Source organism: Cyprinodon tularosa, unplaced genomic scaffold, assembly GCF_016077235.1.
Source record: "Cyprinodon tularosa strain WSP-4 unplaced genomic scaffold, ASM1607723v1 ctg110, whole genome shotgun sequence".
Lineage (NCBI taxonomy): Eukaryota > Metazoa > Chordata > Actinopteri > Cyprinodontiformes > Cyprinodontidae > Cyprinodon > Cyprinodon tularosa.
The window spans coordinates 615,212-758,743 of NW_024037894.1; the positions used below are offsets into that span (position 1 = coordinate 615,212).

A 143,532-nucleotide genomic window follows, 5' to 3' on the forward strand; every position below is an offset into this window, starting at 1 on the left:
AGAGGATTAGTCTTATTAAAGGCTGTATCAGTGCAATTCAATACAGTTTATTGCTGTAACAGCAGTTCACAACACACGTCATCACAAGGCACTTTTCGACAATTCAACCAGTGGCGTAGGGCTTAGTCAATGTGTTGCCATAGCAATGACAGCTTTCCTTTTCAAGTGAATGGAAGAGGACAACCCACTCCCCCCACCCCCCTTCAAATAAGGCGCCATCCTCAGCTGCTTGTCTAACTTCACCAGGAGTGACACTCAATAGTGAAGGGACAGTTTGGGATTGGGACAACCACAGGGCAAAATAGAGGCACCAATCTACCCAACCCCTTGATGCCCGTTCTAGCAAATATGCATCAAATCGGTTGTATTACATAAGTAGGCAAGATAGCTTTTGAATTCCCCAAATGTCTTTTAAAACAAAAAAATGTAAAGTCGTAGGGAAACAACTGGTCCAACCATTGCATTTCTGAATTTTCCCGAGTGGTGCACGATTTTTCATGAGTGAATAAAGTGAATTGGATCGGTTCATTATCAAAAGGGCGGGATTGTTGTGACGAAAGGTTCGCAAGCCAGTTTGGTTGTGGTCGGTGTCTCGGAAGCATCTTGCAAACCAGTTAACAACTTAGTGCTAGTAGGTTCCCAATGGGAAATTACATTGGGACCAAGTAGCACTTAGCAACGACACTGTCAAGGAACGCTATGGACAGCAGAAACATGCAAAAGGAGAGTTTTGTGTGGGAGGTCCTGGATGAGTCTCCTTCATACATTTTTTTATTTAGAGGAAAGCTGGGACAAACTTGTTGTGGAAGAGGACACCAGAAGCTTGGTTTGGTGTAGAAGGCTTACAGCCGTACATGTTTGAGCCCTCGCCTTGTGATGCTGCCAGTTCTGTTAGCTCTACGCCTGCCAAAGGCACAGACGTCTATCCCTGTAAACACTGGGACGGAACTCAATGGGACAGTAAATTCTTATTTCAACCGTTGCGTATATTAGCTGCGACATATGAATCAAGATGCTATGACCAAAAAATATGATGGACAGATGACGTTGATATACAATTGGCCGAATTTAGGTGTACAAGCTGATGTATAACTAACTGGCCTGCATAAGATAAAAAAAAAAACATTTTAAGATAGCATTTTAAAAATAGAAACTTTGGGACAATACATTTATATAATATTTATATAATATTTAAGCAAGAATGATTTGACATTTAAATATGATTTCCCTACAACTTTAAAAAGCTCCCTCAGCAAGGACTCAGGAACCTTTGGCAAACCCTTGTTTCTAGTAGACCTAGTCCCTGATGGACATTTCTTATACTCTTGAAGGAGTTAAAACCGGCACTGCAAAAGATGAAGCCAGTCAGGGAAAAAAAGAGCTCGACCATGAGAGATTTTTACAAATCTGTACCATCAGTTTGGTTTAAAAAATTTTTTTTCTTTTTATTGTTACAATGTAAAAGATGTCCTGTTATTCGTTTTCTGATAAAATCTGTTTTCTACAGTTTTATTACTTTTGATTTTAACTTTTAACTGCTGCAAATTCATTAAAGCCTTATTTCTCTTGTGCAGTTGTCAAGTCAGCAATGAGCTAAAAAAAATTATGTATTTGAGATTTCTTTAAGAGGAAGACAACGAAACCCCCGTATAAACAGGGAGAATGTGAAGAAAGACCCGTAACCTGAGATGGAGCCCAGGATCTTTCTGCTGCACAGAAACTATTCAACGAAACAGATTAGTTTTTAAAAATTTGGATTTTCTTAAGAGCACATCCTGGTGTTTGAATTGGTCAAAACAGATCTGTTAGATCTGTTAAGAAAACTAATCTTGAATCCATTTCCCAGCAGTTGGGAGGGATGTTAAAACCTTAGGGTGGTGCCCAGACCCCCCAGAAGCGCTCCTGGCTAAATTATGCTCACTTTGCTCTTCCATGCTGAGTAATGGATATGCTGACCTTCAGTTTCGTCTGGAAGTTCTCTCACAGCTCTTCTAGATCATGCTGTAAAGGTCAGAATGACAGGAAGAAAAAAAAAAAAAAAAAGGAAACGATAATCCTGCTGGAAAGACAACACTAGCAGCTGGAAATATGCAAACAGAGACGTGGAATTTGATAAATAACTCAAACTGTGGTTTAAATTGTTACAAACTTATCACTCAGACATCGGCGTGTCCTTGAATGCACCACCCGGTGAAGTTTTATTTCAGTAATAGTTACAATAATGACATTTAAAGAGGACAAATCAGTTCATGTTCAAACATACATTTTTTTCTGTGCAGAGGTTATGAGCAGTCAATATCTGACCTGCAGGAGGTATTTTTCTTTTATTATCCCTAGTGAACCAAAATGCAGGCCATTTTCAATCATCTCCAGGCTCAACAGTCTATGCAGAAACCATTCAATAAACCTTTATGCTGCCTTCATGTTTGAGTTGGACCTTTTTTTTTTTTTTTTTTTTTTTTAAACAGAAGCCTTTGTGTCTTTACTCTAAAAAACATGTTCCTTTTTGCAGCCTCACTTTTAGAAATTACAGCAGAGTGGGTCAAGTTTTGAATGGAAAATGGTTTTACATTGTTTGCGGTTTCTTTAATGGCAGGAGGGTTCTGTGATGGACAGTGGTTTGTTAATTATTGACTGTTTTCAGATGGACCAAGTGATCTTTTAATTTACAGGGAAATCTATTCAGCTTATCAAATTGAAGACTTAAGAATAGTCATTAAGAGGTGAGATGGCATCTGCTCATAATCTCTGTACAGAAACCCAACAATGCTTTTAAAAATCGTCGTTCACAGGATGCAGCTTTAAATCAACAATGTACCAGGCTTTAGGAATCATCAGGTCTCTATGTGATACGCGTTTCAAATGAGAAGGCATTCTTTGGTCCCTAATCTGGTCCAGTTTCGTCTTAAGCTCACTTTTCTCGTCATGGCCAAAGTCAGAGTCCCAGCTTCTGCGTTCCTGCTGATGGGATGTTTCCTTCCCTCTTCAGGGGTTGTTAATGATCTGCCTTGGCCGGCCGTAACCCGTCATACCGGCTTGAGAAGCTCCACGATTCGTGCCCATCTGCAGGCCGATGACGTTCCTGCCTTCATTCAGCTGATCCTCTGAAAAATCTCTCCTGTTCTCCTGTGATTTCCTGCAGTTGTATAAAAACACCTGTCAGCTTCTGCTGCCTCAGAAATGTATTATCTTTAGGATTTGGTCACAAAGAAAGAGACTAAAGAAGTGTTACACACTTGGGGAACCAGTTGGGATCTCCTTTGTAGTTCCCATCATTCTTTGTGACAGCCAAACTACCCAGAGCCAGCAGGGTCCTCTGGACAGCAGCCAGGTCCTTGCCTGCAAACATGAGACAGCCTTACTTGAACAAACAGCCTAAGACGAGGAAGAACATCAAGTTCCTCATTTATTCTGGAATATTTCCCACAGAACGTATAAAGCTGGAGGTTTCCTTACTTTCATAAAGGTCTACAGTCTGGAACATGTCAGTTTTGGTGACTCCGTAGCTTTCTGCAGCTTTGAGGAACATGGAGATTTGCTCCATCTGTTTGAAAGCCATGGTGGAGGTTTTTATGTTCTTGATTGGCTTGTTGGCTCCATGCAGGCTGTTGATGAGCTCACACAGCACCTGAACACAGAGGGAAGCAAATCTTTCATTTATTTGCGGAGTCCTGTTTACATAACCAATACGTCTGCAGACCAAACACTCACACATCCATCCTTGAGCCACTGTTGGAAGCCGGTCTTGTCTGGCTCAGGCTGCCCCACTTCAGGGCCACACTGAGCGACGATCCACTTCACCAGCCTCTCCTCCAGTTCCGGGTCGTACTTCTTATCAATCTTACTCTGAACCTCGCGGCTCAGGCCGTAAGCTGGACCCCTGTTCGCCATGTTGTTCCTATTGAGGGATGATAAATGTTAGCGGTAACTAAGCTGGTTGTTTGCCCAAGCCTCCCATCCTGCCTGCGCAGGGTTTCCACACTGCAGCTGCACTTATAGCCACATTCTTGCCCAGCACACATTTTTAGATGAATACATTGTTTTGGAAAGATCACATGATTTTTTTACTGCACAAAAGCATTTAGTCATGTTTTCCACAATTTGGTGTGTTTGAACATTAGATCCCAGTTATCGAATAAATTCTTCTGCAGTTTATTGATCAAACTATAGACTAAGAGGAGGGTTTTGTTTTTTTAAGTTTCCAGTTTATAAGGTGTAAAATAGTAATATGTATCCCCATGGGTCAAAAACAATGCAAATAAAAGAGAGATCCAAGTTTAGCTAGCCTAGTGGATTCTGTTTTTATAAGTTTCCCTTTTTCAGAGATTCTGAGTTTAAGCCCCACTCCCACAGACTGCAACTCTGGGTCCCTGAGGAATGACCCTTAACCCCACACTGCTCCCTGGATGCCGCACAATGGCAGCCCATAACTACTAAGGGGATGGGTTTAGCCTACCACCATCAGTATGTGCGTGAACAGTGGGGGATGAAGCATCATGTGAGAAAATGTTGGGGAGATTATCCAGCAGAAAGGAAATCCTGACTGAAGAATGACTTTGTTCTTCTGGGTCTACTACGTCTCAGTGGTATAAATTACAGTAAGGACTGAGCTGCAATGATTAATTCACAACTTTCTAGTTCTATACCTCACTGCTTTCTTTGTGGTTTTGCTGATATTTAGCATTTATATACATGCCCTCCCCCTCTAGTTTTAGATATAAATTGGCACTGCAGACAGGTTTAGCAAAGCACAAATCTGGATCAGCTAAGAAAGAGTGGCAATAAGAAAACCTGTTACAGGCTTTCCACGAGGCATGTTGTTTACAAAGCAAACATGCAGACAATGGGAACCAAAACCATCTCGGCTGAGGAAGATTAACGATTCTTTCAGGGTGGAAAAATCATCTCTATGATAAGACACTCCATCCAATTGGACAGTGAGCTTTTTAGAATCATGTGCAAAGTAGTGGTGATTTCTCTTTGAACAATAGGGAGGCTAAACCTCTACTGTAAATTTTGTTAGATTATCTGTAAAATATGCATTCTTAAACTTAATAACTGTAGTCACTATACTGCACTAAAATGCATCTAATTTCATGTGGAGCATTAATCAGCTGCAGAATGCTCCATGTCAGCCTCTATGAGAAATCCCTGCTGAGCTGTGAGCCTCAGTCTGCTGAGGTGAGCAGAGAGAGTAGAGCCCTGATTGGATGAAAACCCCAAAATACGTCACTTCTAGAGAAGCTAAACATCTTAGGGGGGTCTGTGGAGCAGAGCGGGTCTCTAAGCTGACTTCTGGATGCTGATTGGCCAACAGACTGAAGGATTACTGACAGCAGCCAGACAGCGAGGAGGATTTTCACATTTCTCCAGAGGAAAAGTGATCAGTCAGAACGGTCATCTTGTGCTGAACTGTTGCCATGGTTTCTGGAGTTTATTTCAGAGCAGCTTCACAGCTGCCATTTTCACTGGCTGTACTGATGCGTTTTATGATTTTCAATATTTCTTAATGCAATATGTGACATTTGGATTTAATTAGCACCATTGAGCCTCGCCTGTTTTAGAGAGCAGCAGCGGCCACCGGTGCAAAGCTAGTACAAACAGTGATTCAAAGCTGACTTATGGAGTTAATTTGTTCCCTTAGCAAATAAAGGTTAGAAACTTAGCTCTTCTCTTAGGCTTTACTTTTCATAATTACTTTTATTTTTTCCTCCAAATATTCAAATTTTCTTAACAGATTTTGTATTTTTATTTTTTAAGTTTCCCTTTTCAGATTGAGTTTTTCAAATTAAATTATTTTCAGATTACACTATTGATCACACTCTGACAAAAAAAAAAAATATTACATAAAATACTGTTGCTAACGTCCAGCTGACCAATAGAAATGAGTCTCAAGAGGAAAGCCCCGCCCCCAGAAGTGAGACGCATTTGATCAAAGTTTTGTGATAAAATAGTTGCAGGTAATTGATTAGTGGAAAGAAAATACAGTTGGAAGGGTTGAACGTGTAAATACTAATGAAAAGCCACTTTAACTGTTTTATTGCTCTTTATTGAAATAATTATTTTTTCCTGTGTGCATAAACTATAAAAGGTAAAACCAGTTGCTGCTCTGAGAGAGAAAACTCCACAGCCTTTGTCCCTTTCCTAGTGTCTCATTTAACTTTGGGCTGTAAATAATCATGTGTACAACAATGAGTGGTGGCTTTTCCATTTTCTAGGCCATGGTAGTAATTATCCAAAAAAGACATGAAAATTAAAGTGATGGATGTCTCGGGGAATTACACCCCCACCCGCTCTCTGTAAGTAATTGTGGTCGGCCTATCCGAGTTATTAATGCTGTATGCACTTCCTGTAGAACCACCCAGCTCCCTGCATCCTGTTTGCTCACTCTACTCACACTTCCTCTCCCCCTCTTCCTGACAAAGGTAGCTATGAGCACAGAAATCTAAACAAAACAACAACATTTGTCACCATGGGAACAAGCTTTAAAATGACAAACACTGCAGTCAGAAGCTAAATTCTAACAATAATCGGCCCGTCTGCTCAGAGATGCAAAGCCCTGCAGTTTCTGGATTCCCAGAGTTCCAGATAACAAATGTATGGAGGTCTAACTAAACTCCCTCCAGACTTCATGCAGTCCAGAATGAATGCACAGAAGCGCTGTTTTCTTTAATTACCAGCGTAAAAGGAGAATTTAATTTGATCCATGAAGCATTAGCTCCTCCCGGGAAGAGACACACCTATTTGGTCCATTGCAGCACAGAATTACACAATAAGCGATGATAACATGACGAAGGATCTCTTGGATATTGTCGCTCTTAAGATTCTGCTTTCAGTGGTTACAGATGGGGGGGTGGTGGATGCTGGGGTTCCTCTTTCTGTCCTGTAAATCATCTTGTTGCCACAGTCTTGAAAACAAACATCTACAGTGATGTTTCTCAATCTGAGGAGTTTCATCAGCGGTGTCCTGGCTTGCTCGGGTTAACAGCTTGCAGCTGCAAACATCAGGACGTCTCAGTCTGAAACCAGGCATGACGAAGTCAAACTCGCTGCGATAACCACACAATTTTAGAGCAGTAGATCTCCTGTGCGGTTCTCTGCAGCCACATATTGCTTATCCTCTGACCTGAAACATAATGGTCTGCTATCTGAGTGTTTCAGAGGCGTTTGTATTCAGGTGATGGACTGGGGCTTCAGAAAGGGTGTCTGGAGCATCCAAGCATTTCGCACCATCAAGTCCCCTCTACTACTGGGGACACAGTGTGTTTAGAGGTTTCTTGTCTGAGCTCAATATGGTTTCGCTTTCAGTCAGGGGTCAAACCGGGTGTGCTGCGCTGTGAGATCCTCAGAAGATTGTGACAAGGTTTCATGCCTTTAACCAAGAGGTTAAAGAAAAGTCCCCAGAAAGATTTACCTTTTTAACAACAAGCAATCGTGTCAATTTTGCCAAGACAACATTTATACCTGTAATGGTTTTCTGATTTAATAATTAGATGCAAGAGGAAATATAGATTATAAACCCCGGAATTTCTGTTTAACTTATTCTACTTTTATTGTGAGTAAACATTCCAACAAGTTGAGAGAAAGCTGGTTAGTCAGGCTATCTCTCCATGTAGCCATCCTGCTAACAGGCAATGCTTCATGTTAAAACCTGCCAGAAAATCCAGTGTGAAAGTGCTTTGTTTTCTTTTGTCCTCCATTTCGTTTTAACAACATTCCTGCTAATGCTATATCCACATGAATGAGTGTACAGCGGGATAAAAAAAAGTTTTTTAAACATGTTTGAAGTTTATAGGAAAATTATAAAACTAAAACATTTTTTCTTAATAGGAATGATGCAATAAAAATAGCTGTGACATTTCTTGCTCTTCACACCTTTCTATTGATAGTGATTCTTCAGTTAGGCTATGATTTACCAACTGTAGAACTTGCAGAGTTTTTAGTTTTACTCTGTGTGTGCTGGTTTACTAGGGAGAGAAATGTGTTCCAGTATTATGAAAAACTAAAAAACGTGCTTAAAAAAAAGAAAAGGAAATCTTGAAGAAAATGCAACAAAAAAAGCAACTTTGAAAAAGTTTTAGAGTAAGTAAATATATATTTTTTTTAGATTATATTTTACAACTTTATTTGGGAGACCAAGTTTCCCAAATTGTATTCTTTTCAAATCCGTGTACAGATTTGACCTTCGACACTTCTGGGTGACCTTTGCACGGACCAATAGAAATTAGGCTGCTCTGTTTGGACATTATTATTAGCATTTCTATTGGTCCACAGACAGAAGTGTAAATGGGAAATTTGTAACAAGCGATAAAAAAAAAATTTATGATTATAATCCTTATAATTCAGTATTGCAAGCAACTTAAAAAGAAAATCTTAAAAAAAAAGAAAGATTGTCTGGAATTTGTGGTACATAAATCAAAAGGTTTGAAAAAAAAATCTGAGAAGAATAGTTGAAAATCTAAAGTCTAAAATATTTGTATCACATTTGTTAAAGATTTGACATAATTCAATCTGAAAAAAAAAAAAAAAGAGTAAAAATATTGGTGGCACTTTGCATACACCGCAAACAATTACTTAAAACCTTTTTTGAAGTTTTTCTAAGTGTTATTTCTTAAACACATTTAATGCAAAATTTCCTGCTTTTTTATTATGGGCCCTTTGCTTTTAATAATATTGGAACAAGTTTCTCTCCATAGCCTACTCCCACCACCCTTTTAAACATTCATCAAATTCTTTCTTATTAAGGAATGAACTCAGTCTTCTTGATCTTTCTAATATTTCCATCTTCTACATTAAACCCCCGCCTTGCTACGCCTTTCTACCTGAAACCCAGAGAATTCACTTGTCGACTCTGCAGCACCATCTGTGCTCCTCATAGTCGTGTCATTTCCCCACCAGCACTCCTACACCTTCACATCATTATGACTTGCAGTAATCCGTTAGCAGGCTTTCACAACTTACTTGCTGTTGCACCACAGTTTGAGAAAATCTACTGATTTGATATCAGCTTTCATGTTTGTTTTGCACCACGCTCAACTGGTCTCACTTTCAAAACTCTTCACCCATGAAGAAATTCACCTCATGCCTGACATGAGCCATGTGTGGACAGATAATGTTCTGAATTCACTTCCTGAATCTGTTTGCAGAGCAAATTAACTATGGGCGAGTTCATGCTGGTTTGTGGAGAGGCAGAACACAGGAAAGTCTAAATCTAGAGAATCAACTAAATATTAACTCCAAACCTGTGTATGATTTAACAGAAAGGAAGGAATGAGAACAAGAGAGAGAGAGAGGAAGAGGGTGCGGCGCTTGAATTATTGAACTCTTTCATTCTTCCTGCATGGAATATTCCACAGCTTCAATAAAAAAGGAAGAAATCTCTACAACCAGAAATTATTCAGAAACTGACAAAGCCCGTGAGAGTTTTTACTCACCTTGCAGCTGCTTTCAGGTGAGTAGAAGTGAGCTTGGCCTTGAGTTGCTCTTCCTGTTCCCTCGGTGGCTCAGTGCAGAGTGTGTAACCAGCACTAATACAGCAAACACCTTCTGGCTAAACTCAGACTACAGAGAGAGAGACAGAGAGAGCAGTTACGCCTTCAGACCCTCTTATTTCACTGTATGACCCGCCCCTACAGCTCCAGCTTTGTTTCCTCACTAAAATTGAAATTCCTTATTTAGGAAGAGGAAAGAAGGGGGAAAAAATACAGAACATGTGACCTAGAGTGGCGTGGTTGCTGAAATGAATTCTCCAAATTTCCCACTCAACCACAGGAGGACTAGATGGGATAAAGTGTGTGTGTGTGTGGGGGGGGGGGTTACATCCTCCAGAAGCTTCAGGATCATATAATGTTACTGTGATTAAAAAGAAGGAGCACATGTAGGAGATTATGTTGCTTTAATTGAAGCTGGTGGTGTTTGTGGTTCATCTGAAACTACGGCAGCGAGCAGGAACAGAAAGAACAGGAAGACATGAAACATCTGATTCTGACAGCTGGAACCAGACTGTTAGGTTTAGAAGCAATAGTTTGAGGAAACGTGCTCGAAGACGAGCAGAGGCGATCCCCTCCGAGGCATTCCAGCAGGAGCAGGCCTGGACCCGCCAGGAGTTTAACATGAAGATAAGGGATTGTTTCTGACATTACTAAATTCTTAGAAAAACACTCAGGAATTCAGACCCCTGTGATCATTTTGGGCTCCAGCCGATGTCAGGGCTGTTTTAGGAGAACATGGGAAAACTTTGCAGCCTGCCTTGACTTTAGGCTTGCTGTTTAAATAATGCAGAGCCTTGCAGAAATTAATATTAGGTAAGATTGTCTAAAAATGTATGCAAAGAAGTCTGAATTTGTACATACATTTCTTTAATGTCAATAAATTTAAGATCAATTGTTCATTTTGGTCAACTCAAAGATGTAATATCAGATCATCCGTGAAAAGTCCAGTTAAGAAACTATGAATACCAGTTACACAACTTTTATTTATACGCAACCTCGTGAAAATTCAAGTACAAATTTACCAGTCCTGATGAAACCTTTACACTCCTTACCAGTTGGGGGCAGTAATGCACCAGAAGTTGTCCACCTACAGTACCATTAACAGAAATGTTATACTGTGCATGTGTGGGGTGTGTTCAGTCCAGTAGGTTGGACTGGGTCCTTCGAAGGTCGTGAAAATAAGGAGGCCGGAAGAGTTCGACTATAGATTCAAACCACTGAGCTCTATTTATCAAAATAGAGATCAGTTATTCAAACAGTTCCAGCCTTCTCCAGATCCGCAATTCCAGCCGTATTAAACAGGAAAAGAACATTGAGAAGATCCGTTTTGTCAAATTATAATAGGATAACCACAAATCAGTAACTATTAATTGGAGCATACATTTTATACTGTCTCAAAAAAGAAGGCAGTTTGCAAACTATTGGTACTTCAACATACCAGGAAGCAGATTTCTCATCTTGATTGTAATATTTATTTTATGCTGTAAGGCTTAAAAGTTTAATCAAATCCAGTCACAACAACTTCCAAGAGCGCATTTTACAACTTCAAAAGCAACTTCTTATGGCAGGCATGGATGAAGAGATGCTGAGTTTGGAAGTGGAGAACGGATTTTGTATGATCCACATTGATCATAGGCGTTTTGATGGCGTTTTAGCGAAAGGATTCTTATCCAAAACATAATTAATGTGCACAAATAAGGAATAGTTGTATAAAACATACATGTAAACAGAGTTTTATGGGGCCCACAGGAACTTGGGGCCCAAGGCAACTGCCTAGTATTGCCTAATGGTAAATTGTGAGGTAAATTGACCTGTGATGACATGATGTGAATTGGAGCTCGAATCAGATAGAAAAAACTTCACATCCACTTGCCTAAACTGAACCTTTCAAGATCGATCAAGGTTTAGAGCAATTATTCCAATTTAAAGAAGCAAACGGGCTCAGAAGGCACACAGAGGTTGCCGCTTTACTTAAACTAGTAGGTTAAATGTTTGGTTAGCATTAGCAGACCTGGAAACAGGCTGGCAAACTGTTCGGAATGAGAACGAGCAAACGCAGATGCACCACTTATTGGCTGGGAGGAGTAAAGAGATTTTGGTTATACCACCATCCTTCAACATTTGACTACTTTTTACCTCTGCCAGTAAATGTGAGGTTGCTGTCTGTTTATAATGACACAAATATGAGCTAAGAGGCAGATGTTTCTCTGTAGGAGCTGCAGATATTCACAGCACACATCCTATGAGAATCTGACACAATTTTCATTTTGAGATACAAAGATACCTTCACAGTATATTTGATAAGTTTCTGTGAACTCAAGGGAGACTAGTACAAAAGAAAAAAAAAAATGCAAATAAAAAATGTTGTGCAAAGAATAAAAGCAACCATACCAGAAAATAAACAGCAACATAGAAACATGCTAAACACAGACAGAGGAAAACTGATGCTAGTAGCAAAAACTGCATGTTAAGAAACGCTGCAAACTAGCACTGCATAAGTTCTCCAGACCACTAGGGGGAGACAATGTCTTCTGTTTGGCATCCCGTTTTTTTTTTGCTAAAGGTCTTTTTATTAGCAATGTTTACGTGCTAGTCCTATATGAGTCAACTACCGTCTCCCTCTGGTGGTCTGGAGCTCTTCCATTGTGTTGTGTTAGTATGCACCCTTAACCTGCAATTATTTTTGCTAATTGCAACATTTTTCCTTTGCATGCATTCTATTTTTGTCTCATTATGTTTGCAGGACCTTTTCAGTTAACTGAAATCATGCATCTACATGGAGTCTACACGACCGCTGTAAACAAATTCTGAAAATCCTGCAGGATTTTCCGTTGTGGGCCGACGTTGATAAAACACATTTAGGTCAGTTGCTGTAACCTGAAATAATGTGCAAAACCTCAATGGATAAACACTTCAGCCAAGGCCTGTCCCCCGTTTGAATTATTCTGAAATTTATGGCAAACATCTGACAGTAAATCTTGGCTAACAAACATCCAGCGATGCACAAACATTGAGTCAGACATGAGAAATTCCACATAGAGGTGAAGCAAAAGCCTGCTGGGCTACATCATCTTCTCTCCCATAGACACAGTTATTCAGCCAAGGAGCATCCAACAAACCTTTTGTGTGGATCTACCCTTTGATTTTCGTTTTTCCTTCTAATAATATAAATGGCTTTAATGATAAATGTTCGTTTGGTTTTAGAGACCCTTTTCCAAAATGCCTCAAAGTGATGAGCTCCAGGTTGTCTTTGCAGTTTTCATCATTAGAGATTGTTCCTGCTCTTTGGCGACATCTGGTGGATGAAGGGGATAGATAGCAGCCCTGATCTGTATTTACCTCCCTGTTGCTGCTGGGGTCAGAGCAGCTTGCCTCCTCTTCCTCCTCCTGCAGGTCACTGCTGCTGCACGTAAAAGCAGACAGTCGGGTTTAAGAGGCTTCAGAAAGTCAAACCAAAGAAAAGGACAGTAGCTCAACATGAACAGACAGGAAATGAGACAAATGGCTGGGGAAAAAAATCAGAAAGTATAAATAGAGGGTTAATGAGGACAGGTGTGCTGATTACACATTGGAAACGGCTGTGAGGAGCCAAAAACCTGGTTCTGGATTTTAAAGAAAAAAACTAAAGCAAATGAGATAAATAAGAAACAAAATAAAACACAGCAACCTCATTATGAGAGCTCACATGGAGAGTTTGAGATGTTTTAGATGTATGCTGTAACTTTGTCTCTTTGAAGTTAAAATAAGTTTATTTATGTAAATAAATAAAATAAAGAAATAAATTCATCCTTCAGAAAAAAAAAGGTGGCGTCATTGTCTGGTGTCATTTTCTATGGAGTGAATTTCTTTTCAGTTTAAGATTTACAAATTGGATTCTGTTCAAATTTTTTCCAGATCAAATTCTCTTCAATTCTATGGATTGGCTTTTCCTCTGGAGTGAGATGAAGATTAATAATCTATTGGTCTAAATGTGTGTTATAACAAATTTTGTTTTGTATACACTGTTTATACAAAATGACAATAAAAGTTGTCTAAGTCTAAGAAGTGCACCATTACAGAAGTACAGAAGCTAAGTTTGAATAAAGCAGGGTTGCTCAGTGGTGCAGTGGGTAGCACTGTTACGGGTTCAATCCTGGACTGGGGTCTTTCTGCATGGAGTGTGCATGTTCTCCCAGAGCAGATGTGGGTTCTCTCCGGGTACTCTGGCTTCTTCCCACAGTCCAAACACATGGCAGTTAGTTTAATTGGCTTCTCTAAATTCTCCTTAGTTGTGTGAATGGTTGTTTGTCTTGTTTGTCTCTGTTGCCCTGTGATAGACTGGCAACCTGTCTAGGTTGCACACACAAAATGAATCAATGGATGGCTGCTCAGTGCTCAGAGGAAAAAGGAAATGGCGCTGAACAGTGGTGAATATTGGAAGTGCAGTTTAATATAATCCAAGTCTGTGAATAGATCCTTCTGAAATGAAGGAAAATAGTTGTTATAATGGTGAGACTCAGATAAGTGGGGGGTAATTTTTGGTTACGAAAATGTTTTATCTGGTCTGTGTGAATGGGTTTGGCTGACATTTAAGCTCAGATTCTAATATCTCTGCAGTGTGGAGATTATAAATCTGATATCTGTGACAACGGTACTGCTGCTGAAGATTCTCGAAAATGTTATTAGCACCCAGAACAGTAGTGAGAAGTTCAGTATTCATTCTTTGTCTGCTTTGTAAATCAGCTATCACAGTTGCTAAGCAACTAGGCAACTAGCTTACGGGTGAGGGGCTGTAACAGCCAGGGAAGGCTGGACCTGTTGGATTCTATAGCCAAAACTCTTTCGGCCTCCTTATTTTCACGGCGTTTGAAGAAGCCAGTCCAGGAAGACCGGGTCGGTCCTTAGAGAATGCATCTTATGAAATCGAACACAGCAACGAATATTACCATCGACAAGACAGAAAAATATTTAAAACTTTATAAATATTTTTCAAACTCAAAATTATCTCAGTAAATTATTCAAAGTATTCAATAATATTTTACCTGAAACAAAACTACATAAATAAATCAAGTTATGTTAGTTATTTAAACCTAAAGACAAAGTCACACAGCAGGGCTTGGTATGCGTTAAATGGGGAGGGTCTCTTTTGGGGCGACACTTTCACCTTTAGCCTTACCATTGACCAAAAATTAGAGGGTTTCTGACATTGTTTTCCAATCTGTGAACCCATGGGCCCCCATTAGTGTGGATTTTTTTTATTATATATCAATTAGATCATCACTTAAACGTATAGAGGACAATCATTTATTTCGGATGGATTCTGGTGATATGTTTACGTATCATTTTCTGCTCAGGTACACTTTGAGGCGTATATCTGTACTGAGCTACGGTTTCAGACAGTCACTCACTTTTCTCACTGTGCTTATTTGAAATGGCTGAGGGTCATAAGAGAAAAAGTGTCTACGAAGTGTATGAGAAGAAGAGAGGCCAGACCAGAGTCATTTTGGGCGATTCTTTCACCCTGAAAGCACAGGTCGGGCTTCCCACTGATGTCTAAGTTGGAAAGTTTCTACTCGACAGGTAAAGTTAGGCTATTTGGAGAAATCCATCTCACATCACTGCTAGTAAGAGTTATCTACCTCTATATTGTAACTTTCCAGGTAAGATACTTTTTAAAAAATTTTTATTTGCATTGTTAGTAGTTATACTATGACGACAGATCCTTATTTACGCTGCAAACATATCCAAATTTCCACTACAGCACAAACACACAAAACATTTTTAATGTACCAGTGGTCTTATTTGAGGGGAAACTTTTTAATATATAAATATGGGAGATGAGATGAGATCAATCCGAGCGACTGTCTTATCATTGCGTCCCTGCATTACGTTCCCCTCCTCGAGGGGAAATTGGCCCATGCATGGCAATCTTCTCGGGAGCAGGTACCAGGTTGTGCATGTGCATTTTTGGATTTGAGAGTGCGGGTCTTTATACTTTTTTTCCTGCATTACTTTTATTTTTATACTTTATGTAGTTTTAATACTTTCTATACTTTTACCTGAGTAAACATTTTAAGTAGATCCTCTAACTTCTACAAAAGTGTTTTTAAACAGTAGAATTTATTATTTCACTTGAGTTCTTTTACTTGCTGACTTACTGGTTGTCAAGTCCCTGTCACACCTTGACGATTTAGACCAGCATATGCCTGACGTATGAAAAATCTGGCAGAAACACTGCCATACGTTGGATAAGTCATGGATCAGTTTTGTATGTAAGTTATGATCACGCTGAAATATGCTAAAACACCCTGGCACACGTCGACATAAGGCAAGTACTTTAAGATGTATGCCAGCCTATGCTCATACGTTACATGCCAGCATATGCTTATATGGGCATAAGTTACAATTAAGATATCTGATCGTTGACATAATTTAAGTGTAAGCTTATCCAAAACCTATGAGTACCTTGTGCATAACTTATGCGTAACTTATCAAGAACTTATCTCCAACGCATATCAGCATATTTGACATGTTTCAGATGACTGCTGAATCTGTTCTTAACTTACAGCTACAGCAGCTAGGTTAATACCGCGATCAAAGAAATCTTTTTGTGATGACCGTGCGCATTGCTGCTCCCCCTGCCAGAGTTACTGTATGCATACTCTGCAATGCGTTATGCATAAGCTAAGCTGTCGTTGAACAGAAGTTCTGGACTTATTATGAATACGCTATGTATACCCCCAAAATAAAAAAGAATACATATAAAGTTGAGCGTATGCCAGCAATTTAGAAGATTCTGGGACGTCGGGTATACAATGTCTATATCGTCAAGTGGAGGAATGGGTTCACAGAAGCACTCAATGCTTGTTAAAGACAGTTAACTTTGTTATGAGTGTTTTTACTAAAGTCTTTAAAGTCGTTTGATTTGTCACTAGGAGCTTATTTGAAAAGAGTCACTAGATGCTCTGAAAAGTCGCTAAGTATAGCGAAAACGTCTGCAACAGTGCAGTTACTAAAATCGTTCAGTAAAGCTTGGTTGAAAGAAACAAAAATGAGCCTAGCAGTGGATGGTGGTGTCTCCGTTTTATTAAACTCTTTGTTGATGGCAGCCGACAGCACTACAACCACATGGTCAAAATAGAAGGAAGGTAAAAACAAAAGCTCAACTATTAACAACAGGCGCTAGGAAAGAAATCAGTTCCGCTTCTGCTCTCTGTGGATGAGAGCGGAGAGAGTTCTGATGATGACGCAAAAGTCAGATAAAATTACAGAATGAAAGTTCAGACATTTGCCTGCGGTATGAACAAAGCTGCAGTACATTTTTGCCTTAGGCCTGCTCTGATGCTGAGCAACCACATAGGTTTCCATGATGTTTTTCAGAGCATATGTATATATGTGGGGTTTTTTGTTAACACACTAAATGCAGTGAAAGGTTCTGAAATGAACGGTTACAGAATGGTGATCATGCTTCAGAGGTGTAAGCGAGGGAGCTGTGGTGGGCTTTGAAGATGTCAGAGTGATGGATCCTCTAAATCTCCCTAGAACATAAATAGGAGCTAACACACATATTTTATCAAACTAAACTTAGAAGGACGCCCCACTGGGTGATAATGATCAAGCTGAAAGCTGCTAATTGAAAAAGAGCTGCAGCACTGTGTGGTCACGAGGCTGTAAAATCCGAGCCTGCTGGACACAAAGGAACCTCACAGGTTGAGATGATGGATCGCAGCTCAGGGGACGGTCAGAGAAAAGCAGTTAAGTGTTTTGTTGCTTTCAGCCTTGGAGGTGAGTGATTGAAGTGTGATCCTATTTTTGGCTCGCCTCCAGAAAAACTTTGCCTGAACCCTGCAGGAGCCGCCTTACTGATTTCTAAGTCTTAGAGGGCTAAAGACACTAAGGACAAAGTGTGGTTTAGTTCCTTTGGTGAGAAACAACTGGAATCATCCATTATAAATGAGAACCTGCATGGCTCTGTGACACAGTGTGGTGCTGCAATGCTGATGCTCTCTCCTGCAGGCCTATTGATCCCCAGCACCAAATGCACAAAGTTTTACTGTTTTCTATTAGCAGATAATCAGGTGCTTGTTATAATTTCCATTCCGAAGAATTCTAGTAAAACTAATAAAGGTCTGGCTTTTCAAAATCATACTTCCCTATGAACGTTTTAAGTTTTGGGACAATAAAGAATGTTCCTGCTTTTTTTTAAACTACAAACTACACTGGATTTTTCATAGGATATGTTTGTTATGGACAAACACAAAGTATAAGGAAATAAATAAATATATGTATATATATATATATATATATATATATATATATATATATATATATATATATATATATATATATATATATATATATATATATATATATATATATATATATATATATATATATATATATATATATATATATATATAACACTCTTCCTCATCCACCGTGGGTGGTCTCCCCCTTTTTTTACTCAAAGCTCGGGTCCTCTGGGAGCTTGAGGGTTCTGCCCAGTACCTTTGCTGTCCCTAGAACTGCACTTTTCTGCACTGAGATGTCTGATGTGTTTCCAGGGATCTAGTGTAATGACTCCTCCGGTTTGGGGATCACCGCCCCGAGTGCCCCAATGACCATGGGCACCACTGATGCCTTGACCTTCCAGGTTTTCTCCATCTCTTTTCTGAGCCCCTGGTATTTCTCTAGTTTCTCATGTTCCGTTTTTCCTGATATTGCGGTTACTTGATATTGCTATGTTAAGCACAATGGCTTTCCTATGCTTTTTGTCTATCACCACAATGTCCAGTTGGTTTTCCATTGCCATTTGGTCCGTCTGTATCTTGAAGTCCCACAGGATCTTGGCTTGGTCATTCTCTACCATCTTTGTGGCATCAGCCATCTTCTATGGAGCTGTCTGTTGAGCAGTGGCTTATCTGTAGCAGAGGAAAAGCGGCTGGATAAGCTGATCAGGAAGACCAGCGCTGTGATTGGATGCCCTCTGAACTCCGTGCAGGAGGTGCAAAACAAAAGGATCGTAACTAAATTAACATCCCTGTTGAATAACGTCTCCCCCCGCGTGCATGATGCTGTTTCAGAACTGGAGAGCTCCTTCATTAACAGACTGCTGCACCCTAAATGCACCAGGGTGTGTAATCACAGATCCTTCCTCCCCGCAGCTATAAGACTCTATAGCCATCAATGTTCCCAACAACCTCAATAAGTTGTTACATTCATGCTTATTTTGCATAGTTTCTACCTTAGTCAGTTAAATAACATGCTGCTATAATTTTGCACATCTCTGATGTTGCTGCTATTTTCAAATATCCATTACTGTAAAAATGTCCAGCTGTATATTGGTTATTTATTCTTCAGGTGTCCAGTTTTATGTTTTTTAAAACAGTTTATAGTACAGTACTTCATTGTTTATTTTTTAACTCACTTCACTATTATGCTATTCTTTTACACCTTTGTAAGGTCCACTTTTGTGTGAACATTCTTTATATAATCTTTTATCTGCTGTACACATCAGGGAATTCTATTAATTATTTTCTATTATATATATATATATATATATATATATATATATATATATATATATATGACGTCATACACACTCCGCTTTGTTTTAAAAAAAATATAAATATAAAAAATATAACTGCGGATGTTTGGGAGACATTGATTCGCCTACATGTTGTAGATGCTGGCGTACCATCCAACCATCTATCCATGCATTATCTGACACGCTTGTCCTAATTGGTTTCGCGATGGGTGCTGGCGCCTATATACAGCTGTCAATGGGCGAGAGGTGTACCATAAAGAATAAATTATGAACAGTTTAGTTTGTGCCTTCAACTCGTTGCCCATAGGAAGACGTTACTTAGATATAACAGAACCAAATATCTTCATAACAGCTCCAAATGACACAAAATTAATATGGGTGAGTAGAACATGTTGTAATAACGTAAAATCAAGGGCCCAATGTATAAAAAAAAAAAAAAAAAAAAAAAAACGTGTTCCGCTTTAATATTTAATCAGTCTAAATCTTTGTTAACTGGTTCCTTTACTTCCTTCACCGTTTAATTCTCTCTTTATTTTTATACCGATGACCTCTCTTTTCCCCAAGTGTTCAACATCCAATGCTTTGTTGTTTTGCACATCATTTTTTCTAATCATCCGAAAGTTTCCATCTCTCAATTCCTTTACCAATTCAACTTCCCCAATTTTCATAATTATTTCTCTGGAAACGAAAACAAGGCTCAAAATACCTTTTTTCATCAGTGGGTCAAAATGTTGTTTTTATTTCTTCTCTTCCTTAACACAACTCTTTCTTCATCTGAAATGTTTTCTTCTAATACCCGTTTATTTCCTTGATTCTCAAACCACCTTTCTCCCCTTTTTACTTCCTCTATATCTCTCTTTCCCGTTTGAAACCGTTGTACAGCCTTCCTCATCCTCATTTACCTGACCTGCCATTTTGTTCCATCCACAACCCGTAAGCCAAAAAACGTTTTTTTTTGCAAACGAATGCAAGTCCATATGCCTCTCTCCTACTGTAGGATCTCCCTTTAGAAATATTCAGTTTCAATTCAGTTTATTTATATAGCACCAATTCACAACACATGTCATCTCAAGGCACTTTACAGTTCAACCAGATCATAGTGTCAAATTGATTCAAAGTTTTCTAGCTAAGGAAAACCAGTTGATTGCATCGACTCATTGATTCAAATGCAATCCCTCACACTAAGCATGCTTGTAGTGACAGTGGAGAGGAAAAACTCCCTTTTAACAGGAAGAAACCTCCAGCCGAACCAGGCTCGGTGTGAGCGGCCATCTGCTGAGGCCGACTGGGGTTCAGGGAGACAGAAGCAGAGATACAAAAAGCAACTGTAAAAGGCAGCCCCATCCAGGAAACGCACAGCCAGGCAGACGAGCTCCAGGCCACCTCCCATGTCAGAGGATGAAGAAAGCACATCCAGCCAGTCATAGTCAGAGAAACAGGACTACACTGGAAAAACAGGCACATCTTGAACATCTATAACAAATGATGGCAGCAGCACAGCTGATATTTCTCTCCAGGATGGGGTTACAGCCAAAAGGGAACAGCTGAGACGAAGCCACTATGAGAAAAAACAGAGAGAGAGCATAACGTTGGAGATTGAACTACATAGAAATACATAGGATATATAATCTTTCTATTATTTCTTACAGATGAAATATCTGATGTCACTTGTTTGTATGAACTGATATCAGGAAGAAACATGAATCTTAGATTTACTTAGATTTACACATTTAGACTCCTATGCAGTATTTTTTACTGACAGTTATCACACTGCATGCTGATACAGCAACAAACGAAGTTAAAAATGTAGGAGTGTCCTTTACTAATCATTTTGAGCACTAGACTAACCACCAGAACACCAAAGGGAACCGATTAACTGTAACCTGAAATGAGGTGAGGTTCATCGGTTTTAGGAGCAGTCGTCACTGCAGGTATGAGGGATATTTGCATTATGTGATCAACCAAATAAACCTGCTTTTTTTGGAGTATTTCAGACTGATTTTTAGATTGTTGGAGCTGCAGTGTGCAGTAATCACAACCTCTGGTAATTATTCTCCCCAATGCTCTCAGCTGACTTCTGAACATCCATATAAATCTCCTCCTCTCCACCTCCTCACTGTAACCATTGCTCCAAAGCAAGAGCCAGTTGAGCAGAAAATACCCATTTGCCCTGCGGTAAGTGTTTGGTCAGGTTCCAAATGAGGTGATCCTACCCGTCCTTCTTTGTTATAAGCCAAGCGGTGGCCGCAGTGACGACACATGTATCCTAACCTGCTGATTTGATTGCACACAGCTGATGGATGGCAGCTACACCCTGTTTATTGGAGCTGTAAAAGAAGAGCAGACGTAATTTATGTCCTCTCTGCGTATTGATCTGATATAGGTGCATAGATGGGGGATGGGTGTTGAGAGAGGACCTGAGAGCTTATGCAGAAGTGGAAGGAACAATAAAGTTTGTTCTAGATATCACTCAGTTAAACGAGCTAAATGAGAAATCATCTTTCTTTAATAGTGTCCGTAGAGCTGTCAGTATTTTGGACACATTTTGAGTTCGTTTTTTTCTGTAGAGCTAGAGGCTAAAAACAGTCAAAAAAAGAGCTTTATTCGCAAACATTTTTTTTAAATTAACCCCCAAAATGCCATGCCTCCAGATGCTATTAATATAAGATTATGTAGCTAATTTACACTAAAAACCTAGTTTTTCACTACATAAACTGATCCACAAAGAAGTTAACATGTCCTAATATAAGTTTATTTGTCCTTGATTTGAACATGTAAATAAGATGATCTGCCAATAGATGAGTAGCTGTCCCACAAAATAAGATAATTCTATTTTATTTATGGAAATACGATAAAGGAGATGTTTTTTATTTTATTTTTATTTTAAATGTAAATCATCTTGTTCCATTCACAAATTATCTTATCTATAATCTGTCAGGTTGAGTTGAGGTCTGAAGGACCCAAATGCAGAGATGAAGACGGAGGCAGTTACTTGCAAGTTTAATATCCAAAAACAGGGTAATAGAAGCAAAAATTCACAGAATCCAAACGACTGAAATCCAGAAAACACAAATGAAGGGTAGAAAAATGATGACCAAGAGGAACCAGCAAACAGTCACTTAACAGGAGGTATGTATATGGGAGACAGAAACAAAGACCAGGCTAATTAGCAGATTGAGAGCAGGTGTGGACAGAGAAATCTAGTAGGGAGCTAGGGGAAAGGAGACTGACACAAGAGGGCAAATAGGAGATGCATACAGTAAGAACTCAAATAGCATAAAAAATAGCAAAACTATAAAAGGGAAACTAAACCAATGAAAACTCAGAGAAAACTTAAAAAATAGAACCAAAACCATGACATTCATCTATCAAAGTGTCCTTTCTGGATTGCCTTTTTTTTATTATTATTATTGTTATATTAATTTTACTGAACCAGTAATTTTAAATTTGCGCCATACTGAGATGGACTCAGGGCAAAAAATCTGTCATGTTTTTAAGAGATCTGACCCACATGCAGAGAACCACTTAAGAGAACCAGGGGAAAAGTTTTAACAGGTTTATTGATAAGGAACACAGGAGTTGAATCTGGATCTCAGAGCACAGGTGAACCGGAGCTAGAAGGTCTGGGCAGGAGATCACTGTGATTAGTTCAGGGTCCGCAGGAAATCTGATTGAGATCTTGAAAGCTGTCAAAACAGGACTCACGTTGGAGGGGGTTTCTTGCTTGTCCCCGAATCCAGTTGGTGTGGGTTTATCCAGAGAGGAGGGAAGTCGTTGGAGGGACTGCCACTTAGATTTCCGTGGGATCTTGAACGGGACGTGTGGAGGTTTTTCCCATGCTCGGTGTGAACACAAACAGTCCTTCCAGGGGGAGAAGGCCAAACATCCAGTATGCAGGAAGGCTACCTGCCAAAAGGCAAAGACAAAAAACGTTGGTCTCAGAGAAACAAAAACTCAGATAAGACTGAGCTAATCTCAGCTTGGCTAGAGTACCCAAAACTGGCAAACAGTCTGGCGTCTAGGTAGTGACAGTCCACTGCTCAAATACTCCTCAGTAATGAATCAACAAGCCGCAGGTGTGCAGGAGGACCAACAAGGACAGGGCACTACGTGGTGGTGGAGGGAGAGAAAAACACAAAAACAACCCACACAAACTGGATTCCTAACAACATGTTAATAAAACCTAAATGACAACAAAATAAACCAGACTTGGCCTACTAAGCCTGACTTACAAACTAAACCTGTTTTATGAAACAGTTTGAATGTGGTAGCTGAACCACTAATAAGTTATGCTCTGATAACCTGAGAATATCTTCAATAACAGAGAGATGAGGGATATGTGAAAGTAGCAACTGTACAGTCAAACAAAAGCAGCGCCGATTCGACAGAAACCAGAAGCTTGAAGTGTTTTCCTTCAGCAAATCGAGTTGAGCTTCAGCAGCTTTGACATGTATAAACAAGAGGGAAGAAAAACAGATAACGGATTAATGTCGACCTGAACGGAAATCCAGGTGGACTAGCCAGAGCGGGCCTGGATGAGTAAGGACAGAGAAGGTCAGAGGACGGCAGGAGGGCGGGATAAAAAAACGAAAAGGTGGAGGAAGCAGTGGAAAGGAAGTGGAGCAGGACCAGATGGAGATAGAGGGAGAACGTGCCAGAGACAGAGTCACTCACAGTCACAGAGAGCAAAATAGAAACTGACATGAAGCGATGGTCAGAGCCATTAGGAGAGTGGAAGTGGAGCGGGCTCTGGAGAGGAATAAGCCAAGTCCAATTTCATCTTTATGAGAGAGGGAAGTGGCATAGAGGGAAATATTGAAGGAACACAGGAGAGGAATAATGAAATGATTCCCCTCTGTGTGCTGTGTTATTGTTGGCATATTAATAAATCAGCATAAAGGAGAAGGACGCTGAACAGAGAGACGTTTAATGAGGAGACTGGGGCAAGTTGCTTTGACAAGCTATCCAGGCTCTCTACTTCATGCACATGGAATCTGATTTTAATCTTTCTGGTGAGTCTTAACTCTTCCAGAGCATAAATGGATGTTAATATCACACAAAATGAAATGCTTTTAAATGATGATTTCATTAGTAGATAAAAAAAAAAATATCTATCCAAACTAACAGGGGGCCCAGTTCTCCCATCATTTTAGGTCAATATTAAAGTCAGGATTAATCAAACTTATTCCCTGGGTTTGCTTAAACAATGCTTTTATTACAGATGGAGAACAAATTATTTCATATTAACCTGGAATAAAATTAAAAACCTAAAATCTGCAGGCTTGTGTCCTTTGAACAAATCTGGTGTAAAAGAAAAGAACATTTCTGAGAATTCCACAACATTTTTAACTGAATTTTATTTATGACAAAAAAAAAAACTAGAAAAAGTCGTAATGCTTTTTTCTGCTGAATGAAAAACGAAAAATTAGCTAAAGAAACTGAATAATGGGAAAAAAAGGCAGAAATTAGCTGAAGAACCTATGAAAATGTGATAGGAGGTAATCAGAAACTTCAAACTGTAGAAAACAATTGAATTATCTGAAGAGGTTGTAGGGTAGAATATTTGACAGAACAATGGCAGAAAAAGACTCATCTTAAAAGCTGCACAGCCAAAAAATACATTATATAAAAAAAATTCCTTCAACGTTAGCACTAGGAGGGTCTGATGCTAATATCTCACAAGTTTCTAGAAAATGTCAAAGAAATTTTGAAGGGGGGCCACCTATTGCCCACTTGGGGAACCTGGCCATTAGGGCCCATACAAGTTATATTGTGGCTCACCAGATTGATTGCTTAAGCCTTTGAGGGATCCTGAAGGACAGAAAAAGTTTGAAAAAAAAGGGTGAAAAGCCCCCTGGAGTCAATTTTTTTTTTTAAAGTGGTTGAGTTTGGGTCATAATGTTGAGCCATATGCTGCAAAAATATATGAGTATAATGTAAAGGCTTTTATTTTGTAGAGTCCCTGGAGTCTTATTTTGAAAGTCTATCAGGGTTGCGTGTCAAGGGAAGGGTCATGTCCAGCAGTGATATAGAATCCATTTCTTAATGTGAAATCACTGGTTTTCCATTTTATTGGGTGAATAGATGCTGTGTTAGACCGTAAATGAGAGACTTTTATTGCGAAAGATGCTCTGGGGTGTGATTTGAAAAGGTCACTAGAGTCTAAGGCTACATTCACACTGCAGCCTGAAGTGACCCAAATCCGATTTTTTCGCTCACATGCGACCTTGATCTGATCTTTTCATGGCTGTCTGAACAACACAAATCCAATTTTTTCCAATCCGACCCAGGCTGCTTGGCTATGTGGTCCTAGTACAAATCTGATCTTTTCAAATGCGACCTGTGTCTGAACAGCCAGGTCGCATTCATCCAACCTGAACGCCATTAGTAACCGACATAGGTCACTATTTTGAGTCTTGCTATACAGAAGTGGCAACAAACGCCATGGCCGACGATGATGCGGAAAGTGGTATTATTTTTTACCATCTTGAAAAGATTGTGTTTAAAAGCTTGATAAAGATCGCTAGATTCGCTCCAGCGCTACCATCCATGTTTACTTATGTAAACATAGAGCACACTCACTTGTGACATCATTGCGTCCAAAACTGCGCATGCGGGTGACTTAAGCTGAAGGAATGCAGTTCACACAGGAGATCACACACAAGTCGCATATATTTGGAAATGTGAACGCAACGGAAAAAAGTTGGATTTCACAAAAAAATCGGAATTGAGCATCTAGGCCTACAGTGTGAACATAGCCTAATAGAAACAAGCTGGTGGAGTTTGGATTATAATGTTGAGCCATTCGCATCAATTTATACATGAGTATAATCTAGAGGCTTTTATTTTTTACTACAAGCCACACTGCTATAGCGCCGTCACCATCTACGTAGCTGGGACACGCATATAAGGACCAAAGAGGAGCGTAGTATTGTCCAATATATGATCTAAACTAGTAAAAAGCAGCCTTTTCACAGCGACACGTTACTAATGCTGTCTTCATGTGGTATGGTAAAGATGATCCTTTCCACTTGTTAGGTAGAGATTACCTCATGTTCAAATGCTTTTGTTTTGGTATAGTAGAAAAACATGGTGGATCCACATATTATCCTGACCTGCCATTTGGGCAAGATAGTTGATGGGTATGTTAAATTTCAGAGGCTGCATCCTCCAAGCCCCATCTACTTGGACTGGATCCTTCGAGGTCTGTGAAAATAAGGAGGCCGGAAGAGTTTTGGCTATTGATTCAAACAAGTCCAGCCTTCTCCGGCTTTCACCAGCCATATGCCTGTCGCCTAGCAACCATGACAGGTGACACACAAACAGATTTACACAGGGACAGATAAACACTTTCAATAAACCAAACATTAGCCACCACAGATCTGACTCAATAACCATTTAAAACAACTATTTTCATTTACTTCAGACGGAGCTATTCACATACTTGTATTATATTAAACTACACTTCTAATATTCACCATTGCTTGGTGCCATTTCTCTTTTACCTCTGAGCATGGAGCTGCCGGCTTGCTTGCACTTGCAATGAATCATGGGATACCCAAGGCTACTGAGGATACACCGGACCCATCCTTCAAAATGGGGGGAAAGAAGGATGCATTTGTCGGCTGCATTACGAGGACTCTTCCAATCCGAACAAATCTCAATGCTGCATTATGATGTAATCGGCCGATGAATCTGGCCTTCGGAAGACGCAGCTGCTGGATTTGAACTCAGTAATAGAGTCATCTCCTGATTCCAGTAAATCATGAGCTCACTGGCGTACATTACAGATAAATAATAAAATACACGATTAGATAATTAAATTGCTTATCAAATAATAGAACACACATTTTAAACAACTACATAAATACAAAAATCTAATTTAAGAAAATATACAGTATTTATACTTTATAGCTGTAAATTTATATAAAATAACTGTATTTTTAGGGGGCCTCCAATCTCCAACTCCATTATCTTATTTTTGTTCACTCTTCAAGTGCATAATATCTAACTGTCTTAAATAGCCTGTCCTTAAAGGAATAGTACACCCAAAACATGATTAGCCTTCATTTTCTACTCACCCCCATGCTGAACAACACTCTGTGCGCGCTTTCAGGAAATCCTATACACTACTGTTTATGCTCTAAAAACATTCTAAATGACTTCGTTTCGAGTAAATTATGGACGCTACCCACTCAGGACACTTGGAATACATTGGACGAGCAGTATGGAGGAATATTGACACGTTTTTTGTGGACTTTTATGGACCTTTCTGCCTCGGGCACCATAGACCTCCATTATTTGAATGTCAGCAGACAGCAAGAAGCCTCCCAGATCTCCAGATGCATTTGAGATATCAAAAAAGTACTCCAGAGTGTTCTTCAGCATGGGGGTGAGTAGAAAATGAAGGCTAATCATGTTTTGGGTGTAGTATTCCTTTAAGGACAAAAAATACTTTTTTTTTTTGGCAGATTAACCTCTCAAATTAAGGGCAATTACGCTTGTACTTTTTCTGAACTGACTTAAATTACTGTCCCTGTAAACAATACTTAGCATATCTGAATTTTACAATTGAATATGGTTATCAGCCCAAACGAAGGACACTGGATTTAAGATATCTTTTGTAGAACTACACTTGTGCTTTAATTGCAGTCCTGCAGCAACGAGCTGCCCTCCTAGTATTTCATCACAAATGAATCTGCACTTCAGTGTTCTCTGCAGGCTGCTGTGGCACCAGGGAGCAACAGGAGATATAGTGCAGTGCTGCTCCTGCTCTTGACTGCTGTAGTCTCTTGGCTGCTTAACATCATTACTGCCCTCCTGTCACCACAGCAACCAGCCTGGTCACATCCTCCATGATGCTTTGGAGTTGCACACAGTGTGAACGAGGCTCAACATGCTCTATATCATGTCAGATAAAGAGAGAAACATGGCTTTCTGTGTGTCAGAGGAAAATGTGGCCTTTAGAGGGTAGATAAATTACACTTTTATTACTTTACAAATTTGACAATGCATTTTATTAGCACTCCTCCACATCACCTTTGTTCCTCTACTCTGGTCCCGTGCCACTCTCGGTGGGTCCCCAGGATGCAGCCACGTGCTGATTGAAGATTTAATAACGCTAAAAGGTTCACCACCCCCGCACCTCTTTCTTCTTTCCCTCAGTAACCTCGCTCATTACTGGAATGATCAGTTCCCATCTAATAACTCACCTGCCTGGTGAATGAGTCACCATGAGCCAGAGAAACAGGGGTGGGCGTCAGACGCATCTCACTGTGAAACAGATATTTATACTGCTCAAAAGCACCACAGTTCAGACTGGCAAAAACCACAAAGCAAAAACTCACTTTACTTCAGATTTTCAAATCATGAAAAGAACAGATTAGATCTCAATAATTCATCTGAGAGTGTGTGTTCTTGTTTCTCTAAGAGATGTATCATTTCGCTGAGCTAAATAAAACATAGCAAAGCAGGGCTCTGTGCCTCTGAAAGAAAATACACTTACAGAGCTCTAAAAAGTAATTCATACTGTGGTGGAAAGGGCGCAACAAACATTGGAGTTAAAAAACATAAAAACACATGCAAAACAAAAGTGCTGCAAAAGAGGATAGAGAGAGCAGCGAAGTGCAAAAACAATGCAATTACATTAATGATGTTACCACACAAAACACTTGCATAAGAAAAGTGCAGCCACTAGCAACAAATACTCTAGGTTAGTGGTACCCAAACCATTCCTGTTAGGCCCCCCTTTGGTTTATAAAAACCATCTGACCTTTTTTTTAAGGGTCACTGTAGAAAACTTTCTATCTAAGGAAAACCAGCTGATTTTATCAACTCATTGACTCTTCAGCAATCCCTCTCACCAAGCATGAATGTAGCGACAGTGGAGAGGAAAACTCTCTTTGAACAGAAAAAAACCTCTAGCAGAACCAGTATCAGTGTGAGCGGCCATCTGTTGAGGCCGACTGGGGTTCAAGGAGACAGAAGCAGACATAGAAAAAGAAGCAGAGATACAAAAGGCAACTGTCAACCAGCTCCACAGGCGGCCCCGTCCAGGAAACACGCAGCCAGGCAGACAACCTCTGAGCCAGCTCCCATGTCAGATGATGAAAGAGAGGACATCCAGTTAGTCACAGTAATATTGAAATCTAAAATACAATGGTGGCATGAAAGATATGCCAAGTTATTAACGATTGTTAGACATTAGAGTCATTTAACACTGTCATGCATCCCAATAACTGCACTGCTTCAGGATGTGACATAGCCCCACCCTGTATTGCTCCTATAAGTGATTATCATCATGATCTTCTCATAATTTCAACTGATTTTTATTTTATTCTATTTCTGTTTAACTTCATATAACAATGATACAAGAAACAATCGAATGCAAGGAGTGCATATGTACTTATCTTGGAGCTGATGACTTGCTTAATTATTCATTGCATTCACCCGTCCAACTCTGCCTGGTTTCTAATCACTGCTCATCTGATCCACCTGCTCCTGCCTCTATTTAAGCTGCTTGCATGAAGTCATCAGGGCCAAATTATTCTTGTTCTCTCTAGCCGGTGGTGGGAGTATTCTTAGCATACCTTAGTCTTTCTGATCTTGACCTGTTCTGCCTTTCAACCACTGAGCCTGCCTGTTCCGGGCTGAACGGTTTGCCTGAACTGTCTTCGGACTCCTGGACCTCCAAGCCTTCCTGTTCTGATCTGTTTGCCTGACAATCTTCGGACTCCTGGACCTCCAAGCCTTCCTGTTCTGATCTATTTGCCTGACCTGGCTTCGGACTCCTGCTTGTTTTCCGTTCTCGGGGGCTGCAGTTTCTGGGACACTATGGGTGACAACCTTGTTTGCAGCCTACCGGCAAGATATTGCCTCGTTCTCAGGACAGGCTGAACTGTTAAACCGGGTTAGTGACTCGGGCGTTGAAAGCATCCTCCGTTAGATTATTATGGTCACAGTTTCCTGTGATAGACGCCCTAGCTGCTGTTACTCCGATCATCCGAATTTTAGTAAATGCTTTTGAATTATCCCACTGTCTGTTTTGGCTCAAATACTGGCTCCTCTGTTCTGAGTCATGACAGCATAGGGACATTATACAAGAGAAAACAAATACAGAACAGTAAAATGTTGGTAGAATATGTCAAAAAGGAAGAACAATAAAAATAAATGAATAAATTTAATTATTCAATTTGTAAATAAAAACATATGTTTTAACAGTTTTTGGTTTTTAAGTTCTTTTATTGTGATGTTGAATTATTTAAGTTATATTTGCTCTGAATAAAAACGAGCCTTCAATTAAAGGACACATCATTGTTTCCTTACATCTGATTGGCTGCCTGGTAGAGTGTTTTCTAAGATTCAGATCAATCCTGAAAGCTAGCCTGGAGCAGGTTAGCTGTTCAGAGTACTTTACCATAATGACTAGCCTTGCAAAAAAAGAATCCGGCTTGGTGGCACCGGATAGTCAGGGTTAAACCTGAAGTTATCTCGCTAAACCCAGTTTTCTGCCTTTGTGGTACCTGCCTCATTATAATCAAGGATGATTTTGAGACATTTAAAGAAGGATTAAGGAATAAAATAACATCCTAGGCTCTACACATATTATTAAAACGCTGTAAAATCTATCATAAAAATGGATCCTTCAAATACATAAAGGTAGTTCAACTTGTTGGTTGGTATTGACACAAATGATCGTAATGATTCATCACTCTAGTATAATCATTGATTTAACCAACTTGCTTTTTCTGATCCTAACAAATAGTAACATTTTGAAGTGGCCAGAGTTTAAAGGTTATATATATATATCCTGCTTTTTTTTTATGTCATTTTACCTCAACTTGAGGCACCTATACAATGAAATATTGCCTTTCACACAACAGAACAGCCTGACTTTCAAAGTTGTTTGCATCAAACTCATACTTCATTGTGAGCACTAAACAAGGATCTATGAGCAGCATAAAATTCATATGCACAAAAAAAAAACAAGATGATAGAGTATTGTTATTCTACACGTATTCAACCAACACAATATCACACGCTGGAACAGCATAGAACAGAGGTCTTCAACAGGGGGTCCACAAGCCCTATGAGGTCGGTTGAGGTACTGCATGGGGGCTGCGAAAGTTTTGGTTGATTAATTAATTTATTTTTTTATATTACCTCTTGCAATTTTTTCCACTAATTGAAATGTCTCTAAATACACATTAACATAAATTCAACAGACTGTAGTAAACAGATAAATGGAGGTAGAAGATGTCTTACAGTCATCAATGCAGATCTGTGTTTCTGAGTAAAAATAAGTCAAATATCTGACAAAAGAGTGGAAATGATATAAAAAAAATGTCATTGTTGTTCCAATAAGTTAAATAGTAAGAACAGAAAAATAGACTCTAGATGTTTTAGTTCTTTAAAAAGTCAAATAAATAATATCAAGATTTGATGCATAAAATATCTAATCTTAAAAAGTTTTTCTCTCTTTTTGGAAAAATGAATTAACACTACAGGTGCTGGTCATAAAATTAGAATATCATGAAAAAGTAGATTGATTTCAGTAATTCCATTTAAAAAGTGAAACTTGTATATTATATTCATACATTACATACAAACTTATATATTTCAGATGTTTATTTTGTTTAATTTTGATGATTACAAATGACAACAAATGAAAATCTCAAATTCATCATATCAGAAAATTAGAATATTGTGAAAAGGTTCAAAATTGATGGCCCCTGGTACCACACTCTAATCAGCTAATTAACTCAAACCACCTGCAAAAGCCTTTAAATGGTCTTTCAGTCTAGTTCTATAGGCTACACAATCATGGGGAAGACTGCTGACTTGACAGTTGTCCAAAAGACGACCATCGACACCTTGCACAAGGAGGGCAAGACACAAAAGGTCATCGCTAAAGAGGCTGGCTGTTCACAGAGCTCAGTGTCCAAGCACATTAATAGAGAGGCGAAGGGAAGGAAAAGATGTGGTCGAAAAAAGTGTACAAGCAAGAGAGATAACCGCACCCTGGAGAGGATTGTGAAACAAAACCCCTTCAAAAATGTGGGGGAGATTCACAAAGAGTGGACTGCAGCTGGAGTGAGTGCTTCAAGAACCACCACACACAGACGTATGAAAGACATGGGTTTCTGCTGTCGCATTCCTTGTGTCAAGCCACTCTTGAACCACAGACAGCGTCAGAAGCGTCTAAAGAGAAACAGGACTGGACTGCTGGTGAGTGGTCCAAAGTCATGTTCTCTGATGAAAGTAAATTTTGCATTTCCTTTGGAAATCAAGGTCCCAGAGTCTGGAGGAAAAGAAGAGAGGCACTTCATCCAAGTTGCTTGAAGTCCAGTGTAAAGTTTCCACAGTCAGTGATGGTTTGGGGTGCCATGTCATCTGCTGGTGTTGGTCCATTGTGTTTTCTGAGGTCCAGGGTCAACGCAGCCACATACCAGGAAGTTTTAGAGCACTTCATGCTTCCTGCAGCTGACCAACTTTTTGGAGATGCAGATTTCATTTTCCAACAGGACTTGGCACCTGCACACAGTGCCAAAGCTACCAGTACCTGGTTGAAGGACCATGGTATCCCTGTTCTTAATTGGCCAGCAAACTCTCCTGACCTTAACCCCATAGAAAATCTATGGGGTATTGTGAAGAAGAAGATGCAATACACCAGACCCAACAATTCAGAAGAGCTAAAAGCCACTATTAGAGCAACCTGGGCTATCATAACACCTGAGCAGTGCCACAGACTGATCGACTCCATGCCACGCCGCATTGCTGCAGTAATACAGGCCAAAGGAGGCCCAACTAAATACTGAGTGCTGTACATGCTCATACTTTTCATGTTCATACTTTTCAGTTGGCCAACATTTCTATAAATCCTTTGTTTTTATTGGTCTTCAGTAATATTCTAATTTTCTGATATGATGAATTTGAGATTTTCATTTGTTGTCATTTGTAATCATCAAAATTAAACAAAATAAACATCTGAAATATATGAGTTTGTATGTAATGTATGAATATAATATACAAGTTTCACTTTTTAAATGGAATTACTGAAATCAATCTACTTTTTCATGATATTCTAATTTTATGACCAGCACCTGTATAACATTGTTTAAAATTCTAAAAACATGATTTATATTTGAGATCGTCTTCAACATAAATGACAAATTAACCAGAGAAAAGAGGTCAAATAGGTATAGGATAGCTGTAACCTAAACCTTTTGTTTATATTCCCCCCTGCCATTTTTTCCACTAATTGAAATGTCTTTAAATACGCATTAACATGAATTCAACACACTGTATTAAACAGATAAATGGAGGCAGAAGATGTCTTTCAGTCATTAATGCAAACATTCAGCGATACACAGGAGCTCTTTCAATCTGGGCACCATTTCATTCACAACACCTGTCCCATCAACCAGGAATCAGAATCAAAAAATACTTTAATAATCCCAGGGAAAAAGTACCTTTGTTACATTTCTCCATATGTAATAGAGTTACTGTAGGACCAGTTTGATATAACACAATTTCCTGCAATATATATATATAATTAGGGGGTCCCTGCTCCATCTCGCCATCAGTTTGGGGGTCCTTGGCCTGGAAAACGTTGAAGAAGCATAGAATGTGATTTACTTACCGGTGTCGCTTGTTCATCAGATGTCTTCATGGATGCAATTGCTTTACTTGTTTAAGAACTGAGCATTTGGTGAATCCACTTTGGTTCTGGTCAAGGTTCTCAAAGCTGTCTTGAATCGAGTATTCAAAGAAAAGCTTCTTATACCTTGGTTTGAAACTCGCGTATAGAAATTGTAACCATTTCAAATGCTTTCCTATGACGGAGTATACTGAAAATAAAGTCCTCATATTGTTACAATAAAGTCATCATAAGGCACCCTTAGATTGGTCAATTCAACCAATAAGTGGTTGAATTTTGAAGTTATGTGTCTAACCAATCTTTTGTTAAAACAACAAATCTAATTTGGTCGTATTTTAACCAATCTTTATTGTTAAAAGGGCAAACCAATACAAATTGGTCACTTTGACCAATATAATGGTCAATTACAACATTCAAAGCCAGAGCAAGGTCTTGAATCTCCAACCTTATTGCTGCAAGGCAAACTGTCACTATTGACATATTGGAATTTAATACTAGTTTATAACCAAGGTTAATGCCACGATTTGCATGCTGGACATGAACACATCATTGTAGTTGTTCTCTAGGTCCGTAACTATTACACACTACACTTGACTACAGCCAAACAGTCAGATTAGTGAACCATCAGTTACGGTACTATTTTTTTTGGTTGTTAGGTTAACCAAGTAAATTGGTGGTTCCAAAACCAATGGCGTGTTCAGTTTCTGACCAATATATTGTTTAATCTAACCGAAATAGGTTTAGATTGGTTGTTTTTCCAACTAATACGTTCTTAGTGTTTAAAAAAACAGAGTAATGATGCTATGCTAGTGTGAAAACATTGCTTTAATAAGTTGAAGCCTGAGCTGAGTATTTAACACATGGGGAAGACAACTACTTCTTAATACAGCATGACTGTTGTGATATTAAAACCTTAACGTTCATAATGTTACGGCTTAATTCTGGCAATATTACAAGTTTGATTATAGTTTAATATCTTGAAATGTAACAACTTTATTTTTGTAATGTTTATTCTAGAGAATAAAGTGGTAACATTACCATAATAAAATAATAACATTACGACTTTAAAGCTGTAACATATAAAAAATTAAAGTTGACACATTACCACCATAAAGTTGTAACATTACAAAAATAAAGTCTTTACATTTCAAGATATCAAAATATAATTAAACTACTGTAATAGGTTTTTAATCTCATATTGTTACACATTTATCCTGAAGTTAGGACTTTATTCTTGTACAGTAATTTTACAGCTTTAATTTTCGTTGACCTTTTCGATTATCACATCCTCTGGGTAACATTTTTGGGGATTGGTGGCCTAGTGGTTAGGGCATTGCGCTTGGAATTTTTGATGCCAAAACAGAATTTTAGAAAGGTTTAAAGTCTAATAAAAGTAAATTTTGATTACTATAGCCCCTTTAATCTGGTAGGTAATCTATGGAGGTAGCTAATCATTAGGGTGCTGGCAAAGAGGCCTTCCAGTTTCAAAGATTTGAAGGTCACTGACAAAGAGAATAGTGTTAAGATACAACTAAATGCTGTAAAAACTATTTTTCTATAGATTTTTTTTATATTTTATGAAAAAATAAACAAAAAACATTCAGCTTTTTAAGGGAACTCTTTTTCCACTGTATTATCTGTTGAAGGGAGTCTTTATAATTTACTATAACAAACAGTTCTTTGTTAAAATTATACAAAATTTGATCTAAATCCAAACCAGCCAGTCAGTAGCATTAAATATACTCTCAATTCTATAATGTCTCAATCGCAGACCTTAAATAGGCCGTCCTAACACATGGGCTGTGTCCAAATGTCTAGATGAAAAAGTAGTGGATTTGAAATTTCTCACAATGCACCTTAAAAAGTAGTGATCATCCATGGTCCCAGATTGCTTTGCAAGAGCTCGCCTCACAAAGCATTATGGGATTTGTTATGACACCGGTGCGCTGCCAGGTAGTGACAGCGGTGACAAAAAACAAAGATGGAACACGCACTGCGCAGGGAGGCAAAGTTACATGACAAACTGGAGCAAAAAGCAGTGATCACCTGTCCAAACAGTCAGTTAACTGAATTCACTACAAAGTCCACTATATAGTCAGATTAGGGCGGGTGTTCAGACAGAGCCCTGAATATCCTGTAGACCATGTGAGTAGATTTTAAAGGTGATGTTCTCCTTGCAATGTTACTGACCTCTTATTAATCTGTAAAGATTAAAGAAGAACATATCAACCGTTAGATGTGTTAAAAGGATTCATACTTTTATCAATAAACATAAAAAAACATAATAATTTTTTCCTCCACTTGCATTTAAACACCAGTTTTAAATTAGTTTATTAAATGAAATCACACTGAAATAGATTATATTTCTGGCCGTGATGGGGTGGAATGTGTAAAAGTTTATGGAGCGTGTTTGCTTTTGCAAGGGACTGTATATACAGTATAAATGTAGGTTACTTCTGCCTAAATGCATGATAGATCTACAGTACATTTATTTATAATTTAATACCACAGGGTGGGATTTATCGGTGCAATAAATTCTTGCTTTTCATGCTCAGGGTTCATTGTGCTGATGTGTGTGGTTTTATTTTTCCAGTTCATGTAATTGACTTCCCGCTCTGACCTTTTTCCCCCAACCCATCATGCAGCACCGTTAGTCACTATAAAACACAGAACAACCCCCCAAAAAATCACTGCATAATCATTTATTCACATATTTCTTTTCACATATTGATGTCTATTATTGCTGCAGTTGAGGCGCCTGTCTGATTTTATGCTTTCCCATAAAACAGGATTTCTTTCAATCACTTTATATTTTTCATCTTCATGCATGCTGATTATTACATTTCATTGGAGCAGGATGCGAATAAATAAAACTGTGTCTTTTTAAGTTACATTTCATATTCTATTCCATTCTATTAATGCGTCTGTAACATGCCTTTTTCAAAGTCCAAGGAGGGGGAAAAGAAATCACTTCTTGGGACATAGAGTCTCCATATGAGGGAGAGTGAAGGCATAACAAAAAGCACATCAATGCTAAATATTATTAAAGCAGGCAATCTATGGTTAATTATCAGAAGCACCCAAACTGCTGCTGCCTTCCCACATAGAGCCTATCCATACATGATAGGGTAAAAGGCTAAGTGTATTTAACTAGAGTTCATCTATGTACAGTAGCTCTGAAATATGGCACCAAATGTGCTTGTGAAAAAGGTTTGAGGTTACACGTTAAAATACTTGTGACAAAGTTATTTCTTTTTTTCCCCCCTGTTTCACTGTGAAAGTTTTGCATGTATTTCCATCCTGCTCTCCTAACATAAAGAGCATCTTACAAGCTAAAGTGAAGATACTGGCACGAATTTCTTTGCCGCTCTGGGAGGAACCAGGAGCAGCAAAGTACACCGACACAGTGTTGGAAATAAAAATCAACTTCGCTCTGTCCTTTGCTCGGCAGCTAATCCAACAAAGCACAAGAAAAAGAAGAGCGACTTTATAAAACAAAATAACAAAAAAAAACCTGCAGCAACAACAATAAATGGTGTGTTCCAGTTTATGCTGATCGTTCTAGTGCTAATAGATTATGTTGTTTTTTTTTTTTTTTAAAGTGCTTATTCATCCATCAAGTGACTATTCTATCTTACTTTCGTAATTCAGAATAATTTAGCATTCAGTTTCCCTAACACACCCACTCATGCATATGCATGCATGCTCTCGCTGAAGCTATTGCATATGCACACATATATGGAAAATGATATCATCTTTTCTCTGATCCACAGCAAAGGCAACTATTAAAGAACAATTGATTTTTTTGAACCTCTTAGTGTTATTTGTAAATGTTTCAGTACTCGGTTCTCTGTAAGCACCTGGTGTCACCGAGAGAGATGGAGAAGACGTTTTTGGTCTCTCGTTATAAAGAAAGTGATTCTTTTCTCTTCAAGTGTCCACAAAACTCAGCTTGGTGACTTTTTTTTTGTTGTGACTACACAGAGTCTGTGCTCTTAATGGTGATGGTGAGGATTCAGTGGCCAGGCCAGGGAAACGCTCTGGCCCAAAGTGTTAAAGGTCCTCGAGCTCCCGGGCGGGGAAGCCTCTGTCAGACATATGCTGACTCGCTGGACTGCGTCCTGCCCAGGTTTGGGGCCTGGGACAGGTGTGAGACATCCTTCTTTCGTACTTCACAGATAGACTTCCTCCGGGCCTGCACGCCCTGCATGGCTGACTTTATCTTCCTCCATCCCAGGTGGTTGAGCTCGGCCAGGTTGAGCAGAACGCATATGCCGCTTACGGCAAACATAAAGACCAAGAATACAGTTTTTTCTGTCGGACGAGACACGTAGCACTCCACCTCCTTCACACATGGGTAACGGTCACACTCGAACATCCCTGGGACGTTAAAGCCGTACAGGAAGTACTGGCCGGCCAAGAAGCCAATTTCCAGCGCGTTCCGGAACACCACCTGGATGACGTAGAAACGGGAGATGCCCTCCTGCCGCCGTACTTTTGCACTTTTGTGTGTTGGGATAGCCCCCCGGGGTCCGTTTGGGATCTCCTTGACATCCATATCATGGTCATCCTTGCTTTCAGGGTGCACCAGGATGCCATTGATGTTGCGGGAATGAAGTTTGCGAACATGATGGTCGTGGTGGCGGCCGTGGTGGCCGTGCCCATGGTGGTCCATGTGGGAATGGAGCAAAGAATAGCTTCGATCACGTGCTTTGGCAGACTGGTGGACAGAATAGGTGATGAAGCAAAGGCTGGGCGTGCACACCAGGATGATCTGGAACACCCAATAGCGGATGTGCGAGATGGGGAACGCCTTGTCGTAACACGCCTGGTTACAGCCGGGCTGCATAGTGTTACAGATGAACATGATCTGTTCGTCTTCATACACCTTCTCGCCAACTATCCCAACTATTAAGATACGAAAGATCACCACCACTGTCAGCAGGATCCTGCAGAGACACAAAAGAAGAGGGAACAGGCAGGTAGGGGAGAGGGATGAGATGAAAAGAGGACATTGGTTAATGAGGAGCAGATACACCGATGTAAGGGGGAAATGTCCTGATGCTGAAAAGTCCAATTCATTTAAAGCATTGACTCGCAGAGTTGGGGTCTTCCATCAACCAGTATGGGGTTTTGAGATCCACAAAATAAATTAAACTAAACAATAGGCTTATCCCAAGTGGGGTCACAAGGGGTTCTGGTGCCTATCTCCAGACAGCTGGTTCTATAGAAACTGTAATTAAACTGAGTAAAAGTCACTGAAATGGATTAAGCTGAATTCAGCTGAACTATATTTAATTGACTTAGATTAATGGAAAGTATCTGAACTATTTTTGCATATCATTTCCTTTAAAACAGCTGAACTTAACTGGAATGATTTGAATAAATCTGATTGTCTTTAAGGTGTCCTGGCATCACTTATGGTGTTCTGCCCAGTCTCCCTTGGCTGAAATGACTTGAATGAAGCAGAATTGATGATACGTTTCATTATCATCTGATTTCGAATTTAACAAGCTGAAGAGAAATAATCTGAGAGGTAAATGTGCTCCAGTTTAACACTTGTGGACCCTTGTATTCTCCACCACATGGTAAATAATCTCTTCAAAGTCTTTCCATTTATTAACAAAGTTGCTTCATCAAGCTATCATTGTCCTTTGCTTAAGCAAAGGCTGAACCAATAATAGAAGATCTACTGAAACTGTCAGGACCTCCCCTGGAGCATTATTAGAGCACTGCTGCAGCAGTAGAAAGCTGCGTCCAGAGATTGGCAGAGCTACAGAGTGGTGCAGCTGCTTCTTAAGGCCTCTGAGAGACTGATGTGCTGCACTGTTATATTCTGGAGTGGCTCCAGCTTGGGCACTGCGGAGGAGGACTGGGGCTTTAGGGCTGCATAGTCAGCTCTTTTTAATGAGTTAGGAATGCCTGCGCATCATGGGGGCTCCCCGACACTTGAAAAGGATGTTTCAACTGGCCCTCCTGCAGGGAGGAGCTAATCACTTTTAAAACTTCTGCTTTTGAGAACAACAGGGACAAGGAAAATGGTTTAGAAAACCCTCGGAGAAAGGTGTTCACCAGGGATCGGGTATTCTAAGGAAAGATCATGTGAAACTTCAGTGATGCGTTTTATTAACATCCAAGCTGGTGCAATGTCTTTCTGAATGAAAGACAAATTCTGCAACTCTGAAAGTGCAAAGTTAAGGGAAAATCACTGCAGAGACTGGGGAAAAAAAGGGGAAAGAAGCTGTCTGAATACAGGCTTCTTTGTGGAGGGAGATAACGAACGTCTGAACAGTGACTGGGGTGACAGCTTGTTAAAGCAAAGTGAGAGGCAGGTGAAGATAAGAGCAAAGAGGAGCATGTGTTGACATAAAACAGACCGAAAATAGAGCAGAGGGCTGCATTAGGACTGCTGCTGCTCCATCTGTGAATATCTGTGTGAGCGTTCTTTTATTTTTATGTGAACAGAGACAGCAGGATGCAGAGACAAAGACAAAGACTCACCCATGTGTGCAATGATGCACATCCAGCAGCCTGTACTCAAAGCATCTGCAAGTGCATACGCCACACTGACTCTGTGTTTGATAACGCAAGGGAATGCAGTAATCCACACAGAGATATAAAACTGTGTTCACTCTACCTGAGTCAGATGTGGAGGTTTGACAGTTGCAGGTTTGACTTGAAACTAATGATCCTATAAGTCTGTATAACATCTTCTTTTAAACAAATTATTAGTGTTTCTTTGTTCTAATTTAATTTTTTTATTTGTTTTAAAAATCTTAACTATTAAATTATCATGGATCTGTTCTGATACCTTCTCTCCAGGTACTCCGGCTTCCTCCCACAGTCCAAAAACATGACTGTTGGGTTAATTGGCTTCTCTAGAATCTCCTTTTGTGTGTGTGTGTGTGAATGATTGTTTGTTCTGTTTGTCTCTGTGTTGCCCTGCGATGGACTGGTGACCTGTCTACGGTGTACCCCGCCTCTCACCCGTAGACAGCTGGAGATAGGCACCAGCAGCCCTTGTGACCCCACTTGGGATAAGCGTGATGGAAAATGGAAGGATGGATGTTCTGATACCTTCATTTTCTTCTTTTATTCCTCTCAATTTGATTTCTAACAACAAGGAAAAAGTGTTCAGATTAAAAAAACTCTAAATAACTGTTAGATAAGGAGACATTGCATAAATAATCAAAAAATCAAGTGTTTCTTTCATAGATATATATTCTGCGAAGTCTAATAAAGCATTTCCAGACTACACAGACTTGAATTGATTATAAAAGCCTCGTCCCCCTCTTATGCATTAATCAGTCATTTAATGCAAACTGATGTTAGAATCTTTTGTTTGCTTTGTTTAAATAATTAATTGAGGCATTAGCTCATACTGTATGATGAATATAAGAGAAACTACAGTTCTGTTTCAGTCTGGAAAGCTATGGTTAAGTTTCTGTTCAAAATCTCCTCTTTCATTAGCTGTTGATAAATATTGAACATACTGGATGATCAAACTGAAACATAGGTAGCCTCCATTCTAAACCTCCTTATAGCGACAACCTCAAAGAGAAAAATGTATTATTTTTATATGTGGAAGCTATGTTATTTCATTGCTGTTTCTCTCTGAGCTTTTTACGGGAGGTGATTGCAACAGATGGTTTGTTCCGACATTGTATAAAATCTCTGCAGCATAATTTAGCATATAACCACTCAGCAGTCATCTGGAAATATGCAAGATGTTCTATGCAAACCAGTGGCCTGCTCATTAAACATTCTTCTCCTGCAGCTTAATGCACGCTTTACACCAAGGCTTATATCCAAGGTTTAATTAGTGGTGGCCTGAACTCTCATGAGTCTTCTCTGTGTGCATCCATTTGTAGCTTCTTCCTTTTACAATACCTTCACTCTATAATTATTATACTGTGGGGCCATTTTATACTTTAGGTTAAACTAAGAATTTTGCCTTTTAAACTAGTTAAAGGAACTACAGACCATTCATATCTGCTGCAGTGATTGTGGATTCTAACAATAATCTTTATAATTTACAGTGAAGAAACAAAGGTACTTGAATATCCTGCTGTTTTGCAAGTTCTCCCACTTAGAAACCATGGAGGGGTCTGAAATTGTCATCGTAGGTCTATGTCCACTGTGAGAGACATAATCTAAAAACGAAATCCAGAAATAACAATGATATGATGTTTTAACTATTTATTTGGGTGATACAGCTGAAAATAAGTACTTGAACACCTGTCTATCAGCTAAAATTCTGACCCTCAAAGACCTGTTTGTCTGCCTTCAAAATGTCCACCTCAACTCCATTTATTATCCTAAATTAGATGTACCTGATTGAGGTTGTTAGCTGCATAAAGACACCTGTCCACACCATAGAATCAGTAAGAATCCAACTTCTAACATGGCCAGGACCAAAGAGCTGACACTAGAGCAGGGGTGCAGGGGTGCTCAAGTCCAGGCCTCAAGAGCTAACATCCTGTAACTTTTAGATGTATCACTTCCCTAACACACCTGAATCTAAAGGCTGAATCCCCTCGTTTGGCTGAGCAGGCATGATAACGAACCGCTCATTAGATTCAGGTGTGTTACAAATGGGGCACACCAAAAAGGTGCAGGATAGTAGCTCTGCAATATATATATATATATACACTATATTGCCAAAAGTATTTGCTCACCCATCCAAATTATTGGAATCAGGTGTTCCAATCACTTCCATGGCCACAGGTGTATAAATTCAAGCACCTAGGCATGCAGACTGTTTTTACAAACATTTGTGAAAGAATGGGTCGCTCTCAGGAGCTCAGTGAATTCCAGCGTGGAACTGTGATAGGATGCCACCTGTGCAACAAATCCAGTCGTGAAATTTCCTCGCTCCTAAATATTCCACAGTCAACTGTCAGCTGTATTATAAGAAAATGGAAGTGTTTGGGAACGACAGCAACTCAGCCACGAAGTGGTAGGCCACGTAAACTGACGGAGCGGGGTCAGCGGATGCTGACGCGCATAGTGCGAAGAGGTCGCCAACTTTCTGCAGAGTCAATCACTACAGACCTCCAAACTTCATGTGGCCTTCAGATTAGCTCAAGAACAGTGCGCAGAGAGCTTCATGGAATGGGTTTCCATGGTCGAGCAGCTGCATCCAAGCCATACATCACCAAGTGCAATGCAAAGCGTCGGATGCGGTGGTGTAAAGCACGCCGCCACTGGACTCTAGAGCAGTGGAGACGCGTTCTCTGGAGTGACGAATCGCGCTTCTCCATCTGGCAATCTGATGGACGGGTCTGGGTTTGGCGGTTGCCAGGAGAACGGTACTTGTCTGACTGCATTGTGCCAAGTGTAAAGTTTGGTGGAGGGGGGATTATGGTGTGGGGTTGTTTTTCAGGAGCTGGGCTTGGCCCCTTAGTTCCAGTGAAAGGAACTCTGAATGCTTCAGCATACCAAGACATTTTGGACAATTCCATGCTCCCAACTTTGTGGGAACAGTTTGGAGCTGGCCCCTTCCTCTTCCAACATGACTGTGCACCAGTGCACAAAGCAAGGTCCATAAAGACATGGATGACAGAGTCTGGTGTGGATGAACTTGACTGGCCTGCACAGAGTCCTGACCTCAACCCGATAGAACACCTTTGGGATGAATTAGAGCGGAGACTGAGAGCCAGGCCTTCTCGTCCAACATCAGTGTGCGACCTCACAAATGCGCTTCTGGAAGAATGGTCAAAAATTCCCATAAACACACTCCTAAACCTTGTGGAGAAGAGTTGAAGCTGTTCTAGCTGCAAAGGGTGGACCGACGTCATATTGAACCCTATGGATTAGGAACGGGATGTCACTTAAGCTCATATGTGAGTCAAGGCAGGTGAGCAAATACTTTTGGCAATATAGTGTATATGAATATATGAATATGCATAACTATGCTGTTATTCTGCAGTACTATGATCCGTCTCTGAAGCACGATCCATTCAATCAGCTCATTTGCGCATGTGTATCCATATACAGTATACACTCACCGGCCACTTTATTAGGTACCCCATGCTAGTAACGGGTTGGACCCCCTTTTGCCTTCAGAACTGCCTCAATTCTTCGTGGCTTAGATTCAACAAGGTGCTGGAAGCATTCCTCAGGGAGTTTGGTCCATATTGACATGATGGCATCACACAGTTGCCGCAGATTTGTCGGCTGCACATCCATGATGCGAATCTCCCGTTCCACCACATCCCAAAGATGCTCTATTGGATTGAGATCTGGTGACTGTGGAGGCCATTTGAGTACAGTGAACTCATTGTCATGTTCAAGAAACCAGTCTGAGATGATTCCAGCTTTATGACATGGCGCATTATCCTGCTGAAAGTAGCCAACAGAAGTTGGGTACATTGTGGTCATAAAGGGATGGACATGGTCAGCAACAATACTCAGGTAGGCTGTGGCGTTGCAACGATGCTCAATTGGTACCAAGGGGCCCAAAGAGTGCCAAGAAAATATTCCCCACACCATGACACCACCACCACCAGCCTGAACCGTTGATACAAGGCAGGATGGATCCATGCTTTCATGTTGTAGACGCCAAATTCTGACCCTACCATCCGAATGTCGCAGCAGAAATCAAGACTCATCAGACCAGGCAACGTGTTTCCAATCTTCTATTGTCCAATTTCGATGAGCTTGTGCAAATTGTAGCCTCAGTTTCCTGTTCTTAGCTGAAAGGAGTGGCACCCGGTGTGGTCTTCTGCTGCTGTAGCCCATCTGCCTCAAAGTTCGATGTACTGTGCGTTCAGAGATGCTCTTCTGCCCACCTTGGTTGTAACGGGTGGTTATTTGAGTCACTGTTGCCCTTCTATCAGCTCGAACCAGTCTGGCCATTCTTCTCTGACCTCTGGCATCAACAAGGCATTTACGCCCACAGAACTGCTGCTCACTGGATGTTTTTTCTTTTTCGGTACATTCTCTGTAAACCCTAGAGATGGTTGTGCGTGAAAATCCCAGTAGATCAGCAGTTTCTGAAATACTCAGACCAGCCCTTCTGGCACCAACAATCATGCCACGTTCAAAGTCACTCAAATCACCTTTCTTCCCCATACTGATGCTCGGTTTGAACTGCAGGAGATTGTCTTGACCATGTCTACATGCCTAAATGCACTGAGTCGCCGCCATGTGATTGGCTGCTTAGAAATTAAGTGTTAACGAGCAGTTGGACAGGTGTACCTAATAAAGTGGCCGGTGCATGTATAGTGTGTAATCTAAAGAAAGGAAGAACTAAAATGCAGATAAACATGGTTTAAGCATATTTAGCCAGACTGATCTGAGCATGTCCGATGATGACGTCAAACAAAATTTACTCAGAAAAGTCATAAAACATTTTTGAGTTAAGGATAGAAATAAGTAATTCTAGTACCATAAATACGCTAGAGCATTACACACTATTTATGGACAACCGGATGTATATCTGTTGCGCATGCGCAGGATAGATTGTGCTTCCTGGACGGATCGGGTAGCGACACTGACACAGTTGTTAAAACTTGAATTTAACCACAGTTTGTTGGTTTGTTTTTTTTTTCTACTTCCTCTAGTGGACGGGAGGCTTTCCGTTTTATTGGGAGTGACTTTGCTGCTATTGCAACAATTGTTTTTTTATTTAATCATTTAGCAATTAGGGGTTAATATTTAGCATCAGTTATTGAGAATTTCTATATGTTTTTCTATGTGTCTTTTTGTGGATTGTGTTTGACTATGATTAGAAAACAATCCTGTTTTTCTTAGAAACACAGATCACAGCTCCCAGATTAAAAAGACTTCTGCATAAGCTACATCCAGTACCCTGCCAAGATACTTTTGATCTCTTAACTTTTTTAACTATTCCATGATTAACAGGTTTACAACCACAGACCTATTGAAATTTTATTCAAAGGACAAAAACACAGCAGCACTTTGCTTTTAAGTAGAGAGAAAACGTCAACCATCTTCTGTGTCCTTAGTGAGGAACGGCATCTCCTCAGCATGATTCAGCCATCGCCTTGTTTAACCAGCTTTTGGGAATAAAAGCTGTTAATTATCCTCCTTTAAACAGGTTAAGACTGTTTATGGAGATTATTAACAAAATCTGACTGTTTTTTTTTTCATTTATGTTAGATTTATATTTTCATTTTTTTCTCCTTTCAATTATTGTGTTCTACAATATGTATGCTGTTAACGCTGAACTATGTTGAGGTTTATGGTCATAACGTGACAAATTGAACTATGTTGGCGTGCAGGTTCTCATTTATTAGCTGCTGCAGCATAAATGACTTTATAAGTAGGGATTTTGTGATGTTCTGGTGGGAGGCAGATAAAATGTGATGTTTGCCGCCGCAGCAGCGGCTCTGGCTGCAGTTTTCTCACTGCAGCTTTGTTCGCCTCAGTGGTTTCTTTGCAGATCTACTTTCGGTAGATTATCATCACTGCAGTATTGGTCATTGAGTCAGAACGGAAGCAAATGTTTGTCATAAAAAAAAAAAACAAGAATCCCAAAAGGTTGCACGAATTCAGGTCTTTATGTGATTACAAATGTGTGTGTTTGTGTGTGCGTGTGTGTGTGAGTGTACACTGCTGGATAACAGGATAATCAGCATGGGGGGGGGGGATTGCTGCATTAGCAGAATGCAGTGCACTGAGTTTATCTGCAAACATCAGTGTTTTAAGTCCCGCAGAATAACAAGCCGATACTGTTAGCTGGAGCAGATCAGGACAGTAAAGCCCAGAGGCCTGAACCTGCAGAATATTCAATAAGCTTCATGAATTATAAAAAAAGGGGGGGTTTACTAATCTAAGTGTCTTATACCCAAGAGGGAGGATATAAAATAAACTCACTTGCCGATTGAAATTGTTAAAGACAACATGGGAAAGAGCCGGGTGTTACAACAAATGGATCCTTTAACAAATGATCCCCCCCTTTCTTCCCAGAGGATTTCCTCCAGGTTGAGACTAATGGTTATCATTTTAGAGAGCTCCTAAATCCTGCTGCTGTCCAATAGATGGAAGAGGATGGATGAGAAACATCCTTTTACATCCAGAGCTTCTGACAGTTGGCATTTTCATAAAAATTTAATATAACACAAGGCAGCTCGTGGGCACGCCAGAGTAAATGTCTCTCTAGACTTCGGAGGAAGAGACGCCCTTAAAAACAAGTCTGCCGAATGACTTGTGTGATTTGTGTTTCACTTTTCTGCCTGCTGCTCTCCGGCTGGTGTGTTGACTGGACACGCAGGCCCGTCTGTCCCAGAGGCCTTCCCACACACACACAGAAAACTTCATTCATACAACAGCTGCTGCTGAAGGCCTTATGGGAGAACAGAGCCCCCCTACGGCAGCAGAGCAGATGCATCATCAAACACACATCACATAAGATATTTTCCCACTGTAAAGCACACAAAGGTGAGTTTTTTTTGGGGGGCAGAGACAGACCGTAAAATGCTGCATGAGAGCATTTTCTGAAACATTCCTCTTGCCTGTTAGAGGAAGTCCAGACCCTAACTGAAGTTGATCTCGTCCCTGCTTACAGGTTTACTGTAGCTTCCCCCTTCCCCACAGCATGACACTGCTACCACTGTGTTGTGGGTGGTGCATTCAGGTGGTGTTTGTGCTTCTAATTTATTCACTGACTTAGAAGTCTAGGGGGTTTGTTAGGGAAGTTTGAGACAGTTTTAGAAAACAAATTAAGAAGACATGAAAAACTCTTACATGTCACAAAAAAAGTTTAAATTTCACCTACTGTAGCAAACACCTGGCTACTTGACCAGAAGCCCCAAGGACTGGAGCTAAAGATTAAGTGCAGCTGCACTAACTTGGCTGGATCTCTCACACTTCCACCACTGCATTTATTTATTCTGAGAAAACTTTAGGTTCAGCTAAATAATCATGAATCCACAAATGTTCCCCGATTTGTTGGGTCACAAACAGCAGAGGTTATGACTCAGGACGCTGTAAAACATTTAAAATATGTTCATTTCATTTGTGAAAGGTATTTTCTTATGGAATATTTAATAATACATATAATCCATCTTCTCCGACTTATTCTATCAGGGTCATGGTGGGCCAGTGCCTATCTCAGTCAATGAGCAAAGAGGCAGGGTCCATCCTGGACAGGTCTGTACAGGTCACCAGTCTGTCGCAAGGCAACACAGAGACAAACAACCATTCACACACACTCTCACACCTAAGAGGACTTTAGAGAAGCCAATTAACCTAACAGTCATGTTTTTGGACTGTGGAGGAAGCTGGAATACACGGAGAGAACCCACGCATGCTCAGGGAGAACATGCAAACTCCATGCAGAAAGATCCCGGGCCAGGAATAGAACCCACTATATCAATCTATCACTATATCCTCAATGTCGAATTTTCCTCAATATATTTGTTTAATGAAATGTAAATTTTATGAAATTTGTTTTGGTCTATGATCGTTGTTTTATCAATTGTAAAGAAAAATTGTAATTTAAGTATTATATAATATAACTTTTGTGAAATTGAAAATAGCCTCAAAAGATTTTTTTGCAAATTGTTAATGTATTTAATTAACCGTTTACTCAGTGAAATACAGTAATAAGGTTGACAAGGCAGTTAAACGGTCAGTGAAATGTTAAATTGCTACATAAAATGTATATTTTTTAAATGCAGTTAATTGGTGAAATATTAACTTGCTTAATAAAATAAGAATTTTTTTCAGATTGTTTTTTTTTTTTCTTGGTTTGCACTTCAGGTCCACCATAGTTGTTTCTCTTCTTTTACTAAATTCTTATAAACATTGTCTGAAAATGTATCTTTTTTTAAATAGATCTGTGTCAATCAGCAGAGGATCCCTGCAGCCGGGTTACCATGAGCATCATTTTAAACCCTAGCTCTACTAAACTCTGCCTTCGCCTTTGATCACAAAGGCGGCCTTCAAAGAAGAGCCGAGTTACCGAGATGAAATGACAGCTGCATCAGAAAACACATATTTTCAACAGCAAATACTTTATTTCAGTAATGAAACACAAAAGTCTAAATGTGGATAAAGACATGTCTGTGAAAGGGCGCATAAGAATAGAGTTATCATGGAAACTCTGTTTCTCCCACCCATACGCTCCCAATAATAAGCTCCACTGATTACTGATGGCACCGTGTAATGAATAAAGACCTTAGCAGGCCTCAAAATTAGGCAGCTTAATTATCAGAGCACAGACATTTCTTTTCTCCCATCCCTGATTCCCTCATCTCTTAAACACTTTTAATAGTTTCAGGCTTTGCCCATGAATCAGGCAGTAAAGCAGACACAGAGAGTGGGCGTAACAATTACTTTAACACAGACCAAACCTGTGATCCCTCAGCTGTGGAGCTTCAATTAGAATCATTCTAAGATATTAGCTTGCTGTTTATTTGAAGATTTTAGTGACAAATTTAAAAGTTTTCCATCATGCTAAAACAGAATCAACAGCAGTAGAGATGCAATTATTTCCTGAGACTCTCTTTGCATCTCTAAAGGAAACTGGTCTCCAGCTGCTTTACAGGAACAAAAGAAGGAAATAGGGAAACATAATTGAGAGGCTCAACAGGTAGCCCATGAGGCAATTAAAGCTGAAGGCATATTGAAAACAGCTAAATCTATTTATACCAAGTCAGTAAAAGTGTTTTCTTTAGGAGTTATTCTTTTTTGTTTACAGCCCTTTATCCTGAAAAGAAAAGAAAAACATGGTGGGTTCTATGATTAAACATATTGCACACACAGCTTTTCTGGCCTCTGCACAGCCTAAGCATGCATGGCTGCACAGCTGCACACCGAGCCTGTTTCTCTACATCTCATTCGTCTTTCTGCCAGCTAAAATTACCCTTTCATTTCTATTCAGCCTGCATGTATATAAAACATCTAAGATAAAATGAAAGCTTTAAATGGATCACATCAGCATTTCAATTTGAGACCAGACCAGCGTTTTATGCTGATTTGATCAAAATAAGGCATTTTATAAATATTCCATAAATCATTTCTTTGCTTGTCAGAATTTAGAGTAATGACATTGAGGCAAATATTGTAGTGTGGAATATCATTTTTACTCTTTTAGATCTTTTCAGCCCTGATGAGGTCCTAACTTAGTGGCCTAGTGGTTAGGGCATTGCACATGGAATCATGAGGTTCTGAGTTCAAGCCCCACTCCCACAGCCTGCACTCTGGGTCTCTGAACAAGAATCTTAACCCCACACTGCTCCCCGGGCACAGCACGATGGCAACCCACCCTAAGGGAATGGGTTAAATGCAGATTTGCAATGTGAGATCAATAAAGTTCAATTATGTTATTATTTATTTCAATGCTCTGTACTTGTGACCGTATAATGACAATAAAAAAAGCTTGGGGAAAAAATAAATAAATAACATAAGTTTCATGATTCTGCCCTTTGTGGACTTCTGTTTAAGTATCTTTTTGGGTTTTCAGTCACACTTTGATTTATGTTATTCAGTGTTTTCCTGGTCATTTCTTTTCCATTTTGTGTTATATTTGAGCAGTGTTGTATTTTTTGAGTCACTCTCTGTCGCCCCCTTGTGCCAGGCTCCTTTCCCCTAGCTCCCTTCTAGATCCTTCTATCTACACCTGCTCTCTATCAGCTGATTAGCTCATTCTTTGTTCTGTCTCCCATATATACACCTCCTGTGCAGTTCCTCATTGCTGGATTCTCTTCATTACTTCACTCCTCATGTATGAATCTCCCTGGTGTCTCCTAGTTTTTGGTTATCTGTTTATTATTCCTGGATTCATGCTTCTGTTACTACATCTAAATTAAATCTGCAAGTAATCATCTCTGCATTTGGCTCCTCATCTAACTTCCACCAAATCTGACAATATGGTTATTGTAGTATAAGTATAAGGTCATTATAGCATTATATACAGTGAAGTTAAAGGCTTAAATGGAGTCATTAGACTCTATTGTCTTTATTCAAAATTTTCTCAAATGTATACTTTTTATCTTGTGCTGACATATAGCATTGATTGTGAATAAATAACAGCATTTCATCACATCTAGGGACATAAACAAATAATCAACATACACAATTTTTGATCAATGTTTGTTTTGTTTTTTTGATTGATTGAAATGTTTATTCCATCTGATAAACTGAAGGAATTGCTTTTAGTGTTGTAGTTTTACTGTCATAAACTAGAGGGCGCCATGTTTCAGTGGCATGCTAGAACAGAACCATTAATTAATCCAGTCATTTTGTGGTTCTGTTTGTAAATATAAACACTGGAAAAACTGCTTTGGTTATCAGCTAAACAGTGCCTAAGTGTTGCCCAGCACTGATTGCAGAATGACACTAAAAACAAAGAGCCATATCACAGTTAGCGTCAACTTCATTGAAACTTAATGGTAAATACTCATGTCAGAATTACATGCCCTGTCGGTAGAATATAGTTTACATCTTTGAACATTAGAAATCGAAAGCGTTTCACATGTTTTATTCTTTTTCTTTTCAGTAACCTAATGGGTTATATGAGCAACTCCTCTACTTTCTGAACTTCATCCAGTTTCCCGTCTTCCATTACTGGGCAAACTGGTTAATCCAAATGTGGTTGACCAGGGTAACCATGATGAGATGTTCCAAAAAAGTGAATACTGGAAGCTTTATCCTGGAGAAAGCTTCCTGGATGGAAAACAAAACATCTTCAGACTTGGAAACCAAGTCCAGTGGACTGTTTTTGACCTTTTTTGGAATGACTATGACCTGGACGACTAAGAATCTTCACCAGCACATGATGAGATGGACTCACAATCCTGTCCTATCTGAACATTTCTTAGTAACCTTAATATTTAATTTAATTTTAATTGAAATTATCCTCCCCCCCAAAAAAGGTTTCACGTTAGCAGATCATTAGATAATGCAGAAAGGCTGTTCTCACTTTTTATTTTCCCTGTACCACAGAACAACATTGTAGAGGGCAGCTGTTTGGTGCTTTATATGTATAGACCTCATTGAGCTAAATTAAACCTTAAAATGTCTCCCCTTTTACACTCTGAATTGATAGTAATTTAGATATGTTAATTTTAAAGCCTTTTTTTAGGAAAACCTTCTAAAAGCATAAAACATGTTTATTTGAATAAAACAAAATATTTTAACAAATAAAATTCAGACATTTATTTCAGAATCAGTCAAAATCAGACCTCTGTCTTACTGGTTGCTGACTCGGCTGACTTGGCATGAGCCTTCTATTTCAGGAGAAAGAAAAAATGAGGAGGGATGTCTAAGGATGCGGAATAAAATCTTATCTGACATCAGCAATCAAATGTTAATGAATATTTTTGTACATATAAAACAAATAGAAAAAAACGTCAGGCATCTCTGGTTACAGTTTCTATGGACTGTAATCAGACAGGGTCTTGTTTGTATCAAGCAGGGGAAAGGCTGTCCCGCTTTAGCACGACAATCCAGCATTTCTTTACTGCCATGATAAAATTCCAAAGATTTTTTTTTTTACTCCATATTATATTTAGATTTGATTACAGTCCCAATGGCTTGTTAGACATGTTATTTAAGGCAGGTTACCAGAGAGCCGTAAAGACGATTACCATGACTTCATGGTGAGCTGTTTCACTGACATGAATTCCTGTAGCTTCTTCACTGGAAAAAAACGTAATCTAAATAAGTCTTTTTTTCTAAATAATAAAATAAGTGCATTTGTTCTTGAATCGAGGGGGTAAGTGAGACACTTTGCCAATGGAACAAGACAATTTACTTTTGAAATAAGAAAATATTTATTTATATATATATATATATATATATATATATATATATATATATATATATATATATATATATATATATATATATATATATATATATATATATATATATATATATATATATATATATATTTCGAGTACATATGATCTAATTGTCTTATTTTAAGAGTAAAAATATAAATTCCATCGGCAGACCATCTTATTTACCTTCTCAAGTTAAGGGTAAATACACTTAATTTAAGAAATGTGGACTTTTTCTAAACAGTTTTTGTAGTGATGAAGAAAAATGGGGGGCAGGGTTGGAACACATTGTTACTTTAGTGCATACAAGCCATTTATCAATAGGATACATCTAAGTAGGAATGGACTGGGAGCCTGTTATATCAGTCTGTAAGAACTTGTTATGTTCAAGTTTTAAAATCTATTTCTATTCCCACATTTGGAACAACTGCTGCTACAAACGTCAGATCCACATTATGTTTTATATTTTATGTTTTAAATTGAAAACACTGTAGTAGTTAACAGGCCGAGTTTAAGGGAATTAAGGGTGGAAAACAATTACAGCATTAAAAATGGCTCCCTAACCCTTTTCAGACAAACAAATGTCCTTAAACTTGTTTCCCAGCCTTTCTTGTTGTTTTTTTATGTCCTTAGCATCTGGCCTTCGTCATGTTTTCAAACTAGCTCTAGTGAAGCAATTTCTTTATTCTACAGGTCTAGCTTTAAACAAAGCTAAAATAAGTTATACTTTAATTAATAATTGTGAAATCTGTGATGAAGTTAATATTTTTTTTTTCAGAATTAGTTATTCCAAATCCACTGGACGTGGTTTCCAAGTTTAAAAACTTGGAAAACAAAGTTATTTTTTTACTGTTTTGGAATGACTATGACCTGGATAACTGAGAATCTTCACCAGCAATTAGTGCAAAGAAAAACAACACAGAGTTTCCTGTCTTTTCCCATTTAGAGCATGTTCTACTGTTACGACATTCTTTGTTCTTAATGCTTGAAACGGCCTGTTTTATAGCCCACTTCATTGATTTGGTTGGACTTCTGGTGTTAGTCTTTGCCAGGTAATCCCTAAAGGTTGACTTCAATCAGCCTTCAGTCCAACAGGACACTCCATCATGTACTTCTGGAGATGCTAGGGACTTGTAAATCTGTCATTACATGCATAAAGTTACAGCAATATTGAGCATGTATGTGATTCATTGGGAATTCACCATGTACAAACAAACACATCCCTGATTGGATCCTAAAATGAGTAGCAGCCTGTGCTGAATGAAAGCTGAACTCAGGCTTTCTGGGAAAAAAAAAAATCGGCCAGTCAAATAGCAAGTAATCAATAAGGTTCAATATAAGCTGTTGCTGCACAAATAAAGCAATGACTGGTCGATGGCAGAAATGCTTTAATTTAAATCACAGCAGCACTGAATGATGGATTACAATTTCTAATACCTGCTTGAAAATAGAAACATTATTTCCCTTTCCTTTGCTATAATTCTGCTTTTTTTGGCAGCAACAGAAAAGGGTCCTTTTCTGGTAAAGTGAAATGAAATCTGTGCTGTCATAGTGTATTTGATAGGATAACGCCCTGAATTTCAGCAGAGCTTTCCTGTAGCTCTGATTATTTTAGAGTGTCCTCTTTAATGTAGGGTACTTCTGTCTTGTGGATATCCTGACCCATTTAGGGAAAAGTGAAGAGAATGTGTCCTTTTAAAAACCACAAGAGTGAAAAGCTGCAGTGCAGAGTGCCAGAAACTGTGCATATATTTCGCTTTTAAAGCCAACAAACGAAGACTTCATTTCTTATCCAGCATTGCACGGCTCTCTCTTCCTTTCTTAAAGCCTTCACAGCGACTAGGTATTGCATACACCACTCTGTCCTCCGCATTAAAAAGCTGGTCAATTCTGCATCCATTTTTAATGAATGACTTGACACGTGTTGCAATGTGAAACAGGGAGCACACAACATTTATTAAGAATTTATGACTGATAATGCTAAAGTGGGAAGTGATAGATGATAAATAATAGATTATATGAGTTTGTTATGCCTGCATAAGGTACATAATGGGGAACCTGATTTGGACGTTTTCATCACTTTTATACGAATAAACTAATACGCTCTTATAAATGATGCATCTTTCCTACTGAGGAGGAAATTAAAAAACATAATGTTTCTTAATTTAAGCTTACAGAATCAGCATAATTTGAATAAGTTTATATGCCTTATACTGTTATTTCAGCTCTGACAAGGATTCTCCATACCAAGCCTTTTCTGAAATCCAACTGTAACTCCCTCCTCTGCGTCTTATTTCTCTTAAAAACATCCTTTCTTGTTCTTCCTCTATATCATCTGCTCTGCTTTCAGCTTTTGTCATTTGATCTTTCTTTAGATCCCTGTCTTTTTTCATTTAATGCTTCCTCTTGTGCTTTCTTACTTCTGGTTTACTCTTGGTGTCGACGTGACTACAGCATTGCAGTCTTGTTGAAGATGCATCGAAGCTCTTCCTTCTTTCCTCCTTTTCCTTCCTTCCTATCTGTGAGATATCAAATCCTGTCACTTTAAGGAGGCTCTCCTGTGTTCAGCTGTGTCTTGTGCACTATATAAATATTTTGTTAAACCTAATATTTGGGGGTTTTATTGCACTGTATTTTTTAAACTATCCTGTATCTCGGACTTCAGACAAGGAAGAGAAATGAACAAAAGCAGATGGTTGGAGATGCTAGACAACTGTCGTCCACAGTTACTTATCCCTTTGGCAGAACACTTCAGTTAAACATTTGTTTGAACAAGAACTGTGTTTCCATGATATTTAATTTCCAATGTCTAAAAAAAGAAAATAAATAATTGAGTATTTCACCATATGTGGAAAAACTATTCATAGATTATTCCTTGAAAACCCGGAATATAATTTAAAATCCACCTTCTCACATATAAAGCCTTAAATTGCCAAACTCCATCTGATATCAGAGATATGATTGTTCCTTATGTTCCTTACAGAGGATTAAATCTTTCCTTTTTGATAAAGCATATAGTAAGAGTGGCTCAGGTTATCCTCAGCTATCTCTATAGTTATGCTGCTATATGCTTAGACTGCTGGAGGACATTGGGACCCCCTTTTCCATTATTCTGCTTCATTCTGTCACTCTGCAGATTTTTTTAGTTCAATCTCCAACATTATGCTCTCTCTGCTTTTTCTCATAGTAGCTTCATCTGGTCTGTTCCTGTTTGGCTATGACACCATCCTGGAGAGAAATATCAGCTGTGCTGCTCCCATCAACACCCTTGTTTATAGATGTTTGAGATTGGCCTGTTTTTCAGAGTAGTCCTGTTTCCCTCACATGGGAGCTGGACGAAGCCGCCTGTAGAGCTGGTTTACAGTTGCCTTTTGTATCTATGTCTGCTTTTGCCTACTTGAACCCCAGTCGGCCTCAGCAGATAGCCGCTCACACTGAGCCTGGTTATGCTGGAGGTTTCTTCCTGTTAAAAGGGATTTTTTCCTCTCCACTGTCGCTACAAGCATGCTTAGTGTGAGGGATTGCCTTCAAATCAATGAGTCAATGCAATCAGCTGGTTTTCCTTAGATAGAAAACTTTGAATCAATTTGACTGCATGATACGGTTGACTTGTAAAGTGCCTTGAGATGAATTGTGTTGTGAATTGGCGCTATATAACTGAATTGAAGTGAATTGAACTTTTTCCCAATTTGCCACATTATGAGCATTTTATCATGACATTAAAGGAAAATAACACAAGATTTAGAAAAAAATGGGTGTCAGTTTGATCCCAGGCACCTTGTCATGATGCATTGGTGTTTGGTTGTGGTTAGATAAAGTACATTTAAAAGAAAAAAATAGAGTTTGGAATGATGAAGCTGGAACTTTTTGAAGCCAGAGATTGGATTAGCTGGGTGAGATCTATGACCAAACATACTACATCGTTGGGGAGTAGTATGCATGGGCAGTCCAGGTGCAGATCAGGGAACCCCGGAAAAGAGAGCAGAGACAGCACTTGGACAAGACCCTCTAAATCAATGCTGGGAAACACTTTGTTCTGCAAGCAGAGCTATTCTGGATCCATTTCTGGTTCTGCTCTAGGATGCCTCCATTCTGGCATTTCTTCTTTTGCAAATACCAGTAAGGCTCTGGTTAAAAATGAGCGCCCTCTTTGGGAGTTGTAGTATTTCAACACTAAAGGAAATTCTCTTTAAGTGGACCTTATCAAGTAATCGGATGAAACCAATTTTCATTTTATAGGCAGTAATTTAGTCAGTTGAACATAAGATGAAATGTATAAGCTGAACAGATTAGGCTCACTATTTGGCAAGAAACGGGTGATTTTTTTATTTCTTGCTCCACCTTATTTTATGCATGATAAATATCAGCTATAAAGTGTTGAATAAATAAATACATCTATAAACTGTTTATCAGCCATCTATAGGGCGAGCCTTATTATAAAGGTGTACCCAAGTGGGTTGTGTAGTGCTGGGCAGATAGTAACATATTTGCTAATTAATTTTAGAAGACTCAGAAATAAATGATGTATAAACCCATGAGACGCAAAACAACCACCAACATTATCAATGCTGCTGATTCAGTTCAATGCAGCTGTATACCCTCAGCATGTAAGTACGTTTCTGTGACAGTTACAGATCCACTAAAGGCACAGCACAGACAGCACAGTGCTGACTAATGCTACCTAAGTACTTTCCATTATGGATCCTAATCAAATAGAATATCTCTGTACGCATGTATTTTAATTAAATACATAGAGTGCATAAATAGCTCTGGCTCTTTCCTCTTAGGAAGCTCCCTCTGCCCATTACAACCTGAAATTTCATTAATTCCCCAAACGGACCGAGTAGCAGAGACAGGTTGTGGATCTCTATTAACGTTTTAAATGCTCAGAGCTGCAAATTGTTGTAACTTTAGGCCCAGGGTTCTTTAACCATGTCCTGTTCTGTAAAGGGGCTTATTGCAGCCTTGGCAATGTTTTCTTTTCTCTGAGTAATCATAATTACAGGAGTCAATTTCCCATGCACACATTGAACATAGACCAGTCAGATCGCAACAGATAAAAAAAACAGTCACCATTTGCATTGCTGGTTAGTCGGAGGCCCAGAAGCAACTTTCGGTTGTCATTCTCCTTCCAGGACCATAATTAAGCTAACCTATGCCGCTCCATGAAGAAGTTCTGATTCTTTTCCTCACACAGCTCTGTACTCCTGGGCTAATCACCTGTGCTATGCCTGGGCATAGGTTAGCTTAAAACCTACAATTAAGAATCAGCTTAATTGTAGCTGGATCAGACAGTCTAGTCCTCTGATAGAAGAATCCGTTTATCAAAAAAAGAAAAGATTATCAACATGCAACCATGTTTCAGAGAGATGCAAGATGGACTTTTCAGACACGGGAAGACGTCTCTTACGTCTACCTTAGAAAAACACGGCCTCTGTGCTGCAAGCACACGCATGCAAAACCGTTAAAATAAAATAAGGAAAATGACACATATGGGCTGGACGTCCCTAGCACTGATGAGGTGGTTGGACAGTGGCTGCATGCTCCAGCCACACCCTGTGAAGTGTTAGACTTCACAATGCACAACAGTGCCACAATACATCACAGTCAGTTATGTTCACGAGTGCAATGGGGCACACCTGACCACCCCCAACTAAACCGTTGGGGGTGGTCAGTGGTACAGTGGACTTGAACCTTTCAACCCATAGAGGTCAGTGCAAAAAATGATTGGACTGGGAATGTAATTTAGTGTGGAGTGGCTCAGTATCAATCTAAGAGGCACCTCCACAGCACGAAACTGTGCCAGTGGTGAACAGTTCTCCAATTTGCTGGTACATCTGTAGAAATAATCATCGTTATTTAATTTGTGAAGTGTCAATTACTTTTCCGACCATGCAGACACATGCTTAGGATTTAGAGTCAAGTCTTTATCCTCTGTAGATTTGTTAGAGCTGTAAACAACTGCCTCTCTGGAGTTAGAAAGCCCAGATCCAGACCACTGTTTTGGGATTAACTGAAATAACGCATCTAAATTATTAAAGAATATTGAAACTACTTTATAATTTGTCACTATTGTTTTTTGTCGGGTTTCTGTAGAAAGGCTTTTTGTAATGAAAAACCACATGATTTTAAAGAAAAGAATGAAACAGAAAATCCAGTGATCTATGGTCAAAAATCCTTAAAAATGTGAATCCAAATGACAATGAAGCTTGTCTCCAACTGGAAAGCTCCTAATATAACAGCTAATACCCTGGGGTCAACTACAGAGAGCCGTGTAGGACAAGCAGAGTCTGAGGGAGGCCAAACACAGAGGGATCATTTACCAAACATCTCAGTGTAATCAGCACTGTATCACATAGCTGCAAAACTACTCACTACCGGGGGGGCTGTTTGTCACTAGCTCATAGGATCATTTCGATAATTAAATCTATATCCCTTTGACCAAATAGGTTTTTTAACCACTCGCAGACATAATAAGGCCTTAAAGGATTCCTCTGCACCAATTTAGAAAATACGTTTCATGTAATCCTTTATAATGATTGTTTCCTGAATATTACAAGAAATTATAACATCTTCAGAGTATTCATTATGATTTTGGAAGAAGTAGCAGACAAATTGAGAGTTGCTTCTGTGCCTCTGTTAGACTGTAGGTGGCTTTATTTTTATTTTTAATTTTTTTGCTTTTTATAGTGCAGTAGCAGGGTTTAATTGGTTCCACTGCCAGGCCAGCATTTAAAATCATTTGTTTCTCTTTATTTTGACCACTAGGGGGCGGAAAGAATCCAAAACATGTTCACAACAGTTGGCATCTAGCTTATCAAGTTGTTATGGCTGACATATTAGCAAACAGTTGCCTACTCACATATCCAGCAGAAACAGAGCAACACGGACATCCCTTTGGTCTCCTTTGTCTGGCCACCTGTTGAATGTAATTCCAATATTCACTGTCGCTTTAGCTTTTTGCTCGCTCCACCGGCTAATGAGAAAAATATGTGTACCGTTACGTTTTCACAAATGGCCGACTTCATTCGCAAAGCTCTCCCGGTTTTGTGGAAATGTCACCAATGTCAGCTAGCTCGCTTTAACTCCTGATTCTACAGAAGCCTCACCAATCCGTAAGGTAGGCTGAGTAAGGAGTTAGGAAAAAAATCTGCAAAATGATTTTGCCCAGAGGAAATTTTTATGGTACATATATGCAAATACTTGAATGTGCAGCAAATACAAAAAGTAACCTACTGCAATCTCAAAATATAATAAGTGCAAATCCACAAAACACTTGCAAAGGTAAAAATATTCAGAAAAGGAGAATTGCTGCCATTTATAGAAAACAGGGAGCAGCAAGGTGGAAATGCACTGCAAACAGAAAACCCACTGTGAATAAAAATGATGCAAACACACAAACATACAAAGCTTATTCAAAAATATATATAATAAATAAATATACAAAGTAAATAAAACAACAGAAGTGCTCCAGACCACTAGGGGGGGCACCCATCGATTCATTTGGGACCAAATCCTCAGTAAAAATATAATTGAAGAAGGAAAACAAGTTTTTCTTTGAATCTCAATCTCCCTGATGCTATAGTGATGCTCATTATAACAGCATTAAAATCTATGTAGGTGAATTTCATAATTTTTTAAGTTCATCTTTATTGGTCCGAATGGTAAACCTGGGTTTGAATAAACAACTAATATTTATTTCCATATAGTTTTTGTTTCGGAAGAGGATTGGTTATGGTGTGTTTTTTCGGTCACTTGACAGTGGCTGTGATGCAAGATTATGGGTGTTAAAATAAAGAAGAGAAGCAACATCAGCACAGTGGGCAGACTTTATTGGTGTCTAAAGGATACAAAATATCAGTGATAATAACAGGATATCAGCACGGATTATTATATTAATGCATCCCTACTCTCTGGAAATCCTATCTATGTCTTTACTAAAGCTGTTAGTTGGTGATCATCTCCTCTTAGTGGTCTGGAGCTGTTCAATTTTCAATAACTATTTTGTTTTGTTTTCTGCTTGCAGCAGTTTTACTTTGCATGAACTTTTTGTGTTTTGTGTGTCAGCATCATTTTCTTGCAAATGTGTGACTTATTTCCTTTGCAAATGTTTTGTGTGTCAGTCTTATTTTGGTATTTGCAGTGCTTTTTGTCTTCGCCATACAGTTAAGCATTTGCTCTACCAACATAAGTCTTCTGAAAAGTGGCATCAAACCAAGAGTGGGAGGAACTCATAAGAACTATGAAAACCAAAAAGTTATTTAATAGACCTTTAAATCAGGCTGAAGTACAGATTTTGGTCCAACCTGTGAACTATACCAGCTCATTTTTTTGGTCAATAGTCAAAAGAGGATGGACAGAAGTTAGTTGGGTCAGCAAGGCTTCAGGAAAATCTCCACAACAGAGATACAATTGTAGATTTCTTACAGCAGCAGTTAGCAACTCCACCACTTGTCCTTCATAAAGGCGTTTCCCTGTTTGAACACACTATACATAATTGCAGAGATAATTGGAGGATGTGAATCTGGTGTTGGAGCTAAAACTGGCAGGACACATCCCCTCGAGGACAAAAATTTTCCACCTCTGTCTTACAGGCTCACGTCATCTGTGTTGCTGCTTTGATGCAGCTCATGTATCACTGGTTTGGCACATTTTTTATAGTGTAAAATTATAGCGCCTTGCAAAGGTTTTTATAAGTATTGATTTTTCCTTTTTCACATTTTGCCACCTACAACCACAGACTGTAATGTTTTAGGGTTTTATGTGACATACTTACACAGTAGCACCAAATTGTAAGGTCAAATGAGAATGACACACGGTCTTCTCTTTTATTTATTTATTTTTTACGTATAAACATCTACAAACCATGCCATGTAATTCTAGCCAGCCTTCCTCCAGTACTGCCCTGTAGGTATTTTCTGAGGGGTGCAAAATGCCTGAATTCAAAGAATAAAACTTGCAAGCTAGGAGGTAAAACTACTGCATTTGCAGTTTAATTGCAATTTAACAAAAAGCATTATATTTAACAAGGGTAAGACACTGACTTTCTCCCGCCGGCCCTTTAGGCAGCTTTAAAACGCTTAAAATGGGTTTGCTGCCACACAGAGGGGAATACAGAGCCAGATCCATGCATGCGCATAGTAGTAACAACTTTTCTACTTAACATTAACAGCGAAGTTCGCAACAATTAACTCTGGACAAGAAAGCTTTCAAGGTCATGAAAACAATACAAAACAACATGGGACAAAAATTGAAAATTGGCTTTAAAAAAAAATATTTTAATCCTATCACAATCTCAGGAATGGGACCAAAAAGCTCAAACTTAGACTAACACACAAACAGATTAAAAAGAAAAATTATGAAAGTGACAAAAATCCCTGCAAGTTAACAAAGTCCACAAAGTAGCTCCGTATTAAGGAAGTACTCCAGACCATTAGGGGGAGACAATCATCAGCACAGATGTTAAAAGACCATAGACTTTACAATGTCTAAAACTATGGAGCCGATAAGTTGCAAAAACAAACTGGATGCTGTCCAGAGGAAGAAAAGGAAAGTTAGTATTTTTTTTTAATGCTTAATCCCTTTGAGCATTTATGAATTCGCTGAGGGTCTGGCCTAATATGGGTATATGATCGTCTCCCCCTTGTGGTCTGGTGCTAGTTTGGTGCAGGTTTTCTTAACTTGCTGCTGTTTTTGCTACTTGCAACATTTTCCCTTTGCATGTTTTGTGATTTTTTTTTTTAGTGTTAGTCTTATGTTTATGTTTGCAAGACTTCATGAACTTGCACACAGTTTGCACCCCTCAGCTGCCGTAGTGTTGCATATAAACCAAAAACCTTGGTTTCATGTTATCAGAGCAATTTCTTTTGCATACCTTGTAGCAAACTAAAAAACAAATTGTAGCCCTTGAGGCTTTTTTAAAATGATTTTTACCATTTGGGGACAGATGCGTTAAGTGCAGTGAGGTCAATGGATCCTCCCATATGAGCTGTTGATCTTTGGAGCTCCTCCAAAGTTAATATGGAAAGCTCTAGTTCAGAGGGTTTATAGCCAATGGCTCTGCAGCAGCTTCAAACTTGCAAAAGTGGCTCTTAATAACTTTTGCTAAAAATAATTTTTTTTTTCACATACATGCATTATAAATCCTGCAGGTTCAGCCTATTTAAAACATTTTCTAAAGTCTAATAACTCTAAATTTCTGCATGGAATCCCAAAGTTACCAATGATGACTTTAAAGTATTTAGTGCTTCACCAACTGCAGTTTTCTTTTTGTAGAAATGTTTTTTAAACCTGAGAAAAAAATAAAATGTTTTATCTTTGAAAATAAAAAAAAACATAATTTTGTTGTGTAGATATTTATCAACAATAATGTTGTCTTTTACCCTGAGACAAAAATTTGCGCCTTTAAGTTTTATTTTTCTGAACCCAGGGCCAAATGGCTCTTTAGGTTGTAAATGTTGTAGATTACTGATCAGGTAGAGATGCTATGGGGCCATTCTCTTTAGTAAAAAGATTGCACCTTTTTTTTATTCATGATTTACAAAGTAAGGGGGCAGAAAGAAAAAAAGGCACATTTTTCCAAATCTTTATAAACTTGTTTAAAAAAACTTTTTTTTTTTTACATGGAAAACACATAAAAGTGTGTTTCTGTAATGTGACAAAATGTGAAATTCAGTTTCACATTTAAATTTGATAATATACTGATACCAAAAGCAAATTCATTTAGAATTAAAAAGAGGTGTGAATACTTTTGCAAGGCACTATATTAACCAGTTTTCTGTCCTTTAAAGGGTAAAAGAGGTAACAAAGGGAAGGTGAGAGCATAACCTTGTTGTGGACTCTCTAAGATCAGGGTTAATGAAGAGAGAGCAACCACATTAACCGTTTCAAAGGTTTCCCATTTTCTTTCTGTTCTAATGAGCAGATTTCAAATTACACTCTGATGCATCCTGGTTTCACAGGCTGGGCACCGTTCACTTTTCCAAATGAACATCCAAGTGGGACGTTTGGATAGTGTTCAGCTGGGCGGAAAATTCCACTTTTGAATCCCGTTAATCACACAGGGATGATGTGGAGCACATATTTCACACCGATTGTACAGATTGTCTCTACGGCATACGTCCCGACTCGATCTCAGGACCCTTTTCTCTTCACCTCATCGCAGCAAACTGTCCTCCTCGGGAAGATGAGACGTGATCCCGCCGTACAGTGGGGAGGAAACCGGTTAGAGCCGAATGAAAGACGCGAAAAATAATTGATAGGACATTTCAACCTTAACTTGATTTCTACCTTTTTTCCCCTGCTCACCTTGCTTTCATCTTCCACACTTACCCCCCCCCCCCCCCCCTGTCCTATTGGTCTGTGGCCAAGTTCAATCCATCAACAGACAGGCTATTAGGTGGTATCAAATAAGGACCTTTATGCATTAACCATAATGCTTATCAGAGCCTGCCATTGATTATGTGCAATTAGATCATCCCTTAACTAGTGATGCAGGAAGATGTTAAGTGTGAAGAGAGGAGCTTGTGTGGAGAGAACACGGGGACAAGTCCTGATGGGGGGTTACTGTACATGAAAGCAAACACCACCGATTTATATCAACTAATCAACACCAACATCACAGACGAGTCCCAGTCTTACCTTCCAATCATGGTGGAGTGCTGCTGGACAGCTGCCTCCAGCAGCCTCTCCAGGATGGTCCATTCTCCCATGGTGATGGACTGATGGGGTCAGAACAAACAGGACTCTTCTTTCTCGCAGGACCGATGTCAGACCCGACGAACCAACACCAGCTCCTCTGGCCGCTGGCTCAGTGAGGGGGTCTCCTGATGGGACTGTCCTATGGTGCGTCCCCTTCCTGGGTGCTGAACTCACTGCACCCCCCCCTCACCCCCCTTACCAACACTACCTCCTCCCCAGTGCGGTGATGCTTCCCCCCCCCCTCCCGCTCTGCACTACAGCATATGCTATAGCTCACTGTACGACAGCCATGATCACCCTCTCACTGTTCCACTTTCATCTTTCCTGTCCTCGAGCTGGTGTCTGTCTCCCTCTCCCCCCTCGTCCCCCCCTACCCCCGAGGCACTCCTTCTACTTCAGCTGTGCCATCCATGTCGCTGGGCACTCGTCCTTGCATTATGTATCTTTGTCTTTGCTGCACCCTTGCTGCTCTAACCTGAACACACTCTTACATACAGCTGATCCACTTTGGCTAACCTCCCCATAAACACACACGCACTTCCTGCTCGATGTGAGCTCTGGACTTCCTCTCTCCTTGCTTCCTACTGCAGATCCACACCAGAACACGAAGCCCTGCCTGCTAAATGTCACTTCATGACTGGAGGAATGGTCGCTCCGCGCATCCTTGAGCGCCACACATCACAGACACTCACACGTCCACTCACAAACACGCTGCCACCCAGCCCCTCAGTAATAAATCAGCTGATTTGCTGCATTTAGCAGGACTGAAGCACAAGCAGCACCTCCGAAGACCCTGTGTCCTTTTGTTGTCCCCCCGGCTAATTTCGGCTCAGTCCGGTGCCCAGAGTCATGTCTGCTGCAGCAAGCAGGAACCAAATGCTGTCCTGTAAAACCTATTTCTAGTCTCCATCCCCTGGCATCCCCCCTCCCCTTCCACCTCCACTGACTTCCTACTGTCCCTCTTTTTCTCACGTTAGCGTGCAGCCCTCGCTCCTTCCTGCTACCTCTGCCTCAGTGCCCGGTCCCCATCTCCTCTCGCAGAGCTCTGTGCTCTCCTCTCTCTGTCCCTGTGCCTCCTTCCTTGCCTTCTCGCTCTATCTCTGTCACACTCTGTGAGCATGCACCCCCCCCTCCCTTTGTACCTTCTCTGCTCATAGATCTGCTCCCTCCCTTGCCTTCTTCTCGCCTCCTCTGGTAAATGTGCTTGGATTGCTACCCTGATTGCTGCTTCCCTTATGCTTGCAAGAATGCCTGCTGCCGAGCCTTCCTTTGCCTGATGTTGCACAGAAAAGTATTGCCCTGCCATCCATTTTTCTACCTTAAAACATTTTAGATGCCAACAGATCAGAAGGACCAAAGCAAAAGGTATCTGGTGTAGTTTTTTTCTCTACACCAAATCACCAAATACCTTATTTTCTGTTACTTTCTTCATCTTACCCAGTACTCGTGCCCTTTCTGTTCTCTCTCTCCTTGTCTTCTCTTTTTTTTTCTCAATAATGCAGCCTCCATTAAAGCCCCCCGCAAGCTCTATACGTCTCTAGAGAAATTAGCGTGTATAGTACTTCACCGTGACATTGAAAGCTGCATTCATTCGATTTATGTGAAGGTGGTGAAGGAAATGTGATGGTTTTCCTCCTGCACAGCCTCAGATGCATAGTTTTATTATCAGTAAACTCAGATACATATGGTGCCATCAAAGTAAGCAGAGGATGCTCAATAGTTGGACTTAAGGAGTGTCCCGCAGCTGCTCTGAAGACATGAGTCACAACAATCCTTTCCCATCTGGAGGACAGTGTCAAGTTTTGCAGAGGTGAAAGATGCAGTGGCAGCACATGAGACCAGCACACCAGAAGGGAGCAGATTAATTACATGCCCCTGGGAGGCTTTGGAGACGTCTAAATCTCGTCTACCCTTAAATATAAAAAGGGGAAATCTAACAGTTTTACCTTGGAGCCCTGCAGCATACACATGTGGGAAATAAATAAAGATCAGGACTTGATGGGGCAGCAAAGAGATTGTGCCAGATCAGCATCTTCTGTGGTTGAACGGAGGGAGGTAGGAAGGGGGGAAGGGGGTCGTTCCTTTACCAAGGACGTATGGTGTAGGAGTGCTAAAGCAGGGAGGGGAGCTGGGTCGGTGGGGTGTGAGGGCTTTCGCTTGGCACAGGTCGACACTCAAACAGAGCAGCTGAAGCGCTGGCATCAGCCGGTCGACAGTCCGGGAATAACTGGATGGCTCATGAATAAAGGGGCGCAGATGTATGTTGTCTTTTCAGTGACCTAGAAGTGTAGAGCTAAAGCAGGCAGAAAGGCACATACTGTACCCACAGACACATATCACTTAGAAATGTGGGTAATACTTAGCTCCTAAAAGAATTTGAAACTGACCTTCCAAAGGTTGTCAAGTTTGAAGAAAAGGGAAAATCATATATAGATTTTCATTATATAAACAAAAGAAACTGAATATACATCTGTTTTATTCAGCTATGATGAGTGGAGACTTTAAAGAAGCTCCCTCTGCTGCAACTGCAGGGTCATTTACAGTGTTTTCCCTGTGGGTTTCACTCATCAAGACTTTTCTAATATTCTTCTTTGCATGAGAGGAAGACCATCGGTAAAGATTGTTTGCTGCGATGGATATAAATGAAACGTATGTACAGGTGTGTTAATAAATGTAAGATTTGTATTTGATCCTTGTTGTCTAATCCTAACACACTCTAAGGCATAGGACATCAAATGTTTATCTGTTAAATACAAGTTTTAAAATTATGAATAAAAGTTACTGCTTTGAAAACACACGATACAAGAATACGAATTTCAAATTTAAAGGTACAAATGAAAAATTAACAAATGCAAATCACAAGTTGAGAAAGGTCACAAATTCATCACTATGAATCTTAAACTTTATGTAAAAAAATGATAAATTGTTAACTTTCAAGTATGAATAAAACATTTTAAAGTATGATTCACAAATTTAAAACTAGAAATCACAAATTTTGGAGTGAGAATCACAAATAAATGAGTGCAAATCACAAATTCAGAGGTAAAGATCACAGAATTAGAAGAATGAATCACTAATTTCCATTTTCAAATCACTAATTTACATGTATGAATCAAACATTTTGAAGCAGTAATCGTAATATAACACGTTTGAATCACAAACTTAAAAGTGCAAATCACAAATTTATAGGAATTAATCTAATTTAGAAGCATGAATTACAAATGTACAAGTACTCATTTATAACCCCAGATTACAGTAGCAGCCAGCCGAATAGCTGCCCACTTTCCTCCAACTCCCAGCAGAATCCGCTCCAACTTCCAGACACTAGAGTGACGCACTGCTTCTCCTGGGCATGCATATTTTTCTACTCTGACTCCACCTTTTACTAAGTTACAGAGTTGGACCAGGAGATGGGGTTTCTCTTTAGATCTTAATATCCACAAATCCTGACAGAAAGAACATTTTTGTACAAAGATTGATGTTTAAGAGGAATTTTAGGGGATCAGCCAAGGACAATCCAAGGGCTCATCAAGGAAAGTTGGGAAATATTGAATGGCTACAACTATAAGCTGTAGTTTTATATTTGGTGGTGATTATGTACATCAAGGTTGGTCACCAAACAGCATTAAACAAGAAGAAATGAAGGGAGACAAAACAGAGGCTGTCTCTGAACAGCTGCCCTAACCCATAAATCACTGCATGTCTATATACTGTAGAGTGGGGACTATAGTGAACTTAGTTAACTTACCATTCGGACAGATGATCGCTACTTTTTGCATGTCCCTGCACGGTGCCGGTGCCATTTTGTTCTTTCTCGTCCGCAAAACAAATCCCATGTTGCTTTGTGAGGAGAGCTATTGCAAAGCATTTTGTGAGATATCTGCTCATCTAGCGACCAAGGATGATCACTACTTTTTAAGGTGCATTGTGGGAAATTTTGGGTCCACAACTTTTTCATCCCCTAGACATTTGGACACTCATTTAAAATAATGTAACCACTATATATAGTACCCTATGTAGTGGTTAGAGTGGACATGCGAACACAGCCAGAGCCATTGATTGAATGTCTTACTGCACATGTGCTCAAAACAACAATTTTAAGCACAATCCCAAAACCAGCCCCTAAACACTAACCCCCTGTACTGTATGTGCGCTCCTGCAGAGGCTCCACAGCATTAAAGGCCATCCCAAACCACATAGTGGTGACGGCGAGAGTTCAGCCCATAAATAACAAGTCTGCATCAGGGAAATTTGTTAAGGTGTATCGCTGAACTTCCAATGAAGAGGCCCTCCACAGCTGAGTGAGACTTCATTGGTAGGGACACTCGATAGTAAAGGGGAAGAGCATAGGAGGCAGTTTGGGATCAGTTAGTGACAGGATTTACAAAAATAGAAGGTTAGATCCATGGTTTTGTTTTTGTCTTCTTTCTCTTCCTCAGCACTAATGCTGGTTGATGAACCACCTACAAGAGCATTACTGCCACCAACTGGTGAGGAATGTAACAGCTTCATCCAGGTTTGTAGATTTGTACTAGTAAATGTGTGATTTATCACTTGCAGTTTTTGTCATGGGACAGAATAGGCAACCCAGTATTCAAGGCAGACAGAAAGTAAGATTACTCAAAAAAGCCTTTATTAAACAATGGGTCTGCACTAGCAGCGTCTAGGGCATCTAGGAGAGGAACCTCTGCAGAAAGGAAACACCAGTTAGTGACGACTTAAATCTGGTGGAGGAAGATTATGAACGAGAGTCACTAACCTCGTTTTAATAGTTCAGTCTGAGCCTGGAGAAGGTGGTCGATTCCAGCCAGTCGGCTGATGACAAAACGTGGCGGGCGCTCCTCATAGAGTCCCAGATGCTGTAGCCCCGGAGGATGGAAAACATACAGGAAATCAGATCAGAGCAGATTAAGTAAGGCAGAATAATCCAATGGGCAAAGCCAAAGCCTGTGCTGAGGACATGCTCAGGATACCGAACCAGGAGACAAGAAGTCCAAAGAGGTTCCAAGAGGAAAACAACGGCGATAAAGCAGCTACAAGTGTTTGGCAAAATCCAGCAGTAGTCCAAAGAGGGTTCAGGCAAACAGATCAGACGGGAACAGGCAGGCTCAGAACACCAGAGGCAGAATGGGTCAGGATCAGGTAATCAGAAACATTAAGGTAACAATTAATCACTCTCACCTCTGGCTCGAGAATAATCTGGCACTGATGACTGGTTAGAGAGCTGGTTAAATAGAAGCTGAAGGAGGTGGATCAGATGAATGGTATCAAGAAACTGGGCGAAGCTAGGCGGGTGAATGAATTGAGTAATCAGGCCATTCATCAGCCCCAAGATCAGGACAGTTTTGCATTGTGTCACTTCTAACTTGTTTTACAAGATAAAACATCAGATGTCACATAAAGGGGAGAGTTAACAACAAGGAACAAATCCAAATTTATTTAAATTATTGATTTTCATTTAGAAATTTAGACATCTACATATTTATTTTTATTGGCAGTTATTTTACATCAAAAAGATCTCCAGACTGATTGTAGGTAAGATTTAGAGCTGGACTTTAACTGGGCCATCCTAACACATGAGTATGTATTCCCCACTGCAGCCGTGGCTGCTTGCTATCAGGGATTTTCCCGTTATAGGCAGCCCATTTCCCCAGTCTTTTCTTCCATTGATTTGGCTCCATGCTAATGTGTCTTTGCTGAATCTCCCTTTTCATAAAGGCCAGATATCAGTTGGGTCAACAGATTCTCACACCTGAGCTTTTGACCTTTGCAGCTCCTCAAAAGCTTTCATAGCCATCTCGGCTGCTTCTCTAGTACAATTACAATAAATTTTAAGGGCTTTGAATGTTGGATAATGCACTTTTTCACCTAACCTGGGTCCTAAAAACCCTTTTGTTGACATTACTCTCAAACACACAAACAGACATATACTGTTTCAATTTATTTATATACACTCTTCATATTAAGTGCACTCTGGGTATGAAGCACTTAGCTTTGAATCAAACCACAGCCGTTCCAGTTCAGGGACAACCACTCTTACTGTTAGGCCAGAACTCCCTCCATAAATTTAGAGTGCGTACTTGTAGGTAAGAAGTTCATACATCAATTGACTTGTAAATCATGCATGCTGTGCTTTCTGTAGGAATCAATTTGTCACATTAAAATAGCAAATTTCAGAGGATCCTTATTGAGGTTTTAAGCAAAATGTTCAATCTTTTAAAAAGTTGCGTACATTAATTTTCAAGTTTGCCACAGTTTGTGATTCACATTTAGGTGTGCACTTTAACTGGACTAACCCAATAGACACAAAAAGGCTTGGAGCCATTGAATCTATTTGTATGTTAATGTTTATTTTACTGCATGCTAACATCGGTACCCTTTGCTCCAGGCTCAGCTATTTTGTAGCATGTTTTCTTCCAGCATTCCTATAATTAGCCTTGCATCCCTAAAATCATTTCACACACTTAAAAAATATATATATATATATTTTATTATGCACCACTTATTTACCATTATATAAGGAACATTTTGTTCTATTATTGTTGCAAGCCAAAAACACATTTTGTAAAAAAAAAATAAAAATAATAAAAATAAAAAGATACAATCCATAAATACACTTACCAATCAGAAAAGGTTTCTCAGGCATGTTTGTATGTTTAGATTTTACTTTTTCAAATGTAGTCTTACTTTATTTTATTTATTTTTTTCATTCATTCTTTTCAGTCAAATTCTTTCTATATTGCATTTTACAGATCACATTTTCAAGTCAAATCCAAATGTCATCAATGCAGACTGGTGGAAATGTGATCTGTAAATTGCTATTTCACAGGAATGCAGCTAAGGCTCAATCTGAAAAAGAACATTTCAGAAATTTCATTTGAAAAAAACTGTAAAACAAAAAAATGTAATGTATAAAATAAAAAAGAAATTATGAAATTAAAATCTTAGCAAACCTGTTTTTTTTATTAATTCTTTTATCAAAGTTTAATTCCTGGGTTCTATTTTTATATTTTCATTTACAAAATGAGTTCTATGCTTGAAACAATATAGAAACAAAATTAATTCGATGCCAGAGAATCTAAACCACATACTCCAAAGTTATTGGTTGTCATATAACATCATGAATGATGATGAACAGATGCCACAGCCATGTGAAACTATGGGGATAATTATAGGTTCGAGCTGAAATCCAAAACATTAGGAAACCCATATATTGTTTTCCTTTCAAAATTATGCGTTTGTTTGATACTCTTAGTCTTCTTTTAAACTGCTTTGATCGCAAAAACTGTTCCTACCCATCAGCTGGAGCTCATGAGCAGCCAGGAGTCCTGCAAATAACATTCAGGAAAATTTCAATACAATGAACATCCAGAAAGCTTTTTCTTTTCAAAATGTCAGAAAGCGTTAAGATCAAGGCTTTATGAGTCCAGTGGATTGTTTTTATATTTATTATTTGGAATTACTATGACTTGGGTGACTGAGAATCTTCACCAGCAATACAACTTTAAAAATGTTAAGGGCCAAGTTCTGGATAAACATAACAAATATGAAAATGCAGTTAAAAAAAGACACGTGTCTAAAAAGAGCTCACCTAACTCACTGTAAATATTATGTCCTCTAATAGTTATGAGGGACTTTAACAGAGCAGGTTTCCACAGAACTCATGATTGGATTATCAGAGAAATTGCTTTGTATGTAAAATCTAAGCTGTGGTGTAATACTGCCCCCTTGTGGCCATGATCAAATATAACATGTCTAAGATCTCCTGTGTTTCAGGTTTCAGCCAAATATTTATCGATACGTCATGAAAAAAATCCAGCTTGTGCTTTTTCGGGTTAAATTCCCAGTTTTTCTTCTAAACTGGAGGATTTTTGTCTGTTAAACAACTATTAGTTTAACGTTTCCACCACTAGGGGCAGTGTGGCTGCCACTCGAACAATGTTCACTTTGTTCCTAAGGAGGAAGAAGTTATCTAGAATGCTAGCTGCTCGGTCGGTAGGAGTAGAGACACTGTAGTGATAATAACTTGGCCGCAGGAGTGACTGAATTATCCAACAAGTGTTAAAGCTGAAAGGAGAAGCTCCGGAGCATCGAGAATCACCGACTCTTCATCTGCACGTGCGGGGAAAGCAGGACAAGGCTGCGGATAGTGGAGCTTTAAGAGCCGCTGCTGAGGAAGCTGAGAGAGAAGCGTTAGATTCAGACATGTCTGCGGCCGGAGACTTCGGAAACCCTTTAAGAAAATTCAAACTGGTCTTTCTCGGGGAACAGAGTGGTGAGTTTTAATACATGATGTCATGGCTGAATGAAATACAGTCGGACCTGATTTCTGTAGGACATGTATCCGACTTTAACGGCTTGTTTCGGAGGTTGACGCGGAGCTGCTAGCCGGCTAACATTAGCCGCATATCTTTACACTGTGTTGGCACTTTGGAAGCGTTGCGACACTGTTGATGCCGTGTGTTTGTCCACGCTGGCTGCTTCCCACTCCCTTCTAGATATGAGGAAACTGACGTATCCACTAATTAGCTTCCTCTGACACCCCGTCACTTTTAGGGCAGCTGTAAATCGGTGGGAAACTTGTTAGTTAGCTAAAACAACAGTTAACGTTTGGGTGCTAACTTTATTAGCTGTTTATTTCTTAGATTGGTGTGTTAGTAGGTTGAAATAATCAGCGTGGGTTAAAGTCCGTGAACTCTGATTGTTTTTACAGTTCTTCTATCCTTGAGGCATTTCCAGGACCAGTGCAGCTCAGGCTACATTGATGAAGGGAATGAGGGGCTTTATTTCCAATGGTAGATATAGGAGACCCGTTTCCATGCTGTCCATAACGCAGCATACTTCTCTCATGCTAGTTTTGGGCTCATAAATAAGCATTGTTAATCAATATTTGTGGTGAGATGAAACATCATGAGTTTTGCCTAATTCCTTAAACGATCCCAGCAGTTCATGAAGCTTCATGTGAGCATGTTTGCCCCTAGTGGTGGACTGCATTACTATAGTTAGCTATATAATCTGTGATTTTTTTGCAATTGTTTTTCTTGTTCTTTCTTCTCCATTTAGATTCCCTTGAATTGTTAATGATTGGTGTGTATTATAAAATCATTTGTAAGTTTTTTTGTGATTAAAATGTCTTAGAACAGGATAATATTTTAAGGAGCAGTGTCTTTCTGTAATTTTACTGAAAAAAGCTCAAGCAGACAGTAGTGAAAGTGCTTGTGCAAATTGGGCAACGATGAGCAGAATGTAAGGTGTTAATAATTTTTCTTCAAATATAATAGTTTTTCTACAGTTTTTGGTTTTAATCGGGTTGGAAGTTACGTGTTCAACCAATCTTTTAGTTAAACCAACCAATCTAATTTCTATGTTTAAGGACTAACTAATACAAATTGGTCACTTTGGCCGAAATACTGGTTAAGTACTACAGCAACTTTCTAAGGTTCATACTAAGACTTGAACCCACAACCTTTAATTAGATGGAAAATTTCTTACAGAGGACAGCACACCTGTACTGTCATCCCCAGAAAGCAACAGTATAAAAAAACTAATAACACAAGTGAAACCAGTGGGTTGTTCAAATTCAGATTATATTGTTTGAGCTAATCTAGTTTTAACCAACTAGATTGGTTGTTTTTCCAGCAATTCTATTCTTAGAATAGATCCAAACTCTATCCAACTGACCACAAATCTCCTACGAACTCCCACATCTTGACTGAACACAAAGGCTGTTTAAATGCCTGTCAACTACTCGACACACACCTCGAAACCTCGGGTCATCTCATAACATCACTACTAATCAACAAGCTTATGTTTATTATTAGAATAGTAAATAAATGTTTCCATAGGCTGAGGTCTAATGGAAACTATATTCAGTCAGACTGATTTTAGATAAATAATCCCAGTAGGTGGCTATTCATTGCCTGATAAATTTTTTTTTTGTTTGTTTTTTTTTTTTAATCCTTTGTTTTTCCATGTATCTCTGTAAAGGAATATATTTTAATAAAAAAATCAGTTAAATGGCCATGAATCAAAATGAGCACTTATCCTATGATCAGCAGAACAAATACTAAAAAAAAGTCACATTTTATCTTCTTCAGTAAAGGATTAAAACATATTTAAATCTCCCACGCCTTTTCAGTGCCACATTTTCTAAATTATATTTTAATTCAGATTCTAAATGAGCTGATTTTTTTTTTTTTCATTTTTCAGTATTGAGCCTGATCTGTAGTTGTCTGGTGGTGAATATCAAGCTATTGCTTTTGATCTGGGTGTAGAGTGACCAGATTTGGTCTAAAGTTTCAATAACAACTTAAAAATAAAATAATTTAAAGAGATGAGTTAAACAGGAAGTGGTAACAGCATAGTTTGACTGTATTAACTCATAATAACTGTCCATTCTGTATTAAAAACTACACTAACCTACCTAATTGAACGATTGCTTTTATTATTGGTACAAATAAAAAGAAAAGTGAATGAGTTTCTTATCACTGGATGCGTTTACCTCCATGCGGAACATGGTTTCATCAGATGGAGACGAATGCCGTTTGTTCATCAGCCTGTCTTTGCAGCCTTAGAACCAGCTGTGTTGACTTAAGTCATGTCTCTGTCACTTGATGCCCAAAGTATCTGATACTGAAACCAGAGCTCTGCACAGAGCGCAGTCTACAGCCGGGCACCAAAGCTCAGGGAGGCTTCATCCGTCCAGTTGTTGAAAAACACATTCTCATACTTAAACCTCTAGATCAGGAATGTGAGAGGGTGTGATCTTACTGTTATCTGCCGCTGTTTTTCTAAATAAATGTGAATGTGTGGCTGTCGTTCCAAAGTTTTTTTGCTTAAAGCAGCACAAAGGAGGACCAGGTGCTGTAGTTATTACAGTTCAGTCCCAGAAGCAGGTTTTCAGCATGACGGCCACAACAGCTGCTTTGAAATGAGGCAAACTTCACTCCAGATGAGCTAAAAATAGTCTGCTGGTGTTTAAAGGTAACAGATACTTTTTCATCAATATAATAATTAAAAAAAATCTCCTGAGAACATTAATTTCCTAAAAAAATAAAGTCTATATAATTAACTATACCAATTTCCCTTTTTACAGTAACATTACCAAAGATACCTGTATTTTTAAAGCAACCATGCTTATATTTTGACCCAACTATTATTATTTTAACATGTATTCAGTGATTAGTCAATATTCAGATCTTGGTTTGTATCGATGATCACATTCATTCCTCAAAACTCTTCTCTGTAACTTTATAGTGACGAATCATCTCTGAATTAGTCATGTGACCCAGAACGCAGATTCACGGCAGTCTTAGCTAAAACAAGATATGACATAGGGCTGGGCGATAATTCAATAACGATATAATTGATAGACGTGTGGCGCAATAGAAAAAAAGAGGGTCGATAAAAGTTCGATTAAAAAAAAAATGTTGTTTCCCTTCCTTCTCATTGTAGCCTAGCATGTAGGTTTATGGTAGTCACTACTTGCTCCCAACCAATCGCAATCGCGGACCCAGGCACGGCATCACAAAGCGCCGCCCTCTCAAAGCACAACACAGAGCACATGAAGATGTCACAGCAAGGAGAGGCGGAGGAAATTGTTCCAAAGAAGGGTTTTTGTAGTTCGCCAGTTTGGCAGTATTTCGGTCATGGCAAGTCGGACAAAAAACAAACCACAGTCATCTGTAAAATGTGTCGGGAACCAGTGAAAATTAAGTCTGATAACACAACCAACTTTTTTTTTTTTTTATCATCTCAGCCGCTCACACCCGCAGGAGTACGAGCTGTGTAGGCCCCGGCCTATATATATATATATATATATATATATTTTTTTTTTTTTTTTTTTTTTTTTTTCAGTTCTGGGCAGTTTCCCACGTAGTTCTAACAATTGAGAGAAAAATGCTGAGGGGCAAGCAACTTCAAAGTAATAACTCAGGTTAAAACAGGAAACTAAGCTGAACCATAACAAGGTGCCAGCAGCACCTCTAGAAGAATAGGGGTGAGAAAAAATACCCCATAGAAATGCTAGGCTAAAGGATGAGTTGATTTTTGTTTGGGTTTTTGTTCTTGTTGAGTGGAGTTTACATGGTAGCCTAGTCCTACAATCTTTTAATTACCACAAGCTGGTGGTGTACTATTCCCACCCAAATAGGGTATTCTATTTATTTATTTGTTATATTTATTTCTGGTCACTTTAGTTTATTCTTTGTCAGTATTTAGTAACATAACTCAGGTCTCTTAAGTTATTTTTCTTTAAAACAATTGTTATGGTTAATAAAGTTGGTTAAATAAATATTTAATTGGAAGTCTGTGTTTGTGTTCTTTATTAAAATTAAATAATTTAGCAATATCATAAAAAATCCAGGCAGAGCTGCACATAAAATATGGTTTCAAATCTTTTCAATAATTATCGATATCGATCAATATGCATTTTTTTTTATCTATAAGCTTTTTTTCTATATCGCCCAGCCCTAATATGACAGCGGATCAGACATACTTTTGGTTCTGTGCTTGAGGAGTTAACCCCTTATAAAAGAGTGACGCTAATTAACTTCACCCTAGTCTCAGTTTAAATACCGCTAACAGGCTTTATGAATAACACGCATGTTGAGTGTTACATCTGGTGCTTAGGAAACCAACAGAGGTACTTTGATATCAATGAAAATAAAAACTAAACATGATCCGTGCAAATTTAATTAGCAGAATGTACAAACTTTGGTTCATAAACTCAGTAAACTGAATCTGAGTCAATTTGTGCAACAGAAAAAAATAACAATGACTTCAACAACTTTATATGGAGTGAATTTTCTTCCATTATTGTTTCCATTATAAGTAAAGGACATGTTTTATGATAATAAATTAAAGGGATCAGATCAGACATTCAACTTAAAGTTTTAAATTGTGAATTGCTTGAAATTAGACTTGTTTTATGTCTCCTTAAATGGTATTTGTTCAGTTTTAGGTCTCCTCTGTTATATTTATTGATCTCGTTCCAGAATGTTTTTAATCTGTATTGGAAAGGTCGCTACTTTGCTGAATAACTTCCAGCTTGAACTAATAGTTTTTTGTTTTTTTTTTCTGTTTATCAGTGGGGAAGACGTCATTGATCACCAGGTTCATGTATGACAGCTTTGACAACACATACCAAGTGAGTAAGAGCAGTTTCTCATCACCATTAGTTGCTAAGGGTGTGGATTATTTCACCATTTCTCCTTTTTTTTTTCAGGCCACAATAGGAATAGATTTCCTCTCCAAAACCATGTATCTGGAAGACAGAACGGTAGGTTTATTTTCAGAGCAGCAGAGGGTGAAGGATTCTCCTGTGGTGGGGTAATGCCGTTGGGGGTGGGGGGTTGTATAATTAACACATTTTTTTTATGCCTTGCTAACGTCGTAAAAGGGACACTTTATCCTCCGGATACTCCATATTTTCACTGAACGCTTCCTCCTTCAACTTAAGTATTCTTCGTCTCCTTCCTACCCCCCACCTGTCTCCCATCCCATTTTTGAAATAAAAAGACCTTACTTGATCAGGAGTAGAGGGACAACGATAAGTGGAAGGTTGTTTGTTTCTTTCCCTCCAGGCCCAGACAACTTGCTCTCTCCTTGCATTCCCTACACCCAGTGTCTATTTTTATTTCCCCCCCTCCATCTGTCTGTCTTCATTTTCTTTCTCTTTGTTTTGGCCATATTGCCATAGCTCATTTATCTGTTTTCTTTTTTATTTCCGTTCTCTCTTTATTTCTTTTTCTTTTCTTGCTCTATTATTTCCCGTCCCATCCTCTCCCTGGCCAACAGATCAGGTTACAGTTGTGGGACACGGCAGGACAGGAGCGATTTCGCAGCTTGATCCCGAGTTACATCAGAGACTCCGCCGCTGCTGTCGTCGTCTACGACATTACAAGTAGGTGATGTTCGGTTGGCTGATGAATTATACTGAAGTTCTGTTTAATTTCCTTGGAGGGAAAAAAAAAAGAAAAAAACGGATGAATTTGCAAATTTTTCTTTTCCTAAAAAGAAAAGGTTTTTCTCTGAACAGTTTTGTTTTTATTCAGATGTCAACTCTTTCCAACAAACTACAAAGTGGATTGATGATGTCAGAACAGAGAGGGGAAGTGATGTCATCATCATGTTGGTGGGAAACAAGACAGACCTTGCAGACAAAAGGTTGGTTGTCAATCTGTTCTGCTGTTTTTGTTTTGTTTTTTACAGCATAGCCTTTAATCAAAGCTGCGCTGCATCAGAGGCAACATTTTCTCCTCATGGATATTCAAGTATACAGAGTGAAATCTGTTCCATTATTGATGCAAGCAGAAACATGTTTGGTAAATTTAAAATTTGAAAAATATCCAGTCCAGAAATGAAAGAAGAAAAAAAAACAAAAAAAAACATAAAGCCTTTGGGAGGAACTTCACTTGTTTTTCAGATTTTTAAAAGACTATTTTATTTTTTTCAAATGTATTTTCTTACATTTTATTTTGTCTATTCTCTACATTTTTTCCAAGTTTTATTTTTTCAATGATTTTTTTTTCCTTTTCTTTTTAGAGAAAGGTTTACAAATTCCACTCTTAAAATTGCATTTCCCAGATTAGGCTTTCCTCTGGAATGAGGAGTGACGATGCATTTCTGTTGGTTTGCTAAACATTTACATTTTCAAGAGCGAGTGTTTGTGTTGGATTTGAAGTTAAGAGAATTTGATCTCTAAGACAAGCTAAAATAGAATGCAATTAATGAAACTCGATCTGAAATAGAGAGACAAAAAAATGTATTTTAAAAACAAAGAGCACATGTAATCGTCTAGTTACAGTTACCTGACTCATGTCGCAGGCTTTTCGGCACGTACAGCTTTGCTATCCACAGATCTCTTCTCCTGTTCAGAACACAAACTTCTTCTTATCTTATTAACAATAAATGGCACCAAAAGAGTATGGTGCGACCTGAGATGATGCCGAGACTGAGGCTCTCTCATTGAAATCTCGGTGGAGGACAGTATCCAGGCACAGAAGTTCCTGAAACTTGGGGGCGCCACCATTTTTTTTAAATGAAAATTTGAGGGGAAAAAAGGAAATCCATGAAAATAATGCTTTAAAAAGGTCCAAAAGGGTTTTTGAATGACTTTGCATTTAATTTTTTTCATTTTAGATTGTATTTTTTCCGTATACAGTCTGTTGCCGTAGTGACCTGTCCAGGGTGGCCCATATGCCCCATTTCCAATACCCCTCTGAAACCGATCTGTTCTGAGTTCGGCACAAGCTTGGATCAGTTAACCAAGCTGAGCTCGGTTCTTATGACGATTTACACATCACGCTACCACGGTTCCTCGCCTCTTATCGGTGGTCCGTCATACTATAGCTCTCAAGTCGGGAATTGCATAAAACAAATATATTTTTCAGTTGCAACAATAATGGAACAAAAATCACTCCATAAGCAAATAACCGACTTTCTCTTTTTTTTCCACATATCTGATACGGATGGATGATTTTGTTTTTAATGTTTTGTCTGTTCATGATAAAAACTTGTATTGTCTTCTCCCTGGCTGTGCATCTTTTAACCTACTTATCTACCACAGGCAAGTATCTATTGAGGAGGGTGAACGGAAAGCCAAAGAACTAAATGTAATGTTTATAGAGACTAGTGCAAAAGCAGGCTACAACGTGAAGCAGGTAAGGGTGTGTCTGAGCCGTGCTCTGAAGTCCTGCTGTCGGTTCTCAAGCCTGAGCTTCTCCACCAAAAGTTTCCCTCTGCAGAGCAAAAAGAGAGCGAAAGGAAAAGGTTTTAGATACTCCCAAATGGGCGGATATCTCCCAGCCCATCTTTTTCTCTGACCCTCTTTACTGGAATATATTTAGCATCTTTAGTGTTTTTAGATGAAAACCTTAAACTTCCGAATATTTTAGGGGTATACAATTCAAAGCTATGCATAAATGTGAAGCGGAAGGAAAAGTCTAATTGGATTTTAAAATTTTTATTAATACAGATGTGAGAAATCCTTTATGTGGTTTTATTCAACTGGTCTTGGTCAGTATTGGCTCAGTCAGGATGGATGGATGGATCTTTTTGGTTTGAAAGTCATCAAAGACTGCAGGAATATGAAAGAATGTTCTTTAAAACAAATGTAAACACCGCTGCTTGTGTCAGTATCACCCCTTTTCCCTAACCACTAGGCCACCACTCCCCATGCAGTTCAATAAAGTGGCTGCAGAGGGCACTCATGATTGAATGCTGCTCCACAAATGGCTTACAGCAGTGAGCTCTAAAAGCAATTGTTGACACAGATTTTATTTTAAAAATAATTTAAGTAGCTTGTTAAAAATTAAATATCTGCTTGGTTTAGCAAGATAGCCATAAAAAGGTAGCTTCGTACTGCCTCCCTCTGGTAGTTTTGTGGTACTTCCAGCATATGGCACCACATCTGTTTGTGTCTGCACATTGTGCCTTGTGCTGAAACTATTCAAGCTCAAAAGGGACTAAACTCTGTCAGGATGGATATTTGGTGTTTAGAGCCATATTTTAACGGAATCAAATAGTTTTTGGTCTTTTTCTGTAGCCACAAATAAGCCTGACTGCGAAACTTTAAAATTAAACTACAAATGTATGGAATCAATTTTGTTCCATATTCCATATTGTACCCGCTTTGTTCCATATTGTACCCGCTCCTGATAGGGAACGCCTATTAAATGAGCGAGAGATCGTGCACGAGCTCATTTGTCATTGTGTACGCTCTGTTTAAAAGTTGCTGTTTGCGTCGCTCATACAAGCTTACTTTTTAAAAGGACATTTGCAATTTTTCCACTCTGTCAGACTCACCACCAGTAAGTGGAAATGGGGATGAGCACGTAGGACGGCCTTATGTAAACATATCATCAGAATGACTGACAGTTAGGAGGACCACTTATTTTGATGATCCACCTGGAAAAAGAACATCCTCTACTATACCTTTAAATTTTTCAGATTTGATTTAAGCCAAACACTCGTTTTTGGCCTATAGAAATTAGTCTTTATTTCAGTGGAAAGCCCGCCCACAGAAGTAAAGAAAATGTTAAAGGTAATTTGAGAAGAATATGAATCCTAAAACTCAAAACTGAAAATGTGAAAAAAGAAAAATTGAAAATAAATTATGTGAAAGTCTAAGAAAACAGAAAAGTTGCACCCAAAGCAGTTTTTTTTTTATCACATTTTTTTACAAAACATTTTTTTTCCCCAGCATAATGAGAAAAAAACGAGCCCATACAAATGGCGCTTTCTTGTTGCCAATTTCCCAGCTGAAGGTTGATGTAGGAGAACCTAATGGATCTGCTTTGACCGCCTCTCGCTGCCTGCTGGGCTCCTCGATCTTCATGATGCTGGTTCCCTAAAGAACCTCTGAGTCCACAACCAGGACAGTCGTTAGGTTTCGGTTTCATCTTACTTTGCCCTGTCAGAGTGGTGGGAGCTCCCGAATACTGAAACCCATCCGTTCTATAAAGATGTTCCCCTTTGTGTCTGCCACATCCAATCCCACTAAAACCCATTCTGTGCTCCGTCTACACTGATCCAGCTTTGAACTGCTGCCTCAAATCAGAGGGCTGCAGTGGGAGGCTTTTGGTGGTGAGCGACGGCGGCAGCAGCAGCAGGGAGGAGCACGGCTTTTTATTTCATTGCAATGTATTCACAATCCATGTTTGTTTTTCCTTGTCTGTTTTGATGTCTGTGATGCGCGTCACGGTGGGGTTCGGTGTCGGTGGGGACTCACAGACAGATTACTACAGAGGAAGGAGAACAGAGAGCGAAAGAGATGAATGTTCTGTTTATTGAAACGAGTGCAAAGACAGGCTACAATGTCAAACAGGTATAGGATGCGCGCGCCCGTTTCTCCACATGCATGTGTGCAAACGTGCTTTAGGCATTCGTTCCTGACGAGGAGCTTGAATTTGCTTTCCAAGCTCTGTCCTGGTCGGTGAAGGGAATCATTTGGCCAGTTTGATCCAAAGTCTGCAGGACGGGTCAGAGTTTGCAAACCAATGAGTGGCTTCTTTATCTTTGCAGTAATGCTTTTATTTGTTGCTGTGAAAAGTTCGTCATGGGCATTTTTCATTTCATGCAGTTTATTTTAGACATGCATGTTGTGCATCATGATGAGGCCCGGCTATCAGTTACACCAGAAAAGTGCACTAGTTACGTCTTTTTCTTCAGGCCTGCTTACTTATCAGATGCATGTTCATGCAGAAGCTCCCAGAGAAGCTCATGAATCACAGTCAGATTGGAAATAAAGAAAAAAGCTCTGCTGGGTGTGTTCCTGTTGTGCAAGCTTGAGGTGAACTCAGACGCAGCCTGCATGCTTGTTTTGACTAGTTGGTCTGTGCTAAAATATTCCTGACCACATTCATCCTCTCGTCTCTGCAGCTTTTCCGCCGCGTGGCGGCTGCCCTCCCTGGCATGGATGCCACGCAGGACAAGAACAGAGAGGACAGTATCCTTTGTGCACTCTGCATAATCTACAGTGGACTGAGGAGGTCTGCCTGCTCTATGATGTCGCCTCGTATTAAATCATATGTTCATAGAAAAGAAGGAGTTACAATCAATTGGGAATGCTGCTTAAAAAAGGAACTGGTTACCTCTCGAAATAAAGTAACTGAGTTAGTAACTTGGTTCCGAGGGGAGCTGTGTTTTTGTGACACACGTACAAGGATAAATGTCCATAGTGCATTTTTACAGCATATTCAGAGATGTGTAAAGTACTTAATGAAACAAATAAAATACCTCAACATAAAATTACTTTGGTAAAAGTGAAGGTTACTGATAGGAAAAGTACTTCAGTAAAAGTCTGGAAACTGTTCACAACTAGGAAATCAAAGTACTATATATCTTTGTACTAGTGGTGGGCATAGATCGTTTTTTTTAATCTAGGTTAATCTCACTAATCTTGGAATTCATCTAGATTGATATAGATTCACATCACTCATTTGAATTCTGCCAAAGCAATCTTTTGCCATCTTTTTCGGCATCTTCTGCATTGGCTAAGGGATGGTTTGCATTATGTGGTTTTTGCGCCTGGAAGAACATCCTGCAGTAAACTAATTCTACATTGCAGAAGGTGGAAACAGTTTTCAAGCCGTTCTGATCACCAGAACCCAGAGCAACACAAAAGCTGACGTGTAGAACCACATTCTTCCACCGCTGTGCTTCCTGCCGGAGAAAACTAAAAGGACCTTCTGGAGGAATTAACTAAATACTGTTTCAAAATAATTTACAAGCAAAGCAAAATATTTTCTCTGCACTTTACCAGTTTCTTCTGTGCACCACAACAAACAGAGCAGTTCATCTTGTCCACATAAACAAATCCTTTTATGAAAACAATCAGGTCATATTTTAATCTAGAAAATAATGTCTCATAATTAGAAGTAGAAGCATTGGTGGCTCTATACAGTGGCCCTGGCCCCTAGTGGCCCCCGTCTTAGCTGCTTAAACCGTTAGAATGGCTTTGATGGTCTCTGGAAGCATGTATGTTTTGTTCTTTGTTTTGGTCTGTATTCCTTAACCCCTCAATCCTGCAGTGATCGACATAAAGCTGGAGAAACCTCCTGAGCAGCCCGTCAGCGAAGGAGGCTGCTCCTGCTAGAGGGCTCAGCTATCCCCGCCGCCACTTCTCTGTACATGTCCCCTCTTCACTACACCCCTTCCCCTGTGTCCCATTAGCCTGACTAAGAACACTATGCCGTGGCACTGCCGCCGCCCCGCTCCTCCATCCAGACGCTCCCAGACTGAGCAGCGCTCTGTAACTGACGAGAAATGGAGCAGCAGCCGGAGTTCGTTCTGTTTTCACTCATTTCTAAGCAGATTGTCAAAGATAAATCTGTCAGGTCACCACATCCTGGACTCTTTTCAAACTACACGGACATCGAATGTCTGGTGCTTTTAACAGGAGAGCTTTGCTTTAAGCCCAGAGGGTGTGAATCCTGTTTGCTTTTAATCCTGAACAGACCTTTTTTTATGAAGTGATTGAACTGGGGAGAGAAGCTGAAGATTGTTGGCTTTTAACCATCATCATTGGTTTGGTTCCTCTATAGTCCATCTGTACACATGTGATGCAGCTAAAGTCCTGCTCTCATCATGATGATGCCTGTATTTCAGACCTTTTCTAAGCACGTATGTTTAAAAACACACTACATGGTTAGAAAGCAGCACAAGCGTGGTTCACAGTCCTGCTGGTTGTTTTTTTCCATCCATGAGGAGGACAAATAAAGTTTCATAGAGTATTTGTTTGCTTTTTTTTTTTTGTAGTTTTCACCTAAAACCCAACAAAACTGTGGATAGAGGAACATTTGCCTTTCTTAGGGTAAAAAGTCGAAGATGTGGGCTCCTTTGGCATCGGTTTTGCTTTGAACACTATATTTTTTGGTTTTGCTTTTTACTTTTTGGCTTTGATCTTTCGTTAGTGATTTATCAAGACGTGTATTTAATCTACAATGACTTGAAATATTTATTTCTGTTGGATAAATGCTTCTGTTTTGTTTTTGTTTTTTTTTATAGTTGGCAATATTTTTCCTTTGTGGTAACCAGTCCTAAATGATATACGTCGTCCCAGATCAGCTTTTCCAGAATCTGACCGTCTGCCGTTGGATCATACTGATGATGTTGTGCAATTATTGTGAGAATTTATGCAGGAGAGTCTATTATGTATAGTAGATTTAACATTTCTGTCTGGAATTGTAATAAATGAAAGAATAAATTTACACTTATCAAAACTAATGAAATTCATGTGTCCCACAAGCAAAAACAAAAAGACTTCTACAGCATCACTGTGCATCATGAAAAAAAAAAAAAAAAGAATTCCTTTATAAACACTCAATTTAAACTGATTACAAATGTTCCGAGTAAAAAAATGGGCCATCTGCTGATAAAATGAAGAAAGCTGCAAATAACTGCAGGGTTACTGAAAAACACTTATGGGGTGAATTTTGTTCCATTATTGTTCAAATTGGAAAAAAATGTGATTCAGATATAAAACGGACATTTTCAAGAAGGGGGGGGGATGGTTTGAGTACCGTTTTCTCAATTTATTTTCAGTTTTATAGCTTTTTTTCAACTTGCATTTTGCAGATCACATTTTTTTAATAAATTTAAAAGAAATTAAAATAAATTCTGAGAAAACTCAGAAGTTACTCTTAATACCATTTCTTGAAGGAAGAGTCCGGTCAGCAAGGAATAATCAATGGATCGTTATCTATACCTAAAACTAATACGTTTGCGGTAATTTAATGAATGAGTAACACCTCACTCCTGACAGCTTCCGACAGTGATGTCACGGTGCGGTAAGCCTAGCGTCATTCTCCCTGCTTTACAAGCATAATCGATGGGACACATACACACACACTACTAGACACATCTGCAATCAACAATTATTGAAGATTTAAAGAGGACTTCACCATTGAAATTCCAGAATGCCATAGTTAAACTGACAATGCCCGTGTGAATGTCAGTTGGATGTTGTAATACATTGGTTAAAAGTGAGGAAAGAATTATTACACCTTTCCGATTCATGATCCTCCACGGACGGATTTGTCATTGGATTGCCAATTTAAGAGGGAGGATTTGCCATCGAAATTATCGCCAGAGAAAAAAAAAAAATTAATATGTAGCCAACATTTCGAAGAAGAATGTTTTCAAGATGACTTGGAATATAGCACGTTGTGACAAACACCAGATACAGCATTGGGACTTGCTAAACAGCCGATTCCCGCAACAAGACGTCACAAAGCGGCAAGTGGCAGTAATGTTCTTTGACAAACATGGATGTCTCCAGTAAAGCAAATTCAAATGAAAATTACTCTTAATTAAAACATCTATTGAACAGCATGTAATAATTTAATATTTAAAGTACTTTCAGAAGTTTGAATTCTGAATATGATCAGAGTTTTCCTTTGATAAAAAATATTTGTCAAAGTTTCATTACAGGATAACATTGTTTTTATATTAATTTATTATAGGAGCAATTTAAAAAATAACAATAAAGAACCTGCTCAAAAGCACTACTTAATTGTGAAATATCAATTACTGATTATCAATAAGTAGCGATGATCACACCATGTTTTTTTTCTGATCCAATACTGAGTAAAATACAGGCTGGTATCAGCGACATTGAACCGATGCCGATACTTGGTACGTATATATCTGTTGTATAATACTCAGAGGGTCCAGTTGAAATTGTCTTTTAAATATTTAACCAAATGAAATAATGCCAAAACTATTGATGCAATAATTATTTTAAAGATTTAAACAATGGGCTCTATGCAGAACTCCACCACTTCCTGAACTTAAGGCAGCTTTTATTTCATGTCTTTTTAAACTGGATGAACTGATTAATCCAGGTTTGTCTGGCCAATGTATCCATGGTTACTGAGGTCAGCCACACCTGGATTAATCAGTTCACCCAGTAAAAATTCATAAACTTTTTTTTTTTTTTTTTTTTTTTTACCATTTTCTTTTTTAAGATTATCTTAACTTTTTTTTTTTTTTTTACAACCTATTTTAATGACACCCACTCAATGTATTCCACTTAAATGATTATTCTTTTGGGAAACTAACTCAAATTCTGAATCTGAACCGGCTTTATTTATTAATTCTCTCATGTTTTGGATTTCTGAATTTCCATGTCACACCATCCCAACTTGATTAATAAGATGCTTTAACCCTGTAAAACCCAAATATAAAAAAACAGTTAAAAAAAAAAATTCAACCACACACACAGATGTTATTGTACGTAGGAGGCCTTTGAGGCTGAAAAGGAAGTGTTTTCAAAAAAAAAAATTATGATTTAGTAAGTTTTTACAGAAATGTTGTAATATTGTTGTAACATTGGGCCAAATGGGGAGTAGAATTTCCTGTATTGGTACACATTGTCCTAACAACAACACAGAACTACTGATTCATTTGCTGGGTTTTGCTTTTATCCCAGAAAAGAATAACATGAAAAATAACCTTAGTCATTTTGTTATGAACAGCTTTTTTAATTTGTTCCAGCAAAGAGAACATTTTATTTACAATGATAGTCCCAAAAACAGTTCCTGTCCTCTGAAAAACAGAGGCACTTGCTGCACTGGGTATCCGTATACCCTTTACTGTCCTCTCTTGACCTTCATGGGGAAATGTCCTGTGAGGTCCTTGTGCACATCAAGTGGGGGGGGTGCTCACGATTTCTTGGAGGGACAATTTGGACTCCAATCATCTGAGGATGGTTTCTTCCTGCACCTACCCACATAATGGATTCAATGCTCAAGGAGCTTCACTCCCAGTGGAACAGAGGTGAAGTATTTGTCTGCGTAGATCCTGTCATTTCTGACCCTTTGGAAGTGTGGAGGCAAGCCTCAGTTCAACATCCCCTGACAATCCAAGTTCAGATTTGACGCGTATTCCATTCTTGCTGCCCTGGTAAACATCAGAATCAAGCATCATGCCAGACATTCCAGCTCTGACCCATACTTTGAACCCCCATGGGTGCGGCTTGCCTCGCATATACTGCTTGATGCTGCTGAACTTCCCCTTGAAAGGAAGAAAGCAGCACCAGCTACAAGTATAGCTGTAAAAGGATGAAACAAAGAATAACGAAATTATGTTTAGTGTCTAATTAACAGCATTGAAATCGGTTTAAAAAGTAAAACCCAAATCAAAATATGACTTTAATTTGGTGAGACTTTTAAAAAGGGTGTATGAAACAGAGAGAATAGTTGGTTTCTCGACTATAATGACACCTCATCCCCTATTTAACAGTTTTTTTTTTTTATCTTCTATAATATATGCAGTAGTAATTCATTCAATTCTAATTATTGTTTAGTCCTCTTTCTAAAGAAGGCACTAATGACGCTGCATATTATGAATCAGGCCACAGATTTGGATACAGATTCCAACCTTTGGAGTAGTTTCTATAAAATTCATTACTGACAAAGCCTTGTTTACTAATTTTAGTACTGGACAATGAATGAAAAGGAATTTATTTCAGACAATTTTGAATAAACAAAAATAAATAAATCAACCAAATACACACAAAAAGAGATTAGTTCGATCAAGCAAACCAAACACCAATTTCCAAACGAACTAAATTCACCCGAGCATAAATGGAAACTAAACCCTCCAACATATAAACCTGTCGTTATATACAGCCAGAGAAATGACATCGATTAATGGAAATTGCCTGAAAAGGGGTATGAAGAAGTAAAACTTTTTATCTCATCTTCTTTTTGACTATTGAGCCAATGTAATGGGTACATTTCTCCACTGTGAGTCAATCAATCAATTCAATAATATAATGAATAAATTATAGGTTGCTCTATATTTGTTTTTATTATTATTATTTTCTTCATTGATAATTTTACATCTACTGCACCACATGTCACTGTTTAAGTAACGAGGGATTTACTGAATTTTGTTTTCCTAAATCTGGGGAAAGGACTTCCTGGTTAATTATTATTATAATTAAGCAGTTTTCATTGTGACAAATTTTTTGTGCCATATTTATTGAACCGCCGTGAATCAGAAGTAGAACTACTGGTAATAAGCACATTTTAAAACCTCTCCGTCCATTGTTATTAATGTGGAGTAATAAAAAGTCAGCCCTTTGACAGATGTGTTTGCACCCGCCATGTCCAAGATCTCGCGAGATCTTCATTCGTCACCATAGAAACCATTTTCAACAACAATTAAGCCGTTTCTGCTCGTTAGCTTGATTTCTATCCACCGGGTTTTGTTTGGTGTTTCTCCAGATTTTATCTTTGGACTGTTTTGGTTGGTTTTATTTTATTTGTTTTTTCTCTCCACCATGAGCTGCGATTACTACGAGACGCTAGAAATAAACAGACACGCAACAGACGCGGAGATTAAAAAGGCGTAAGTTTTTATTTCATCTGTCCCTCCGTGGGTTTGACACGTCACGTCACGATCTTTTCATCATCTTCACGCAGATACCGACGCCTCGCGCTGAAGTTTCACCCGAGCAGAAATGTAGAAGCTGGAAGCAGCGAGAGATTCCTTCAGCTGGGGGAAGCCTATGATGTCCTGAGTGACCGTGAGTTGGTTCACCTTCACCCCGACTCTCTGCTCTGGGATTCAGGCCCACTGACCTGGGATAGGAACACGGTTTTCCTTTAGTTTTCAAATAAGGCAGGGAAAGTGTTTGACGCTATTCCTTTTATCATTTCATAGTCATTTATCTCGAATAACAATAAAAGTTAAAAAAAAAAAGAAAAAAAAAAGAAAATATGAAAAAATAGTCATAAGCTTTTTTTTTACACAATTTGCTCAAAGGGGACCAGGTGGAAGATATAAGATTTGACTGTATAATTTCCTGCCCATATCTCTCATAATCTTTTCATATCAAGAACTACTTTATATTTAGCTACACATTATATTAATAACATCCATAATATTTTTGACCTTTGATAAACCCATCCTTTGTTTTTTGAAACGTCTTTTAAATTGTTTCATATTTACTCTCTTTGATCTCAGCATCATTTAATTCAATTAAATTCAGTTTATTTATATATTGCCAATTCACAACACATGTCATCTCAAGGCACTTTACAATTCAACCAGGTCATTGATTAAAAATGTTCTAAGGAAAACCAGTTGATTGCATCAACTTATTGACTTCAATGCAATCCCTCACACTATGCATGCTTGTAGCGACAGTGGAGAGAAAAAAAACTCCCTTTAAACAGGAAGAAACCTTCAGCAGAACCAGGCTCAGTGTGAGCGACCATCTGCCGAGGCCAACTGGGGTTCAAGGAGACAGAAGCAGAGATACAAAAATGAACTGTAAAAGGCGGCCCCATCCAGGAAACACACAGCCAGGCAGAAAAGCTCTGAGCCAACTCCCATGTCAGAGGATGAAGAAAGCACATCCAGCCAGACACAGTCAGAGAAACAGGACTACACTAGAAAACAGGGTGATCTCCAGCATCTATAAACAAAGGTGTTGATGGCAGCAGCACAGCTGATATTTCTCTCTAACTAACAGATTCTGCAGAGTGGGAAAATAGAGATACAGTAGAATGAAGCAGAATGATTTAATCCATTCAAATACATTATATTGTTTTTAAGAATATCCTTCTCCTCATAAACAACTCCCTTCTCTGTCACAAAACTGTTTTATCATGTTGTTCGGAAGATGCTGGTTCCTTACTTTGAAATTTATAAGGTCACAGATTTGTAACATATTTAATTTAAAAAAAACGTATCCATTTCTATCCTATATTTCTGTTGAAGATTCCCAGTCATCCAGGTCATAGTCATTCCAACAAAGTTAAAAGTTAAAAACAAACCACTGGACTTTGTTTTCCAAGTTTTAAGATGTTTCGCTTCCCATCCAGGAAGCTTTTTTAATTAAAAATGTCTGGATTAGCGTTGAGTTCCAGGCTTATCGAGTGGCCCAAAAATCCTACATAATATAGCATTTTTATTGTTGGTTTTTTTGCATTACATACAGTGGCTGTACATTTATTTGTAATGTATTCCCCCAAACTTCCACGCTATAAGTCAATTATGGTACAATGAGAATATTCTGTAAGATAAGCAGATATTTATGGATGATTTATTCACAAATAACACCCCACCCCCCAGATCTGAGGCTAAATTTAAACCCAGAGGTTTGATCTGGTAGATTGATTCTAAATCAACACTGTCATTTGTTATTTTGAATGTTCTGGTTTTAAATTTATTGTGGTTTCCAAATATCATCAATTTTGTTTTATTTCATTTCAAGGATAATCTACTAATTTTCAAGCAATTTAAATATTGTAATTTCTATTGGGACCATCTTTGCGAGTTTTTGGATGTTTTCTGCAGTATCATCTGCAAATATATTGCATTTTAGCAGGTTTGATCATTTGAATATGTCAAATACGTCTAACCCAACAAGGACCTCTGTGGTACCCCACAAATTATGTTTAGCAATTCTGATTTGTGATTATTTATTTCTACACATTGTTTCATATTTCCAATGTATTTTCTTAGCCAGTTTAATGTCATCCCCCATTTCTATACTTTGCTATCTCATCTTATAAGTGTTTTTGCTCTTTATTTAACTGGTGAGATGTTCTGCCAATGGAATTAGTATTTTTACCCTTAGAATAGACTTAGAGACTTAGACAACTTTTATTGTCATTTTTTTTATACACATACAAAGCAAAATTTCCTTTAGTATAGCTTTTACACAGTAAATGAGCAGCAGCTTAGCAGTGAAATGAACATTTCCTTTTCATAAAGTGCAGCAGTGATGGAATGTAAACAGAATAAGATAATTAGATATTATGCACTTGTAACAAAAAATTGAATTTTTTTATTTTTAATCAAAATCCTCCTATCTGACCTATCTGATCAAATTGAGAGAAAATACATGTTTTCCAAGGAAAAGTGACTTATTTATGTTTTTTATAATTTTTCAGTGGAAGTTGATTTGGTAAGATTTAATTGAATTTGGTTTATTTATATGTCACCAACTCACAACTAATATGTAATACAATTTATATCCCCAGATATTGTCAATTCAGTGCAGTTTATTGCATACATTCCAATCAAATCATCCAGAGGTTCCCAAACATTTCATCCTGTGGCTCAAAAAATACCAATAAAATGAACTGGAGACCCCATGAAAATAGAAATTAGTTCTTCACTCTGTATTTATGTATAAATATAAAGAAAAGCAATAGTCTAAATAAAAAAAACATTCAGTTTTAGATAATAGCTTTTTTAATACATAATTTCAAATGCATTTTAACTTATTAGATGAGACATTAAATTGTTTAATTTTGCTTGTTATATTCCAATTGTATAATTTACATTTGAATCATGTATTAGATAAAAAAATTTATTATTATACCAACATGCAGGTGCACCAGCTGGAACGGAGTGTAACAGTTCTAACGGGGGCTGTAGATTTTTATTTCTAAATATGTGATTCCTATTCATAAATCTGTAATTTGTTCAGATAAATTAGTGATTTATGCTCACAAACTTGTGATTTATTTGTATTTTTGCAAAACTGTGACTTACTGACTTGTTTTCTCACAGATTAAGATTTGATGTCTCGTATCTTTGATTTGACAAGAAACAAAAACATCCTGAATTTATTTACAGTCTTCACTTTCATTTAGAAATTCAAACAACTTCACATATATATATTTATCCAGAGTTATTTAACTTCATTAATATGTACTGAAGAAAACCTACTGACCTGGGTATTATTAGTACGAGTCTTTTAGTGTTGTGTCTATTCCCTTTCAGCTAGAAAAAAAGCAACCTATGATAAATTTGGTGAGGTTGGACTCAGAGATGGCATCCCTTTAGAGTTGGCCAGTGGAGGAGCTTGGTCCTCCAGATATATTTACCACGGCAACCCTGAGAAAACCTTCAGACAGTTCTTTGGAGACAACAACCCCTTTGCAGGTGAGAAAAGTGAATAAAAAACAAACATTGTATGCCTTTTTTAAATAAAACCAGCTGCTTCTTATTATTAATCTTGTCCCCAGACTTTTACACTACAGAGTCCCACCTTGAGTTTGACTTCCTGCACACAGGAGTTGAGAAGACTCAAGATTCTCCTATAGAGAGAGATCTTAACCTGTCGCTGGATGATCTCTTCCACGGATGCATAAAGAAGATCAAGATATCTCGCAGGGTAGAAGCTGCTAACATATCACAGAGCTGCCTGTTCTCCTCAGCCCGCTGCTTCTCTGGGGTTCAGTCATTCCTTTCTTTATTCCCCTGAGAGCTGCTGAGATTCTTGGTGGTCTAGTAAATGTTAGAATACAAATTACAGCTCTTTACATATTTAAGGTTTAGGGACATGAGCCTTTAAGAAGGTATCCGCCTCCTCTGTTTTCTCCAAAAACCTTTAAATATTTTATATCTTTGCCTTATTCGAACATCAGCCTCTGTATTAATTTAAATATGCAGTTGTTGTTTTTTGGAGATGGTCCTTTATTATTCTACTACACCTGTGACTCTTCTGAGAAACTGCAGGTACAGCCTCACTTCATTGCCCTTTCACCTACAGACAGCTCGTTTTCTCTGCAGCCGGTTGATGACCCTTTGAAACTCAGTGGTTTTCTTCAGGGATCTGTTGTTTTGTCTTTGTTAGATGAAGTTATAATTAGGATTAGTGGTCCAGTAGGTTTCACTAAGAGGCTGCACAGTTTTTAATTTTGTCAGGATTAATATCAGGTGTGTCCACAACAGCACCTGCAGGTTCAGCCTAGAGGTAAACAGTTGGAAATAATTTCCTCAGTCTTTAGTATTCTAAACAACATCTTATGAACTAGATGAGCTAATTTATAATATAATAAAATGTTATTTAAAGCATCTCATAGATGTAGTCATTTTAAAACTAATTTAAAAGCAAACATAAGGCCAAAGAATCACAATTCATAAAAATAAGTTTAATAAAGTTATATTCAGTTAAAGTGGGGCGTGGAGGTGAAGCTGCATTTTCAATTTCTATGTTTATCTTGGACTGAAAAAAACTGAGCTGAAAACATTTTATAAAAATAACTTTATTTGTCAATAATCTTAGCAGGAAATAAGATGATCTTTCAAGTGGAATGGGAGTTTTCAACCTTAAAATAAGATTATTACATATAATGCACTTGAAATTAGAAAATAAATTTAAAAAATAAATTTAAAGATATGTTGGAATCCTGGGCTTTGCATTATTTATATGTTAGAAGATTTGAAATTGTTATTTATTCAATTGAAAACAATGTGGCATCACTACCTATGGACTGCAGAAGATGGTTAAAACATCAGCATCAGGCAGTGTTTGGCTGTTTAATGGCTGCAATGACTGGCAGCAGTTATTAAAGATAAACACCACATACAGATCCAAGACACAACAAGAAAAAGATTTTTTGTTCATACATTGAGGAAACATTGAGGATATTTTTGATCTTGCACATTCTGATGCTTTCAGCCTCACCAGAATGGAAAAGGAGGATATTGATAAGGAATCTTAATTTTTGTACACAAACGTTGTAATGAACTGGGCAACAACTGAACATTGATTTCAATAACAAGATTCAATACAGCCTGTGTAAAAAAAAAATAAAAAATAGAAACATTAACATGTGGTAAATAGAATATATAAAGATCTGTGTTTTTATCTTAGGTAAACCAAGCGTGAGCTACCTCTGTTCTTGACATTGGCTATGTACTTATTATTTATTAACTCTAACTGGGTCTAAGCAAGTAATGTAAGAACCACCCTATTGTTAGGGTATATGTGGGAAAGACAAAATATTTACTCTTTAAAAATGTGCAATGCTCCTTTCAAATCTAATTAAAAGTAATAAATAATAACAATAATGAAAAAACAGAACAAATGAGTGAATGATCCTGTGTCTAATGGTTTGCTGTTAGGAACGGCTTCTCTATCTGTGTTGTGTGTTACAGGTTATGAACGAAGATGGACAAACCTCCAGCATCAAGGACAAGATTCTGACTATAGACGTAAAGCCTGGATGGAGGGAAGGAACCAAGATCATTTTCCCTAGAGAAGGCGATCAGGTACACTCTGCGTTTTTATGCTGCATACAGTTTTTACTGTTTCATCCATCTTTTGGAAAGATTTAAAAACTGGGTGAATTTGAGCTGAGGTCACAAGCCCCTAGTGGGTCATTGTTAGGTTTAGGGTCACCACCTGTGTAAAATACAGAATCCCCATTTAATTGGCAATTAAATATTGTAATGACTTGTTCTTAATTAAAGAAAACAAAATGAACCTAAGCCATTGCTTGGCTCTAATTTGATGCTTCGTGTTCCTGGATCCAATAATGAATAATGTGATTGTAAGGCGTTTCGCCACCTCTCCAGGATCTTGAAAACCGAAACGTCTTCAAATCTTGAAAACCAAGTCCAGTGGATATTTTTTTGAATTTTTACGGAATGACTATGACCTGGATGACTGAGAACCTTCATCAGCAATGTGATTGTAGAGTATTTATTGTTCAACAAGAGGCAAATTGACTGTTGCACACAAACCAAAGGATTTTACAGTTTTGCTGCAGCGCTGTGATCAACACAAAATAAACTGACGACAGTGGTCAAAAACTGTATGAACTCTAGAAATATGGCTCTTTTAAATTTCGTTCCTTATTTTCATAAATGTTATATCAAAACAAGCTAAACTAAATCTAACAAAAATGAACAAAATAAAAAACACATAGAATGCTAAAGCCGGCTGAATTTTTGAGATTGGATCTAAGCAGGACCTCCTCTGCTCCTCATCTGCTGCTGTTGCTAAGAAGATGGAACCCAAACTCGCACTGCTCTCTGTCAACCAAGTTATCCACAACTTCCTCAGTAGGAGATGGATTAGGGTTAGGAGCCATTAGAATGCAGAGTCCCATGCATCTGTCCTTTATAACCTAGCCATTTCCTGAGGCTGATATGACAAGGAATATTAGGGCTACTGTGCTCCATTTGATTGTTTATGTGGAATTTATAATCATTTATTTAATGCATAAGGTATTAAATGTACCTTAGTGTTAGCCAATAAAAAAGACTACTTAAAGAGTAAATCATAATAACAGACACAAAGGCAGGGTTTGCACGATGGTTTGCACATCCTAAAACGAATGCATGTGTGTACGCTCTGAGCGGCTCTCCAAAGAGGGTGAAAATAGTCTGTGTGCCTTCATCAATATGCAGACGATAATCTAAGGATTGAATCAAGCCAATCCATGAGTGAAGGATATAAAAAATATAAACATTTAACTTGTGAAACTCAGGTACAAGCCTACATTCAAAAATTTTAGAGGCCATTGTCGCTTCTAAATGATGTTAAGATCGCCTCTGCTCTGATCTGCATGCTGTGGGAACACCAGAGCCGGGTCGACTTACAAAATTATGTGATACCATTGAAGGCAACGTAGGGACGTCAACACACCGCAACAGTCGCTTCTGATCTAACAAGCAGAAACAGCTTTGTTTGCATTCAATAAACATGGAGCAGCTCTGGTGAGAGGGATTCAGACAGAAAATAGAGCGAAACAATAAAGCACACAGACTACACCCTGGCTTCCTTACATGTTGCTCTCCATTGTTTACTTTCCTGATTTCTGTCACACTGTTGACATCATGAATGCTAACCCAGCGTGATGATGTCACCAGACTCACAGTAGTGGGGGTTCAGAGGCCACGCAGCTGCTAGCGAGGGGTTGATCAGCTTTTTTAGCCAATGGGAAGGGGTCTAAATGACGATTGTTAGCGGGTCGACCATGTTTGAAAAACACACGTTAACCTGCTAATTTCAGTGGGAAAGACGCTTAAAGGTATAGCGGAGGATTTTCTAAAATTTTTTAAAAAGACCCGCCCTCTCCCCTTTTAAAAAGAAAAATGCACATGCACAACCGTGTACCCACTCCCAAGAGGAACGCCTATTAAACGTGTGCGAGACATGCACAAGCCAATTTTTTCCTCATGCACACTCTGTTTAAAAGTTGCTGTTTGCATCGCTCATACAAGCTTACTTTTCAAAAGAAGATTTGCAATTTTTCCACAATGTCAGACTCACCAACGGTAAGTGAAAATGGGGACGAAAACGTAGGACGGCCTTACGTAAACATATCTGACTGACAGTTAGGAGGACCACTTATTTTGATGATCCACCCGGAAAAAGAACATCCTCCACTATACCTTTAAGTTGCGTGCATATGTGAGTTTGTAACATTTGTCTCATTTTCTGGTCTGGACTTCTTATTGTTGGCGACAGTCAAAACAACTAAGTCGCCGAGCGGCTGATTAGGGGAATCCTTGTTGACGTGCTCAAAAGGTTCAGTCCAATATGCTGTTCAGATCCTTTTATTGATCTTCAAAAAACATGCAGGCAGCATACAAACAAATCCACAGGTAGGAGCCGTGATCAAGCGCAACAATAATATCCAAAAACTTAAAGCGGTCAGCAAAATGTAGACATCCCCCATCACCCACTCTCTGACACAAACACCAGGTGAACAGAACAGGTGATTTTACCAATCACTGCTGACACCACGTGATCAAAACTATGCCCATTCACCACACTTATTGTTTTACAATAAGTTGTTCAATGAAGGTTTCTAAGCCTTATTTGAACCTAATTTGGCTTATCTGATCACCTTTTACAAAAAGACTCCTTTATTTTCATGTATGAAAAGATGGCAACTCCAGCTTAACAGACTTAACCCTCAGCATGTCAACAAGCTCATCTGATGCAGTGACAGAGCATCAATCTGGGGGTCCTGGACTGAGAAACGCTGAAGACTCTCCTGTCCTGTACCATCTATACTGAATTCATTAGCCTCTGAATAGGTGAAATTTATTGATAGTTTTTAGGATTTTACTTTAAAATGTGTTGCTTTTCTTAACCACATCCTTCCGTATTTTAAGCCAAGCTGTTATGCTTCACCCCCAGGGACCAAACAGCATTCCTGCAGATATTGTGTTCATAGTGAGGGAGAAGATTCATCATCTGTTCAAAAGACAGCACAACGACCTCATCTATAAGGCCAGGATCTCTCTGGAGATGGTGCGTTATGTCAGGTTTTACTGCCTGCTGGATTGTTAACCTGAACAGGCTGTAATTCCTAACGTTGATTTCTGGATTGACTTCTTTTTTAATATCCATTTAAAAAATAATTTCTTTGCTTTCAACAATAATCAGTCCATAAATAATGGAAGAAATATTGTATTTCTAAGTCTTTTTTTTCCTCCCAAAAGATAGAGAAAATACTTACATGCAAATAAAAATAAAATTTGCTTGCAACATAAAATAAATGATTTAAATAATTGTGAAGGATCCCTCAGCAAACGTCTTCCCCTCCCAGCAGGCGTTGACCGGCTGTTCTGTGGATGTGCAGACACTAGATGGCAGGCTGCTCACCATTCCTGTCAACGACATCGTGCAGTAAGTGCTTTCCTTTTATTTACTGCACTGAAGTTTGCAATGACCTCCTATTTTAGGTCAAAGATCAACATTAGACAAACTTAATATCAAAATTACTGTCACTTCATGTCAACAGTGTGTTTTAGCAATGACATTTACTAAGAAATGTCTCATTATGATCCAGCCCTTCGTACAAAAAAGTGCTGAGTGGAGAGGGAATGCCGCTGCCCAAGGATCCTTCCCAGAGAGGAGACCTCATCATTGCCTTTGATATCTCATTTCCAGAGAAGCTCTGCCCTGAAAACAAGCGTCTGATCAAAAAAGCTCTATGCAGCAGGAGCTGAAAGCAGTTTGATTTAATGTAAAAAGAGTGGAGTAAAAAAAGTTTTATTAGGTTTGAGCTGAGAGATAAAGGCAGCTGTGTTACAACAGCAGGAATACTTCAGTTGTTATAATAAAGTTGTGCAGCTGTGATTGGCTGCCATCAAAGCCCGCTTTAGCTGCTCATATGTGACAAACATCACCACGTTCCAGGAGCCCAGCCGTAAGAATGAGGGCATGAACCTAAACCAGGAGAAAACAGAAAAACAAGATTATTTCATCACATAAAGAACAGGAAATCCCTCAGTTCAGTGAAACAGTGGAGAAACATCAGAGGTGGGTAGAGAACAGAAACATCTCAACTAAGAGAAGCATTACTTCAGATATTTTCACTAACGCAACATTATAAGGAAGCCACCTACTAAAAAAATTAAGTGAGAATAAAATACTATTTGGTAAAAAGGAACTTAAGTACCAAGTATTATTCTGCTTTCCCTGCCTCCTTTTTCAAACGTCAGGATCTGACCCAGCTTTCATGAAGACAGGAAGGACTGGTTTAAGGCATTTTTTGGAAAATGTTATAATGTTTTTTCTTATTGCCATTTGTATAAATATACTGGTCTGATACCTTAGTACACATTTGATTTGTTTTGGTATACATCTAATTTAAAGTTATAGCACACCCTGGAGAAAACCGCCACTGAAACCAAACTATGGATATAGAGGCTGCAGTTGTTCACCTGTTGTGCTATAAATAAACAGTAATGTGTTTTGTAAAGTTATTAACAACTTATGTTTTAAAATATTGACTAAAGCCCAGCATACACTGCGCAATTTTTGAGATGATTCTCCAGTCATCTGGCAAGTGTGGCAATCGGGCCGTTCTTGGCCAAGTTGTGTGTCGCGCACTGTGGAGTGTAGATGGTTTTATTTTTGATCAGGACCTGTAAATTAAATCCCATATCAAAGAGGTTTCTAGAATTTCCTTCTTTCATCTGTGGAATATTGCACAAAATAGAAATATCCTGTCCAGGGGTGATGCTGAGAAACTGGTCTTCATTATGCATCCATGTCTTCTTGCATGTTACTTTAAAGGAATAGTACACCCAAAACATGATTAGCCTTCATTTTCTACTCACCCCCATGCTGAACAACACTCTGGAGTACTTTTTTGATATTTCCTAAAAGCGCGTTCACGAGTCTACGGAAACCGCGGCAGACCAAACCAGATGAAAGTGCGCATTCAGCTCGGCAAAGAACTCATGCTCTTCCTCAACACTGAAGTCCTCAGACATTTTTCTTTCGTTGTTTCTTTCTTTGCACAGGTAAACAGCACATTTCTTCTTCTACGCTTGCATTATCGGCAGAGCAGACGCTGAATGCGCACTTTCATCTGGTTTGGTCTGCCGGTTTCCGTAGCGTCGTGAACGCGCAGGCGCACGCTTTTAGGAAATCCTATAGACTACTGTTTATGCTCTAAAAACATTCTAAATGACTTTGTTTCGAGTAAATTCTGGATGCTACCCACTCAGGACACTTGGAATACATTGGGCGAGCAGTATGGAGGAATATTGACACGTTTTTTGTGGACTTTTATGGACCTTTCTGCCCAGATCTCCAGATGCATTTGAGATATCAAAAAAGTACTCCAGAGTGTTGTTCAGCATGGGGGTGAGTAGAAAATGAAGGCTAATCATGTTTTGGGTGTACTATTCCTTTAAGGCTGAACTATTGTAATTCTTTACTATCAGGAAGTCAAACTGTAGTTAAAAGCCTTCAGCTGAGAAATCCTGCAGCCAGAGTTCTGATAAAAATGAAAAAGATCATATCATATCTCTCCTATTGTCAAGGATTTTTAGATTCTCCAGCTGTTGTCCAAACTTGAAAAGGCCTAGCCACAACCAAAAGGATGCTGAGACAACTCAACTCAGTTTGTTTTCTTTGTCTTTTCCATTGATATTAGACCTAAACATCATTTTACAACATCAGAGGCTGCGATCATTAGCCTTTTTACAAAAAACGTTTTACCCTTTGCTTTTACTCAAGTAAAAATATTACAGTAGTGCTACTATTTTGTGTTTTCCACCCACTTCTAATAATTGATCATATAACAATGTAAAGAATTAAAGAGATCGTTATAGATTAGAGATTTCTTGTGATTTTATTTTCTGTGGCTCTTTGTGTGTTTAATATCTATTTTTTCTGCAATAAATCTATCAGCAGTGTCTTTGCAGTGTTTCCTTACCCCTTATAAAAGGCCAGCGGGCCCTCATTGCTTATCATAGCGCCAGCACAGCTCAGGGCTCCACTGTACTGGCCTGGAGCAGAGTTCACATATCGTGTTTTGACCACGTCCACGGGTGAAGCGATCACAGTTGTGCATAAACCTGCTCCAAAGGCCGATACAAAGTGGCAAGGCAGGTTGTCTGTGGAGTACAAGAGGTTAAGTTTCAGCTTCTGAAAACCTTCTGAAGCATGTTACCTGTAGGACCACAGGTCTCTCTTATCAAAGAATGCATGCATCTGTACTGAGAATGTGTGTAGGTCTAAATGCAGAACACTGGTACGCATAAGGTTTTTGAGATTTATCAAACCATACATGCATACACACAACAGCAAGCAAATTTTTCTCCATAAATAACACTGGTACGGACAAAGCTCTCCCTCATGCTGGGCTCTCTGCATGCCCACATTCAGCCATAAATGAATGGTCCAAGAAAATCACTGCATAAATGTCACTGTGTATTTAAATGAGCCAGCAGATCAATGATCTTTAAAAGCTGCCATGAAAACTGCAAGGAAAAGAACAACAACAAAAAGGAAAACACAACTAAATGGAAGTATTATGAGTAAAATAAACTTTTATGAATGGAAATGGAAAGGGTCTGATTGATGGACTGCTCATATTAACAAGGACATCCAATATGGTAGACAGTATGCAGCTTAGCGCAGGCTGTGATATCAAAATATAACACATTAAATACCTGAGAATCTGGATTATCTTTAGCTTAGCTTTGATAAACTGCGGCCTAAAGCCACGGCCATTTTTTACCCATATGTAATAATCTATATATACCGGTAATTCTATTTTTTTTTTTTCTGGAGTACCATGCACCCAGTTACTCTTTAATTTTTTGTATATTGGAGTCTGTGTCCAGCACGTCAGTCTCTTAAATACTGAATCCTGTTCAGCACATACAGCGGGTGAAATAAGTATTAAACATACCACCATTTTTCTCAGTTAATATATATATCTAGAGGCACTATTGACATGACATGACATTTTCGCCAGATGTTGGTAACAATCCATTCAATCCACACATACAAAGAGATCAAACCATAGATGTCCAGAAATTAAGTTATGCGTAATAAAGTGAAATGGCCCCTTTTTAGAGCTCAGAGCAGAGAACCCAGTATTCAGACAGACAGACAATATGTGTCAAAAAGTGTTTATTAAAAACGACAGATCTGCAGTGAACAGCTAGGATGTCTAAGGCAGGAACCTCTGGTCTTAAAGTTCATTCTCTGACTGTATGCACGCTCACAATGCAAGACTCCACTTCTGAGGAAAAAGCATGTAGAAGGTCGTTTAAAGTTTGCTGCACAACATTTAGACAAGCCTGTGAAGTACTGGTCAGATGAGACCAAGATTAAACTCTTTGGATGCCGTAATACACATCATGTTGTCAAAGGTCACCATACCAACAGTGACGTGTGGAGGTGGGAACATCATGGTGTGTGTGTGTGGGGGGGGGGGGGGGGGGGGGCGGGGGTTTGCATATGGTATTGGCAAACTTCAAATAATTGAAGGAAGGATGAACAAATGTACAGAGATATTCTGGATAATAATCTACTGCCATCTACCAGGGTGAGGAAGATGAAGCATGGGGGGACATTTCAACAAGAAAATGACCCCAAAAACACAGCCAAGGAGACTCTCCATTGGTTTCAGAGAAATAAAATAAAGCTTCTAAAATGGCCAAACCAATCACCTGACTGGAATCAGGAAATAAAATTTTAGGAATAGAAAATCTATGGAAAGAACTAAAGATCAGATGTCATAGAAGAGGCCCACAAAACCTTCAAGAGTGTTTGTGTGAGTGAATGGGCCAAAATCACACCTCAGTAATGCATGCAAATAATTTCTCCTTACAGAAGGCGTCTTGAAGCTGTCATTACCCACAAAGGCATTTCTACAAGTGTTTGTAAAATTTCAGGTAGTGTGTTCAATACTTTTCTCCCTGTGCCATTCCACATCATTTCACATAACTTCATTTCTGGACATCTACTGTTTGATTTCTTTGTATGTGTGGATTGAATGGATTTTTAAAAACATCTGGTAGACATGTCATCACAATTGCACCTATAGAAATACATTTACTGAGAAAAATGGTGGCGTGTTCAATACTTGTTTCACCCGCTGTAGATCCGAGCAGGGTCTGCAGCCTGTGGATCATTGGACCTCTCAGAGAGGCTCTGGAAAAAAAAAATATTTTTGTATAAAAGCATCATGTGGCATTAGAGGCTCTAATCGAGTTTGATTCCCGGACTCAGGGCCACACTGGCTCTGTAGACTCTAAAGGTTGCAGAGCCCTGATCTCGGGAGTATGATGAGCCATTCGTTATCAAGGGTCAAAAGTCAGCCCTGAAAACGTGTTCTGGCAGCAACGTCAGATGGGTGTCACAGCTGTATTTAAATGTTTACAGCAGTCGGTGTGAATGCCTAGCAACTTGTTCGATTTATGTATTGATCTGTGGTAACACTCACACTGGGGATCATCGGGAAGAGGAATGTGATGATGAGGAAATGTTTAGTATTGATGGGGAATTTGAGCTGCTCTTAGACCTTTTATATCCATTCTACAGGTCCTGGTGTAAATTTAGACATATGGTTCATAATGCAGCATGAATTTCTCTGCAATATTTATTGCTTATGATAATGTTGATCTATGATTAATGATCACATTATACAATGTTGGGTGTCTAAGAGGACTTAGTAAGGCTTTATCTATTGTATTTTTATCAAAGAAAACGTGTTCATTGCTTGCAACAATAATACCACCCATTATTGTTGCACGTTAAGTCTATAAATTTACTCCAAAGACACATTTTCACTGCAATTTTGTTTTAAATTGATGATAATTTTGAAAAGCATGGTCAGTCTCAGGCCTTATTTTGTGTGTAAACAAGTTTGATAAATCAGACCCAGGCCCTCTTTCTTACCAGACATGGGGGTGGACATGAGGAGGAAATCCTTGATGAAGTCGTACGTCACCAGCTCTGTGCAGTTAACGATGGCATTGCGTGCAATGTTTGGACTCATCCCTTTGTGCACACACAAATATTTGCCATGAAGATTCATTTAAGACCCTTTAGACAGTATCTATGGAGTTAAGATCACCTTTCCAGAGTCCGCGCATGCCTTCCTCCTTAGCTATTGTTTTGTAAGCATCAATGGTGCCACAGTAGCGTCTTGTACCCCCTTTTGACCTGGCTTGTGCCTGAAAACGAACTTTCACCACATCCGTTGGCTGAGCAATAGCCACTGCCAGACCACCTGTGGTACAACCTGCAAGCAGCCGGCTGCCAATGCCCGCATCTGAGCCAGAAAAAATCAGACATGAACTCTGAACTTCTTTAAATAAAGTATTTGAGTTAACAGCCACTGACGGTCAGATCCTTTGGTGTAGAAATGTTTCACAGAGTCATAGAGGCCAATACGGACAGAGGCAAAGCTCATCTGTCTCTGGAGCCCTGCTGCCAGCCCGCTGTAGAGACTCAGAAGCCCCTCTGTGCGCACCATGGTGATGATGGTACCAAACACACCTCGGTACTTTACTGCAGGAGCCTTTCCTCCCATGGCCTCAGGGATGCAGGCCTCTCCTTGGACCTGCACAGAGAATAAGAGGAAACACAGATGGACTGATACGGATTAGGAGGAGGGAAATAAATGATTGAATGACGGAGATGAACTCCAGTTTACCTGCAGCCGTACTTTGGCCGTGTCCAGAGGAAAGGTGAGCAGGTCAGCGATGCACGCCGCAGCTCCCGCCCCCACAAACTTTACAGCTGCGGTTGGAGGAACTTCTGCATTTCGGAAACCAACCATTTTGCTCTTTTTTCTTTGATTTTAAATTCCAATCTAAATCTGGAATAGATCAAATGTTCCTTTATTCAGTTAAAGATGTTTATCTGGTCGACACTGCCGAACAGATTCATGTTTTATGTACTTGATGGATCTGCATAGCTTAATTTTTCTATTCATTAATGATGCACAGTTCTGTCACAAGTCCTGAGTTAACTACTGTATTAAACTTTTGAATCACTAAAAAAACTATCTTAAATTATGCCCTTAAATGGGCACAACTGTGCAATAAATGAATCTATCCATTAAGTGATAAGGATGGAAGTCTTCACTCTTACCTTTGCTGAACCAGTCAGCCGGACAGAAACAGAGATCAGGATTCTCAGAAAGTGTCTCTTTGGCTGAACCTTGTTCCAAACACAAACTGGCTTCCTTGTTTTCCCAAAGAAGATCTTGCAGAAATAGTGATGATTAAAATCATACTCTAAGTCCTGCCAAAGCAATCATAGGTCACCTTTAAATGTAAAAAAAAAAAAAAAAAAAAGAGAGAAGTCTTTCAAAGGAAAATCTGGTTTTACCTTTTATACGTGATCTGTTGGTATTAGGATGTGTCTGTAGGTGTGTGCGCTGGAATGGACCTCTGTATCCGAGACAGCAAGCGGGGAAAGGTGCAGCAGTGTGGGGAAGAAAAGAGAGGGGGGCCTCTTTAAGTGCTGCTGGGATGCCGTTACATAATGGAGCAGCATTGCTCCATTAGGCTTCTCATAGAAACTACCTCTGCTGATCAATCAGGCAGAAAAGGGTGATTAACGCTGTCTGCGTATGCTTCTGTGATATGACTTGATGTGTCGGGGCAGGCTTTGCTCGTTTTTCTTTAGACCTTGTTTTTTACAGTAAGTCTGAACTTATGCAATGTAGGGAAAGCTTTTGGTTTTATTTAACAAATAAAAAAACAACAGCAGAAAAGAAAACCTATTTTTTCTTTTTGGAATCATTTGTTTGAGTCAGCCATTTGATTATGGTGGTGTTGCATATTATTAGGTAAACGCTGAGTCATGCTGAACATACAAAAACACGGAGCACAACAGATTGGAGCCACATGTTTAGACCACTAATTATCTAACCACCACTTTTAGTCTAAACCTGTTCCAAGTCTGTTTCTCTCCGTTTCCTCTATGAATCAACTACTTTTCTGTTATCAATCTTAATTAATTCTGCCATCCCTATAGATATCTCAGAAAATTTTCCAGCTTGTCACATTAGAATCTCAAGCTTTGAGGATCAGTGGCTGGATTTTACGCAGCATATTATTATGAACTAATAGAAGCAAATTTCCACTGAAAAAAACAAACAAACAAAAGGTTAAAATAATGAGTTTTACAGTCAGAATGACAATAAACATTATGGCGAGCTTGAAAATCACTTTTGCAAGAATAAAAGTTATGTTCATGCATTTTAAAGTAATAATTTTGAGTTTAAAAATCATAGTTAACCATTGTTACAAAATAAAAGTCACAATCATGAGAATAATATTCATGATTAAATAATCATAGTAATGAATTTAAAAGTAATCCTTTTTGGTTTTAAAGTAACAATCATTAAAGTCAAAATTACAAACCAAGTAATATAAATTAGCTTAAGTGTCTTATCAGCTTCACTTGGGCCACCTGCGATGTCCCTCGTTCAGCTCCAGCCAATCAACTCGAGGGCCACACCTTTTCCAAAGCCAATCATCTTGCAAGATTCCTTTCATTTAGCTCCTGGTCCAGCTTCTCTCTCCCGAACGCAATCAAACTTTCATCCATGTCCTCAACACATCCTATGGCTTATTCCACCTCCAGTGTCCAGACCTCGGGGGAAGACTACTCTAATCCTTTTCTAGGTTGCTCATCCAAGCGTACAATGATCCATAGCATCGAAGTCTTCTGCCGGGGCCCGAGCGCCAAATAACTTAATTCATTTATGTCTTTATCTGCTTCTGTCTCCTTGATAGCGGTTGGCCTCAGCAGATGGCCGCTCACACTGAGCCTGGTTCTGGTTCTGCTGGATGTTTCTTCCTGTTAAAAGGGAGTTTTTTCCTCTCCACTGTCGCTACAAGTATACTTAGTGTGAGGGATTGCAGAAAGACGATGAGTCCCCGCAATCAGCTGGTTTTCCTTAAATAGAAATGTAAAGAATATGATTGTGTTACCTGTATAAATACATTTAATATTTTCTAACTGCAACTCTTCTCCGTGTGAGTCTCGAGTTTGAAATGAGCATCAAAGTCATAATGTTGAGTTTTAAGTGCAGAATTATGAGATATAAATGTTCCTACTGCAGCTCTGGCTGTATGTTTAAGGTCTGTTTTCTTTTCTCCATTTACCATCAGATTCACTGTCCCTACAAAATACCCGTCAACCTTTGAAAATCAGTTTTTCTTCACCATGCACCACTTGTTCTTTCAAATAAAATCTCAAATAGATTAAATAAATCGTTGATTAATGTTACATTAACATTATATTGTTCAAGGGGGTTGAAATAGAAAAACTATGTGATGTTTCCCTTTGTGACGGATGTATTTGAGTCTCCTTCGCTGTTCTGCAGACAGGCCTCTGGGCCAGCCACTGCCGTTCGACAAATATAGAAAAAGCAGACATGTGATAACTCAGGATTGTAAAGTGCAGCGTTCTGACCTGTGGTACGGGTACACGTTGTCCTACATATGTCCCTGTATGACGCTGCTGTCCCACTATTGATCCAACTAACCAGCTGTTAAAATACATCATGAAGCAAATGTTTCTTCTGTGTAACTAATCCAACAACCTTTCATCTACAGACTTCATGTTTTTTTATGGACAGGCCTTTTTTTGAAAGTGTTGAATCTTTTGCAGCAGATGAAACTTTTTATTTCTCACGCAATACTGGTTTTCATAGAATCAGCAGAAAATCCAAAGCCTTGCTAGTACAGTATTTTTTATTTAATAGTGCAATAATCTTTCCATTTGTTTATTACCAAGTTACAACTAAAAAACATTGATTCTGTTCCAGACAAAACCCACTTTTAGCTGCAGCTGTCTTTGACTGTGCAAAATGCTTTGATGACCCATTGACCAGCAATAAATCCAACAAGTGCTCACTTTACATTCAACAATCTACTCCTGACTGAAAAGACCCAAAGCAAAGATCAACAGTGTAAACGTTTTCAGCGATACCCATGATGAAGGTATGGCACAGATGAAATGGTCTCCATTTTCTTGGAAGGATTCTTCTAAGGATTAAGTCATCCTTATGCAACAATGTCATTGATGTGACTGGAAGGTTCAGCCTTTGTAAACATAGAACTACATCAAATAGTCTGGCGAGCAAAAATCTGCTATACTTCGATCCAATTGGAAGCACTAATCACATCAGTCCATGAAACGAGTCCTTGCGCCGCAATCTGCAAATTTTGCAGTCTTTCAGGAATGTCCCTGATTCTCCAGGCACAGAGTCCATGAGGTTCAACCTTTCGACTTCACAGAGCCGATCACCAAATTTAAGTAGGGCCTCTTCGCCTCCAGCCTCATTGCACAGTTCCTTTCACAACTTCCTGCCACATGTCAGGACTTTAGTATGTCTGAATTCGGGTGGTTTGGGTGCCCGACGATCTGCAGTCAGAACGGTGACTCCCAGTACTGCTGTGCTCTGGTCATTCCTCTTTTAATTTGTTCATATGTCACAAACATGACGATGTTCCAAGATCCCAGCCGCAGAAAAGATGGCATGAATCTGGAAGAAGCAAAATAGGAGTTGTTTAGAACGAGGTACAAAGAGGTTGTGTTATATTTTTGTTCTCCAAAAACTGCTGGGATGTTTCTGTAACCAGAAGCCTAGTTTTGATCCATTCAGGCAGAACTAGACTAATTATTTACATTTTCAGGTGAAAATTTCAGAAAGGAGAAGTTTATTTACTCATAATAGCATTAGCCTTTTTTATTGCTGTTAGTGTTAACTTACTACTTGTGCATTGAAATGTCTGAGAATGATTTAAATGTGGAGCTAAAAGTTTAACTCCTCCCAGCCACTAGATGGCTCCCACTCTCGTTTTATGCAGGTTTCCAGCTAGTTGCCATGTCCCGTAATGCTAACCATTGCAAATATTTAACTATGCAGCTCAGATGAAACACAGAAACATTTGCTTTCTTAATTCGGGGCAAACAATCTAAATCTTTACTGATGTTTGTTGTTGTGTTGCATCTGTTTTTTGTTTTTTGGCTTCAATCTTAGAATTGTAATGCAGAGAAGAAGCCATTTGTGTTCTTTTTGTGTCGACTTCGGCCTTATTAGTGGCCATAAATATTCTTTGGAACAGTCAAAATAAAACAAACAGTTATTTTTTATATGCTACATCCTTCTTTCGGTAAAATAATACTATTATTCTGCACCACTCTTGATGTTCTGTGAATTTATTTTTTAAATTAAATGTTTTGATGAAAAAGTTGCTACAACCTTTAACTTTTATTAGCAATACAAGCAGATTGCATCAATTTCTCTTCATTTTGTAAAACAATAAGCAGAAGTACTTCAGCATCATATTTACTCAAGGAAAACTTCACAGCTCTGAGAGAGAAACTGTTTCTACGTCTGTCTGTTCTGGATGTAATGTTCCTGAATCCTTTTCCTCTTAGAGATGGACAAACACTGAATGCACCATGAGTTTGAAATCCATAATTAAATCAAATAAACTTTTAATAAGAGTCATTATGGAGAAATGGTTTATTATCATGTTATCAGGATAAAGGGGGTGTCCAAATACAACTGATTATCATTAAATATTTAACTAGATTTTATGAGCTTGTTGGATTTTGGTTTTGTTAAATTTCCTATTTTTCCTGGAGAATTGTAAAAAATAAAATAAAATAAAGAATCAGAAAATGTTTAGTAAAGAAGCCAATGGTCAATCCTTTAAAGTTAAATTGAAACTATTTGGTGGTCGGGTTGGGGCCAGGGTTTTCTCATTAGGGCAAAGAAAAAAAAATCACAACTAGAGTAAAACTTTAAAGATAAAAACCGAAAATGATTCAATATGGTTTCTGACCCAGCTCTTATGGTCATAAACTGTTTTAGTATTATTTCAACAGGACAGGGGCCAAATCAGGCGTTCAACAAGGGCACTGGCCCTTGTTGACCATCATCTAGAACCACCTAACCTTTTGCGTCAAACCGTGAACCGCCTCAGGAACAGGTTGGGATCACCCTGACTAACGTCAGGAGATGTTGACAGAACATCACTCTTAATCTGGTTGATTTCAAACCAGCAGTTTTTCAAATTAAGCTTTGATTTTATTGGAGCTATTACCCTTTATAGAAAGCTGCAGGTCCTTCATTTCTCAACATGTTCAGAGCGCAGTTGATGGCACTGGCGTACTGACCATCTCCTGAGTTCATGAACCGTGTTTTGACCACGTCCACAGGAGACGCCACTATAGTGGTGCAAAAGCCGGCACCGAAGGCCGCTGTGAAGTGGCACGGCAGGTTGTCTGTGGGAGAACAGAACCAAAGTCACTTCTTGAGACAGCAGCAGTTTGATTTTTAAACATGGTTCAAAATAGCACATTTTTTCTTTTAATAAGCGTATTTTCCCTTGATTTGAGAAAGTGAGTGAATCATTTTTAAATAAACGTCTCCATTGTCGTATTTCAAGAACATCAATATCTAATCATTTTAGTCTAAGGGAAAAATACTCATCTCACTAACATCATTTAATCTGCTCCAATTAAGGTCAAACACACTTATTTGAAGAAATGTGCACTTATTTGTAGATAGTTATTTGCAGTGCAGTGGTCTGGGTCCTCTGCTTACCAGTCATTAGGTCATACTTCAGGATAAGTTCTTTGATCATATCATAGGTGACCAGTTCAGCACAGTTTACGATGGCGTTCCTCGTGATGTTTGGCATGCAACCTAAAAAAAAAAAGGAAGGGGAATATTGGTCTAAACTTCTGATGTTTTTCATCTGTCGACCTTAAAAATAAAAGAGAGAGCAATACCTTTCCAAAGTCCCCGGACTCCTTCGTCTCTGGCTATCGCCTTGTAGGCATCCAGTGTGCTGTTATATCTCCTCTCACCATCAGCCAGCCGCACCTGGGCTTGGAAACGCACCTTTACCACGTCTGTCGGTTGTGCAAAAGCCACAGCCATCGCTCCTGTGGTGCAGCCTGCCATGAGCCTGGTCACGATCCCAGCACCTTTGGAAGCATAAAGGTTAGGATCATAAAAACAGCTACAGTAGGTTCCTAATTCTCCTGATTCAACTAAATTCACTTACTCTCAGTGCCTCTGGTGTAGAACTGCTTCATTGAGTCATAAAGTCCGATCCGAACCGAGGCGAAGCTCATCTGCCTTTGAAGACCGGCCACCAGCCCATTGTAAAGACTCCTGGCTCCTTCTGTGCGCACCATGGTGCTGATGGTGCCATACACTCCCCGGTACCTCACTGCGCCGGGCCCTTTAGGTCTCTGAGACTCACCCTGGATCTGGGTACATGATGGTATCCATGAATCATCAGCGGCACATTAAACTTAAAGATAAAACAGAATCTATACTACATAAGATTATATAAAAGTAAGTAACAATGTCATAAGCGTATTTGCCCTTCATTTGAGCAGATAAATAAGACCATCGGACAAAGATATGAGATGATTGACATTTAAAAAGGATAAAAATAACTATTATTATTATTTTTAGATGTAATTTTTGGCAGTGTATTTCAGATTCTCAAAGCAAATAGTTTTTCCCACCTCCAGGAATGACAAAAAATGTATTCATGTAATTTATAAGGATTAAGATGTTTTGAAAGCAGCAATAATAATCAGGAATGAGCTGGATTAGAAAAATCATGTGAAGCATTGCAAGAAAATATGTAAAAAATAAAATGAAATGCATTTGCCCTTAATCAGAGCAGGTAAATTAGGCAATAGTTTACATATTTTCAACTTCAAAAGAAATAATTTTATACTATGCACATGAAATAAGAAATTACAGATGTTTTTAATCTATTTTTAATTTAAATTATCTTTTTTCATTGACTAATTGTCTAAGTTACGTGCTTAAATCAAATGAGAATACAGAAACTTCAAAAAAGTATTTAAATGTTTTGCAGTGTAAAATCAGTAAATATCAGAAGTCTCTAACCTGCAGCCTGACTTTGGCCGTATCCAGAGGAAAGGTGATGAGGTCAGCGATGCAAGCCGCCGTACCTGCTCCAAAGAACTTGATGCCCGCGGAGGGAACCATGTCACTCGCTTTCACCACAACCATCTTTATTTCTGGTATCGGTGCACAGATGGAAAAATGCACTCTTATTGCTATGTGGCTTCAGTTAAACCTTCAGATGTGTCAGCAGACTTTGCGTACCTTTACAGTATAATGAAGAGAAGTTTCAGGTTTTCTTAAGAATCAGATAGGTCTTTGGGAGAAGTTCTGCTGCTGAGGAGCTTTTGGCCATAAACGTTCTCAGAGGTGAGCCTGTCAGCATACCCCTCCTCACTGAAAAGGCAATTTCAGAATCACACCTATAAGTCTTTTCACTGCAAAAACCAAAATAGAGATAGACCCATGCATGGGCCAACTGATATTTTTGGCCAATATTAGCATTTGTTCCTGTATCAGCCAATAGGTGCATGCATTGGTGCTTCAAGCAGCCTTTTCTTGAGATGTTGTGGAGTGCATGTATTGCTGCGGCCCTGCTACACAAGGGCGTAGGTTTGATTTGAACTTTGCTAGGGACACTATTGGTCTGGTGTCATTGGTGCTATGCAATATGCATGCCCTTTTTTATGCTCGATGTGAGCATCCGTACTGATAAGAGGAATTCATTGTTAAAAGAGAAAAGCAACATTTTGCTACATAAAAAAAAATGTTATAAGCTCTACACTCATTAGATGCTGTTTATCAATGTTTGAAGCATCACCGGGTCTGAAGAATGTGGAATTAGGACTGTTTTCCACTTTGAAAACGGTTTCATTTGAACGACTAAGAGAGGGTAAATACAGTATTTTCTTTTGAAGATATAGAATTGTGCAGAGTTAAACCCCACTCTAATATTTGTACCTACTATGCTCTCTCTGTATCAAGCAAAATAATACATTCATTAAAATATTAACTTCACTATAAAAGTTGAACATCTGGGCTGTAGTTACTCTGTGTAGCCCATTTCATGTATTTCATCTGGGGCTGAAAAAAAATGAATCATATTGATTATTTCAATAATCGTCAACTAATTTAGTAGGTGATTCATCATTAACTGGAGTATAGAGACTTTAAAACATACAGTAATATAAATGTAAAATGTGTGTGGGAAACCACAGAGCAACCCACTTAGATAAGTTATATTAAAATTTTAAAAATAAAAACAAAAAAATGAAAACAGTAATATCAACTAAATATCGGTATAAAGGAAACCCTCACATTTTCTTTCTTAATTGGCTGTTGCTAAGAATCAGAAATGTTGATGGCTTACAGCCTTTATTTGCCCATTTTTCCAGCAGTCTTCAGAACTCCTGGCTGACTCAGAATATTTCGTTGTATATAAAAAAAAAAAGGTTTTTGTTTTTTAGTGTATATGATAATCATTTTTTTTAATTGGGACTAGTTTTGTAGCCTAATATTAATTGTAGTAACCGCTGCATTCTAGTGTGAATAAATTTTCAATGTTGTGCTCCAAGCACACGCGGACTAGAAAACAGCCAATCAGAGAGAGAGAAGGCGGAACTTAAGGCAGAACAACCAATGAGAGTGGAGTTAAACAGCGCAGCACAGTTCCATGCGCTGCTGCGTGTAAGGGACAGGAGAGACCAGGCAGAGGAGCTGCGAGAGGAATAGAAGCCACTGCTGCAAGAACTACTGCTGTAAATTATAAACATGTTGCTCACATCCAATTATTGGAAGGGACAATTAGGACGGTTCAAAATTTTGGTAGGGACATGTCCCTATGGTCCCTATGCAAACCTACGCCCATGCTGCTACATATTGTTAATGCTTTGTTTCATTTGCCCTTTTAGTTTAAATTTAGACATGTATAACCTATTATTGGTTCCTTTTTATCATGTAAAGCAGAAATGCCCAAAGTCAGTCCTCGAGAACCGCTGTCCTGCAGGATTGTGAGGTTTCCATGTTTTAGTACAGCTGATACTGATGATAGCATTTCAGCAAGAGCCTGTTAATCAGCTATCATTGAAAATCAGCTGCGTTGAAGCAGGAAACCTCTAAACCTGCAGGACAGCAGCCCTCAGGGACCGAGTTTGGACATGCCTGATGTAAATGGAGAGGTAAAAATCAATATCGTCTCCAAGAATCAGCACAAAAATATCAGCAGCACATATTGGGAATCGGTTTAATGTCAAAATAATCCATATCAGAATAAGCCTGCAAATACAGGCGTCAGTAGATATATGCCGAAATCAGTAAAGAATCCTCAAATAAAAAAATGTATCCTTAATCTGAGCAGGTCAAGTAGATGCTTTTACAATGGAATTAGTGTTTTTATGCAATGAAACAACGATAAAGATTTAAATTAAGAAAAGAGTTTTTTTTTCTCATTTTAAACAAAAATCCTTATTTTATAGGTAAATTGTCCAACATATCTGCTCATATCCACCAAAAATACACCATAAGAAAGATTTGTTTACTTATATTTTAATTTTTGCTGTGTTGAAGCCAATTAAACTAGAATCAGCTAATTAAATTGGATATTTACCTCAATAAATATCCAAGAAGGTTTTAATCCAGTTCAAAGATGCAGCTTCCTTAGTGCCGTTAGTCCGATTAGGTGTTTTGCTCCAGGCTAGGTGCTTAGTGTGTCTCTGAGGATGAAGATGGGCCCTGAATTTATAGGATCCTCCTGCACATGACCTATGAAGATGTACACACCTGCTTTGCGACGATCATGTGTACCAGTCTGTGACACAGCAGGTTATCTGAGCTGTTGTTGATCCCAGAAGGGGAACTGATAAACACACACACACATTTACAACATTTTCATCTAATTTAAAGTTTTATTTAATTTTTTTTTTATCATGATAAAATGTTTGTCTATGATTTAAACTGGATATCCATGGTTTGGTGTTTATGGTAAATTTCCACTTTAACTGTAAACATGGCGGCTCATGTTACAGGAGTGACGTCACAGAGCGTACCCTGTTTTTCGATTGGCTTGTTTTCATAGCCTGTCCTGCTGGAAGGTGTGTCCTCTGAATGTTTTAATGGGGCACAGCCATCCGTGTGATGATGTTCGCAACCAACAAGATATTCAGATCCATTTCAGGAGACCTTTTACTCATCCCTCCTCCCAGAAAGCAAAGTTACACAACAGTCTGAGGTTAATGCTGAAATCCTGGAGACAGACCAGGGTGGTTGGAGGCAGCATCTGAGTGCAATTACTCCACCTTCTCATTCAGACAAATCAACAGGATGCTGAATGGAAAGAGTTTGAGGGAGGCAACCTTTAGGTCTTCTACTCCACTCATCATTAGGTCAAGTTTATAATTCAAGTTTTTCTGTACCAGCCTTTGTTTCCCACTGCCAGGTGCTTTTCTCTGCTTTATTTTCTAATGTTTTGTTCATGTTCTACAAAAAAACTTTAATACCTAGAAAGGAGGAAGGCTTGTGAGCTGCAGGGTTAGAACGTCCGGCATGCCCGCTAACTTTCCACAGCAGCTGCAAACGCAGGGATCTCATTAAACTCACATTAAAATCCAAACCAAAAACTATGTGAACTTTTCACACACTTTCAAATGTTTTCACCTTAAAAACTCAAAATTGTATGTATTCGACTGATATGGCAGACTAATCACCAACCCTCCATTAGAGAGGATCAGTGAATGGAGTAAGGACCAAAAGCATATGGAGTGAAGTTTGTTCCATTATTCTTACAAGCAGAGAATATATGTTGTAAATAGAAATTTGAAAAAAAAATTTCAGAAATGAAATTAAGAAAAATTTTGTAATCAAACAACTTTTTAAATTATCTTTTCAAAATTTTAGTTTTTCAAATTTCTCTTTTTCAAATTGCATTTTAAAGATCTCAGTTTCTTCACTTCAAGCCCAATGCAAAAGTTGTTGTAAGTTCTTAAGATTAATCTGCAAACAAGATCCATTATCAAAGTTTCATTCCTGGATAGACTTTTTTTTAAATTTCCATTTACAAAATCTGTTGTTATTTTGCAACAATAATGCAACAAAATTCCCTCCATGGCCTTTTTAATCTATCATCTGGACAGTGGAATAGCTGCAAACACAAGGTGATCCTCCTGAACCAATAAAATAATGCGGACAAAGATGGCGGTCCATCTTCTGACCTAATCACCCCAAAAAAACAAAAAATCAGCCAGATGAACAAAAGAACGGAGGAGATGGACAAATGTAAGGGTCCTTTCAATAAGAAAATGTTTGTGGTTTTCTTTATCATATTTATTCCACTTCCAAAAGGAGGCTTTGTTTTGGTGTAACACATAAAAAAAAGTTTTGAACGGGTGTGAATACTTTTGTGCAGCACCTTGGCTGTTTGTTTGTTTGCTGGACAGGAGAACTTCATGCGCCTTCAGCTTTATTTTGCAAACAAGTATGTTATTGTTTACATAACATCAGTGAACAGCATCATATTTACAGCATGTGAACCAGAAAGGTCAGTTTACTTCAACATGTATCAGGTTAAGGAAAAAGTTTTCTCTGCACTGGTTTCCAGGGCCGAAAAAAAAAAAAAGCTGATGGTCGAATTGTTCTGATCGGGTTTTATTTAATCCATGTGAAGCGGATGGAGAGGAAAAAATCTGCTTTCCTACCAGTTAGGTTAACCTTTAGGTGCAGGCTGGGCCATTAACACCTCACTGGTCTGGCTTTAACCAGTTTGTACCGCTGTGCTCTCCTTCCTCTCTGAATGCCACGAACCTGGTTTAGAGCTGAGAAAGAGATCATCTCCGCTGCTCTAAAAATAAAGATCACAACAGAGCTCCGCTGATAGAAGAACCACGTCACAGAAAGGTCAGTGGGGCACAGGGCAGGACAGGTTTGTTTGTTCACCCATGAACCCGTCTGAATCTCTACCTCGTCCTGTTTTTTTTGTTTTGTTTTATGAGAGAGTTATCATAATAAATATAAAAAAAAACATATCTCTCTTTATTAAGAATCCCTAAGCATTTGAACTTCAAATTAAACCCACCATACCTATTTAATATGATCTTAAGTTTTTTTTATTTACAGGATTCCATACGGTGCATCAAGAGCTGATTTAGTGAAACACTGGATGGACCTAGAAAGCAGAAATGATTCAGCAGTTTGATCATCATTGCTTTAACCTCACAGGGATGGATGGATGGATGGATGGATGGATGGATGGATGGATGGATGGATGGATGGATGGATGGATGGATGGATGGATGGATGGATGGATGGATGGATGGATGGATGGTGATATTTATAGTTTTGCTTTCATAATTAAAGACTGAAAAATGAAGTCAGAAGGAAAGTATCTTCATGTGTGAAGCCTGCCTCGGCTTTGTTCTTCGTACTGCTGGGTCGCGTCGGATCCGGTCACTAGGAACTTCGTCTCTAATAAGGATTTGGATTTCATTCCGAACCCACTGACAGCCACTCCAGGGGAAATGTGATCTGGGGGCGGAGTCTGTCGGGATTCCTGCCCCAGAATCCTGGACCAACAGGCACATTTTCAAAAAACTGTCTGGGCTGAACGTCACAGATGAATCTGTTGTTCCAGATCACTTTGCTTCTCCTTTCAGTGATATTGATGAGACTACCTGTTCCAGAATCTTGTTTACTGAAAGCCTGTTTCCATTACGCAACCCTGGACCTCCTGCCATGGAGCTTCATTTCCCCCAAACACCCTAACAACTTCTGAGAGTTTCACAATCTTCAGTAAAGCAGCCTTCATGCTGTATACTGGTATTTATTAAGAGCCACATTCTGAAACAACAACAAAATATCTCTTTAAACTCCAAGAAAACATTAATGAACATTCAATCCATCAAGCCGATGAGAGCAGGTCTGGCAGCTAGGATTCTTTAACACTTCAGATCTGTTAAAGATGCATTTTTCGGTCAGGCAGCTGCATGTATGTAAATGAATCAACGCTCTAAATATTCAAGTTGATGGTTATAGCTCTAATATATAAATTTTCAGGAGGATTTAGTATCCCTTGATCTAACTGGGTGAAGGTTCAAGTCTCTGATTGAAAATCTGTTAGAGCTGTAATGAAGTTTTAAATAGAATGAATGCAACGTGATGCTGTTTATCGTCCTCCCTATACAGTTCTACTCGACTGATGTGAGTTTTTTATAAAATACTGTTATTGTTTACTTTCAGAAATACAAAGAAAATATAAACATACATGCTAATTATAAAAAGTAAAACATAAGAACATAAAAGTAGAAAGAAAGTAAAAAACAAAAAATTATAAGAATAAAGGTTTGATATAAAATTCATCACATACAAAGAGGCTTAATGTAATATCAGAGCTGACTGGTTTTGATGTTATCACATATATTAGAAAGGGGAATGGCTTTAAATCTGCATCTATATTTCTGTGCATTAGTTAGTGAATAATGTTCTTCCTTACAGGAGGCTCTTGATCTTGGCTCTGAAAAGAGATTTGCTGTTAGGGAAGAGTTTACTTCTATTGTCAGTGACGATATCTCAGACCTTAAATCAGGGTTATTAGCAAGTTAACAGTGATGTCATTTTATCGCAGTAAAGCAAAGAAAGTTTATTTAACAAGAATGTTTTGGTAGCAAGACAATTCAAAGTGCAGGAGTTGGAAAAAAGAAAAGAAAATGACACTGCAGTGACAGAAATATGCAGTGAATAATTAATGAATCCAAATAATTAAAGAGAATAAAAATTAAATAAAAAGAATTTATCTAATAATGGTAAATAAGGAGGAAATAAGATGGAAGGGTCACCTTAGTGACAAGAAGAAATGACATCTAAAACAGTGGGAAGGGCCCAATAAGTGGAATATTTGCTGGAGCAAAATAAACAGCCTGAATTTAACACTGAACTCACAAGTCCTCATTTTGATCCTGATTAAAAAATCCAACTGAGTTTTTAACTGATTTATTAAATCCGATTTCCTGTCCATGTAAAAGCTTGATAAAATGTTTTTTTTTTTCTTGGTCACATCCAGATGGAGAGAATATTAGAAAAATGCAACGTATTGTCCTAAATGGTAGCTTGAATTGTTGCCTTGTCAGGAACAGAAGCTGCTACACATTAAACCTGAATAAGTAACCAGAACTCAAACACTTTCAGCCCGTCAGTTACATCAGAATATTTAAATGATTCCACCTAAAGTCACTAGTTATCAGAAATAAGTTTGTTTCTCAAGTTCTACTTTAACATTTAACTTTCAGTTCAATTAAAATAGTCATCACACTTACGCAAAACATTTACTCATCATTTAAAGTTATATAAACTAAAACAATGTCATCTGCAAAGAGTTTGAATTTTCTGAACATTTATTTCATTACCTCTCACTGTTTACATGAACACATTCCAATATTACTACTTAAGGAAGCCAGAATTACATTTATTGAATCTCTGAATTTTGACTTTTTTCCTCAGAATCCAAACTTTAGTTTCAGAATTCTGGGTTTAATCTCAGAATTTTGAATCTGAGATTAAAGTCAGAATTCTGAGAAAAAAAAAGAAATCAGAATTCTGAGATTAAATTTAGAATTCTGAGATTAAACTCCGAATTGTGAGAAAAAAGTTGTTCCATTATTTTTTCATCCAAAGAAAATGTTTTATATTAAAACTTGAATGGAATTTTCCCTTTTTTTCTTTTCTTTTTCGATATTTTTTTTTTACATTTCTGATTTTATTCTTTTTCAAAATGTATTCACCTAATTTTCCTTTTGCAGGTTGAGTTTAACATATTTAATTATATTTAAATAGCATTTTCCTGATCCCATTCTCTTCATTTCTGGCTTTCCTCTAGGAATGAGAACTAAAAACAAATTTCTCCTGGCCTGCTGGAAGTCAGCAACAACATTTCATTAGTTAAGAACAAGCCTTTGTGTTGTGCTTGAAAAGAAGATAATGTGATTTGTGGAGCATAATTTGAAAAACTCAGTCAAACGATAGAAATAAACAGAGAAAAGAAAATGTGTAAAAAAAAATATATATAGAAACAAAAATAGAAAAAAAATTGTAATTATAAAAAATAAAAATCTGAGCAAACTGCAGTTGGTCTCAAAACATTTTTTGATGAAAATGGTTTTTGTATTACATTTTCAAATTTCCATTTGCTAAACAGGCTGTTTGCTCTCAACAATAATGGAATAAAATGTAATCCATATTATATATACCAGTGACTCAACCAGGCTTTCTTCATAATTTCAACACTTTTAAAAATGTGTCACTTTTCTCAATATGTTATTATTTGACAGAAAACACATAATCTAACATCATATTCATCATATTCATTGAATAACCATATAGCCTGTCTGTCATATCCTTGGGAACAGATTAAATTTTAGGCTTTAAATCTAATCAACTAAAAGCTCTGATGAGATTTGAATCAAACTAATCAATTAATTCTCTTTTAAATACTGAATTTAAAGCCCAAAGTTTGAACCAGGAACCAGTGTGAATATAAAATGTTTGGTAATAATGCAGGTAAAGATTGTGACGTTTGTTGTTTTAAAAAGACAACGTTATGCCGCCACCTTGTGGCCAATATTGGACCAACAAGCTGAATAAAGCATCTTCCATATGTTAGAACCCAAAAAATCAGTTTATTGTCTTTGGATGTTATGTGATGACCAACACAGAACGGTGCATAATTGTGAAGTGAAAAGAAACTTACTATATATTATTTTAATTATTTTTTTCTAAATAAAGTTCGTAAAAGTGTGGTGTGTATTTATATTCTGCCTTCCTGTGTCATTATTTTATTAAACAATAGTATTTGATGATATGACAAAACTTACCCCCATTGATGAAGAGGATCTGAAAACAATATTTTCTTTTGTCCTCTTTGGATTTAGGTCTCTATTTTGACTGGGCTATGCTAGCTCCATATTTTTTAATTTAGATTTTTGTGGATTTTTTTTTTTATCTATGTAGCTCTGGGTGTGTGCTTTGTGTATTTTGTTGATATGCATCTTGTTATTATTTAACTCTATTTATATATATGTTCCCAAAAACCAGCTTCTTTCCCTTCTTAAGCGAAGCATCACCACAGCATGAAGCCTCCACCACAATGTGCTGTCAGGGTACCATAAGAAGTTAATATTCCAAAACAAACACAGTTTTGAATGAATGCCAAAAATGATTTATTATGATTTTATCTTGATTGCCAACGTCTTCTTCTATATGTTTTCAGCAGACTGTAAATGAATCTACTTATAGCCGCGGATCTCTTCAGTTCCTGCTTAGAAAAACACCCATCCAGACGTTTCCTGATCTGCCCAATGGGTTCTTTCACTAAAGCTGTCTAACAAACCCCTGAGCTGAGATCCAATGGCTCACAGTTGAAATTTTATTAGCTGGATGACTGACTTCAAAAAGATTTTTGAATGGGATTCTTAGTCGGGTGTGTCAGTGTAAAATTAGTTAAATATAAATGGACCCCACTACTTTGTGTTGTGGTTTACCCCAAAGTCCTTGTATAACAATATAAACATGCCAAAAAAGTACAAATGTTTTAAATATCTAAGTATCTCTAAGAGGAACTGTATGTTCTTCCTAAGACATTTTTGTATGTCTTTATTTTTTTTTATTTTACATGATTCTATATGTATTAAAATAAAGCATGATTTTCTCTCTCTCCTCGAACATCCCATATGTTTAAGATTGTATGAAGATCCAGTTTAATCTGTTATTCTATTTATTCATAAACAACAGTAGATTATATTAAGCAAGGAAAATACAGTGAATAAAATCTAAAATGACAAACTGCATCACCTTAAATTTTAATTAAAGATCTTTAGTATTTACTATGTTTTTACTAATGTAGCCCAAAATAATGTATCAAAGGCATATAAATTACATTTTCTCTATTTTTTGGTTTACTTCTGTTCTAATTATTATTATTCTCTTTATACTATCTTTTCTCATGTATAATTTATTTATAATTAAATATATCCTTATGTTATTAAAGAGTTTTTTTGATTAATCATGAAGAATTGTTGAGCTGTACTTGTACGGCCGGATCTATCAAAGGTTTGCGTGTATAAAAACGTGAGCTATTTCACTGCGCACGCTAAAAAATTTACAAACTGATCTATCAACAGCGTGCTAAAAGGATTTGATCTTTTAAACGTGCTAAATAGCGCCTCTTATCCATTTAGTACTTTTTCTGCAATGAATATGCAATATGGGGCGTTTACACGCAAAAGTGCGTCTTGTGGGAGGAGAACATGTAAATATATTAATTTAGCACTCGCAAAGAGATTTATCAAACCTGAAAGCAATTTTGCTAACGCTATCTGACTCTATATTTAACACGTTTCAAAAGAAGGTGCAAATGGTCTGTATGCGTAATTGCGCACACATGGTAGCGGTTATTGTCGCAAGAAGGAGACATTGAAATGAAGCAAGGAGACGCAGAGAACGCATTTTTTCACTCCGTGTAAATATTTTTGGAATGAACGAGGAAACGATCATCAAAACATATCGTTTATCCAGCATTGCCATTTTGGAGCTGTTGGGGGAACTCCGAATGGATTTGGAGCCAGCCACAAGGAGGACCCACGCAATACCAGATATCACAAAACTCCTTGCAACATTGCACTTTTTTTGCATTTGGGTCATTCCAGCGTACGGTTGCAGCGAGAGCTGGGATCTCCCAATCTCGTTTTTTCAGAAGTGCTGTCCGACGGGGTCGGGGTTCTCCCCCTGCGCCTGTGGAGCAACGTGCCAAATGCTGCGGGGATCTCATCCACAGTCACAGGCCAATACAAAACAACTGTTTTTTTTTTTTTTTACTGCAGCACATAGGCCTACCACCTTAGGGAATAAAGGTTGCCAATTTATATATATATATATATATATATATATATATATATATATATATATATATATATATATATATTTTTTTTTTTTTTTTTTTTTTGTTGGGGGTCACTGTAAGATTTAAATTTCTTAATGCACTAGTAGTTTGTACAGACTACAAACTACTTTGCCACAAACCACAAAACGCGCAAAACAATCATTTAAATAGGGCGTCTCCAACAGTTTTGCACCTTCCACCAGTTACGCAATCACTCTTGTTAAATCACCCGCAAACCATGGTTCAGCCCCTCGCGCAAAATTCCAGTTTGCGAGCGCAAATTACTGCACGCAAAATTGGATCTTGATAAATCCGGCCCTTAGTGTTTTAAGTCTGCTTTGCTGATATTACTATTTTACACTTATTTAAATATTTTATTGTGACTTTTTAATCCATGGGAAGTATTTATTATTATTGTTGTTATTATTTTCTTTCATTTCCAACAGTATTTTGCCTGTGTAAATCCTCAGTCATCCGCGTCATGGCAACCATAGAAACGCTTTAAATGGAACAATTGTATATTATCTTATCGTCAGTAGGGGGCAGTAACGCTCCCATCAGTTTACTCATCAATGAGGGGAAAGAACCAAAGAAGACGCGGAGACGCACAGAGAAGAAGCAGGCTAGCTGTTAGCTGAAAAAATCCTAAACAGCGCATCTTGTGATGAGTCTCTGAAGTCGGTGCTGCTGTGTGCGAACAGAGGAAGGGAAGGTCGGCCCAAACATCTCCTGATAGAGGCCATCTCTTTTTCTGGCAGCATGGAGAAGCAGCTGCATTTGAACCTGCTAGCATCCAGACCCCCCATGGCAGGTTTTCAGTCCGGCGGCTCTAAAATGAAAATGGGGTGAGTCAGCTGGATTTTAGACTGGATCCTGAGCTTTATGTCTCCCCATTAAGTTAACAGATAATTAATACTAAAACGGTGTCTGTAGCACCGGGGCTGAGGACGTTAGCAGGGTTAAGTTAGCTGCTGCTGATTCTAGAACACGATCCGTGCAGCTCATCGATGAAATGATATTTTTGTAATTATAGACCTGTTAAATCTAAAAGCATCTTTTGTGGATTTATTGATGGGTTGTTTAAAGCTTTTTGGTGCCCTTTACAGGCTTTCTCTTCTTTTATATTTGCTCTGTCTACATAGCAGCCATGTTTGCACCCAACCAGCTCACTCCTCCTCACTCATCCTGACAGAGTGGACATTTAAAAACATTCACTTTAAAGAGGTTGTTTAAAAATATATATATATATATATATATATATATATATATATATATATATATATATATATATATATATATATATATATATATATATATATATATAGGAAATTGATCCGGTTTCATAAATCATTTGATGTTTTTTTTTCCAGAAAAAATTAAAAAAGAAAACTAATGATCTCATTTATCAACTTGTCTCATTCTGTTATTCTTTCATTTTTAATTTTTTTATCCATTAGTTGTTTCTTTGCCACTTAATCAAAACACTGATGCATCTTTTTCTGGATCCATCCAACACTTATTTTTATTTTCACCTCTCATCCATCTGGTCAATCATTCATCTGTTCATTCATACATACAGTGGATTTTTTTTTCCCCAGGCTGAAATTATTTAACTTTATCCCAAAACTAAATAAGACGACTACTTCAGAAATGTCCAGTTTAGAGCTATTCAACTAAATTACGTCCAAGACCAATAAATGTCTTGAATGCATGTTATATTTTATAAAGGTCCTATATTATTCTACATTTGAAGATAATATTAAAATATTAACAAGGAGCCCCCCAAAGCATGTTTTTTGATGTTTGTGTGGGAAAATTCCTCTCGGATCAGCATTTACCAACAATCTCTTTATTCAGCCTTCCTCTGGACCAGCTGTTTTGGCCGCAACCATGGCAACCAGTCATGGTTTGTCACGCTATTCTATGAGCATAAAATGATACATTACATAATGGCTGTACCTTGACTGATTGGCTGCTAAAGAGCGCTCTGGACAGCTTCTTTCCCTTGACGATGTCATAAGGGGAACAATTTTCAAACAGCATTTTGAGCACACATTAACCAAGAGGTGCATAAAGGCATTTACGGCAGTGAAAGGATTTTATTTTCCCCTGTGAATCTTGTACACAGGCTTCAGGTCACATGTGACTGTTACAGTGTTTATAATGTAAATTTTGGACATATAATAAGGGACCTTTAGGAAACAATTTGTAGCTGTTAACCATTAGGGGTGCTAGACCTGTAAATTCCCAGTTTAGGGCCCCTGAAGGCCACTGGAAGCACTTCACAGACTCCAGTCTCCCTCTGTGTTTTGGACTAGAGGGAGACTAGTTTAGACTTGTTTACTAACAACAGCTGTGAGCTTAGTTAGCGCTGGTGTTTAAGGGGAGCTCAGATGGATTTAAAGCAGCGCTCTGGGTCATATCACCCATTCAGAGACGGATCTGCCACTCTCATCAACAAGTGTCAATTATTGACCTGCAAATAATTAAATATTTTTCAAATCATGCTACTACCATGGGCAGATCTTATAGTCGTTAAGAAACTGTTAAGCAAATAAGGAGTCACCAATGTTTAGTTTACCAGAACACGTCAGATAGTTTCATAGATTAAACACTCCAGCTGCTTCTCGTTTCTCTATTCACTGAACTCAAAGCAACGCGGCATGACTTTTGATCAAACTATAAGCTTCGTTTGATATATTTTTGAGGATTCAGGATTTGGCGTATGACTTTGCATCAGTGCAAAGTGTGTCTCTGAATGGGTTTGTTTGGTTGACCATCCGTAGATCTCCCCAAATGGCAGTTTTAGCAGAAGAATCAGTGGCACAGGTTAGAGTATTTATTTGAAAAGCAGGGCAGCTTTAAGTTTTTGATTATTTTTTGGTGTTTAGTTTGTTATTTAAATTAGTTTTGTCTAATTTTAACTATTATAACATTTGTTTGAATAATTGTGATTCATATCGTGCTTTTGTGTCATATAATTATTTGTTCTTATTATTATTAGTGATCTTAGTTTAGGAACTTCTATCCAGACTTTGGTATCAGCTCTTCTTAGGATCTTTATCTCCTCTTCTAACAGCTCCTCATTATTTCTATTTTTCTCTTTGTTTTGTCCTTTTCAGTGCCTATTTCAAACTCATAGTAGATTTTTATTTGTTTTTTAATCTTGCAGATGATTTGTTTTTGATGGTCTCACCCTGTTAGTTTGGCTGCACTGTGATGGTTTGCCAGATGGAGGCGCTCTTTAAATGTGTTTGCTTTCTGTTTTACACAGACCTGGACGGAAGAGAGATTTCACGCCCTTGCTGTGGAGTCAGTACTTTGAAACCATTGAAGATGTTGAGGTGGAGAATGAAAACGGCAAAGATATATCCTTCTAGAAACCCAGATTTATCCACCAGGCTGCCAGACAGAGATGTAGAATTCTGGCGGCAGTGCGTTTATACTGCTCTATTTGTTGCTTTGCATGTCTTTTTGTGTCTGGAGGAAGCTTCTCCAGCATGGAAACCTGTTCCAGGCACTGTTTGACAGTCATAGAGCTGATCTGAAGGCTGCAAAAGAACCTTTTCTTCTTTACCAAGCCCTGCTGGACCTAATCAGGTTCTCTTTATGAAACCACTAACGGCTCCTTTAGAAATAAGAGGATTTAATAGATTAAATAATTATTTCCCACCACATGTATATGCTGAATAATGTTTAGCTTCTTAGAATGAGGAAATGTTTATAGAACAGTGTGAACACAAGTAGGCAGTGGTGGAGAAACTGATAGCTGGGAAAGAGGGCAGGAATGCAGCAGCCGCACTTTTCTGTTTCCCATATAAATATTCTTCTCCATTACAGTTTGTTTGGCTGTGAGGATATTGGTAAAGTGACTCCTCAGTGATGGTTTCCCACTGGAACCACAGCTCACCCATTGAAGCTCCACAACATTTTCCCACATTTCAGTATCACGTCTCCTTGGCTAAAAGGTTGATAGTAGAACGCTCACAGAGCAGGTAAGGAGAAAGAAATAGGAGATGTTTGTCGATGACTTGCTGCCAGAGATATTCCATAGAAATGGGGAAAAATTCTGACCTCACACTGTGCTTAACTAGATGATGGTGGGAAACTGGCTTAGCTACAGGACCAGCAATGCTACATTCAGAACGCAAGCGCTTTGAGCAGCGCTTTGTTCAATGGCAGAGAGCGGCTTTGCTATATTTGCAGTGATCAGTGGGTAAAAATTAATTTGAATATATTTTAAAGTGAGATAGTCCATCTGAAAACATCGTCTGTTCAGTCAGTTCGTCCAGATTACCATCCTGCCTTCAAAAATTTCAATATCGGAGCCGCTCAGACCCCCACATACATAGGCGGACATATTTTGCCAGCGGGTTTTGACATTTTAAGTTAATTTAGGTGTTAATAAACTGTTTTGGGGGGAGTGATCATAGCGCTCTACATCAGCAGTGCTGTGTCTGTCTCCCTGCCAGCTTCCAGATCAGCTTCTCTAATTGGCTGATAAGCAAATCCATCAGCTGCTGCCTGTGAATCACGTCATGCGCCTCAGATGCTCAGAAGCTCATGAGGCGCTGCAGGAGCTTTTGATGCTCCTAAAAGATGTTGATTCATTACACATAGACTCTGATCTACTCAGATTCCATATGAGATGTTAAAATACTTTTGGGAAAGAGAAAGTTTTAAATGTGCAAATATGGTTTCTGGTTCCATTCTGATTGGAATACATCATCATATATCAACATTAATATCCGTATCAGTTTGATAAGTAAAACTGGGCCAGTGTTACAAACCTGCATTTCTGTCCTTGTACTTCCTGAGGAGGGAATCAGTCATGTGGGGTTTGTTTGGTCATGTGATTGTGACCAGCTCAGGATTGTGGATGTTTTACTGACCCAGAGAAGCCATGTCTGCACTGTGCCCAGTCTTGTCATGGTGTCCAAAGCATGTGAAAAAGTAGGATATCATTAAATCGGCCGTAACAATAGTAATAATATTGGATGTCTATTGGCCCAGGCTTCTATATCAGAGCATCCCTAATATTTACCACTGATTAAAATAAGGATTTTACATGTTTTAATGGCTGCTGCCATCACGGAGAGTTGAGCAGAGTGGATTTATTTTGTTCATCCCAAAGGAAGCAACAGTTTGTAACTTCATAGATATCAGGTATAATCACTATGTGGAAAAGATGCAGGAAGAGGAAAGACAGGACCTTCTCTGATGGGGTAACCTCTGGCATCTGGGTTGTTCCAGTCACGGTCATTGGCTATGTGCACACAGCAGACAAATGGGAGCCACATACAATCTTTTAGCCCAAAAGTGACTCATGTCAGCCTTTTTCACGGCAGTCTGAACGGCCCAGTTCTGATTCTAACTCGCTTCCATGTGGTTTACTAAAAGATATAAGACTGATCAGTTAATATTTGTAATATAATTGGTTTAAAACAACAGAGGCTTCGGTTAGATTACATTAATAAAGAGTAAGACACTGACTTTCTCCATGCGGCCCTTTAGATTGCAGTAATGCGCTTAAAGTGGGTTTGCTGCCACACGGAAGAGAGAGTTGCAGTTAGATGCATGGGAGTCAAAGTAAGAACTTCTTCACGTAACATTTAAGTGCTGCCATAACAGAACTGTGCATGAAAACTTTAGAGGTCCTGAAAAAAAGGGAAAGCCTGGTTAGAGCAGCGGAAAATGAAAATAAAACCACAGTAATGGTTAAAAATATCAAGAGGGCTGCAAATAATGAAGATTTTATTCATCTGATTATCAATTCTTTTCTAAAAGGAGATACTTTCAGTAAATTGATATCTCTAAGTAAATATTTGGAACTTAGAAAAAATCTGTATTGTGCATTTTTACTATGAGTTTTTTTTCTGTAAGTAGGTTAGTCTTTCATCAAACTGCATGTTTATCAATCTGTTTACTGTTAGTCAGCGTAAGAAATTAGTTTATTATTTCAGCAATCGATTAGATGCTTTTTAATTTTTGCAAAATAGTTCAGCCTTAATTGAATACATCAAAACGCTTGCAGTCCGATGGATCATGCTGCATTTTATCTTGCGTTTTACTTTTACAGATCTGACAGCGCTCCCTCTACACATCTTAAGAGACGGCAGCATCACTGATCGCTTTGCTAACGCCTGTTGAGCTGTTATTTCTGAGATTGTTTCTTCGTTGATAGGGAGTGTTTGCCTAGTGGTTAGAGCAGTGCTCTTGTGCTCTGAGAGGGTCGCAAGTACCCGGTTCGATTCCCACAGACTGCCACTCTGGGTCACTGAGCAGTGAGCAAGACCCTTAACCCCACACTGCTCCCCGGGCGCCACACAATGGCAGCCCACTGCTCCTCAAGGGGATGGGTTAAATGCGGTAAATTTCTCCAGTGTGAGAGAAATTGCGGTAAATTTTCTCCAGAAGTTCAATTATTATTATATTATTATTAATGAGGTGGGCATGATGCAGTCAGCTCCCCTTGCTCTGTGAACAGTGCGTTGCTGGGTAACGTCTACCTTCTTCTGCGAGTGCAGGTTGCTTTGATGTCCTGAACCGTTCGGAGTGATAGGCTGATAGCGGCCGTATAAACACGCCAAAAAGGACGGATTGGGCATCAAGAACTGCTGTGTCAACCTAGCCTTAGTTTCTAGTCGGTTACAATTGTTTAGATATTATATTTAGTTTATAAAAAGGAAAATAATGATCGGTTTTCCAGCAGAAGTTTTCCAGAACAGACCACACAAACCCTTTTCTCTTCTCTAACCAGTGAGCATAACGTATAACCTGAATGACAGAAGGTGAAAGTCTGCAGAGAGGCTGTTCTTTGTGTTTAGCACTGAATAACAGAAAAACATCCACTCCAGGACACTTCCCTGCATGTGTTTGTTTTTTTCCTTGACTGCCCAGAACATTTTCCGACTTTACTGCAGTGGCTCCAGTGGTCCTGTGCTATTGCTGCTCCACGGAGGCGGCCACTCTGCGCTGTCCTGGGCCGTGTTCACCGTGAGTCTGATTATCACTCTAGCCTTTATAGGCAGCATGTTTGAATACAGGCCAGGGTGGTGTGGAGTAAAGAGCATTCCTTGTTTTAACATGTTTTCTATTAGTTTATTTATGGAAGTCATTTTGTGTCTACAGGCTGTCATATGCAGCAGGATCCACTGCAGGGTGGTGGCCATGGACCTGCGAGCTCACGGTAGTTGGAGTTTACTTCTCCGACGATTGTTTTGAAAAGTGAAATAGATTTTTTTTCACTTTAGACATGAATATATGTTAAGTATTTAGTAATCTTTATAGCTTTTCAGTCCTTATCTTTAATTCCTGATTGTTTCGTAACAGAGAGGAAATCTATACCAGAACAGTCCGTGTAAAGAAGGATTCACTATTTGTGACGTTAATTCAGTTCAGGTTAATTATACAGAACCAGTTCTCATGTTCTTTACTGACAGTTTACTGAAACTAGACGGATTGGTTCAAAGTTTTCCATCTTTTGAAACCCAGCTACAGCACATGAAAAGTTCATCATCTTTATTTACAGGTGCTGGTCATAAAATTAGAATATCATGAAAAAGTAGATTGATTTCAGTAATTCCATTTAAAAAGTGAAACTTGTATATTATATTCATACATTACATACAAACTCATATATTTCAGATGTTTATTTTGTTTAATTTTGATGATTACAAATGACAACAAATGAAAATCTCAAATTCATCATATCAGAAAATTAGAATATTGTGAAAAGGTTCAAAATTGATGGCCCCTGGTGCCACACTCTAATCAGCTAATTAACTCAAACCACCTGCAAAAGCCTTTAAATGGTCTTTCAGTCTAGTTCTATAGGCTACACAATCATGGGGAAGACTGCTGACTTGACAGTTGTCCAAAAGACGACCATCGACACCTTGCACAAGGAGGGCAAGACACAAAAGGTCATCGCTAAAGAGGCTGGCTGTTCACAGAGCTCAGTGTCCAAGCACATTAATAGAGAGGCGAAGGGAAGGAAAAGATGTGGTCGAAAAAAGTGTGCAAGCAAGAGAGATAACCGCACCCTGGAGAGGATTGTGAAACAAAACCCATTCAAAAATGTGGGGGAGATTCACAAAGAGTGGACTGCAGCTGGAGTGAGTGCTTCAAGAACCACCACACACAGACGTATGAAAGACATGGGTTTCTGCTGTCGCATTCCTTGTGTCAAGCCACTCTTGAACCACAGACAGCGTCAGAAGCGTCTAAACAGAAACAGGACTGGACTGCTGGTGAGTGGTCCAAAGTCATGTTCTCTGATGAAAGTAAATTTTGCATTTCCTTTGGAAATCAAGGTCCCAGAGTCTGGAGTAAAAGAAGAGAGGCACTTCATCCACGTTGCTTGAAGTCCAGTGTAAGTTTCCACAGTCAGTGATGGTTTGGGGTGCCATGTCATCTGCTGGTGTTGGTCCATTGTGTTTTCTGAGGTCCAGGGTCAACGCAGCCACATACCAGGAAGTTTTAGAGCACTTCATGCTTCCTGCAGCTGACCAACTTTTTGGAGATGCAGATTTCATTTTCCAACAGGACTTGGCACCTGCACACAGTGCCAAAGCTACCAGTACCTGGTTGAAGGACCATGGTATCCCTGTTCTTAATTGGCCAGCAAACTCTCCTGACCTTAACCCCATAGAAAATCAATGGGGTATTGTGAAGAAGAAGATGCAATACACCAGACCCAACAATTCAGAAGAGCTAAAAGCCACTATTAGAGCAACCTGGGCTATCATAACACCTGAGCAGTGCCACAGACTGATCGACTCCATGCCACGCCGCATTGCTGCAGTAATACAGGCCAAAGGAGGCCCAACTAAATACTGAGTGCTGTACATGCTCATACTTTTCATGTTCATACTTTTCAGTTGGCCAACATTTCTATAAATCCTTTGTTTTTATTGGTCTTCAGTAATATTCTAATTTTCTGATATGATGAATTTGAGATTTTCATTTGTTGTCATTTGTAATCATCAAAATTAAACAAAATAAACATCTGAAATATATGAGTTTGTATGTAATGTATGAATATAATATACAAGTTTCACTTTTTAAATGGAATTACTGAAATCAATCTACTTTTTCATGATATTCTAATTTTATGACCAGCACCTGTATATACCGCTATAAAACAGCTACATGTCAAAACAAAGTGCTGATTATGGCTAAAAAAAATAAAACAAAAAAATGTAAATGATAAAAATATAAAATAAGGCAATAATGAAAATTTTTCGTAAGCTCAATAAACAAGGACACAACAACTAATTCCTGCCAGTGATAAAAAAGCCAATGACTTAAAGAAAGTTTCATGTTGTGTTTTAAAATTTGGCCGTGAAGGAGACTGTTCCATAAAGGAGGAGCAGCGATAGAGAAGGATCTGGCCCCTCTGAGCTTCCCCTGAAACCTCGGTACCTGCAGGAGCTGCTGACCTGAGGGACCGAGGAGGCAAGTAGAGAGGGAGAAGCTCAGATAGGAAAGATGGAGCAAGGTTATTTAAGCAATTAAAAACAAAGATAAGAATTTTAAAATCATCTCTGAAATGCACAGGCAGCCAGTGGAGGGAGGCCAGGGCAGGAGTGACGTGATCATACTTTGGAGTACCAGTAAAAGACGAGCAGCGGCATTTTGCACCAGCTGCAGGCGAGACAGCAAAGACTGACACCAGCATAGAGTCCAATACAGTACAGTAAGAGATGAAAGAAAATGAATAACAGTTTCAAAGAGCTGCCATGAAGTAAAGGTTTTAGTTCTGACAACTGCTCCAGTTTAAAATCACTGTCCAACTTAAAACCCAAATTATATTGTGAACTTCATCAAAAAGGAAAGTTTCAACATTTAAGTGTATTTATCCTTAATTTGAGCAGGTAAATAAGATGATTTGCCAATGGAATGAGTCTATTTACTCTTTAAATAAGATAATTGGACAAAATTCACTTGAAATAAGACAATGCAATTGTTTTTTTCTTATTTTAAATTTAAATTGTCTTGTTTTTCAATTGGCAAACTGTCCCACTTGCCTCAATTCAAGAAAAAATGCACTAATTTTAAGAAAAAATTACCTATTTTGATTTCAGTTTTTTTGCAGTGTAAAAGATCTGCCTTCTTTTCTACTTTAAAAAATTCTAGGAACCAATAGTAAAATTTAAGAGCAAAGTTAGGAATATAAGGATCATTGCTGGTCACTGTTACCCTACACTCCTTAAAGGTATAGTGAAGGATTTTCGCAAATTTTCTATAAGCCCTCTTCTCTTTAAAAAAAAAAAAAAAAACCTGCTCCTGAGAGGGAACGCCTATTAAAGTTGCTGTTTTATCGCTCATTCAAGCTTACTTTCCAAAAGAAGATTAGTAATTTTTCCACTATGTCAGACTCACCACCAATAAGTGAAAATGGAGACTAGCACATAGGACGGCCTTACGCAAATCAGCAGAATGATTGACAACTAGAAGGACCACTTATGTAGATGATCCACCCGGAAATAAAAGAGCATCCTCCACTATACCTCTAAGATCAGGAAACAACTTTAGCTTAGTTTTTCTAAATTAGTTGGCATTGGATGACTCTATTTTCTATTGGATGTTTGCACACCGAGACGTGTCTAAGCTGCTGCAGAAACATGTCTATTTGTTTCTTGGTTATACTCCTGGATTAAAAACATTTTCTCTCTTCTGAACGGTGAATAAAACCTGATGTGTGTTGTTGCTTTAATGTGAAATTGATATACAATTTTTTCTTTTAATAAAGTCTTCCAACTCTGCAACATGTTTCTGTTTGCAGGAGACACCAAAGTTAGAAATCCTGAGGATCTGTCAGCAGACACCATGGCAAAGTAAGGAGCAATGTGGAGAAAATGTAATCTGTGTACCAGTAACAGAAAATCATTAAGGATCCCAGCAGATATGAGGCTCCAGACATTAATATCGTATCATGCTGGTCTTTTTTATTTCTTCTCCAAACTGTTTTTTAACAGCAGTTTTTTTGTCTATAAAGGGATGTTGGTAAAGTAGTAGAGGCTCTGTACGGAGAGAGCCCCCCTCCCATCATGATGATCGGACACAGTATGGGCGGAGCCATTGCAGTCCATACAGCCAGTGCCAACCGTGTGCCGTCCCTGCTGGGTCTCTGTGTCATCGATGTGGTTGAAGGTAAACTGCTTTTCAAGGCTTTCTTCTGCGAAATATTTTTGTAGTTTAAATCCTCCTTACAGCAATAAGGAAATTAATGAGGTTATAGGTAAATAAGGATGTTTTTTATGTTATACAGGCACAGCAATGGATGCTTTGAACAGCATGCAGAATTTCCTCAGGAGTCGACCAAAGACATTCAAGTCTCTGGAGAACGCCATTGAGTGGAGGTATGCCATAAACGGTTGGATCGACCCGTTGGTCGGCGTTAGCTCTTCTGTTTGCTCTACAGTTCTAAGCAGATATGGAAAAACATGAAGGTCTGACTAACGGTGCATTCAGAGCGGACGCTGTGTTCACTTTGAATCCCTGTACAAACCCCGTGGTGAAGCCGTGAACTCCAGGCGGTGATTGTGTTCACTGCTCCTCTCTCACCTCGTGCTACTAGATAGAGCCGAGGTGTTAGACAGCAGAACCGCATAGAGAGAGAGGAGCGGTGATCACTGAAGGTGAAACAAAGTGAACTTTTCTTGATGATCACAGCACAGCAGCCAATTAGGGAATGGTTTTAGGCAAAGCCTTTTTCACTTAAAACTGAGAAAATAATATTAACAAAGGTAGACATGTGGATTGCTCTGTAAAGCTGTTTTAATTTTGTCCTAGAAGGACTGTCCATCATCCTCCCTCAGAGCACAGAACCCGGTCCGTCACTGCCGACTGTCCAGCATCGGTGCTTTCTAAGGGGGAGGTTTACAAGTAACTCCTGCCGAATTAGAGCTGCTCTGGATGAACCAAAAGTGGATCTTTTTTTTCAGAGCTTCTGGGGCTTTTCCAGAAGTAGATTTTCTCCCCTGGTTGACCTAAAAAAATTATCTCTTATATCTCTGAAACAAAAGCAGCACATATTTTCTTTTGTTATTCTTATTCTAAATGACCATTTTAAATGCCCATACCTGCATTAAGAGGCAATAACCATTCAGTCTATTTTGCTTGAGTTTTTTTTTCACATCAGTGGGGAGTCAGATGATGCGGTTCAGGGTGTAAACGCTGCATCTAAAATGTGAAACTACTTGCAGTGCTCGCAGAAATCACGGCGTTCACCGCCTGCTGTGTGAACCCACCATTAATAATAATAATAATAATACATTTTATTTAACAGCGCCTTTCTGGACACTCAAGGTCACTTTACAAAAATAAATAAATAAAAAGAAAGATGAAAATACAAAATACAAATACAGGAACATAAAAAGTTGCAGTACTGCTAACAAACGTGAACTTGCCTGTTGAAGACGAGTCCGGTGGTGTCGATTTTGAGTCACTCCACTCCGGTTTAGTATTGATCACTGGCTGCTGAGAGGAGGATGGCTGTGTGGCTGTAGTCCGCTCTTCCTGCAGTCCAACACTGACCAACTTTCTGCTCTTAAAGGAATAGTACACCCAAAACGTGATTAGCCTTCATTTTCTACTCACCCCCATGCTGAACAACACTCTGGAGTACTTTTTTGATATCTCAAAGGCATCTGGAGATCTGGGAGGCTTCTTGCTGTCTGCTGACATTCAAATAATGGAGGTTTATGGTGCCCAAGGCAGAAAGGTCCATAAAAGTCCACAAAAAACGTGTCAATATTCCTCCATACTGCTCGTCCAATGTATTCCAAGTGTCCCGAGTGGGTAGCATCAGAATTTAGAATTTACTCGAAACGAAGTCATTTAGAATGTTTTTAGAGCATAAACAGTAGTGTATAGGATTTCCTAAAAGCCCGCGCCTGCACGTTCACGACGCTACGGAAGCCGGCAGACCAAACCAGATGAAAGTGCGCATTCAACGTCTGCTCTGCCGATAATGCAAGCGTAGAAGAAGAAATGTGCTGTTTACCTGTGCAAAGAAAGAAAAAACGAAAGAAAAATGTCTGAGGACTTCAGTGTTGAGGAAGAGCATGAGTTCTTTGCCGAGCTGAATGCGCACTTTCATCCGGTTTGGTCTGCCGCAGTTTCCGTAGCGTCAGGAACGTGCAGGCGCGCGCTTTCAGGAAATCCTATACACTACTGTTTATGCTCGTTCGAGTAAATTCTGGATGCTACCCACTCGGGACACTTGGAATACATTGGACGAGCAGTATGGAAGAATATTGACACGTTTTTTGTGGACTTTTATGGACCTTTCTGTCTCGGGCACCATAGACCTCCATTATTTGAATGTCAGCAGACAGCAAGAAGCCTCCCAGATCTCCAGATGCATTTGAGATATCAAAAAGTACTCCAGAGTGTTGTTCAGCATGGGGGTGAGTAGAAAATGAAGGCTAATCATGTTTTGGGTGTACTATTCCTTTAAATTGATCCCGTGCACAGTTATTGCTTCATCAAGTTACCGGTGTTGCCTGCCTTAGGAACAATGTCTTTTGCATGTATTGCATGGCGCAGTATTGGTGTTTCTATCTTTATAGGTGGAAACTTGAAGCTGAAAGAAGAGGCATGATTGATGCTCTGTAAAACCGATGCATTTCGGTCAGTACCATAATGGAACCGAAGTCCAGTACCCTCCCCTATAAACCACAGCGTAGTTTGTTCTCAGGCCACACCAAAACGTAGCACATCACACACCAACCGATTTTTAACTATCTCAATGTGCATCAAAGAGAGTCTGCAGACGGTCTCTGTGTATGAAGGCAAATCCAGGACGTGGTTTTGCTCTGATTTGGAAAATTGATGTGCTAATAAACTCTATGGCAGCAGGGGGTGCTGCTTCTGTCGCTGGTGGGGGAAAAAAGATGGCTGTCGCTGCCTAAATGTTCCCTAAGGCTGTCCTTCACCTTTTTTCAGTGTGAAAAGCGGCCAGATTAGAAACGTCGAATCTGCTCGAGTTTCCATGGGAGGCCAAGTTAAAAAGTAGGTATCCAGCTGGTTTTGGTGTTTCCCAACATTCACAATCTAAGCATGTTTCCAAAGATCGTTTTCCCTCCATCTGTCCTCAAACAGAAGTGAGGAGTCTGCCTGCGATCCAAGTGTCTCTAACAGTATCGGTGAGGGCATCATGGAGGAAGAGGAGGAAGAGGAAGGAGCTGAAGAGTCGAACAAAAAGCGGATGAAAGAGGACGACCAAGAGGTTCAGTCTCTCCTGGTGCTTTTTCTTTTTCAGGTTTAGTTTGGTGGAAAACTGCTAAATGTTCCTTTCTTGGCTGCAGGTGAAAAAGGAAAGCTTCTACACCTGGCGAGTGGAGCTGTCAAAGACTGAGAAATACTGGGACGGCTGGTTCCGAGGTCTGTCGGCCCTTTTTCTCAGCTGCTCTGTGCCAAAGCTGCTTCTCCTCGCAGGTTTGTTCTCTTCAGCTTCTGCCTCTTATTCCCAGGTCTGTTCACTTTCTGCAAAAACACACCTGGTTTGTCTCTTCATACAGGAGTGGACCGGCTGGACAAAGACCTCACCATTGGACAAATGCAAGGTAAGAAGCATTATTAAAGAGCTTCCTCTGTCTTCGGTTGAATTGGACTAAATGTAAAGGTGATTTTCCACAGGGAAGTTTCAGATGCAGGTCCTCCCTCAGTGTGGCCACGCTGTTCACGAGGACGCACCTGAGAAAGTAAGACTTGACCAATTTGATAATCCTCAGAAAAACAAAAGCTTCTTACTCTGGTTTTGTTTGGTCCAAATTCACATTATTTGTTTCCGTTTGGCAGGTAGCAGATGCTCTGGCAGCGTTCATGGTCCGACACAAATTCACCGAGTTTAAGGAAGGATATCTGTGGTAAGTGATTGTAGTTTTGTGAAGAATACAACAGAACAGGTTAATTATAAATCAAACATTTTTTCCTATAAATTAATTAAATTGATATTAAGTTCAACATGCTACATTTAGCATGAGAAATATGAACTCGTCTGAGAGTGAATCTCCAGATAGTGATTGAAGAAGCAGTTTGAATAAACTAAATCATCCAGTTCTTGTATCTGACTGAGTAAAAAAAAAAAAGTTTTGGAGAGAACTGATGGAGTTTATCCAGAATTTAGATTTACTATCAGAACTACAGAAAGTTAATTCTGGATCCATTAAACACTGGAAATAATCCAGACTCCTCAGTGGTTCTGTGCTAGCATGGCTCCACTCAAACATTACTTCTCTTGCAAATACCAGTTAAGCACTGAACACATCGTTTGCGTCCGACTTTTTAATCTCCGATCCGATTCTTTTTCCATGTCACACTGACTGCACATAGAGAGGCTCCGATTAGGCAGGGTGAGCAGATCTATGTAGATTTTTTCACTTCTATCTCTGTGCTATACGAGGAGCGTTCAATAAGTAATAGCCCTGACCCGCTTCTGAATGTTATGGGCTCAAATTTTGATTGCTTAATTACCGGCTTGAGAGCTGTAGTATTGTGGACCACCACTAGGAGGCAAAGAATCATGTTAGCGTGATTAGTTTGGTCCGAACTTGGCACAGATCGGTTTTTAGAGGGCATTTATAGATAATTTTTTTCTTCAAAAAAATCCCAATTTTTCACCTTTTTTTTTTTTCTTTTTTTTTATCTAATTTTTTTTATGTGTCACAAATTGCCTCTCTTTCAAATTATTGTTCACAGATAACCTTCTTTTCACTTATAGCCCAATACAAACTCTCGTTCTTGACCAATAAAAATGTTGTTGCTAATATCCATACAGACCAATTGAAATGCATCTATTAAGTAAGTAAAAAGTGTTTTAAAAAATGCAAATTGTTTTCATAACTTTTATCTGAAAATCAGAATTTTGAAGAAACTACATCTACAGTTGTAGCCATTCAAAATTTCTCCGCTTTCCTTGATGGGTCCTTGGCTGGTCCCCTACATTTGCTTTTTAAACATCAATATTTGTACTAAAATATTCTTTCTGTCATGATTTGTGGACATTAAGATCTAAAGAGAAGCGTCATCTCCTGAACAGACCCTGTAATTCAGTGAAAGTAAAAAAAATTATGAAAGAGGGGGTCACTCCAGTGGCTGGAAGTTGAAGGGGATTTGCCTGGGAGTTGGAGGGAAGAGGGCTGCTGCCATTCAGCTGGTTTTTGACTGGGAAGGACCATTTTGAATGGCTGCTACTGTATAGAAGAATTTGATAAAATCTGAAAAACACATTTGGGAAAAAATATATAAAAAACTAAATCCGAGAAAACAATATTTCTTGATTGCCCTCATTTTTTTATATTTTTATTTACCAAAACGTGTCCCTTGAGTCTATCAATAATGGCACAATATTCAATAAGGATATTTTCAGAAACTGCTCAGGCTGTCTTATAAACTGATGTTAATGCTTGTAATTGAGAATTAAACAATAAATCTATGGATAAAGTCTGATTGATTGTTTTTTTGTTTTTACAGCTAACTTTCTGTCCACATCAAACCAGCAGGCGTTGGAGAAATGCTTTAGGATTCATTGCAATCATTGTGAATTTGAAGGTTATTTAAAAAAAAAGATTACATCATCATTGATTATTTGGTTTGGTTCTCTAGATCTTCTGCCTTTCAGCTTTGCCTTTTTTTATTTTCAAACATGTTTTTTTTTTTTTTTCGTTTTGTCTTTACTCCATATTTTTTATTCTTTGTAATGTAAAGCTCTTGTCTGTTTTATTTTCAGTGATTGCATTAATGTTCATGAGTGTCTCTTTGTCGGATCAAAGAATGACAGCGAATAAAAAATGGACGCAATAAAATCTGTTCAACACTATCTTGGATGTGATTGATTTAAATACAAGTGTTGTGCTGAGGTAGCTGAAAAACAAAAGTTCCTAATTGGGCTTTTGATTTGAAAGAACCAAAACTTGTCATAATATTTAATTATTTAAATACAATCTGTTTTTTAATTGTTGTGGATGACATTGATTCTCTAAGGTGTTGGTCAGACCAGTTAGTTTGCCAGTCAAGCCCTTTGGATTGGTTTGTTTCTGCAGAAATCCCAGAGAAAATAATCAGAAAATGCAGATTAACCTTCGTAGTCTTTATTACCTTTGTATGAACAACAATCTCAAAGAAGAAGAAAAAACAAGCTGCTTTTACACCATTTTCACGCTCTTGATCTTCCAGCAGGTTTAAACTGAAGCCAAACATCAATCAGCACACACATACAAAGTCAAGAGACCAAAGGACCATCCAAAGAAGCAAGGTTCAGATTAAAACGGTCTTCCAGTTTAAAACTAGCCAGCTAAACTGGTTTTATATATTTGTCCTAGGATCAAAATAATTCCAACACAGCAATTTATCAGAAATTATTTTACTGAAGCTTGAGAGTCATAAGTGAGGTTTATGCCCGGTGTTCTCAAACATAACTGCAACAGACTGGAAACCTTTTTTAAATTCAAAAATTTGTATTCATTTGATGGGACATTAAGATCTAAAGAGATCTGCGTATTTTACATTTAATTTAGGTATTTTAAGTAATCTTGTGGAACAAAAACAATAATGTCACATCTATTCATTTCATTGGACATTCACATTTATATATTTCATGATAAATGTTGGCCCTCAGAGATCACTTCACAATTAGTGTGAAAACTACTGATGGCTTCATGGGACCTCATGAAACATTTGGACATATTTGCAAACTGTATTGATATTTTGTTACTGAACCCTAACCCTGCCTGACATTTTAAATCCCGAAAGGCTATTTAAGCCTGGATAATATGATCAAATCCATTGTTTAATGTATTATATTATATATGTAGTTTGAATTGAAAATATGTTTGACTTTTTTTTATCCAATCCATAAATGTGAGCATAAAATGGGAAAAATGAAAGTGAACATGTGAATAAGGGTGTGGACTATTTTATTTTTATTTTTTTAAGGTATTGTGGCTTTCCATTTTAAAAAAGAATGCGCATGCAAGAGTGTGCATGAGCCCATTTCTCCTCGTGCATGCCCTGTTTAAAATGTGTTGTTCACATACCTCTTACAAGCTTACTGTCCACATACAGCGGGGACTATAGTGGACTTTATAGCCAACTCGCTTAACTTACCGTTCGGAAGGATGATCACTTCTTTTTGCTCCCCCATTGGTCACGTAACTCCTCCTCCACTACGTGGTGCCTGCTCCATCTTTATGAGTCGCCACTGTCAGGCTGCTGTGACAGCAAATCCCATAATGCTTTTCGAGGAGAGCTCTGCGCAAAGCAGTCTGGGATTTATCTGCCTCTTCTGAGGCCTTTCTTTTCTTCTAATAATTCTCTGACACTTTTTCTCTTATGACCCTTGGCCATTTTAAAGAACCATGGTGAGAAAGTTGAGCTTCAATGACTGTCTGAAACAGGCTAGGCTGCATAAGGCACGGGTGCATCTTAGAAATGCTAAATATCCTCAAAAAGTTTTTTCACTGATTTCGAAAATTTAATTCATAGACATACATAACAGAGTAAACTGTTTTAGTCCTTTTTAACTTTGATGATTACTGAAAACAGGTAATGCAACTCAAAATTCAATCTTTGGACAGAAATGTTAGATAAGATCAATAAAAAATGTCAAGTCTTTGAGGAACATATTTTATTTGCATACATTAAACATGATTAAGAGACACAAATGCTTGTGCCTTGTTGTTTCTGGTGTCTCGTCTTCCTCTCAATCCATCAATTTTCTATGCGAGTCAGGTCAGGTTTTTGTTTACTCACTGATATAAAACAAAATCAAATCTTGTTTTTTTTTAAACCTACAGAAAAACTTTCAGATGAATTGAGGCAAACCTGTAAACCTCTTTCACATCTTATATACAACCAAATTTATAAAAACAAGCATGGATAAACGGTCCTCCTTTTTTCCATCATCAGAAATAAAGTAAACTTTAGTTTCATTTGGATTTGAGGTTTTCTAAACTTTAGCATAGATAACATGTTATTTGTACTAGTGACAAACTTTAGGGACCCAAAGCTTGTATTAATTGTCTCTCCATGGACTACTGCAATGACAAATGTCTTCTATGTCCAATAAAAACATGTGAATAATTAATGAATCATAATAAGCCACTGAAGATCTGCAGCCTTGGAGGATATCAGAGCCCATAAACATGTTTTTTTTGTTTAACTTTGGTAACAGCTTCTGTTGGTTGGGTCCTTTTGGGTCAGCCAGATAAATTTGCATTTTAAAGATACAGTGTGTCAGAATTAAATGGCTGATATAAATGGTATATATAATCTAGATGTATGCTATGACCTTTAAAATGAAAGACTAAATCTTTATATTTATCCTGCCTTAGAAATTGCTATTTATAATCACATAGGAGTGGGCTTGCATTTGTGGAGGCAGACATCTTTTGTGCTACCGCATCTAAGAGTTGAAAGACTAGTGTCTGCTTTGACAGTGATTATGCTTCAATGGGACTGCAGCAAGTTATAGACCTAAATACAGTCCTACACAGACTAAATACTATGTATAAAATATGTAAACTAGACTTACAACGTCCACAACCGCTAAGCGCCTGGTTTTTACGAGGACGACTAATTTAAATGGTTTGCATTTTTTGTTTTTATTTGAGCAGACTAGCATCTTTCTCCTGCCCATGGTCCATGTTTATTTTGTTCAGAGAGTCGAAACAGGAGGATGAATCACCTGGACAACTAATGTAAGGGGAGACAGTGTTCCTGAGCTCAAGCAGGAATAGCGGGGAATCGGTGTCAGAACAGAGTCTGAGAGAGCTCCAGAACTGTGACGAGCCAACCAGATATGCCGCTCTTTGTGGCTCTGGAAGAGAGCTGACGAGGTCTGGCAGGAAACAGCACTGATGGCCTGGAAGAGGCTACTTCTGGCCCTGGGTAACTAGAGGCCAACTGCGGAGGATTTAGGCAGAACGATGGAAGAACAGATTAGTCCGCCAGTCTGAGAGAGTTTTGAAGGCGGGGTAGAGGGACTACAGCTTACTGTGAGGAGTTGTGACATCGAAGGAGCCAGCCAGGGCATCAGAGAGGAGACCATAGCAGGCCAAGGCTAGATTCTGGAAGCTAACTACTAGAGATGAACAGAGGGAGGCTGAGGATCAGGGCAGCCTGCGGCAGGAGTGAGCGGTGGGGTGGGATGAGAGAAGCAGCAGCTGGTGTATTGTGTGTGCTGGAGGTAGGATATTTAAAAAAAATGTCTTCAGTGTTAATTTAAACAGCTTTTTAAGAGATTGATGCTGCAATCTAACGTAGATGAATTTCATCATCACTGTGACCCAGTGGGGAGGGTGATGTCGCTGCAGTCTGACCATTAGATGTCAATGAAAATTACACATTGTGGCTTAAAGTCTTTATAGAAATTGTAAAAGTTGGAAGGTTGTTTTTGTGTGTGTGTGTGTGTGTGTGTGTGTGTGTGTGTGTGTGTGTGTGTGTGTGTGTGTGTGTGTGTGTGTGTGTGTGTGTGTGTGTGTGTGTGTGTGTGTGTGTGTGTGTGTGTGTGTGTGTGTGTGTGTGGCCCAAAGGTCAACTGAAAGACCTGGTGACCCTTCAACAGCTTTTGACTGGAGAAAAGGTGTCAGACTTGTGACAAACTATTCAGCAAAAAGGCTCATCAAGTACCGAGTACTTCTTAGATCATAACACTTTATTTAACATTATAAGACAATGTAATAGGACAGATGGCTTATTTATAAATTCTGGTAATATAAAGACTAACAGAAATACCAATAAAATGAGAAACCCTTAAGTTAAGGCAGAAGAAACTTTTGAAATGTATTTTTTTCTAAATTAACCTAACAAAGCCTTTAAAGAAACACAGTAACTTTTAGTCACTAGGGGTGCTTGACCCCCCAGGTAGTGACCCAGAAAGCAAATGGCAGCCCTGCACCGTCACTATGAACCAGTCTTCCTTCCCATTCAGTTACAGATCTAAACCTCTCAATTTACATAAGTGAGTTTTTATATCAAAAGTTTTCTATTGGAAAATTACTATATGTACCTGAAATAAAGGTTACATGGGGTTGCTTAACGTATATATATTTACAGTTTTGACCACAGACTTTA

General features: G+C 38.7%; 7 protein-coding genes and 1 long non-coding RNA gene across 12 annotated transcripts; 3 read left to right on the forward strand and 5 right to left on the reverse strand.

The window, feature by feature from the left end:
* Positions 1-2,132: 2,132 nt before the first annotated feature.
* On the reverse strand, positions 2,133-9,595 carry LOC119790995 (transgelin-like). The gene is made up of 5 exons (XM_038296787.1): positions 9,435-9,595; positions 3,712-3,898; positions 3,457-3,628; positions 3,237-3,339; positions 2,133-3,136 (listed from the first exon to the last, which is right to left on the reverse strand). The coding sequence occupies exons 2-5, from the start codon at positions 3,889-3,891 to the stop codon at positions 2,986-2,988; spliced, it is 606 nt and encodes a 201-aa protein (XP_038152715.1). The 5' UTR covers positions 3,892-3,898; positions 9,435-9,595; the 3' UTR covers positions 2,133-2,985.
* Positions 9,596-36,362: 26,767 nt separating this feature from the next.
* On the reverse strand, positions 36,363-65,254 carry LOC119791003 (gap junction delta-2 protein-like). Of its 2 annotated transcripts, XM_038296800.1 has the most exons (3): positions 64,072-65,254; positions 59,294-59,350; positions 36,363-38,625 (listed from the first exon to the last, which is right to left on the reverse strand). In XM_038296800.1, the coding sequence occupies exons 1-3, from the start codon at positions 64,140-64,142 to the stop codon at positions 37,767-37,769; spliced, it is 987 nt and encodes a 328-aa protein (XP_038152728.1). In that variant the 5' UTR covers positions 64,143-65,254; the 3' UTR covers positions 36,363-37,766. The 2 variants fall into 2 exon arrangements, with proteins under 2 accessions (XP_038152728.1, XP_038152736.1); XM_038296808.1 differs by lacking the exon at positions 59,294-59,350 and having other exon boundaries at positions 64,072-65,251.
* A 3,488-nt stretch (positions 65,255-68,742) lies between these two features.
* Positions 68,743-74,802, reverse strand: LOC119791044. The gene is made up of 3 exons (XR_005281802.1): positions 74,633-74,802; positions 68,891-68,990; positions 68,743-68,818 (listed from the first exon to the last, which is right to left on the reverse strand). It is a non-coding gene; the product is annotated as an uncharacterized LOC119791044 (long non-coding RNA).
* On the forward strand, positions 72,079-84,858 carry LOC119791033 (ras-related protein Rab-6A). Of its 2 annotated transcripts, none has more exons than XM_038296874.1 (8): positions 72,079-72,406; positions 77,220-77,278; positions 77,357-77,410; positions 77,929-78,034; positions 78,186-78,297; positions 81,865-81,958; positions 82,513-82,579; positions 83,664-84,858. In XM_038296874.1, exons 1-8 carry the CDS (start codon positions 72,337-72,339, stop codon positions 83,726-83,728), a joined length of 627 nt encoding a protein of 208 aa, XP_038152802.1. In that variant the 5' UTR covers positions 72,079-72,336; the 3' UTR covers positions 83,729-84,858. The 2 variants fall into 2 exon arrangements, with proteins under 2 accessions (XP_038152802.1, XP_038152796.1); XM_038296868.1 differs by lacking the exon at positions 81,865-81,958 and adding an exon at positions 79,700-79,793 and having other exon boundaries at positions 72,082-72,406.
* A 3,911-nt stretch (positions 84,859-88,769) lies between these two features.
* Positions 88,770-98,771, forward strand: dnajb13 (DnaJ heat shock protein family (Hsp40) member B13). 2 transcript variants are annotated; one of them, XM_038296822.1, is made up of 8 exons: positions 88,770-88,989; positions 89,064-89,167; positions 92,383-92,544; positions 92,628-92,776; positions 94,546-94,659; positions 97,544-97,657; positions 97,956-98,035; positions 98,199-98,771. In XM_038296822.1, the coding sequence occupies exons 1-8, from the start codon at positions 88,922-88,924 to the stop codon at positions 98,356-98,358; spliced, it is 951 nt and encodes a 316-aa protein (XP_038152750.1). In that variant the 5' UTR covers positions 88,770-88,921; the 3' UTR covers positions 98,359-98,771. The 2 variants fall into 2 exon arrangements, with proteins under 2 accessions (XP_038152750.1, XP_038152759.1); XM_038296831.1 differs by having other exon boundaries at positions 88,771-88,989; positions 97,959-98,035.
* Positions 98,386-105,178, reverse strand: ucp2 (uncoupling protein 2). 2 transcript variants are annotated; one of them, XM_038296853.1, is made up of 8 exons: positions 104,999-105,178; positions 104,759-104,872; positions 104,319-104,483; positions 104,006-104,225; positions 103,737-103,934; positions 103,559-103,660; positions 100,581-100,761; positions 98,386-98,578 (listed from the first exon to the last, which is right to left on the reverse strand). In XM_038296853.1, exons 3-8 carry the CDS (start codon positions 104,442-104,444, stop codon positions 98,464-98,466), a joined length of 942 nt encoding a protein of 313 aa, XP_038152781.1. In that variant the 5' UTR covers positions 104,445-104,483; positions 104,759-104,872; positions 104,999-105,178; the 3' UTR covers positions 98,386-98,463. The 2 variants fall into 2 exon arrangements, with proteins under 2 accessions (XP_038152781.1, XP_038152771.1); XM_038296843.1 differs by having other exon boundaries at positions 104,759-104,911.
* A 2,180-nt stretch (positions 105,179-107,358) lies between these two features.
* Positions 107,359-114,291, reverse strand: LOC119791051 (mitochondrial uncoupling protein 2-like). The gene is made up of 8 exons (XM_038296891.1): positions 114,139-114,291; positions 111,798-111,929; positions 111,576-111,709; positions 110,710-110,917; positions 110,432-110,629; positions 110,244-110,345; positions 109,741-109,921; positions 107,359-108,170 (listed from the first exon to the last, which is right to left on the reverse strand). The coding sequence occupies exons 3-8, from the start codon at positions 111,699-111,701 to the stop codon at positions 108,056-108,058; spliced, it is 930 nt and encodes a 309-aa protein (XP_038152819.1). The 5' UTR covers positions 111,702-111,709; positions 111,798-111,929; positions 114,139-114,291; the 3' UTR covers positions 107,359-108,055.
* An 8,722-nt stretch (positions 114,292-123,013) lies between these two features.
* ppme1 (protein phosphatase methylesterase 1) lies at positions 123,014-139,279 on the forward strand. Its single transcript, XM_038296903.1, has 14 exons — positions 123,014-123,293; positions 125,723-125,816; positions 129,352-129,444; positions 129,580-129,637; positions 133,238-133,289; positions 133,451-133,605; positions 133,724-133,814; positions 136,405-136,470; positions 136,561-136,687; positions 136,767-136,896; positions 136,980-137,024; positions 137,098-137,162; positions 137,260-137,327; positions 138,934-139,279. The coding sequence occupies exons 1-14, from the start codon at positions 123,208-123,210 to the stop codon at positions 138,935-138,937; spliced, it is 1,134 nt and encodes a 377-aa protein (XP_038152831.1). The 5' UTR covers positions 123,014-123,207; the 3' UTR covers positions 138,938-139,279.
* Positions 139,280-143,532: the final 4,253 nt, after the last annotated feature.

Coding starts and splice junctions, on each gene's coding strand:
- LOC119790995 (XM_038296787.1), bottom strand. CDS start 3,891: ATGGCGAACAGGGGTCCAGCTTACGGCCTGAGCCGCGAGGTTCAGAGT. Junction 3,340..3,456: donor GACTGTAGACCTTTATGAAA/GTAAGGAAACCT, acceptor TCATGTTTGCAG/GCAAGGACCTGGCTGCTGTC. Junction 3,137..3,236: donor GATCCCAACTGGTTCCCCAA/GTGTGTAACACT, acceptor ATACAACTGCAG/GAAATCACAGGAGAACAGGA.
- LOC119791003 (XM_038296800.1), bottom strand. CDS start 64,142: ATGGGAGAATGGACCATCCTGGAGAGGCTGCTGGAGGCAGCTGTCCAG. Junction 59,351..64,071: donor CACTCCACCATGATTGGAAG/GTAAGACTGGGA, acceptor TACATTCAACAG/GTGGCCAGACAAAGGAGACC. Junction 38,626..59,293: donor GCTCTGTTTCTGCTGGATAT/GTGAGTAGGCAA, acceptor GTGTCTCTGCAG/GATCCTGCTGACAGTGGTGG.
- LOC119791033 (XM_038296874.1), top strand. CDS start 72,337: ATGTCTGCGGCCGGAGACTTCGGAAACCCTTTAAGAAAATTCAAACTG. Junction 78,298..81,864: donor ACAGACCTTGCAGACAAAAG/GTTGGTTGTCAA, acceptor GGGGACTCACAG/ACAGATTACTACAGAGGAAG. Junction 82,580..83,663: donor GGACAAGAACAGAGAGGACA/GTATCCTTTGTG, acceptor TCAATCCTGCAG/TGATCGACATAAAGCTGGAG.
- dnajb13 (XM_038296822.1), top strand. CDS start 88,922: ATGAGCTGCGATTACTACGAGACGCTAGAAATAAACAGACACGCAACA. Junction 94,660..97,543: donor TCCCTAGAGAAGGCGATCAG/GTACACTCTGCG, acceptor CTTCACCCCCAG/GGACCAAACAGCATTCCTGC. Junction 97,658..97,955: donor CCAGGATCTCTCTGGAGATG/GTGCGTTATGTC, acceptor TTCCCCTCCCAG/CAGGCGTTGACCGGCTGTTC.
- ucp2 (XM_038296853.1), bottom strand. CDS start 104,444: ATGGTTGGTTTCCGAAATGCAGAAGTTCCTCCAACCGCAGCTGTAAAG. Junction 104,226..104,318: donor CGGCCAAAGTACGGCTGCAG/GTAAACTGGAGT, acceptor TTCTCTGTGCAG/GTCCAAGGAGAGGCCTGCAT. Junction 103,935..104,005: donor CTACACCAAAGGATCTGACC/GTCAGTGGCTGT, acceptor TTTCTGGCTCAG/ATGCGGGCATTGGCAGCCGG.
- LOC119791051 (XM_038296891.1), bottom strand. CDS start 111,701: ATGGTTGTGGTGAAAGCGAGTGACATGGTTCCCTCCGCGGGCATCAAG. Junction 110,630..110,709: donor CTACACCAGAGGCACTGAGA/GTAAGTGAATTT, acceptor ATGCTTCCAAAG/GTGCTGGGATCGTGACCAGG. Junction 109,922..110,243: donor GAAGTATGACCTAATGACTG/GTAAGCAGAGGA, acceptor GTTCTCCCACAG/ACAACCTGCCGTGCCACTTC.
- ppme1 (XM_038296903.1), top strand. CDS start 123,208: ATGGAGAAGCAGCTGCATTTGAACCTGCTAGCATCCAGACCCCCCATG. Junction 125,817..129,351: donor AGAATGAAAACGGCAAAGAT/ATATCCTTCTAG, acceptor ACTGCCCAGAAC/ATTTTCCGACTTTACTGCAG. Junction 137,163..137,259: donor ACGAGGACGCACCTGAGAAA/GTAAGACTTGAC, acceptor TCCGTTTGGCAG/GTAGCAGATGCTCTGGCAGC.